The 141,840-nt window shown below is 46.6% G+C and overlaps 5 protein-coding genes and 2 long non-coding RNA genes across 7 annotated transcripts in view; 4 read left to right on the top strand and 3 right to left on the bottom strand.

Moving 5' to 3' along the window:
- Positions 1-10,734, bottom strand: part of SCD (stearoyl-CoA desaturase) — a 19,229-nt gene extending 8,495 nt beyond the window's left edge. The window contains exons 1-2 of the mRNA XM_082486468.1: positions 10,503-10,734; positions 6,412-6,697 (exon numbers count right to left, since the gene is read on the bottom strand). Of these exons, the coding sequence (XP_082342594.1) occupies positions 6,412-6,697; positions 10,503-10,529 (313 nt within the window). The 5' untranslated portion in view covers positions 10,530-10,734. The remainder of the gene's footprint in view (positions 1-6,411; positions 6,698-10,502) is intronic.
- Positions 10,735-28,350: 17,616 nt separating this feature from the next.
- PKD2L1 (polycystin 2 like 1, transient receptor potential cation channel) lies at positions 28,351-45,190 on the top strand (the record flags this gene model as incomplete). Its single annotated transcript, XM_082486780.1, has 15 exons — positions 28,351-28,645; positions 32,552-32,665; positions 33,991-34,118; positions 34,994-35,250; positions 36,106-36,330; positions 36,698-36,926; positions 37,294-37,464; positions 38,159-38,340; positions 40,394-40,514; positions 41,228-41,326; positions 42,104-42,225; positions 42,553-42,670; positions 42,885-43,021; positions 43,811-43,958; positions 44,975-45,190. 15 exons carry the CDS (start codon positions 28,351-28,353, stop codon positions 45,188-45,190), a joined length of 2,562 nt encoding a protein of 853 aa, XP_082342906.1.
- A 12,348-nt stretch (positions 45,191-57,538) lies between these two features.
- On the top strand, positions 57,539-77,634 carry LOC309674247 (broad substrate specificity ATP-binding cassette transporter ABCG2-like). The gene is made up of 16 exons (XM_082486239.1): positions 57,539-57,558; positions 59,926-60,209; positions 60,767-60,826; positions 62,094-62,208; positions 64,490-64,642; positions 65,391-65,548; positions 66,664-66,815; positions 68,022-68,138; positions 69,013-69,278; positions 69,843-69,925; positions 70,299-70,388; positions 71,728-71,852; positions 72,220-72,374; positions 73,812-73,901; positions 75,140-75,252; positions 76,160-77,634. The coding sequence occupies exons 2-16, from the start codon at positions 59,926-59,928 to the stop codon at positions 76,305-76,307; spliced, it is 2,109 nt and encodes a 702-aa protein (XP_082342365.1). The 5' UTR covers positions 57,539-57,558; the 3' UTR covers positions 76,308-77,634.
- A 175-nt stretch (positions 77,635-77,809) lies between these two features.
- BLOC1S2 (biogenesis of lysosomal organelles complex 1 subunit 2) lies at positions 77,810-81,681 on the top strand. The gene is made up of 5 exons (XM_082486150.1): positions 77,810-77,957; positions 78,848-78,964; positions 79,856-79,975; positions 80,474-80,578; positions 81,125-81,681. Exons 1-5 carry the CDS (start codon positions 77,906-77,908, stop codon positions 81,154-81,156), a joined length of 426 nt encoding a protein of 141 aa, XP_082342276.1. The 5' UTR covers positions 77,810-77,905; the 3' UTR covers positions 81,157-81,681.
- Positions 81,682-83,624: 1,943 nt separating this feature from the next.
- LOC309674519 lies at positions 83,625-86,468 on the top strand. Its single transcript, XR_014269402.1, has 3 exons — positions 83,625-83,908; positions 85,025-85,248; positions 85,747-86,468. It is a non-coding gene; the product is annotated as an uncharacterized lncRNA (long non-coding RNA).
- A 5,523-nt stretch (positions 86,469-91,991) lies between these two features.
- Positions 91,992-113,086, bottom strand: LOC309674597 (cytochrome P450 2H1-like; the record flags this gene model as incomplete). Its single annotated transcript, XM_082486678.1, has 10 exons — positions 112,233-113,086; positions 98,989-99,174; positions 97,624-97,786; positions 95,925-96,074; positions 94,908-95,068; positions 94,322-94,498; positions 93,776-93,917; positions 93,297-93,484; positions 92,668-92,809; positions 91,992-92,173 (listed from the first exon to the last, which is right to left on the bottom strand). The coding sequence occupies exons 2-10, from the start codon at positions 99,166-99,168 to the stop codon at positions 91,992-91,994; spliced, it is 1,485 nt and encodes a 494-aa protein (XP_082342804.1). The 5' UTR covers positions 99,169-99,174; positions 112,233-113,086.
- A 4,030-nt stretch (positions 113,087-117,116) lies between these two features.
- LOC309674349 lies at positions 117,117-122,378 on the bottom strand. Its single transcript, XR_014269385.1, has 3 exons — positions 122,337-122,378; positions 121,230-121,361; positions 117,117-117,244 (listed from the first exon to the last, which is right to left on the bottom strand). It is a non-coding gene; the product is annotated as an uncharacterized lncRNA (long non-coding RNA).
- Positions 122,379-141,840: the final 19,462 nt, after the last annotated feature.

The following is a 141,840-nucleotide window of genomic DNA, read 5'->3' as shown; positions in this document are numbered from 1 at the left end:
CTTTTCTTGGTATAAATTTGCAGATTTCAGCCAACTGTTATCAACCATGAAAACAGCTCCTTACTCTTACATGTAAACCCATGGACAGGAATCGCTGGTATGCTTGACAATACCATTCAGTCCAACCAAACGGCTCTAACCAAGCTTATCTTGAACCCAGAAAATAGATACTCTGGCAGAAACTGGTCCAGAATCAGAGACCTGAGACACACGCAAGGCACTGTTGCCCTGTTCTTTCATTCTAAATAATCCAGGACTTATTTCCTATCATCTCCTGCTCCCTCTTCCTTCTGTCACCTCCTTTTTGTTTTTCTACATTCCAAACCTAATCTCTTATCCGCTAAAAGCCGGTCTCGGCTGATTTAACATCCTCTTCTGGCCCCTTAAACTTGCATGAACCCTCCTCACTCCCATCCCGCTGTACAACAGCGACCTTCCCTGTCTGCTGATCTGACCGTGACTTCCCATCTTCATCTTCTCCCTTGGCTTCCCCGCTGGCTGCCAAACACAGTGCAAGCCTCAGACAGCACACCTCTGCCTCCCAGCACCTCTGTGGTCTCCTGGGGGAGCCAAGCAGTCGCTGGTCATAGCTGATTTACAGGCCATGGAGAGGGATGAAAAGGCACGCAAATGCAGCAGGATCCGGCCTTTGCAAGAGGCAATGGAGCTGAGCAAAGCTCCTGAAGCTGGCCAAACCTGGAAGGTGAGAAAGGAGGGATGCTGGAGCAGGGCGTTTGGTTCAGGTCTCCCTTCGGCCTCACCGACAGCAAAGTCCTTATGCTGGACACCTTGAAGGTCTCACCCGAACCCACGATGCTGACTTGAAAGTTATGAACCAGCTCATGACCAGTTCCCCGTTGATTTTAGATTTTAACTCATTTTAAAATCAGTCACTATCCCCACAGATTCATGCAGAAGAGCAAACCTTGGAAAAGCACCTAACGTATGACTGATTTGCAGAACCTCTCTGGCCTCAGACACTGCAATAACAACAAAACCCGCTCCTGGATGTTTCAGACACTTCCTACTAGCGGCAGAAGCATGACTCACCACCATCCTCCCTTGAACATAAGCATCTATACCCTACAAACCGCATTTCATAAAACCTCTGGGCAAGTTTATACCTACGGTGCACACCGCAGTAGCCGAGGTAGATTTCTAAGGGTGACAAGCAGTTTATGGCAGAGCTCCAGCCTATACAGGCTCTATGAAAACCACCAGACAGGGAGTCCATGATAAACTACAGCAACTGCGATGGATATGTGGGGCAACTTGCTAGGGAAAGAGCCCAGCTCTCCGCTGTGGGGCAAGGAGGCATGAGTTAACGGTGCACTGGGGACAGAAGTGAACTAGGCAACCTTTCATGGTCTTCAGCAGCACTAGAAAGTAAATGCCCGGTTAGGTGAGTACAGGCCCCATTTATAAGCCTGAGTTCGGCTTCCCTCTCTGGTAAATCCTCACATGCTGATTGGGACTTTTTTTTAGTAAAAGAGGCCTTCAGGAAGAGGACTGTGGTATTTAAGCTTTGCGAGAAGGAAGATAATCTCTATCTCTTTTATACAGGCAATTCTCAGAATTTGCCTGTGGACATCCCCCTCAGGGAAAAAATGACATACCAGTGAGCACAAGGAATCACAAAAGAGACATGGTGGGGACACCGACAGACGGAGAAGCCAAACGACCCAGTACTTGCTTCCAGGTAGCCTTGCCTGAAAGCTTTTTAAAAAAGTTTGGAAGAGTACCCACTACTTTTGGGTTCCCTGGCATAGAACAGTCACAGCCTTCATCCAAAGCCCAGGAACCTCAGCAGGTAATGTTGACTTCTCTTGGAGCTGCATCCCAGGTCACTACAACGGCCACAACTTTCTAATTATAATCCTGTGCTGCTTTGCCTCTTGCCCATAGAGAGTAGCTGCAGTTTATCTAAGGAGCAGACACCTTCTGTGGAAAAGGAGCTGATTCTCAGTCTACACATACATGGCATCCAACCCTAGAGAAACCCAAACCCTACCTGGGAACTATTAGCTCTGTCAGCCATACCTAGGAGTTGTTGTGACAGTGACAGGATATAGACAATAAGATTGAAAACCCTGATGGAAAACAGAAGAATCCAGCACCCTAATGATTCACAGAGTTCATCCCTGCAAACAGGTACAAAGATGATCATTGCACAGGCAGGGAATCAGTATCTCACAGAGAAGAAGAGAAGCTCCTCTGAGATCATCCACTAGGAATGAAATTGGAAAGAGTGGAGAAGGTGAAATAATGTAGCAGAGGTTTCCACAGCTGCCCTGTGATGCTGCCCCAAACCGAAGGACTTAGGGGCTCCATCAGCTGAGGTTTCAAAGTCATCTTCCACACCATGCTTTGAAGTATCCAAGATCCAAAAGACTGGCAACTCACAGGTGATTTTCCCAATGACCCATTCAACTGGAATACAAAGAATTATGACTACAGGCAGTAATATGCACTCATTGCTCCAGAAATGAAACCCAAAACATTCTGGATTCAGTCATGTCTATGTGACTCACAAGCCTTTACCTCTTCAGGGCCCAGATTCAGACCTCAAGTTATGACGGGAAGCCAGGAATGTGCTAAAGGCATTGTCACCTGCAGTCAACACCAAGGATGTTTACATGAAGAGGTGTCCTTGCTCTAGCAGGTGTCCTTGGGCTTCTGCTCAGTGCGAGGGAAAACTGCAGCCCTGGATTGTTCCCCCCTTGCCTCCTAGTCCTTTGAGTCAGGTGGGTTGTGCTACTCTTGGGAGAAAGATACCAGACACAAGAAAACGTGTAAGCTGCATAAGGGGAACAGTGTTTAGGAGGAGCAATAGGAGCTTCTGTTGCTAAAACCTAGCTTCTGTGTCTGGCAAAATCAGAAATTCCCCTCCACGCTCGGAGGAGAAGCATGCCACCTGCTAGTTAAGCCTGGAGAGGACACTAAGTAGAGAGGTGTTGCCAGCAGTAGTCTTGATGGGAAAGTAACAAAAAACTTCTGTAAATGTTTTGCTGGACACATCCCTTGGGGATAGTACCGGCCAAGGTTTTCAGGCTGTCAGAGTTGCCTAAATTATCCGGCAAGATGTTCCTTGAGCCAAAGATGATGCAGCAGCAACAAAAAACGGTATCAACCCATGTTTCTGCCACCAGTGGCATTGCAGGGAGCTGGGGTGTTGTTAGAGCACCACATCAAGAGGAACCGTCACTGTTTTATAGACATTGTTGTCCAAGTCAACAGGGGTTAACACAAACATCGTCGCTCTGCTGCACCCGAGGGCCAGGAAGACAACCTGCAAATCATGTTTCCAGGGAGGCTCAGAGCAGTTAGAGAAGAAACTGGCAATCAGCTTTGCATCCTGCCCTTCCAGACTCAGTCTTTATGCCGTTTGGCAAACGCCGTGAAATCTGCCCTGTGATCCCTGAAAAGACTGCGCAAGACTGTCAAGTGCAGTGGAGAAGACAGTAAATAAAAGGGGAGCTGGCTAGAAAGCCATAGTGCTGGACGGTCTCGGCGAGCTCTCGTTATGGTAAGCTCTCACCTGATCAACAACCCCAGCTCGTTCTGGGAAGCTCTGTACCAGAAAGAGATCAGGGGATACAATGCACACAGCACCGCAGAACAGCAAACAATGACGAAGGCAGGGCTGGAGAGCTTGAGAGACAAAGAGGAATTAGCACACAGAGAAATGAAAACAAAAGAGGACACAGTCACCAATATAACTGGTTTCAGAGGGGCAGGAACATCAAGGAGACAGTGGCCTGGATGAAGAGGGTATAAGCAGGGGATTGCTCCTTATAATAAAATATAGAAGGTAGACCGGCTACCAGGCACCACAGCTGCCTGTAGCATCGCAGCAGAGAACATCTGGGGCCATGTTAATTTTATATTATATGTACACAGCCTAAGGAGGGAACGATCTGAAAAACAAACAAACAAGCAAGCAAACCCCCCAGCAGCTCCAGAACCACCACTGGCAGAGCTGCTCTGCCATGAGCCCATGGTGTATTGCCGGGAGCAACACAAGTCTGCTGCTCTGTCCTTGCGTGTAAAATGGGAACTATACCCCTCTCTTTGCTACCAGGGGATGCTGGGAAAATAACAGCAAGCCACCGAGATGACAGCCACAGATGTCTTCCATGTGCTAAAGAAAGGTATGAACTGAGAAAAGGGCAGTGCAAGAAGGAGCGAGGAGCCTTGCTGACAAGCCAGACCTGTGGAGGATCAGAGTACGCCAGCTCCAGTCAGCACTGGAGGAGAATGGACCATAGGAGAAAGTTCTGACTTGGCTGCAGGGTGCAAGGAAGGGTGGTCCTTTCCCAGAATGCAGTCCTGTCCCAGGGATGCAGCACAGGGAGCTCTGTGGAACTACTCCAGCTTTAGTAAGGCAGGATGGATCTTCAGCCAGTCCAGAACAGTGCAGTTCCCCCAAACTCCGTGTCCTTCTCCCATTCCCAGAGCATCTGTCACTCCAGAAGCCACCAAGGAATCTTGCAGTGCCTCACAGTGGCAGAAGAGCAACTGGCACTTCAGAGTTGACAGGGAGGGGAGCAGAAGGGACAGGCACCAGGCAAAAAGCAAGGCAGATTCCCACAAAATGCCAAGGGATGCCATACAGATATCCCGAACAGGCACGTGGTTGCAAAGACACTGCCTCAGAGACCATTTTGGGGTAAGGTGGGGCTTAGCAGAATGCAAAGCAGCATTAACCTTCCGGATCAAGATGCTCGAGGCCATGTAAGTATTTCAGGGGAGTTCAAGGGAGAAGGGTTGGATGGATTTGGAAATCACCGTGCATCTCAGCAGCTTGAAATGAAACCAGTAAACCCGACTCACCTTTTCCCTGCTCCTTGCCCCAGTGCCCTGAGGATATTTGGCTGGGGTTGGAGGACGCAGGCTGTCAGCTCAGTGAGCGAGAGCAGCCAGCAGCCCCTGCCTAGCCTCCAGCTCAGAGCCCGGAGATGGGACACACGGAGCGGGACCGAGAGCCCTGAAACGCTCCTCCAAGGTCATGCTGAGGCTGCATGTTCTGCCCAGCCCTGCCAACCCCGGGGAAAAGCGCAGCCTGTCAGCTTTTCACAAGGGAAAGGGCCAGCAAAGTCTTCTTTCATAATGTCCCCCCCAAAAGGCCATGCTGGCTGCACGGGGAACAAGTTGGTGACCCAGGTTTTGCAGATGCTGTAGCCAGCCTCTGACAGAGTCCTGTGGCCTCCAGTGACGCTCACCCCCCAGACGTCTGCCTGTGAGAGGCTGAGATGGTCCAGGAGGAAAAGAGTCAGTCTGGGCGTCCAGGGAGCCATCTTTTTCCCGGTCCAGCTGTGACACTCGTCGCTCACAGCCATCGGGAGGACAGACTTTGAGAACGTGACAGACCAGGTGGATCGCTCTAGGGCTCTCCACAGCTGGGCCGGCCAGGACGCTGCTCCCGGCTGAGCACTTTGCACGAGCAGCGCTGAAACCAAAAGCCATGCCAGCAGGTCTCAAATTAGACTGCCGCTTTTCGTTTCAGGATGCTCTGTTTCACAGGAAGGCAGGGATGCAATCTCTCAGTCTCCCCACTGGGAGCCGTTTGGCTTCTTGACTCCTCCAGTAGTCCGCACAAAGGCTCGTGGAAAGCGATGCTCCCCTGCAGCCTGGGCCCCAGGCCCAGCTGCCTTTCAAGTAGTCAAAGGAGAAGTTTGGTTCCTACCCAGGGCAAGGTCTCCGAGAAAGGGGCGCTTCGCCTAGCTACCTTCTGCTGGGTTGTGCTTTCCACTGGAATTTGCTGCCTGGAGAGCCATTTATTTATTTTTTGAAAGTTGTCAGGCTGAGTTCCGGGATGATGGGGGCTAATCTGTGCTTTTGTAAGGATGATAAAAGACCTGAGCTTCAGACTTAACTCTTGATTTTTACCTTCAGCACAACCGCATTTTGTCTCTGCGTGGGGGCTCTGAGGGATATACCCTCCCTTGGTAAGGACAGGAATGGTTCCTGTCTTTGGGCAGCAGCTTCATGCCAAATAATGTCCTTGCCACCCAGTCACCCCTTAAAGTGCTCCTGCTAGTATCTTGTTTCCTAACTTTCTGGGACCGTCACAGTACTCCATCAAATATTTTCTGTGCTTCACCCCAGAAATGGCTCCGAATTCAGATGTGGGCTACTTCCAAGCCTAACGCCTGCAAACCAAGTTTGTTCTTTAAGCAGCCAAGCAGTGCCCTGCCAAATTCTTCCCCCTCATGCATGACCTTACAAAAGACACTAGCAAGCCCTCCCACAGCTTGCTACAAAGCTGGCCGAGTAGCTTCTTCTAACAGAAGACCTCCGCATCCTTCTTTCTCTTTCCCGAGTCTATGAGCCTGGAGGAAAAAAAAAACATACCACCCAACAGATTCGAGGTTTGCAAATGCCAAGACACAAATGGAGGAACACGCTTACCCCATGCCAACGTCTGGATCTTTGCAGAAGGTATCAGCATCAACCCGAATATGCCCCCTAGATGCAGCAGGCTCATGAGGATGATATTCCTCCAGACGTATCGCATGGGGGGCTTGGGGCCCTCTTTCTCCCGGTAGGTCTCATCAAAGATATCGTCTATCATGCCCCGGTCTCCTGCCAAGTCCTCATGATTGATTAAGTCCTTCTCCATGACGGCATCCCCATTCCTGGTCACCCGGGAGGTGATGGTGCCGACAGCGGTGGTGCTGGAAGCGGAGGAGAACTCCTTGGAGAGGCGGCAATGGACATTTTCAAGGAAAGAAAAAGGGAAAACAAAACAAGAAGTTGGTGGTTACCAATGCGGGGAATAGACACACGAGCAGCGAGGCTGGCACTACCAAGCCTCGCAGCCTGCCGTTTCCTTGGCAGGCTCCATTCTTTCAGCTGAGCCCTTGGCACCAAGAAGAGCCTGCTCTGGCTCCACAGAGTTATGGCCTGAGAGGGAGGGAGCCCGATCTCTCTGGGGAGAGGAGGCGAGTGGTGGACCGGGTGCAGAAAGTAAAGAAAAAGACTTGAAAGCCAATCTTTTTTTCCACCTGTGGCTTTGGTAAGATCACTTGCAGGCCACAAGGATTTTCATTTTCCTACAGTTTTATTAGTGGGCGTTTTTAGGTGGGCCTGTGGTCTGGGCTGGTGCATAAGCAGACAACAATAAAGGAAATCTTGTGAATGAACAAAGAGGTGGGAGAGAAATACGGTCTGAAACACAGCTTTATTATAAATCGTTGGGCTGCTCCTGATATCCTGTGTGTTTCTGTCACCCCACTAGGGACCCCTGGAGGAACATCAGGAAGGTCCATAGCGGGATTCCTCCAGGGTGCCTCCTTATCTCCCCCTGCCTCACCTTCCAGGTTGGGATGTGGCAAGACCAACACACCTGGAGATCAGCGGACGGAAGCAGTCGAGCGATGTGCTTCCAGTTAGACATCCTTTCCCAGGGCTGCTGCTAAGCCTCTTATCCCTCTCCCACTTTCCACCCACAGGCGAACTTGAGGCATGGGAAGACAATCCCTCTGAGCCAAGGCCACCAGCAGGCAGCGAGGAAGTTTTAAGCAGCGAGTTGGCTCAGCCTGGCTCCCGGCTCCCTCCCGCAGCCGTGACACAACATTCCCTCTGCACACGCTTGTTTGCCCTGGCTGGGTGACAGCCCGCCCGATCAGGCATGCACGACGAAAGGAGCAGGCAGGACTGACCCTAATGAGACAGGTCACTGAACCCTGAATCACCCGTTTCCATCTCCATCATGACAGCCGCGTGCTCGCAGCCCTTTGTCAGGCCCGAGCCCAAGCGCCCGAGGGAGCGGGACCCTGGGGGTGCCAAGCACGTGGGATGCGAGGGGTGGGAGTGCACGCCGCCCCCGTCCCCTCGCCTCCTGGGAACCTGCCCGAATGACACGTCCCTCTGCCGCCCCTGCCGCTGCCTCCACGTGCGAAGGGGCAGTAAAGATCAGCCGGCAGGAACCGGAGAGCCGGGACCGTGGGAGGGAGCGTGGCCAAGCCGGGAAAGCTCCTTCCCCAATAGAAACCTCTTCTGAATTAACAACAGATTCCCACCCAGGCACTTGGGATTCGTAAAAGACCACCGTCCTGCCATGGCCTAGTTTCCTGAGGGAGGCATTAAAATCAGGCCAGGCAGCTTACGTGGCCACCCCAACTCCTCCCTTTCCCAAGGGTAGAAACTAGAGGGTTACAGACATACCTTCCTACGGGGAGGAGCTGGCAAAGCTGAGAGCTTCCCCACATTTGGGAAGTAAAATGATCTCTACAGAGGGAGCCCTCCAAGTTTTTCCTTCTGGAATCAAAGGTTAGAAAGGAAAAAAACCTGGACACAAAGTATCCCGCTGCTTTCTCCGACCCCAGGCAGCTGTCGAGCTTGGGACCAGCTCCCTCTGCATCCCAGCTATAATCTGTCTCCGCCTGTTTTCCTATTTAATGTTTTGAGGGTATGATACTCTGAGCTGTTAGGGAATTTAGAGGCAACCCCCCCAAAAAAAAAGAGCTGTGAGAAAAGTCTTCTAGTCTGGCGATTAGGCAAGGAAAAGTCCTGCCCATTTCAAAGTGTCAGATATTCTCATCTGGCATTTTGGCAGGAAGGCACAATTTTCTTCCTTGGCTGGAAGGCAATCTACCAAAAAGACCTAAGACTCGTCTATGCAGGAAAAATTCCCAACAGAGATCTGGTGGTATAATTAGACGGGTAACACTCCCCATATGGACATGCTGCTTCCAGAGTAAGAATGTGGGGTTGCAGTTGCATTTTTCTCCTTGGCAATAGCTTATGTGACTGTCAAAGTAATACAGGGGCAGAGGAGGAGGAGGGAGAGTGCAAAGAAAACACCAGAGAGGAAAAAAAACCTCTTCTTCCAGAGTCATAATAGCCACATGAGGAATTTTACCAGCAGACCTATGCTGCTGGAATTACACTGATATAATCAAATTGGTCACTTCTCACATGTAAACTAACCATAAATCAAAAGGGCTATAAGGCAGCTGCGAAACACAGCTCTACAGTTACAGACTTGGGGGGGGGGGGAGCATGGGGGGAAGAGGGAGGGAGATCGGGCAGCTGGAGATGGGGGAAATGAGGAGGAAAGGAAGAGGACTTTTACCCCCTGATGGCCATAGTGGCTCTTGAAGCTCCCACCGAGGAAAACAGGATGGGGATTGATCCGGGGTCTAGCGCCGAGAGGGAGAGGATGCCAACTAAATCATTTTCAGGAGTTCTCCCACATATCTGAATGACTTTGCAGCTCTCATCTGCAGAACAGATGTGTTTCCCCCATCTCCTACCGCCCCCCCCCCCCATCCTGCCCCCCAGCACTGAACACGCCATAGGTGATGCTGGCACCCTGCCAGCTTACACAACCAACGGCAGCTCAAAGGCTCCTGCGCTGGGTTCAGCCTCGGGGCCCCAGGGCACTCAATCTCGGGTCCGGTATATTTGAATATGCCCGATGTGACCCAGGGACAGGATTCTTTCCAGCCTCTAGGATATGCCCCAAAATACATGCCAAGACCGTGAAACATGGTCTGAGCGGACTGCCCTTGGCATCCGTTTCGGGTGGGGAAGGGGAGTAAAGTTCTTTACATCACAGCATCCCTGGAAGGTCACAGCACCTGCACAAAAGGACCGGGGGAGACCCCGCGTGCTGGTGACAGGCAAGAGAGAGGGGCTCTGATTTACCTCCGCTCCTCAGCATAGGCAGATGTGGGAAGGATGAGAAAGCGCAAGCAGGAATACCAGAATCAGCCCCTGCCTCCCCTTGGGCAAAAGGTGGCTGCCAGGAGGGGCAAAAATAAAGATCTCTAAAAGATCCAACAACACTATGTATCTTCGTGGTGCCGGGTTGTTATTCAGGCCTTCCCATGCCAAAAATGGGCAGCCTCCCCATTGTATGTTTGCTTGGCTCAGGCAATGCAGACACAGTCATTCATTTCATCTGGGCAGCTGCCTGCTTTCACCTTGCGTCTGTCCTAGAGACGCTCCCTGCTGCAACGTTTGCCTTAAAAAATGCTGTAAGTGAAAGCCCCTTCTTATTAAAAAAAAAAAATAAATTAAGAAAATAAAAAAAAAAAAATCACAGCCTGAGCACTACCAAAACCCCCACGACCTCTCGGCACAAAAGACCTTCTGAACAGCCCTAACTAGCGCACGTAGATGGTTGTTTTAAAGATAAACCTGTATTTTATGCTCAGTCTATCCGAGGGCACAGACTGCGGGGAGATAATCCCGGCGGCGGCGATCCCCACTTCATCCACGGTCTCCCCACGAGGCTTGGGTGATGTCTTAAGTTAGCACCCAACGACTTCGCCTCATCCAGCGGCACAGACAGGACACACGCACACACATACGTGTGCATACGTGTGTGTGTACGTGCGTGCACGGACACGCGTGGATGCCCAGATCTTTTATCCTCCCTCCTCCCCCGCCCCCCCCAACAGCAGCGCAGCACCGCCGGAGCCGCGGGGATGAAGGAGGAAGGGGCGAAGGGAAGACAAAGCCCCCGCACCCCCCGGCAGCCCCCCGCTCACCTCCTCCTGTAGCAAGTGCGCAGGCATGGGGCGGCCCTGGCTCTGCTCCTCGGCGGCGGTACGCGGGCGCGCAGCTCCCCGGCGGCGGTGGCGGTGGCGGTGGCGGTGGCGGTGACGGTGGGAGGCTGCTTCTTGTCGGCCCCTCGCCCGGCGAGCTGTGCGGTTCGGGGAGGCGGCGCGGAGGTATTTAAGCGGGGCCGCTTGCTTGGCGGCTGGTGGGGCTGGGCTTTCCGCGCCCCGGCCTCCCGGTGACCCCCTGCCCGCGGTTGGGATGCGCGGGGTCAGCGCGGCAGGCGGCGAGTCGCGGCGGGGGCCCGGCTCTCGGCGTGCCCGGGAGGGGAGGCGGGGCGGGGCGGGCCGGGAGGCGGGAGGAAGGATGCTGAGGAAGAGGAGGATGGCGAGAGCCAGGCTCTCTCATCATGCCTGGCTGCTTTTTTTTTTCTTTTTTTTTTTTCTTTTTTTTTCTTTTTTTTTTCTTTTTTTTTTTTTTTTTCTTCCTCCCCCTCGCCAGCCGATTGGCTGCGGGAAATTTGGTGCCACCTCGGCCTGCCCTCGCCATTGGCTGTCCGCAATCTGCTGTTCGCTCCCCGCGGCGCGCACCCTTGCGCGCACCCTGCGCGCAGGGCTGCGCTCCGCGCACGCCGCCGGGAAGCGCGGCGCGGCCGGGGCCTGCGCTGCGCTGGGAAGTGCGGAGAAGGGGGGGGGGGGGGGGGAGATACTGCCGGCCCTCCGCGGGGTGCGGGGCGCCGGCACCCGGCCCTCCGCGTCCCGTCCCCCACCCCGCTCCGCCGCGGGGGCTGCCCCGAATGAAACGAGAGGTGTCGGGGAGCGGCGATGGAGCCCCGCGCCCCCTCCCCAGGCGGTATAGGCGCTGTATAGGGGGTCTGTATGGAGAGCGTTATGTATGTTTATATAAATCATACATCTCTGCAAAGAAAAGCACACCCATAACCGTATATCCGGCTAAACGTGTATTATCTGGATAGGTGTTTATCTCACCAGGCAAAAACAGTCTGGAAAATGTTGGCTGTAACGTTTTAAAATGAATCCTGGCCATTTTCCACCAGAAAACTCCCTTTTGGCAGAGGGCGGAAGGAAAAAGCAGCAGCTCAGTTTGCTATCAGCAGCTTTCCATAACAACCTTCTCACCAGCCAGTACTGCCAGCAAGAGGAAAATCCAAGCTCTATCCCAAGGAGACCTTCACCATTAAAATTGAATAAGAGGGCCCCTACAAATAGAGCCTCCCGGGTGGCAGAGCCTGGAGGCAGCTCTCCTAACCCCACCACGCGGTCACCGTGCCAGATGCCCGCGGCTGCTTAGCATCAAGGCTTGAGGTGCCCTAGTGCCATCACCCTGCCCAGGACCTATTTCAGCTCCTTCCCCCACTCGTGGTGTGTCCCGTGCTCAATCTCTGCCCCCCCCGCTGACACATGAGTCATTCTGGGAGTGGAACAGGGATGTCAAAAGCCATTTTGAAGTGCGCCCATATCCCCTCACACATATCCTGTGCAGGCAGCTATCCCGCAGTGATGGCGCTGACTGCACGAGGTGCAGACGGACAGCCGAGATCTTGCAGAGTCGGTCCCTGGGATGATCCTGCTCAGACATAGCAGGGCTGATTCAGTGGCAGCTGTCAAAAGTGAGCTTCATTGTAATCACTGGGAGGGAAAAGTGACAATGAAAAACAACAGTAGCCCAGTTGTTCTCTGGATTTAGAGGTGTCCAGCAAAGGCAGAAGAATATGTCTCTCCTTTTTCATTTCACTGTGATGGATGAAGAGATCTGAGAGTAGTCTGTGTTTTAGTTTTACAGGAGGAACTGGAGACTTGACTGCTTTCTGAGAGACAGTATTAAAACAGAGAGCCCACGTCAGAAGATGTTCCTAGATGGTGAAACCTGACATGAGTCAGAGAGGGACTTTAAACCATCCCTTTTAGGACTCTCCTTTAAATGTTTGGTTAACAATAATGAGGGTTACTGAACACTGGGGAGAAACGATGTTTTAATTAAAGATTCTACTTACTTTCTGTGTGAGTGTTGGAAGAACTATAAACTGGGCTAAAAACTACCCTAAGGAAATCCGGCTCCTGCTATTTCCAAAAGAAAAACAGAAAGGAAATTTAAAAAAAAAAAGGTGGTGGTGATACTTGGTTATTTTTTTAAAATAATCTGTAGCTCATGCCACGTGGGGAAAATAATTTCAGTGCCATGAACCAGGGGGAAAACTGGCAATGCTGCCGGTCACCAGTGGGTGACAATGAAACTTTAGGGGATTCAAGGCTTGCAGTTTTGCAGGTACCCAGACCCACCAGAGCCCTTTCCTTTCCCGCCGGTTTCTTTCCTCAGATGTGGAGAATGGCTAAGAGGGAATATACAGGGCAGCTAGACTTTGTCATCCTCTAAAATTAACACTGTGTCTGGCTGCTCCCACACAACAGGAATAAGTTTTCTGAATATTTCTCTGCCATGTTACTCTGGGAGGTGACCATGACAATTTTTTCTTGCACAGAGGAAGAGGTGGATGTTGACCATCGTCGGGGCTGTGCTCGCCTGGCAGGTTTCAAGTCTTACGTGCTAAGGACATCCCCGAGGAGGGCCCTTCACAGCACGGCCAGCTTCTGCAGCTGGCATTTTGATCACTTTTGAAACACGTTAATACTCCTGAATGTAGCCACGAGGTTCAGGCATTGACATCTTGGCGAGGTGAGCGGGATAGTTTGCTTTCCCAACGTTTAGATTGCAGCAGTTCCAGCCTTGCCTGTCAAAAGGCTTTTTGGCTCTTTGCCGGCCGGAGGCTTGGCCGCGCCGTGCCAGCCAGGCTCCCTCCCGTGGAGAGCCGCTGGCCGGGGCGATGGCCAGCACCCTGAGCAGCCCTGGCCCCCGCCACCCGGCCATGCCCATCTGAGCCTCTGCTGCAGACTCCCGTCTCAGCTCTGCTGCTCAAGGCTTGAGGTAAAAGGGAGGATCACTGGTCAGCCCAGGTGGGCCACCAGAAATGTCAGGTATGGACGCAGCAATACGGCTGAAACTGGGCTTTTCCTGCTCTAGTTTGTATCTCTTCAGACAGGTTTTTCCCTCCCTCCAGGGAGAGCTGCCCAGCTGAGCCTTCAGCAGAAGTTCGTCGCTGGTGGAGTCCACCAACACTGCTTAGCAAAGATTCGGCTTCAGCCATCGTCCTCAGGAAACTGATTCAGTTCTTCTGCATCTGGTGACTCCTGCCTGAGGTCGTACTCTTTCATAAATGAGTGATGCAACGCCAGGGCCGTGGCGCAGGGCAGTGATGAGCAGAGCCGTGCCACGGGCAGCACAAGCCATGAACTTCAGCACGGGGTTTCTTTAGAAATCAATGGTCTAACGTAAGGCTGTTCCCACCTTCCTGAGAAGTCCTCCCCACAGATTCATGACCCAGCTGAGGCGCTGTGCTAGTGAGAAGCTCTTGCAGGGTACTTTTTGTCAGAGGGTCTCGCAGTTTTTTATCAAGGTTGGGGAAAAGAGAGGCACAAACCAGCAGTGGGGTTTATCACAAGACACTGTCTGTGAGCAGAGCCCATATGAGAAAGAACGGTTGCATTCCTCTCCTGGGATGCACTAACCAGCCTGGGTTTGCTACCGCAGTGCCAGAATGCAGAAAAAAAAGCATCAAGGCTAAGCTAAGGATGTTTCACCAAAAATTTTCCTTCCTACCCTCCCCTCAAAAAAAAAAAAAAAAACAACAAAAAACCGAGAACAAGTACTGCTTTTCCATTTAGCAGTAAGTTTTGCAAGGCGATTTCATCTGGTGTCGACATCTTGGAAATCTTAGTGAATCTCCTCAGTTACCCCCTCCAAAAATGTTGAAAAAGCCACACACAAAAAAGCTTGCTGCAAGGGCTTTGCAAGGTTTGTTTCATGTTGTTTGTTTATCTTCTTTAACAGCCTTCCCTGTTTCTCCCTTTTAATTTTTCTTCTATTTCACAAGTGGATGTTGAAAAAAAAAAGAAGGGGAGACTCAAATAAAGAGGGAATAAGCTGAAAACTGGGGAAAGAGCTGACCCCTACCCCTTCCCCTCTGCCAAAAATAAAGGTTTGCAAAAATTCTCCTAGGATTATTTTCTGCCTCGCTTGCACTGTTTTCCTGAAGAAGTATGACGCAATTCCGGCTTTAGAGCTTTTTCTAGGGATAGCAGAATCATGCCCTGGGCCTTTCATCCAAGGAGAAGTGCAGGGATGGTTTTCCGTCGTTCCAGTCCTCCTTTCCTTTCTTTCTCCTCCTTTCCCTCATAAAGAATCTGCTCTTCAAAGGCGTCAAACCCTCTCTGCAGAGCAGATGAACACCAGCGCGGTTCACCCCTGCTGCCAGCAGTTCCAGAGGTTAACGGTCCTCCTGGTTTTGACAGGTTGACTTCTGGGCACCGTTATGCGTTGCAGAGAAATGAGGTGGGGGCCCATGGCTACAGAATGAGTTGGGACAAGACCTGGCTCAGACTACAGGAGTCCAGAGTTAAGGCCCGCTTGGAAGGTGATGGCAGCTGCAGGTCTTTTGGGATTGTCAGTCCCAGGAGTTCAGATGCCCGGGGATCAGATGCCAGCTCGTGGGGTTGCCACCCTTGTTTAATGTTGCTTTCTCCCACGTGCTTTCTTTTGGAATCTGGTGACCCTGTGTTATGTTTTCACACGCTCTCCCTCTGCCAGGAGAGGTAGCAAATGGCTTTCCTTTTTGAAACGGAAAGCTAAGACTCTTGTGTAGTCACCCGGCTCCAGAAACTGTGGCTTGAGGAGTCTGATATCATGGCCTTTACCAAAAGTGAGATTTATGTTTACAAGAACTGGCATTGTCTTGCTCGCTTGCTTGCTATCTATCGTGTTTCCTCCCTAAAACGTCATCTGTTGCTCCATAAATTCAGTGGATCCCAGAAACTTCTGAAGATCCCCTGCTCCATCCTCACCCTTAACGCATGGCTAAATTCAGTACAGGTTACCTGGGCTCTTCCGTTAACAGCTGCTGTTGGGAGCTCCCAGGAAGGAAGCAGTGGCCAAACCCCCAGCTGCCTTCCCACAGCTGTGTGGGGCTGAAAGAAGAAGCTGGTGCTCACTTTGCCACCCTACTGCTGCCGAGTGGGAAATGTGGGGTTAGAGGGAAGCGATAAGGTAGCAGAAATCACTGGTGTCTCATTGCCAGGGTGAGAAGAGAAAGCAGATGTAACTGGGGTGACGGGCCATGCCTCCGGGCTGTGACCAGGATGGCTAAATTCCCTGCCATTGGTTCGGTAATCTTATCAGCACCGAGAATTAGGCTGATAATATGCTGGTGACTGGGATAGGGTGCTTATCTCTGCACTTTGCCCCATGCCCTGCTGCCTGACTCCGTGCCAGACCCCCTGCCCATCCTCCTCCCCTCCTGTTACCCCAAACAGGCTTTGCTCCCGGTCCTCGGGCTGCCAGCAGCAGGAACCCAGCCGGTATTGTCCAAACAGGGCCATACAATGGGCAGCATTGTTGACACTGGATTTTTGCCCTCATTAAAGATGACCTCACAGCCCACCCCTTGGCCACTTCAGCCAGCCCCTCGGGACTGTGAGGCTGTCTTTTGAACTCGGGTAAATAAATTGGGAGAGGAGGGGGAGAAAGGGATGGGGAGCAGAGGAACACAGCGGTCTTTGTGTTGCCACCCTCTCTTCAGCACTGGTGCTCTCTGGTGTCTTTCTACCCACATCAGACATGGCAGGCCAGGTGCCAAGGAGCCGGCATGCCGAGCGCCCTTCCCCACCCTCCCCGGATCTGCGTTCGCTGGGTAGCGACATCCTCCGCGGTTCCGCAGCCTCCATTCTTCAGGATGCACTTGGCTCCCATCACCTCAGCTGTCCTTTCTCCTCCTCCAGGCCTTCTGTGCCTTCCTTCCCACACCTGCAGCCCACATCTCCTGCCCCTTCGCTTCAGGCTGAGACCATCCTCTCAAGCACCCCCTGCTGCCAGCACCGTGGGAGTGCCAAGCAGGGACCTGGGGAAATGCCACCTCCTAGTGGCAGGTCTTCCGACCCAGCTTAGGTGGCGTGGGCAGTGCCACACTGTCTCCTGCTCCACGGTGTCACCCAGATTTAGATGCAGCTAACACATCTAAGATGCCAGCCGCATCTAAGGGTGGATCTCCACCTGTGTGGGGAGAGAGGTGATGCTGTGGGGCTCTGCACATGAGCCCTGGGGACAGATTGCCACATAGTCAGCACAGGGGCAAATTGCAGCACCAGGAAAGGATGAGGGCACATCCAAGGTCAGGTTGCAGCTGCTGCTGTCGGGCAGAACGCAGTGTCCCATGCCACCGTGTATCCTCTTTGTGTATGTGCTCTGCATCATTGCTTTCTACCCTGTCTTCTTGCTTCAATCACAGCCTGGGCATTTGGGGGCTGCCCGACGCTTAAGAGAACAAAAACGGTTTCCCAAAGTTAAAATAACCTGGGGTCTAGAGATCAGGGAGACATCTCCATTCTGAGCTAGCTGAATCCCAGGTATTTCTTCTCCTGCTGGAGAGGTTTCCTTTCCGTTAGACTCCTGTTAGGGGAAGCAGGCATACCCCGGCAGGGAGAAACTGGTGGGGCTGCCCTGAGAACGCATATGTGCTGCTGGTGGGAGAAGCAGGAAGGACAAAGGGGAAACTTGCTGGACCCTCATCCCAACCTTCCCTACTCTAGGCTTGGCAGTGGCACACGAAGGAAAACCTCAAAGATGGGGTGTGCCTTTCCCTGCCTGCCACTCCCAACTTTGCCTACGTCCATACCTCAGCCTCCTTTAAGGTGAACGCTTTCTTTCCTCTTGGGCAGCAGCACTAGAGCGGAGCATTCCTCCAGAAGCCAGCCTTGCTTTTCCTCCTTTCCCTCTTTGCTTATCCCAGTGAAAAGCTGTATCTTGTGAGCAGCATTTTTTTAATCTATAAAACGGGGATGGTACTTGTGTCCTTTGTCCAAGTCCATTCACAACTGATTCCCACCTGAGCAGAGTGCCTCCCCACCGTGACGTGTGACGGGCTGTGTCAGTGTGCATGGCCGGCCAAGGAAAGGACATCTGGAGTCCTGAAGGAGAAAGGTGCTACAAGCTTTTACATTTCTGGCCGGAAACATTTTTAGGTCTCCTTGCTGGGAATGAAACCCTTACCTGCCTGCCTGGTTTTGCTGCCTTTCAGGTCTTTAAAGAACCTGTCTACCCTGTCTCTTTTAAAGAATGGAGCTGCAAACACACTCTTCCCTTTCCACATCTGCTTCCTCACATAAAGAAAAGGGCCGCAGACCTCCGGGTTCATGTTAGTTTTGGTGGGTAAAATGTCCCATGTTAACCTGGTGTTTGTGTCGGGAGTGTTACAAAGTCAGGTCCTCAGGGCACTGGAGAGCTGCAGCAGCCAATCGACCACCCCGTGCATTCACACATTCACACAGTGAGCATTTGGTGTCTTCTGGAAGGTATCCATTTTGCTTCATCGGAGCTGTGTTTGAGGGGGCCACGTTTGCAAAGAATTCAGGTATAAACTTCAAGAACAAACCACGTTGGCACAGAAATTATTTCAACTTTTGTTGATAATGCCAGGTGATTTTATCCATGAGTCTTTGAGAAAAGAAAGTAAGGTAAGGGCAAAGTAGCAGAATTGTATGGCTTTGGTATAGAGTTACATGACATTAAAACAACTGTTCTTACACTCCTGGTTTTACCTAGATGAGGATGGTTGTGGAGGTTTTGGGAAACTGGGCTGAGAGCACCCAACTGCAGTCTGAGGGTTGCTGGAACAGCTCTGGGATCCATACCTGCCGCACAGCTACGCTGAATTTCCCTGCTGATATCTGTGGTGGAAGGCAGATCAAGCTTCCGACTTCTGCAGACTGCACTAGGCTAGGAAGAGTGGAAAATGTGTTGGAGGTCACCCTGCTTAAATTTCCAATAAGATCTTGCCATATGGGGCACACGAACTGAAATAAATAGGATGCAATTCACTAGACAAGTACAAAGTTCTAGCTCGAGGGGAAGAGTCCAAACCTACGCTGGGAGAGTAACTTGGTGAGAGAGCAGTTCTGCAGATAAGGGTCTGGGGGCAACAGCGGAGCATGTGCTCCCAACGTCACGCTCCTGCGAGCAGAGCAAACTGTAGATGTAGAAATAGTAGCACAGGAAAGACACGTGGAGCAACCGTCTGGTTCTGCTTGGCACTGGGGACACCTTAGCTCTGAGGTTTTGCCTTGTTTGTCCATTGTGCCATTCTGCTTTTTACATAGTCTGTTGGCTCTGTGTTGTGCCTTGGGAATAACAACTCTGCAAAAGGAATTATGTATAAAGATTAGTAACCCTAAATCTTGAAGAACCTCCCTGAACAGAAAAAATAACACACAGGGAGAATCCAGGCAAACTTCCCCTGTCCTGCACCAGCAAAGCTTCAGTTGCAAGTGTGGCATGGGGCTGTGCAGGTCTGGGGGATGGATACGTGTCAGGATGGCACCTCTTGAACCACTAGCGAGGGACTGCAATGTCACCCCCCCAAGGATGTCCCCACCTGATCACAGCTTCTGTAATATGCTGAGAGCACCCCACAAGGATGCCAGGATCCCAACTAACATGCCTGAACACTGAGGTAGAATGAGCCTGGAAAGTGCTGGAACACAGACAACAGCTAGCTGGTGCGCAAACACACAAGGTTGCCAGTGACTGTTAGGTCCCCGACTCCTCCTTCACCTCCTCTTTCTCAATCAGTCAAGTTTATCCTTAAAGAGCTGGCTCAGCCAGGTGACTGGCTCATCCCTGAATATCAAGCACGTGTAGCATCTAATCCCAAAACCGATGCCGGAGTCTGGCTTTTCAAATGGCCACCTGAGCCTTTCTTATCTTGTTTTCCTATCTATAAAATGAGACCTTCATGGACTATTTGGAATGACACGGTCAGGAGTGAGTAGTGGAAAACAAGTATTGTGCAGCATAGGACTGTGCAGGTTGATTGGTATAGTTGCACTGTGGACGAATGAACTTCATCTAAACAATGGTTTGGTTAGAGAAAATCTGTGGACAAAGGCAGAAAGGTGGTGAATCATTTGCAGCTCCTGAGGAATCTGCCCACTGCTCTCTAGCCAGGACTTGGCCAGCACCATCCCACAAAAAAAATCAGTGAAGTGAGCTTGGGACATGCTGGGGTAGGACTAGGGCAGCTCTTTAGTGCCCAGAGGGTTTCCAAAGATGTCAGGACTCCTCGTTCTGCATTTCCTCCCCGGAGCTCACGGCTGGATCTCAGGAGGTGCCAGGCCCTCGGGTGCAGGGACCCAGCATTTCTGACGGTGCTGCTGGACACTTCTTTCACCCTTGGGGACAGGCTCTCTCCTCTTCAGCATGTGGGTGCTAACGGGAGTCTCAGCCAGGGACTAAGGGAAAAAACAGCACCAAAATGTCAGCAGTTGACACCTGAGGGAGAGGGATACTCCTGCAGCAAGTGTCGGAGATGCTTGAGGTTTTGTTCTGGAGGTCCCTGATCTTGTGTCTCATCTCTAAAGTTTGCCTGAGGCATGGCAGGAACAGGCAGGGTGAGTTCCCCTGGGCAGGTATCAGTTACATGGCAGTTAACCAGTGCTGAGGATGTAAATTTGAACTGCTAATCCAGTTTTATCCCCCCAGCCCCACCCCTTGGACTTTCCCTAAATTATCTGCATGGGATATCTGCATTGTCTGCCCCTGCCGGAAGGCCCCGAGAGGTGGGACTGTTCCCAAGGTCTCTCACCCAGCCCCTCTCAGTGTGCAATGATTTAACTGCAAAGAGCAGCAACTTTCAGCAGGTAGCTGCTGGTGGGGACTGTGGTACTGCCCTCCATGGAGTGTGTCTGCCCCTCCTGCTGCAGCACGTGGATGATGTGCAGGGAGCAGCAACGTGTCAGAAAAAGCTTTCCCAGGTGGAATAAATTGCATTCCCTTCATCCCAAACACCTGCAGTGGTGCTCAGGCAGGATTGGTAGCTGAGCACTCTGCCTAGCTCTTAAGACTGCTTCTCAGCTGGTTAGTGGATGCTTCTATAGCTCTGTCCTGCCAGTGACAGGATGGGTCTTGTTGGGGCTATAATGGCTCTGTCCATCTTGTCTTTGTTAACAAGGGTGACAGAGCAGGCAGTAATTGACTGAGTTTCACAGAGGACAACACCTGATCTGCTGTGGAAGGTGAGTTCTGGTGGGACTGGGATTCCCAGTGCTCATGGCTGCTGGGGGATGTGGTCCCAGGCAGTAGGAGCCAACTGAGGAGGGGGCCACGCAAGCAGGATGAGCTGCACAAAGGGGACAAGGCAGTGAGTGCCCAGGCAGCTGTCCTGCACTGCCTGGCCCAGGGGGCCTTGTGGAGCTGCAGCTGAACCCAAGTCAGCAGTGCCAGAGGGTTGCTAAATAAGCTAACAAAGCTTGGGCTGTGGGCAGCAGGAGCAGCAGAGGTCACTGTGTGAAGTCATCCTGACACCGGCAAGGCACCAGATGGAGAAATGTGGTCAGCAATGGGCACCACGCCCTCAGAGAGGGTGCAAATTTTGGGACAATTCAGAAAGGAGTGAGGAAAATAGGAAGGACTGCAAGGTGTGTGCTGAGCCTGAAGGAGCTGGTTGGTGGTGGCCACGGGAGAAATGAAAGGAAGCAAGGACAGAGCTGGAAGGAGGCAATAATCTGCTTCCTCTCTGCCTTGAACAAGAGGGAACGGTGTTATGTTGCAGTAAATGAGATTTATATCAGGCCTAACTCTGGCGCAGAGGTCATGCCCAGCCTGCTGGGACAGTGGTCCAGCCTGTGCCTCCCCCCTGCTGTCCTCTGGCCTGTCGGTGGATGAGATGGTTTGCTGTCACCCAGAAGTGCCACCTCCCCCTCCACCCATGACCTGCCTGGGACCGGGGGGACCCTTGTGGAAAAGGCAGCATCCCCAAAGCCATGTTACTGGAGGGTCTCTGGGACAGCAGCAGAGGTTTGTCCTCATACGTGGGCTTTGCTGTGTGTGCGTCGGGGGTCTGGGCCACCTCCGCTCCTGTGGAAGGACCACCTGGAGAGATGGTTGCGGTGGGAGAACGGCGTTACCCGGCCGGGGTGAAGATCACACGGCAGCCCACCCTTGACCCCACGGTTCACGAGAGGGTTCTACGTGTCGGCACCGCTCGCTGGCCGGGCCGCCGGGGCGCGGGGATGCTGCGGGGGCTCTGCCGCCCGCGGCGGCGGGAGGACGGAGCGCTGCTGCCACCCGCTGGCCGGGACCCGGGCGACACCTCGGAGGTGCCCGGGCGGAGAGCCCGGGGAAGGTGAGAGCCCACCCGCCTTCGGAGCGGGGCCACCGGCTCCCCCGGCGGTCACAAGGGGAGCGGGGGTGGCAGAGGACACGGTCCCGCTGCGGGCTCTGCTGCTGGTCTGTCCTTGTCCTTCCCATCAAGCTGCCACTCTCCTGTTCCATGCAGTCCTGTGCTGCTGCACGGCCCACAGTTCACGTGTTTGTAGAGAATTTTACATTTTGGCTGTTTACGGGGGGAAGGGGAGAAACTGAGAGACAGATCTGGTCCATTGGCTCCTGCGAGGTTGCTAAAGCCCTGCAAAAACTGGGAATATAGGACTGCAGCCCTCAAGGCATCCCACAGATCTCAGCTCTGAATTCTCTTCTTTCTGAATTGCTCCCCAGTCAGGGCAGCAAGTGTCTCGAGGTAGGCTGGACCTAGATTGCTGAAGGGTTTGAACACCATCCTCACGGGATGCATCCAGAAAGTCAGAAAAGGTCAATGATGCTCCCAGTGAGCTTCCCCAAACAGGGCAGCCCTGTGCTGGTTTGTAGCCAAGAGCCACATGCTATAAAATACCTGGGAGCTGCCCAGCAAAACTAGGTGGTCACAATAGTGAGTTCCACAGCTTTACTAAACTCATATGCATACAATCATTGAGTAGATGAAAAGCAGTGAAGTACAAATAATAGTTAACGAAACCACACAATACTTTGATGCAAGATTTACTGTGAATAAACTGAAAAGAGCATAGGCCTTGCCCACGCTTCAGAGACTAAACGCTTAAAAAAAGTGCTGGTGGGTGTAAAGGTGGGAACACCAGCAGGAACACAAGTTCAGTAAGAGGGGAACAATGTCACAACAGAAATCTTTTACTAGTCTCCCATTACATGAATTATTTTACTCCATCAGGAAGGTGGATCAAGTGATGCTGTTTTCCATTGTGCCTGAGCCTTTGGGCTCCTGAGTGGCTGAGGTGCCTGGGAATTTGTCAAAAGGCACTGACTGACTTGGTTTTGATGCTGCTTTTCGCATTATCTTTTCACTACATAGAGTTTTCTTTTGTGACAGCCCAGCTTAAGTTGTTGTTCCATCCTATCAGTCTCAGCTCTTGGCACTTCTGCTGTCTTGTGGTCTGGGTTTTAATTTGCATTAGGTCCCTCGGCTTCGCGTTTTAATTAATGATCTGTCACTATCTGCCTGGCATACACTATGTTTTCATCTCCTGCCTTCTTTTCTGTGAATATTCTCAGTGGCTCCTATCTAGGTTTCTCTTCTTATTTTTCTTTTCCTTAACAGGCAGACCTTGAGAGCTCTCTAAGTAGGGGTGATACTTTATCGTCTTTATTTTTTTTTTTTTTTCTCTTTTCACATTATGATCAGTGTCCCACTTTATGCTCAGTCTCATGCTTTTCTTCCTTTCTTCCCCAGGTTCAGAATGCCAGGAATTCTGCATCCAAGCTTCAGGTTGCCTGTTCAACACCGCAGGAAGTTCTGGTAAGGTGGAAATGCGTGAGCTGATGAGGAGAAACATTACCCCGTCCTTTCCCTCTTCAAGATGTTAATTTTTACCTTCCTGGTAGTTGTCAAATTATTTGCGATCTTCTTGCACTAGCACCTGCCTGAAAGAGAACACGAACACTTTGGGTGCCTCCTCAAGAAATATTTGCTGTACAATTGTGTTAATGCCCAGGCTTTGGGGGTGGGGGATAGAGTAGCATGAATCTTATCAGGCCTCCCGGGATGTCTGCAGGCAAAAGCTCCTGCGTGCCCACCCTTTAAGTGCTCTGATGTCCACTTTCCTGAGAGCACTTTGAGGGGGGACCCCCGTAATTACAAAGACAGGTAAGCCAAACCGTATGATGCTGCTGGGAGAAAAATTCGATGTTACCCCAGTCAGATTAGCTCACGGACCTGTGACAAGCTGGTGGAAAAGAGCAGGTTTGGATCAGGTGAAGAGACCGGTTACAGGCTGATGGCAACACACACCGAGCGCTCGCAAATTTACAATAGCTAAACCAGCCAGGAGCACTGGACCGGACATATACCTGTCACGTGTGTTCCTTGTCCCACTGTCGCACTCCGTCCTGTTCCTAAAGGTCTTTGCACAGGATTATTGGAGAACTATTTCTGAGGGATGCAGAGCTTCCAGAGTTGCCAGGCCTGCCCAGCCCCTGCTGAACTGCGCGTGAGCGCGGGAGAACTTAACCGTGTTACAGCAGTAGCGTCGTTATAGCTGTCAATGAGCTGAGTTATTGCTATAAACAAGACACGGGGTGTGAGGAAAAGCAATATCTTTTATTAAGCCAGTATCACTGGGGAAAAACATACTTTTAGAAATGCAAGTCTTTTTTTTTTTTTTTTTTTGTGTGTGTGTGAGAGTATTTGCAGGAACCTGAAGGAAGGTTTGTGCACTCAGAAGCAGGTCTGTCGTTTCCCAACTACAGCAGTGTAATAAGGGTTATTCCTTGGTCTTACAGACTGTCTTTTCTGTGACAGCAGTGTAACTTCGTGCACAGCGTCTTTGTATTTTGTCCTATTTAGTGCTGCTCATCAGTAGTGGCTCTCAGGGTTTTGGTTGGTGGGGATCTTGATGGAAAATTGTAGTGGGGGTGTTTGTGTGTGTGTGCATACCTCAAGATAACTTCATTACTTTGCTTTATGTTAAACAGTTTGTTTCAATTAGCCATTTGAATCGGCAATTTAAATGAAGTCAGAGCACTGACAACATTACACAAAAAATATACAGTGATTAAGATTACTTGTTGGCTTTTTTAAATGCAATTCTTCTGCCTGCCTCCTCACATGATTTCCAATAGATGAAATCTTATAATTAATCTTTAAAAGTCATTATTGCCTCCAGCATGGAAGTACTGTTTTGTTCATGGGTGAATGCAAGCGAGCCGACAGGATGCTGTTCCGGCAGTGTGCTGCTGTAGCCTGCTGCGGGGCTGGAGGCGCTCAGGATGAAGACCTCACAGGTTACCTAATGAAGCTGCTGGCCAGTTGACAAGGACTGGAGGCCTAATCCTAGCACCGCATCCATGAGTGAAAGGGCCTTCAGAGATCATCTAGCCTGTCTCCTTTCTCTCCTTCTCATCTCTAGCAGACCTTCACCTAGCCGATTCATGACAACATTCTCCAGCAGCAGGGAACGTATCCTCTCCCTGGGTCAACTCTGCCACGGCTTTCTTCCTCTCACCTGCTCAATGCCTTCCCTCAGTGTCTAAATTAAATCTCCTTCCCTGTGATCACAGGGAACAAACGATCTCTCCTTCACAGTGGCTTTTTATACCGCAGAACACTTACTGTGGTGTTTCCTGGTCCTTGCTTCTGCCCCAGGACAAATTTCCAGGCTGCCCTCGAAGCATCAGAACCGACTTGGAAACAAGCCGGTGAAAAAAGGAGCAGCAACCTGGAGTTCCTCTACTGTGAATGGTTATTTTTTGTTCATCCATGGCTGGATGTGAGCAGTTCTACTGACAGCCCTTCTCCTTGGGGAACCTCTCTGTGCAGTGAATGAGCGATCAGTCCAGGAACCACTCTGATCCGTGTTTATATTTTAAGGAATTTATCGACAGGAAAACTTCTGGGGCTGCACTCCTTTGTCTCATCCCAACATGCTGAATCCCACCGTGATGGTGGTCTCTGGTTTTGGAACAAGTTCTCCCTGGGCATCTCTGAAAGGTTTCTTCTAGGCTTGCTGAAAAATGGATCCCAACAGAGTGGGAGGAAAAAAGACAATGGAGAAGAGAAATGCTGTTGGCTGGCTTTCACAAGAATGAAAGGTTGGTGAATAAGGCCCGAGGCACTGGAAGGAATAAATATGTGAGGTAAGTGCTGAAAGGTGCTATCAGACATGTGTCACTCCTTAGCCAGCAAATACTGATGCTCCACAGGGTTTTACATCAAATACCATAGAGGGCAACACACAGCATGGTGATTTATGAGGTCCTAAGGTTCGGGTCATATTCTCCCTGAGCTGACAACTCCCTAGACTGCCCTCCAGAACTGAAGTGGGCACTAACAGTACAGTTCAAGTTTACTGGCTGAAAAAGACCTTTACAGACCTGCGTAAATGAATGAGTCACCCCAGCCTGCCTGCAAAGCGCTACGTGCATGTCTTTAATTACAGGATGCTCTTTGTTCTGCCTTGTGTTAGGCTGTTCAAAATCAGGTGACACAGACATGCTTGAACAAAAAAGCAAATGCTTCAACAAGGAGCTCCTGGACAAACTCAAGTGTTCAAGGCCAGGTTGCATGGGGCTTTGAGCAATGTGGTCTAGTGGGAGGTGGTGTCCCTGTGCACAGCAGGGGGGGTGGAACTAGATGATCTTTAAGGTCCCTTCCAACCCGAACAATTCTGTGATTCCATGACACGACCCGTGCTCTGGGCTAGGTGGGTCACTCAGTCTTTTGACACAGAAGATCAAGGTTCCCCCATCTCACAACCTGCTCTGTGCCCTAGCCAGTGAGCAAGCAGACCTGCCCTGAAGGATGCGATGTGATGTGAAGTGGTGCTGTGCCACAGGCAGTGAGAGGCGCACTGTGGAAAAACCTGCATGCTCCCCCGAAGCAGCAGCTCCGCACCATAAGCCGTGCGGCTTGTGCACGCGCAGGGGTATCTGCTGTATGGTCCCAGGCGTGTGACTGGGTGCCCAGCCCTGGTGTGTGACCTTTCACTGAGGTCTCGTCCCTCCGGATTTCAGCTGTGGGAGAGCTTTGCAAATGCTTTCCATCCATCCACCCCCTTGACTCCGTTTCACCACTCTCATTTTGCTAGTGAGTAATAAAAAACAACAGGCACTAATAATACCAAATTTACTCCAAGGATCCAGCCCAGACCTCCAACCTACCAAGCAAGTTACCAGCTGCTGCCTTCTTATTGGGCTGTGACAAATTAGGTCTTGCCTCACTGTTGCTGAAGCAGCTACTTGGTGCCATCATCAGGCAGGTGACATCTAGGAGACATCTCTACACATCCCAGCTGGCCTGACAATGTCACCTGTATGAACATTATAGTCCAGAGAAAACACCTTTGCCCTGTGGTCCTACAGGTGTGAGAGTCACGTTGTATCCCTGGATAATGTCAGAAAAAATAGCTGCTATCAGCACCCGTGGAGAAGTACATCTTCCAAATTATGTATTCAGATTTGAGGAGGGATATTCATTTATCATCTCACCCTCAAGACAGAAGCCTGTCATCCCAGGGTTAAGCCATCACCTGAACCTCCCCTCCAGTGGTACAGCCACAGACCTCCAGCACCTCCCACCGCCCAGTCTGGGACTACTTGCTGCTGGCTGGGGAAGTGGGGGAATGCCGGCAACCCCTAGCTATTATTATTTCCAGCTTTGCCTGGTATAATCCTGTTTTTTCTCTGGTTTGCTTGAGGGCCAGCAGGCACTGCAGGACTTACAGACCTTATCATGGCGTACAAGTATTTAAAGCAGGGGCTGAAGGAGGATGGAGCCAGACTCTTTTCAGTGGTTCCCAGTGACAGGACGAGGGGTAATGGGCACAAGTTAGAACACAGGAAGTTCCGTTCAAATACACGGAAACACTTCTTTACGGTGAGGGTGACAGAGCACTGGCACAGGCTGCCCAGGGAGGTTGTGGAGTCCCCTTCCCTGGAGATTTTCAAGACCCGCCTGGATGCAGTCCTGAGTAATGTGCTCTGGGCAATCCTGCTTTGGCAGGGGAGTTGGACTAGATCATCTCTAGAGGTCCCTTCCAACTCTGAAAACTGCGTGATTCCGTGATACAGAAATTCTGCAAAAGCAGAAGAGTGCAGCCCCTGGTTTCCAAAACCAACACTGGAACTTTACTCCTGTTTTTCACTCTTACTTTTAACAATGAGACAGGACTGAGGATGCTGTGGAGGCGCTGATCCGGATCAAGTTTTAGGCCAAAACCCAGCTTATTCCCTAAGCGTCTGCGATGCTGGGCACACGAATCGCAATGCCTCCGAGCCCGAGGGCAGGCAGTCGCCCCCGGCGAGCTGTTGCCACCGCTTGGTGCCCCCCTCCTGCCGGCTCTGCGCTGCCACCGCCGCTTCTGCTCCTGGGCGCTTCACGGAAAATCCAAGACTTCCCCGGCTCCCGGAGCACGGGCTCCCCGTCCGGCTGCGCTCCCCACCGGCCCTTGCACGGAGTCCCACCGTGGCGCCCCACCAGAGCCTCACCCGGAGCTGATGCCGGCTGCAGGCAGCCTGAGGGGTCCCAGTAAATCCCAGCCGCCTCCCCGCCTCAACTCAGGAGCTGTCTCCTAGCAGCCTTCTCTTCCCACCACGGTATCGTATCAGGGTCTGTTGTCTCCCTTGGAAAGCAGAGGTGGTCTCCTGGACTTGTCAGCGTTCACAGGACTGCGGGAATAACAGGGCTGACAATGGCTCCTAACAATGGGTAGTGCCACCCCTCTTGTAGGTGTCACCAGCTGAGCTGGTATAAAAGAGAGAGAGGATGTGTGCTATCTGTGGGAAGCTGCTGGTGCGCCCTCTCCCGAGCTGCTGATGCAGACGAGCTGTTTGACATTGACTGATTCTCTCTCTGCTAGCTCACAACTCCAGCCTGGACAGGCAATCTTCACAATTCCAATTCAAAAGTGCTTCTGCTGGCAGTGACTAGCCATGAGCTCGTCTCACATAAACAACAGAGCCAAGAGCCACTTTCAAGCCTCAGAGGAGCATGAACTGAAAGCGGTGGGGAAGAAGGCTTGGGATAATCCTGTCTACAATGGTTCTCCCTCTACCTCCTTGAAGATTCGAGCCATATACAACCCCAAGTCCATCCTGGAGAATCCCTATGAGAACTTTGAAGAGGTGAGGGATCCACTGCATTACCAGGAAGAGCAGAGCGAAGCTGTGGATGAGAAGACAAGTCCTTTCCTCAAGTGCTGTTTCTACATCTTCAGAGGCATCCGAGGTAAAGCTCTGATACCTCACTAGAAAGAATTTACTAGCTCTTGGGAAGAACAATGGCATTGGGGGTGTGTGAGCATGGGGATGCAGAAGGTAGAAACCCCATAGTGTCTGTGTAGCCCAGGAACCTGCTCAAGATAGACTAGCATTACTCCAGAGATCATCTTTGGCTGACCTGGAGGGAGCATCCTCATTCCATGTCCTTGCTGCAGCTCCAGGGTCTGTCCCGTTCCTTTGCTACAATGCAGGATATACAGGCAGACTTAGTGGTGTTCTCAGAGTCATGCAGTGAATCTGTTGGCAGAGCTTATGTGTCCTGGATCCACAGAAGCCGTCACTCTGGTGATGAGACTATTCTGTCTTTGTGTGCGTTTTCTAGACGGAGTGCTACTGGCCCCCGTGTTACAGTAACTTAAGAACTGATATAAATTTTCCACCGGAAAAAGTCTAGCACTGTCAGGGCTGAAATGCAGAGGATAACAGGAATGTATAAAACAAGGCTTTGCTTGAAGACAGCTGAAAGAAAGAGGTGCTAGTTTCCAGTTTAAAAGGCGAAGGGGAATGGAATATTATGTAGGCTTATTCAGAGGCAATCAAAAACCTGGGAGCAAGTTAGGTCTCCTCTAAGGGTACAGCCCTGGGCAAGAGCATTTGTTGAACAGTTTCTTATAGAAGGCATAAAGTCCTAATACTGTACAAACAGGGAAGACAAAGCAAGAAACTGTATTTCTTGCGGAAATTATTATTTTCTTGACAATGTGTCTTTTTTTCCTGACTTAGAAGACAAGAACCTTTTTCAGAGCCGTACCCTCTAACAGTACATGTGAGTGAATGACAGTATAGCCTGGTGCTGAATTGCCCAGCCCTTCTACGATCAATTCTTTCTTACTTGTCGTTGCAGTTACAACTTAACACTATTAATTCACATGAAAGTCAGAGCTGAGGCTTTAGCGGTTTCTCCTGGCCAAAGAGCAGGGCTGGGTGGGCTTGGTGGGTAATTGCAGAGTGCTCAGGCAGAGTGTATCATTTACTTGTTTTATTCCGATATCCTTTCTTCTAGGCATTGTTTCAGATTTAAAAAGGAAAAACAAATCCATACTTTAACATCAAAATTCCATTTGTGAGATGCCAGGGTTGAAATTGGAGCATGCAAATGAAAATGCGTCTCTGGACACTACAGCATTTCCTTCATGACTGTTCCAGGAGTGCGTCCTGCCAGCAAGGGTGGTAAATAGGGCTGTAGGACAGACTGGAGCTGGGAAGATGAGATCCAAAGGCCAGTGCAGCCGCAAGAAAGGCTTCTGTCATCCTCACAGAAGTGGGAACTTTTTCCTTGAAGAATTTGCATCCTTCCTTTGCATCTTTACTAGCTGCTCATAATTTTTCATTGCCTCTCCAAATATTGCTGGTTTTCCCCCTCCCCTTCCATTTAATCACCTTCATGTCTCACAAGGAAAATGGAGGTAGTAAAGATAAGTTGTTTAGCTAAGGACAGTTCGCGGGTTTTATTTGCTTAAAAAACATTCTTTGGGATTACATGTCCATAGCTGTTTGGGGATACTGGTCGTAGTTGGCTTTTTGAGTTCTTTTCTTGTCCTTACCAGCTACTGGGCTGGACTACCAGTGAGTAACTGCTGCTCTTAGTGCCACTGCTCAGGACTGTTCCTCTCTAAACTGTGTCCAAGCAACTCTGTGTCCCGTGGTTCCTGCCTGCCTCCTGCCACCTCAGCTATTTCATGGCCAGCCTGCAGGCAGACTTTGCTGGGTGTCTGGGTGGCACGGTGGCCAGTGAGGGACACCCAGCTTCCCACTGCCTTTGGAAGACGATCTCCAGTTGTACCCGAGACTGTGAGCTAGTCACTCACCTGGGTCACAAGTCTGGTTTAAATGCAGCCTCAGAAGGTAACGTAGATGTTGCCACTCTTACCAGTAACGTGTTAGTAGCAGGAAGGCAAGAATTACAAATGAATTGCACTGGTTGCCTGTTTTCTAGATTCTGAGGTTTTTTTCTTTGCTCTGCCTTGTGAGTGCTGGACGGTCATGCAAGATGCCATAAGGAAGCCAGGATGTCTTCTAGTCTTGAGTATCCTTCTACTCCAAATGTCATGCCCAAACCAGCTGCATCCCCAAAGGGGTAGGGGGTGCCAAAGAAGACACAGGTGGGGACATGCTTCATGTATGAGGTGGTGTATTTCCATGGCATGTTTCCTAAAGAAACAGCTGAAACCAAACCTCAGCTGATACAGTTTTACGATTACTGGATGCAGTCTGAAAGGGTACTGGGCCAGTCTCGTGGTCCTCCAGGTATAATTTTGGGCAAGTCTCTGAACCAAGTTTTCAAGGATATTTGAGTGTCCCTGAATTTAGGCGTTCCCGAGTACACTTCTGTTCCCAAAGCAAAGAAAGTCTGTGCTTCTGTTCCCAGAATATTCCCAGGGATATTAGGGGCTCCCTGCCTCACGGAAAAACGAATAAACCTGTTAAAACATTGTAATGTAATTATATCTAGAGATGAAGGGAGTAATTTAAAAGTGACCAGAACAGATGGTTGGGTTGTTTCCCCTTGTTTGTCTCCCTTGTGGAGATTCCTGTTGACCACGTGCGACTGTCTCCTGCACATGAGTTAATCCAGATCTTCTCCAGGTTCTTATTTCTGTTGCTGGTCTGGCAAGTCCAGAACAGGCTACTGGTTTGTCTGTCTGGGAGTGAGGGTGGATGCTGCAGCAGTCACTATGGTGCAAAAAGCTCTCTAATCTGTTGAGATGCCAAAGAGCTATCGAAAGGACAGGTGTAAATATGCACACTTTTGCTTGCTCCAAAGAAAAAAAGCGCTTTGTCCTCTGCCAGAGATGACTTCAAATGTGTGGCCTTTGATCAGCTTTGATCCTGGCTTGCAGGAAGATGACTGTTATGTACTACTGGGGATGGGCATCAGAGCCGAGCTCTCTAGGAGCTGCAGAAAGCAGCAAGACTATGGGTATTATTGACATGGCTTCCATCACTAGGCTTTCAAGTAGAAGTTCTTATGCCTTTCAACTTCAGGAGCATTTCAGAAATCACAACAGAAAGCCATTACAAAAAAGAACAAACAAATACACTAATGGTATCAGGCGGTTCATCAAACCCAAAATAACAAGGCTCCTTTTAAAGGAAGTGTTTCTCTCTTTTTGATCAACGCTGGTGACATTTAATGAGTTGCTTTGACTGTGTGAAGAAATTGGATCACTAGCTGGTGCAATTGGCATAACTGTATTGAAGTCAGCGGAGCTCCATTGATAGACATCCTGAAGGTAATTTGGATCTAAATTTTATGCTGAAAATATTGAGTTGGGTTATTTGATTGAGTCTTATGACCTACAAGAAATCTGAAAGAGTTTTTAGGTAAGCAAGGGACAAATATGTGGGGCCATATGCCAAATATGTGGTTTAACATACGCTAAAAAACCCTAATAGTTGTAAAGCTAACAACAGATGCAGTTCTGCTGTGGAAGTCCTATCAGAAGGTCAGCTGTTAGCACACGGAGGACTGAGATGAGATTTTGTGGTTTCAAGAGTACTTGTGACAAAGCCTGAATTTCTGCCAAGAGTAAGTTGAAAAACAGTCAGGAAAAGATCAGTCCATATTGAACTCAAATAGAAAACGAGAGTGATTTAGCAAAATAAGGAAGCCAGCATATTTCAGTTTTGGTCAGCCTCAAATCTTTTGTTCATGCTGGAGTGGTTCTTTTTAGGGGTTATTTAATACATTTTTACAGCTCTTAGTCAAGTTTTGAAATGAAAAGTGGGTTTGCTTTGAAGAATGACAAAAAACCAACTCCCAACAGTGTTCTCTGGGAACGGGGTTCAACTCCTCACATGGCCTTTGAGAAGGGCCATCAAAACTCTCCAGTTTCTTCTTTACACCCAACAGGTCTGTGGGGCACTACGCTGACTGAGAACACAGCCGAAAACAGAGAGCTTTATGTGAAGACCACACTGCGAGAGCTGCTAGTCTATATTGTGTTCTTGGTGGACATATGTCTACGTAAGTGGCTGTCATATCTCATAAGTGTCTTTCTATGTGCAGCATGAGGAGAATAATGTGAAATTTTCTTATTAGACTTCCTCACTGTTGTAGGTGTTAAATTTATTGTACGTGCACTTACTGCAACAAGCAGGTGTGTCATTAAACTACAGAATAGCTGCTGCACACAGAAGTAAAATAACTGAGTACTGCTCTGGACCTGATTGATATTGGTTAGGTTTAAGCAGTATTTTCTTATCCATGTTATCAGTTCTAGCCATTGACTCCACAACCTACCCAGGGTCTTGTCTTCGTTTCACAGCAAATGTTCAAGACCCAGAGAGCAGCTCTAGAAAATTCCTGGGAAGAAAGACATGGGGTTCAAAGAGATTTTCCCTCTGAGACCGGAGGGGTGGCTGAGGTGATAAAGCAGATGGCAGCTCACGCTGTTGTTCTTGGGTGGATTTAATGCGTCCCTGTACTGAATGCTAATGGACTTGTGTGGGTAGAACAATGGCTGTTTGTTTTTTGGGAAGGTTCATTCATTATCACAAATGAGCACCTGTAGCATGGGACAGTGAGGAGAATTATATTTCATGGACTCTATTGCAGGCGAGATAGACAGACAATAGCAACCTCAGTTACTATCACACTGGCCCAGGGAGACAGCGCTTCACTTATTCTTCCTAAAGAACCAAGACACGCACACAGACGTACGTGTGGTTGCACACTGACTCATCCAGAAGTGGTGGGGGGGGATGTCTTGAATATCAGCTGCTTTTTTTTCATGGTACCCTTTCAGCAGTAGGACATGTTCTTATGATCACCATGATGGATGCTTTCCTGCAGGAAGGAGCATTGGAAAGTTGAAATAACATGTTCAGGGAAGTTAAAGCCTGTTCCTATTTGAGGTTTCTTGGTAGGTGAGAACTTAACTGGAGCTTTCCACTTGGGAAAATGGGGTGATCTCTCTACCTTAATGGATTTAGATCAGAATTTCAAAATACAAATCATGGACTTTGTTCTGAGAAAGAAAATTTCTTTCAGAAATCTTGTCTGAGGAAAAAAAATGTTACCCAGGATGTTCAGTTGCATCATCCAATGGTCTTCTCTGGCTTTCAAACTCTTACAGTCTGTTAGTCCGACAGTTTAAATTCTGGAACGTGCAACAGATAAGTTTGTAAATTCCTAAGAAAGCAGAAAGTAATATGATTAGAGTTCCCAAGGTTTCTTCTCTTGTGCCTTGTTCAGCTTACCTGTGGTAGTATAAGCTACACAGAAAGTGAATATATACATATATTTATGTCAGGTGTAAGGGAGGACCTTCCTCTTGTCTCTTCTCTTAGTGACATATGGAATGACAAGTTCCAATGCCTATTACTATACCAAAGTGATGTCTGAGCTCTTCCTGCAGACCTCTTCAGATGGCCGTGTCTCCTTCCAGTCTATCGGCAGCATGGCTGACTTCTGGGTGGTGAGTACAAGTCTGGCCCGGCGTGGGAAGCCCGGGAAATCTTAGCTAGATGGGATATTCAGTTCCCTCTGAACGTGACACTTAATGCTTTCAGCAAGGCATTTTGCTGCCACAAGCTCTTGCCAGCTACTAGAAATAGTTATAATGTCATTTGCATGCAAAATGTCCACTGATTGTGGGAACAGCGTACTTAACCTGCCTGTAATTCATGCCTGGGTGGTCTGATCTATACATTCTTTATGAAGAAGCTGGATTAAAATTTGCACGGACTTTTATCAAAAAGAATAAAGAGGGGGGAAAGATGTCTAGGATCTAACACATTTCTGTCAAAGAACTGGTGAAAGAATAATATGAGCCACAGTGAAAGTTGTTGAGATATTGCAACCACTTGTCTCTGACAGTCAGCCAGAAATTGTCAGTTAGCTTTGTCTTTTTCTGCTGTATTAAAAAAGTAAAATGAACTACAGCACTATTGTTTTTCCCCCACTGTTTCCAGGGCACTGGCACACCCCCTTTTCATAATTCACACCTCATGCCAGGACAATTCCTTGAAACTTGTGCTCACTGAAGTGGAAGGGACAATGAGGTCTGCAGGGCCCTTGTCTCTTCATTAACACAACAAGGTGCAGCAGCCAAATTACAGACCTGTGAGAAGCCAATAATGCCCCTGCTGCCCAGCATCCCTCTTCCACCCTGGGGCTCCACCAGCCCTGGTCTTTCCCCTTGTTAGCATATATCCAACACAAACTTCTACTAACCACCATCTTGGGGAGTAGAGAGGGGTGGGTCAGGTCTTACTATCTCAAGACCAAGCTAAGAAAATTCCTCTGAGGCGTGAGCTGTAAAGAAGTTGTTCTCCTCTCCCTCTCTTGCAGTATGCACAAGGTCCCCTGCTGGATAATCTTTACTGGACGAAGTGGTACAACAACGATTCCCTAGCAGCGCACGGCACCCAGTCATACATCTATTATGAGAACCTGCTGCTGGGTGTCCCACGCATGCGACAACTGAAGGTGAAGAACAATTCCTGTGTGGTCCATGATGACTTCAAGGAGGAAATCTCAGGTTGCTATGATGTATACTCAGAAGACAAGGAGGAAAGGGTCTCCTTTGGACTCATCAATGGAACGGCGTAAGTATATCTTCTGCTATTCAGGATTAGAAAATCCGTGATATTTTTTTTTAATTAGTCTCTCCTAGTTAAAATAAAATGTGCTGAGCCACGGGATACCAGGGTTGAGTTTTTCACATAAGGCCGGAATTCCCCTTGCAGTCAGCGGCAGCAAGTCCTTTTTGTCTATCAATAAGGCCAAGTGTCTCTTGGAGGAAAAGCACAACAGAATGAGCGGCAGAGTGGGACCTCCTGGGAAAGCCATGGGAAATCCAGTGGAAAATTAGGTAGACATTGTTGTCTCTTTTTAAGAAGGTGAGGATAAATAGAGACCTTTAGGATCACATCTATCGAATGGATGATGCTATCTGCTTCCCTCCTGGATTTGAGGAGCCAGAGAGATGGGAGTGCATCTCTTTCAACTTGAAAACCTATTTCTCTTTAATAATGTGATGTAGCTGCAGTTCAATAACTCTTTACTTGCTGCATGAGTCTTGGTCTGTCAATGAGAGGCTATTGTTCATAAGGAAATATGAGCACAAGTGTGTTCTGAGCAGAGGGTTGTGTGCAACCTGGTAGAAGGCAATACAGCAGATCCTGGGAGTTACCTCCACGCAAACAAGACTGTGGCATAGCCAATGAACCTGCAGAATTTTCCTCTCCACAGTCTTGCAAGTCATGTTGTGTCACTGCTGGGAAGCACTAGATCGGTAATGAAGAACTGACGTAGGATCAGATCTGGAATAGGAATTACGTGCCAACTCTTTTATTAAAAACTGCTCTGTCCCTTGAAGATCTAGTCTAATTTCTGCTGGCTACAAAGTCATATACAAGTCTGGGACGGTGATGCCTTTGCTTATGGGCTGTCTGTTGCAGCTGGAGGTACCATTCTGAGGAGGAGCTGGGTGGCTCATCTCACTGGGGAAGACTAACCAGTTACAGCGGGGGAGGATACTACATTGACCTCAAGTTGACCAGAGAGGAGACTGCTGAAGCCCTGCAAGTCTTGAAGGAGAAGTTGTGGCTGGATCGGGGGACACGAGTTGTCTTCATTGATTTCTCTGTGTATAATGCAAATATCAATCTGTTCTGTGTCCTGAGGTAAGCCGAGTCCCGCTGAAAATTCCTCTGCCTCTCGCTGCTTCTTCAATGCCACAGTTTCTTAAAATGTAAATATTTTAACATGGTCCACAAGGATGGTAGGACTGAGTGGTGTCAGTAGATGTTGCACAGATTAGTAAGAAGGCTTGGTCTTCCTGACATAACCAGTCACACCTCTCTTTGCCTTTCACCCCTTCCTATCATGGGCAACAAAGCAGCAGAGATACAGCTGTGTAAACACATGCACACAACCCTTCCACTCGTGTTTTAGTGGATAGCTCATGCTCAGGTTTGATGCCTCTCAAAATTATCTAAGAGTGTCCACCCTCCTGTTTGGAATTATCAGAGTTTTCTTGTCCCCTTCAAGGTTAGTGGTTGAGTTTCCAGCCACTGGTGGTGCCATTCCCTCCTGGCAAATCCGGACAGTCAAGCTTATACGCTATGTCAGCGCATGGGACTTTTTCATTGTTGCCTGTGAAATTGTCTTCTGTGTCTTCATCTTCTACTATGTGGTGGAGGAGATTTTGGAGCTGCGTATCCACAAGCTTCAGTACTTCACCAGCATCTGGAACATCCTGGATGTGGTCGTCATTCTGGTGAGGATCCTTGCACTCTTTTTTGGGGGGAGCAATGGTAGAGAGGTATAAGAACCAAAATAAATGAAGGGATGGGGAAATGGGTCTAGATTAGACAAGAGCTGGCGCATGTTTTGCTCCAATAGAAAAATCAACTAGGAGAGTAAATGGACACATGCTCTTCTATCAGCTGTTTGGAGAAAATTCTTTACTTAGAGATGCCTGAGAGGCTGTGAAGTCGGGTCGTCATTCAGCGCACTAAGACCTTATTTCCATCCCCCACCAGCAGACTGCAGTAGTGAAGTGTGATACCAAGGAATTCTGTGACACTTTAATTTCTGTGGAAAGCATAGGCACAGCAGTCACTGCAGACTCTTCTTCTTCGCAGCTCTCCATCGTTGCTATTGGGTTTCACATCTTTCGCACCATTGAGGTGAACAGACTCTTGGGAGAGTTGCTGAAACACCCCGACACCTACGCGGACTTTGAGTTCCTGGCATTCTGGCAGACACAGTACAACAATATGAATGCAGTCAACTTATTCTTTGCCTGGATCAAGGTACTGTAGGGGGTCCGGGAGGTGCCAGGCCTCCAGTCTCAGACCTCTTCCACCCCTCTGAGTGAATGAGGGTCACAGCTGTATAAAAGAGAGGGGTTTTCCTCAAAGTCATATGTTCTGTTTTGAAGAAAATCCAGACAACTTTTCACCCTGCATTCTGAGGCCAGTTATTTGGAGATAACGGATGGGGAGATGAGCTCAGACATTGTGGTGTAAAAGTGGTTTTAGAAAAAGCTGAGTACAATACAACTTCATCCATCCTGTTCTATTTTAGTATTTTAGAGGATAATCTGGCAAACCATGTTTTCTTTTTGCGATGGCCACCAAACAACTGGAAATGACTCACTTGTTGGCACGGACTTTGCATTTCAACCAAAGCATCTTGGCACGGTGGAAAGCCACACTGTACTTGGGGCTCCTCATTAGCCTCAAGAAATTTGTCCTTATAGCAGTCCCTCTTTGTTTCCTATGGACATAGGGAACAAAGTAATACGTTTATGATTCCACGGGAAGTTGGTGGCACACCTGGGACAAATATCCTGAACACTTAGCCACTGTTCCCCTAGCCAGGCTGTCTTCTCGGTGCTTTGGTACTTTAGTGAACCTCTTGTCTTAGTAAGCATGCACATATGTACGAGAGAGTGACCTAGCTGACGGTTTGACCTAACTTTGTCCCTGCTATTCCTTCTTGCAGATATTCAAGTATATTAGCTTTAACAAAACAATGACCCAGCTCTCCTCCACACTGGCACGTTGTGCCAAGGACATCCTGGGCTTCGCTATTATGTTCTTCATTGTCTTCTTTGCCTACGCCCAGCTGGGTTACCTTCTTTTTGGGACACAAGTGGAAAACTTCAGTACCTTTGTCAAATGCATGTAAGTGTATAAGTCAGAACCATGTTTCCATCATTTCATCAAAAGAATTTTAACTACTTTCCAACCTCTCCCCAGTTGCAAACCTGAATGTCAATCAGACACCTGTTGTATCTCATTGTAATAAAGCCGCAATGGTTAATAAGTAGTTCCAGCAGTGACATCATCATGGACAAAAGAACACAGTGAGAAAATTGAGGATTATAGACATTTCTGATTGTCTGGTGTTTATCAGCAGGGACACGAGTAGCTGATCCTACCAGACTTTGAGACTCCTTGCAGCCCTAAAATTCAATGGAAATCCCAGCCTTTTCATGGGAGCATTTAGTGAGGAGTTTCCATTTGCTGAAGCCTAGACAGCTTTCCCTTGACGTGGCGCTGTTTGGCACAGCAAAGGGTACTCAACATGCAGAGTGGCTCAACGTCTTTCTGCAGAAAAGCATCATAGCTCAGCTGATAATTTAGCTTCTGTTCTGCAGGACCTTCTGTCACCTTCTCACCTGCTGTGGGTCCATAAAGGCGGTAGAATGGTGCTGCCTGATGGTCACTTGAGACCTTGGCGAATTTGAGTTTTTATGTACCAGCAGATGGCTTTAGGCCTAGTTGGGTTAAACTTCTCTGTAATTCTGGTGGTAAGAACTAAATAGCTCAAAACACTTGTTTTGAGGCAGGCTTAGAGCATTGTTTTTTTTTTTTTCTAAATAAGTAGGAGGCCCAGATAAAAACTCTGGAGTTTTGAAATTCTCTGGCTTTCAAACACACTCACTGATCACATCGTTTCAGTGTCCGCACAACAGCTGCACGAAAACTTTTCTGTTTTTCATCAGATAGTGGACTTTAATTCAAACAAAGATTTGGAAGGAATACTGTTTGCTGCTACAGGGTTTTCACAGGGAAAAGCAGAAGTAATGCATTTATCTTATCAAGATGATGGCTTTAAACACAAATGAAAAAGTCAGAAATTTTGTATTAGTTATAAATATATTTGATTTTGATAAGATGGCAGCTCTACTTCATTTCTGAAGGTTGGTAGTCATATAATATGTTAATTTTAATAGAAATTCAGCATGAAGCAATGCCATATTCCTCTTCCTTAGACCTAGAAAACATTCCCAGCTCCCTGAGCAGTCCAAATGCAAGGAATCTGAAACGGAGCTTTGCAATTCTCAGTCAGGATTTTCAGTCTCCGGGCTCTCAATGTCGTTTTCCCTGCACATGGCTTCACAGTCTCTGTCTGTCTCTCTGTCTGTCTTTTTTTTTTTTCCCTTTCATTTTTTTCAATTGGAGGATATTTTTTACAAGGATCATTTCATTGATCAGTTTCCAAAGAAGTCCCACAGATAACGTATCGAGGTACCTGAGATGGGGTATGACCAGTGGGTGGCTAAGCACCCACAGAAGGGGGTGTTGGGGAAGTGAGTTAAGATACGCAACCTCAGACAATCCTTCAGTCCATGGGCTCACTCAGGCAATGCGCCGTGTTAAGGGAGGGACCTGCTCCAGAAGCGGTTTTCAGCCTGTGTTCCACAGACCTCAGGCATCCAAGTCCCGCCTCCAAGGGGTCTACAAGAGATAACTGAGATAAGCAAACTTCTCGTAAATAGACTTAAACTTGCTTCATTATCAGGGCTATGAATTGCAAAAGGTCACAGAGCACCAGCCCATAATAATATCCGCTCCACAGTTTCATGAACTTTTTGGCAAGAGAAGGCTTCAGTGAGTCAAATGCCTTTATAAGGGAGAATTCCTGTTGGTTTTGTTTGGTTTTTGTTTTTAACTCCCGTTTAGACCAAAAAACACTTTGGACAACCAGAAATTTGTGTGGAAACCGTGTTTTGCTTTCCAGCCAGCTCTTGCTCTAACTACATCAGCTCCATTCACCCCTGAAATACTACATTTAACTCACCAGTCGGACTGAATGACTTAGACTTTGCTCTGGCTTGTGCCTGTGACCGTCTAGGCTGCAGGCAGGTTCAGGGTTCACCTCAGGACTGTCTGAGGAGGCAGGAGAAATGTATGTGCCTTTGTGTGACCTTGTGTTCTTCCTCTCCTCCAGCTTCACCCAGTTTCGGATCATTCTTGGTGATTTTGACTACAATTCCATTGACAATGCCAACAGGGTCCTTGGGCCTATTTACTTCGTCACCTATGTGTTCTTTGTGTTTTTTGTGCTCCTGGTAAGCAAGAAAGCCTTCCTTGCCTCTATACTGACAGCAAGGTTTGAGAGACCCCTCCCGATAATCCCCATGTTAGGTGCGATGTTAGGTGCGATGTTAATCCCCATGTTAGAACGCTTGGAGAGATGGGAAGTTGCTGTTACAATAACTTTGCAGTGCGAATAGACCAAAGTAGACAAAGAGCACATCATTGCAATGGGGATCATCAGGGCAATTAAGGGCCATATTCACATCATTTAAGGTGAAGACTAAACCCTGCTGGGAATACCACTGGTGGTGTAGCTGAATTCAAGGGGATCAGTTGAGCTGCTCTGTGGTAGACAGGCAACAAAGCATGGGGGACAGTCTCTGCCTTGCTACGCAATGGATGCCGGGGGATGCATAATGACCAGGTTAAACACCTAGTGCCAGGAATCCAAACGTAACCAAAGATCTTGCAGGAGAAGCTACCAGAGATGGTGTTTGAGCTGGGAACAACTGTACCTTTATCCGCTGCTTTAGCTGCAAGGACCTCTTCCTCAGTGAGAAAGCACGCTGTGGCTGAAGTGGGCCTTCCCTTCACCCATTTTAATTTGCCCAAGGGATACCCCATGGGGAAACAGCTCCTTGTTTAACTGCGCCCTGCACATCTATGCCGGTCTCTTGCTGCCTCAGCTGCTGGAGCAGGCAAGATGCTTCATGCTAATTCATCTCTTTTTTTCCCCTTTTTCTAGAACATGTTTCTGGCCATCATCAATGATACCTACTCAGAAGTCAAGGAAGAGCTTTCAAGCCAGAAGGATGAGCTGCAGCTCTCGGACATCTTGAAGCAGGTGATGACTAATGAAAGCTGTGCTACTTTCTAGCTAAAGCCTGAGACATCTTCTGGAAGTCCCTGACCTACATGGAATTCACTAGAGAAAAAAAAAGTGGTTGCCAATTCAAGATCCACCACCTTGGTGCACACAGTAGCAACAGGAGTCCCAGTTCCCTTCTGGGATAGACCAAGCTCCCAGATCCTTTGGCAATGGGAAGATGAGAAAGCAGCGGTGGGGAGAATCCTGTTGCTTGAGCATGCTGGTAGTGTTTCTCAGACTTTCCTTTCCAGGACTGTTTCTAGACAAAGCTGTTTCAGTCCTTGATATAGTGTACTTTGATCAATAGAGTGGCGGGTTCGACTCTGCTGAGCTGAGCATGTTACAGTAATGCAAATCTGGTGGGTTACTTGTGGATTTCCCATGAGAAAATTCCAGTAAAGATCCTGGAATTTCACAGCTCCCTGTGCTGTGGGACCAATGTTCTGCAAAGAATGGTATTTGAGATATTATCTTGAACAGCTGATGACTGGGAGCTAAGATAAACAGAGAGAGAAAAGCAGAGGGCAAACGTTGACAGGGAGTCCCTGGTTACCATGTTGGTGTCACTTTGAAGGTGTGATCCCAGTTTAGAGATAGGGCCTATTCAGCCAGCGTTGTATTTTTGCTTCTGGAAAGCTCAAAATCTTCCTGTATTAGTCAGCATCTGCTCACCCATATTGCCTTGTCCGCTCTGCCCTATTTTTCACTGTTCTGCCTGCATGATTCCCTGTCCATTTGCACCTTTGGTAACAGAGCTACAACCGGACGCTTATGAGGCTGAAGCTGAAGAAGGAGCGGATTTCGGATGTGCAGAAGGCACTACAGAATGGAACAAAAGAACTGGACTTTGAAGACTTCAAGAACAGCTTGAAGGAGTAAGTGAGTCAGCTTGAGGGATGCCCACTTATCCCTTTCTCTTGGTCATACAGGTAATTTAAATTCTCTGGTTTTCAAGACCGGGAGAGCAGCTAGCTCAGATCTGGGCAACGTAAGACTCAAAAAAATAGTTATCACCTTTCCCCACTTGTTTAATATCCTGTTCTAAATGGGTTTGTGTTAGCATCTCTTTCCCATTTGGGATGTTTAGGTTTGTCACTGGCAGGAGGAAACAATACACTGATTTCAAAAGGGATGCTCCCGCACTGTTCGAGCCTGACAGTGTAATTCAGTGCCTTGAGCTTTCCCTGCCTGCTGTTTTGCAGACTGGGCCATGCAGACCATGAGATCACAGCAGCCTTCTCCAGGTTCGACAAAGATGGCAACCACATCCTTGATGAAGAGGAGCAACAGCAGATGAAGCACGACCTAGAGGAGAAAAGGGTAAAAAAAGGGCAAGGAAAGAAACCCTCTGTTTGGTAGAGACCACTCCACAGAGGCCTCAGAAATCTTTGCGTTTGTGGTATAAACGAAATGGGCAACTTAAATACAGCTCCAACTCTGCCTGGAGAGCAGCCTGTGAAGCTGTGTGTGATTTGCAGCGAAGCGGACACAGCTAGTAGCCAGCTTTGCAGGAGTTTCTTTATCTATCTTCCAGGTTGCTCTGAACACAGAGATTGAAAATTTGGGGAAATCCTACAGTGACAACAACCTGGATGAGAATCTGACCTATGTGGAAGAAAGGAATAGCCACGCCAATAACGCCAGCTGGGTCTCCAAAGAAGAGTTCCAAGTGTATGTTTGTGCCGGCAGTAGTTTAATTCCTCTGCAAACGAGGGGTCTGATTCCCTGCTGCTTCCTTCCCTGATATAACTGTTTACACTGGTGCTGAGCAGTTTCAGTAAGATCTTGTCCCTTTTTAACTTGCACACGTGTAAATGAGCAGGTGAGGAGAGAACTGGGACAGTTCTTGTAGTTTGCTTGTTTCTGTAAAAGATTGGGTTAAGGAATTTTGCTTTCTGCCTCTTGAATAACCTCTGCAGCTGTCAGCTGGCCACAGGCAACATGCTGTCGGGTTTCAGGGCAGAAGGTAGCCCAGATAACTGGGCCAAGGGAAGTTGATACCTTTGCAGAAGGTCCTGTGGGAATAAATATCCTTGGTTTATAGCCTAGTTGGCTTTCACCCTCCAGGTCTGAGAATAACACTTGGCTGTTTCTTTCACAGGAGGAGCATGGGATAAATACAGCACAGAGAATCAGGAGATCCTGATTCTGCTACTGAGAAACACTGAGCAATCCACATAGGGCCATATGAAAGGAGAGGCAGGTGCAATATTTAATAATGGGATTATATTGTGGCTGCACTGTGATCCAAACTGGTGGGGATCCTTTCTAAGCAGAATCACTGATTACAGATTAAAACGGAGCACAGCAGGGTATGCCTTCAGTGGGTATGAATCAGTTCTCTGATGTGAAAGCTTCACTCCTTTTTGAGGTCTGGCCCATTGTCCATGAGATGTTTGCTGCAAATCCTGCTGTTCATCACAAGAAAAAGCTTGCAAATGCTCTCCATGTCTCCCCCAGCCTCCTGCAACGTGTGCTGCAGCTGGAACAGTCCATAAACAGCATTGGCTCCAAGATCGATGCAGTGGTGAACAAGCTAGACGTGCTGGAAAGAAACAATCTGAAGAGGAAGGACCTGTTGGGCCAGCCACTGGATAATGTTAGCAAGGTTGGTAGGCTTCCACCATGGATTTGGACCAGCTTCAGTGTAGGTGCTATGTGAATGGACCGGGCATCATCTTTGCGTTCCCAATCCCCATTGACAAAGGACCAAAAGGGTTGGGCAGGGTCAGCATTTTGTGTGATCAAGCCTCTTCTGTTCAAGCACAGTGACAAAAAGCTTCTTGCTTTCACATCCCCCCAGTTAACCATGGTACCCTTAAACACACCCTCCAGCTCCTTTGAGGCCAAACTCATTCCTGTGGCAGTGGATGCAATTCACTTGTCTTCAGTTTCTTTGCACCTACTTATCCGCAGACGTCAAAAAAAATACTGTCCTTCCCAGCGAGAGCAACTCATGACAGCGTTGTGGACTGTGATCTTAACATCTCGCCTGGGGATTACTTATCACACATGAGGTGGAAGATTGTGAGCGGTTGCCCACAGTGTCTCATTGCAGACTCGTGACTTTTGCCAAAGACTGCCTGTATTCAGTCAACCAGCATATTTTAGATCTTCAGCTTTAAAGTCAAAGGCAGCAAGGCACATGGGACCCATGTCATTACTTCATGATTTTATGGCTCTCGTAACGAGAGCAGTCTACCGGCACACAGTGACCCAGCTGAGTCAGAGAGAAGCCTCTCTCTTTTGCAGGGTAGTTTTGTGATCCCTTCCCATCTGAAAGAGTAGTTTAGAAGGTTCTGCTTCTTATGTGAACACGCCTGAAAGATTATCCAAGTGTTTGCTTGCAGATTTGCTTCGCCCCAGGATTTCTGTGAATGTTCTTGTAGGGATGATGACTCCTCATCTGCCTAATGCTTGAATGTACATTCATTGGTGTACTGCAGCAAACAGTATATTGGATCTTTGATAGACAGGCAGGTTGTACTCGTTTCTGGAAGAATGTGGGAACATATTTAAGTATCGTGCACACCTTGCCTCTCTCCTGGAGTGTTGCTAGACTTCTTGGTAGCTTGCTAACAATGCAGGTCACTCTTTTTTTTTTTTTTTTTTTCTGGTTAACAGGAGGAAGAACCCAGTCAGGGAGAGCTGCTGTTCCGCCAGAGCCTAGACCAGCCAGGGAAAGAAGAAGCAGAAATCCAGGGGATGGAACACATACGGGGAAACAACCTGAGTGGCAACTCTTCCCAAAATGGGATCTGCCCCATCTTGCTCAGGTTAAGTGTGCCGGGGTCTCAGGTGCCCAAGAACATCCAGGCGCAGTCTGATGTGCGCTTCTAGCGAACAGCCCAGTGCTCCCAGTTTGGTTCCCATGGTAGTAAGTCACTGTTAGTTGTTTCCCCGCTGTTAGAGTAATCCGGACAGGTGGACGCAGACACCACTGTTGCCAGAAACTGGTGATGTGAAAAATCAGGGACGCTCTTTTCCAGCATAACGATGCGTAATGTCAGAGCTAGAACTTCTGGCCCCCGTACCTCTGGACTAGGTGGTGTATTAGGCTTCTGCCTCTGAACAGGCCGGCGCAAAGTCTTTTATCTATCCTTTCCCGACATGCAAAGACCCAAGAACTCTTTGAACACTTGGGTCCAGAGTGGCACATTGCAACGTGTTCCCTACACACACAATTAGCTGCAGGACAAAGATGTGGTAATCATGTAAACAAAACAGAATATAATCATTAGCGTGAGATGGAAAGGAGAAATTTAGTTATTTGTGTCTACCTAGTTACCAGCAGTTTTGTTCTGTATTAGTTTGTTTCCAGAGCACTTTGGTAACCCTCTCTGTACCTTAGATTCAGACGTTTAGAAAAGAGGATACTAGCACCTAATTCAGGATGGATAAAATGAGAGTTGACTCCCAGTGTAGTTGGGAGGAGACCTGAAATACCATAAATGGAGAAGTAGTTGTTACTGGTAGAGTCCTAGATCTGAATGTTAGTGTATAGACTACTAGTTATATGGTTTCCAACACAGCTGTTGACACTAAGAACTCTCTTTATGTTGCCTATTTTCACACTCCTTAAATTGCATTTCAAGGTACTTCACAAAATTAGCACCATATTTACAAAGTTGTGACACTTCTCTTTTTTGTCAAGGAAACACTTTTGTTTGCAGTTGTGGGTGCTGACACCATTTCAGTTGAAGAATATTGTGAAAATGAGATGAATGTCAGTTTTTCAACCACAGGCATAATACCTGTTTTGCAGGCATTTTCCACTTTGTTGAGACTTCTTTTTTCCTTGTAGTTGGTGCAGACTATTGCAGCTATTACAGGACCACCACGAAGGTATTTGAAGTATCTTAATCATTAGTATTCTGCAGCAGTTAACTTCAAATAGGCTCTGTAGGCTTGAAGCCAATGGAAGTACGAGTTGTACCAGACCACTGCTAACACCTCATATTAATGCTACACTGTTTAGCGTGCTACGCGATACAGCGATAGGTTTAGTGAGGACATTGTGCGGTGGAGTTTTGTACAGCCGCCTTCTTAAGATGGATGTGCCACTGCTTTGTGGGAAAGCCTCCCTGGGCATGTCTGAAGGACCTCAGGATCAGCTCTGTCCCCAGATGGCCCAGGCTCCAGGGCTGTCACCGCTACAAGATATCAATGATAAACTGAAGCAGAAGGTCCTTCAGCTGCGAGAGCCTAGCAGGAGCTGTGAGACCTTGTCACCCAGCCCACAGGGAGCTTAGATTCCAGCCAGGAGCTGTGGATGCAGGAACTGCAGGGTCTCACAGCTCACTTCCCAGCAGCTGGTCCTGCCGCTAGGGACAAGACTTTCCTGTGAGACATTGCCACCGTTCTTGACTCCTGGTTCCACTGAGTTCAGAATTGAGCAAGAACTTCTTGCCTTCAGCTTTTCCAGCTGGAGTCAGAACAATGATGTTGCTGATTTCCTCCTACTCTCAGCATCAAAGCTATTGCCTTATTCAGAAGAAAACAGCCTATGTCAGGAGAACTTCCTGAAATAAGCCCTGTTATTTGCAAATTCTAATTAAACAGAAAATCCATATGCTAAATTGCAATTGAACAGAGGAACTACGTGCCCTCTAATGGGTTTGAGGAGTGCACACAGCCCCTTGTGGTTAATGAATTGGGTGCTCTGTGTGTTGAAAAGCACAGACGAAGGCTTTTCCTTAAATTAATTTGCAAGACCTCGTTTTAGACCCTGGCTCAATAGCAGGCTGTGGCTACTGAGGCAAAACCAAACCCCTGCTCTTTTGAAATCTCTGAAGGGGTGCCTGCCTTTTCCAGAGGCTCGGGATACTGGGTGAGGTCCTGAGTCTGCGTGACTGCATAGATATCATGCTTGGGATACTGATCTGTGAAGAACTAAGCTTAGCACCATGGAATAGACCCAAGCAGCAACTGTCTGCTTCGGGGGGGTGATCCTGTGCTGGTAGAGTCAGTGGAAGATAGATTGCTGGCTGAGGCTCAGCTCCTTAACATAGCAACAACTGCTGTGAGGTCAACAGGATCCTGAAATAATGTCCTGCCAGGAAAATGAAGGCGAAAGCAATTCACTATGAAGCCTGGCTTTCTAAAGTCGTTCTGCTCAACAGAAAAGGTGGCACAAGACCTCCCTCTTTTCACTGTCCTGTGTTCCCATTCCCCTCCCAAGTTCTGCCAAACACCTGCAGGACCAGTCCCACGGAGATCTCGCCCACCGAGGCAGGGATGCTGCCGGCACTGCAGTGCAGCACAAGAGCCCCATGGACATTACGCACCTCCACAGCTCCCTTCTGCACAGAGACCACCCCAAATAGCAGGGAAGGTAGGTGAGGCCAACGGACGACGGTGTGGCAGCTGGACTCAGATCTACGGGACAGTGACCATCAGCTTCAGGCAACCAGGCTGGAGGCACCGTGGGCTGCTCTTTAGGGTGGCAGGAGGAACAAAACGGTTGTTTGTGCTGCAGAATTGGTTCATGCCCGAACCCTGGGATGTCAGCTTTCCCCTGCAACAGGAGAGCACGGAGTGCCCGCCAGGCCATTGCAGCTGGGAGGGATGTCTGCCCCTCGTTCTGCTTGTCCGTGGTAACCCCAGGAGCAGCAAGCCCAGCTTGCCAGGGCTCCCTGTTCCCGCTGACCGGAACAGCCGGGATGCCTCCTCCCCTTTGGGGCGAGGGGCAGCAGTCAGCCTGCCCTGCTGAGGAGCCCTGAGCCAGCTCCGGCTGGGATCAGACGAGAACTGCAGGCTGCAGTGGTCTCCTGGGTCCATCAACAGCCTGGTCAGGGAGCTCCTTTCCCCTTTCCTGGCAGAAAGATCACTCCCTTCGCCCCGTGCTGTGATATTGGTGGTGCCAGTGCTGCTCGGTGTAAAACAAGTTCTATCACTGGTATATGCCCGTTCCTGCATTAATGTCTTCTCTCTTACTTGTACATCTCAATGCAACTGTGTCTTGTCTGTTCCTTGTCAACTTGCTGTCACGTATACGATGCGTCCTAGAGTAGGGCAAGGCAATTACTTGTCCCTGGCAACTGCTTGTGTGTAATTGTCAATTGTGTGTTCAAGCTGCTTGAGAAATACCAGAAATACACTGAATGGTAAGTTCATACAGCTTCTCTTTTCACATGTGTGTTGTCAGGCCTCCCATCAAGAACTGGTATTATTTAGATGACGTATGACTCACGGGGAAAGTAAAGTATTTTTTCCTCGATAACAGGTGCACGGCTGTGTTTTGTTCCCGTTTGCAGAGGGTACCCTTCCGAACTGCAGCATCACAGCTGTGCCTTGAGGTGGTTAAGATCTTCAGGAGGAGGTTTGGAAAAGTATAAGGTGCTCTGAAAAAATACCACCACCGTGGTTATTTGTGTCAGCAGCCGCAGTGGCTGGGGTCTGAGCCCCGCTGTGGCACTGAGCCCCGCTGTGGCACTGAGCCCCGCTGTGGCAGGTGCTGGGTGTGCTCTGAAGGAGACACTGCCTTAAGGCACTCTTGGATCCAGCCAAGGGGGAAGGGAGCAGTGTCCGAACCACGGTGTCAAGGCACAAGTGAGGCATGGAGAGATTCGCTGATGTGCGCAGGGAGGAGCACAACGGAGATGTCTGAAAGCACAGGCATCTGCCAAGGGGCAGCACCAACCGGCCGTGGGAACGAGCGTGGGAAGCTCCCAGCAGCATCTCTTCCCTGTGTCTCTCCAAGAGGACGATGCATTTGTCTCGACAACGAGCAAGCCTAACTTTTCATGTTTAAGAGGAACATATAAATCCCCAGACTCCCCTCAAATACAGCCCAGCTTCTGGAGTTACCGAATCAACCGCGTTTAGTTTACCAGTAGATGTCAGTCAGCACCACTCACAGCCCTGTGCGCCTACAGCCCCTTCTCTGCTCGCTTCCAAAGGAGGACGGTAGTAAATCTCCCATTTGCTTTACTGAGAGAAACTGAGACACAAAAAAAAACCCTCACTTTCTCAGTGGCAAAAAGACAGAAGCAGAATCCAGAGTTTCCAAAAGACACTTTGTGATACTAGATCCTCCCACCTGAGCATTTGTGGCAAACTTTAACCATCTCTGGCAGGTTACCGTTGTTCTCTCTCCAACTTTTAAACAGGGTTAGTACAGGTTTTGCTCATTTTTTTGCAGGCTTTTGAAAAGTCCTTAATAAGTGCTAGTGTTAGTCTAGAGCTGCTGCCGACGGGTCAGCCTCTAGCACAGGACATTGTTGGCTGGAGACCGCCCTGCCCCTGCCTGGTTTACAAACACATCACAGCAGGAGTCACTTGGAAAGAAGAGAATAATATCAGGGAACAACTATCAGTCTTTATAGAGTTTATCAGTAACTAGGGAAAAGGGAGGGCATCGTCTGATGAGCCAGATGATTACAAACCCAGAGTAAAAGTGCCACGCCATCCTTTTGCTGGTCACAAAAGCCCTAATTCAGGGCCTCCGAGCCTGAAAGCAAAGAGCCCAGCACTGGGAGAGCAGTACAAGTAGGAGGAATTTCAGTGGGTGCCAGGTCCAGCCCCTCTCCTGAGCTCAGAGGCCAAGGGATACGTGAAGAAGAATACGCCGGGTTTTGGAGAGAGGTGGCAGAATTCAGCGCTTGAGGAACTGACTCGGAAGCCTTCCTTGCCCATGGCCCGATCTCCGAGGTGGCAGATGCCAGGCGTAGCTCATGGCCAGCCAGCCATGCTGCGCACATGCCGGGCACCCAAGCGGGTGGCAGAAGGGTGCCAGCCCCCAGGGTGCGGCGAGCTGTGGCCCGGCCCTGACCCAGGAGTGCTGAAGAAGGAATGTGACTGCTCAGCTGACAAAACAATGTGGGTGTTCTGGTGACGGGTCTCCAGCCTGAGGTCACCAACCCGAGGTCACACCAGGCTCCGCCGAGGCATGCCACAGCAAGTTACCAAGAGCACCGCTGCGCCTGGCAGTGACAGGGGTCTACAGCACAGCACGTCCCAAACCAGCTCTGGATGGTGCTGCATCCTGACTACAGCCATCCCCAGAAGATACCAGTCAGTTCTCTGCTGGCATGCTCACCTCCAGGTGCCAGCAGGCACAGCAGCAGCCTAAGAAACAGCTCTTCAGAGCTTCGTGCAAGGCAGGAGCGTGTAGGAGGCTGTGCTTGTGTTGCCTGAGAAAGGACTGAAAAGCCATCCTGTCGTTTCTGGTGGCTGTGACTATCTACGAGGTCCCCTTCTGCAAAAAGCATCAAAAATAACAGCAAATGGTTAGCTCAGACAAAGAAAAACTCCCATATATGCACACACACATTGCTGTAATGGGTCAAACCACCCAGGTTGCTCAGACGTGTTTGGAGTTCACAAAGCAAAGCAAGCTTTGAAATCTCATACAAAGATTTCTGGGACAAAAAAAGGGGCGGAGCTTTTCCTCTGTTTTCTATGGAATAGGCAACTGTTACGGCAATGAGAGATGTCAGTCTTTCTGAATCCTTTCAGGAATATAGCCTCTCCTGCTTCAAGGGGTTTTAACCTGTACAGACCCAGAAAAGGCTGTGCCACCAGCCGGCATTATCCACCATGTATGTATGGATACAAGGACAGTGGACCAGCTGAAATCCCATAGCACCGGGGTCTGGTCCTTGAGCTGCTTACTGGATCACTTTGAGATGCTGACTGGGAGTTTGCCTTCCAAAGTGGCGAACAGTGGTGGAAGGAGACTTGTGACATCCCACCCATGTCTAGACTTTCCAAGAGCAAGGTGGAGGGAAATACACAGCACAGCACTGAAAAAGCCTCCTTGATCACCTCCTTTGTATGTTGGACATGCTTTGTTACAGGCTTTTCCACCTCTGATTTTGCCAACCTTATTAGGTTTGGCTGGATTTGTGAGAGAGGGCTGGGAGACCTCTCAGGAAGGAAAACCTCAGGGACTAAGTTGCATGGCTGCCTGTTTCTTGCACTAGGGAGAAGGAAGGCCTTCTATGGGAATGGCCCAACCTGGTGAACAGACACGCAGGGCTCTGGTGCTTTGATGGAAGGGAGTGCTCTGTGGGCCACACTCTGGCTGCAGAACTGGGCTATGGAAGGTCTTTAGCTCTGGTGTGAGTCGTGAGTGGCCTTGGTAAGGCTGTGTTGCTGAGGAGCTGCTGAAAGTAGAGCAGAAGAGAAGGCTGAATTGGATGGAGATCAGTGCAGAGGTGGGCAATGCAGGCACCAGGAGCAGGAAAAAAAACATGCAGCAAAGCTCAATGGGTACTTCATTTTAAACCAGAACCAATAGCACTCACTTCTGTTCTCTTAGCTGCGTACTCATTAGCACCAAGAGATGTGTCCAAATGGATGGTTCAGAATTTGGGCACCAAGGTCTGTGTGCAGGTGCTGTGGTCAGGGGTCCTTGTGATGACACAGAACAAGGAACACCAGTTATGGAGTTCTCATATCCTCTGCATTAGCCTGGTGACCATGGCGTGGTTTTGCATGTGCGTTTTCATACCCTTTAGGAGATGACAGTGTTCAGTTTCTTATCGTGTCTCTCCTCTGTTTGTCATTAAGATTTACTTATTGTCCTTTCTTTTCCAGTCTGAGAGCCTGAAGGAGCTACTCCTAAATGTGGTGTTGATGTCCTGGTGAGCTGCTAAGCTCAATGCCATCAACACCTGCCACTCCTGGTGTTCCACATCCAGGCTTTCCTTTACTCTCCATTCAGACCTATCTTAGCTTTTCTATAGTGGTTCTCTACTCTCCCTGCCTGTCTCCTGCCCTAGAACACTGCGCTGCCCTTAAGTGGTTCCTGAGTAGCTCTGGACAACCTCTGCCCCTTTTGCATGCACTGGTCATCTCCACTTACACAGCGGTTTCCAGACTAGGAGAGAAAAATTAGGTCTGGAGAGGAGCAGAGCAGAACTGTCAAAAAACTTGAGACACCCTGGCCAAGACAAACACCAGGCAGTGGCTCTACTGAAAGAAATAGCTAAGTATTGAGGTGCACCTGGGACCTGTGGAACATAACCAGTTGCGCCAGCTGGAAGGTGAGTACAAAGAACTCTGGCATAAGCAGCTGAGGAGCGTGGAGCTTCTTCCTGTGGTATTACTGGGTGAGCTGCGCACCCAAGTTCTTCCTTCTTTTTGTTCTCCCCTTCCTCTATGTTACTGCCTTCATCCCTCAGTCAAACACCTAGTCTGGCCTACTGCTTTGGGTTCTCTTTGGTAACACTTGCTACCTGGTGATTACCCGCTTTTCTGCCTCAGTTTCCCTATTGGTGAATGTGATTTTCCTGCAGTCTGCATCAGAGTAGGGGACAGCTGACATTTCTGAGCCTTTGCACTTTGCCTTTTTCTTCCACCTAACGCGATGTTTTGCCCTGTGTTGGAAGGACGTGGCAAAGTAGTTCTCTGTCAAGGCCATATAGCACTGCTGGGCTTCTAGGAAGGCACAAAGGAAGGTGGAAGTTATGGATGAGACACAGCCAGTTTCTTATCTCTCCTTCTCCAGAATACAAATTGTTTACTGTCACGCTATCTCACGTTCTGCTGTTGTGCAGTGTGCCTTTGGGGAAGGACACTCTGCGACTCCAGGTGCACAGCGCCAACTGCAAACAAGTCTGAATCTGTGCGGGGCTGCTACAACAAATACTAATGTCAGCGGCTCAGGCCTTGGGAGTGCATGAAAGTTAAACCGCTTTTAGGAATGGCTGGTGGGGCAGCCAGGACTTTGCTCCTGAGGAAGGAGGTGAAATATCTACATAACGTTGTGTATGTCAACATTCGTGTCTATGGAGGGACCTGACCTCTGGAGAGCTGAGTTGGGACAGATAAAACACGCTTTAATCCTGTTGACCTCCTGCAGGCACTGAGGCCCTCAAAAGGGAAGCAGAATGACGGTGTGCCTATTCCTGACTTGCAAATAGCCATGCAAACTGTGCTCGAGGGAGCCCTGCCCCAGGAGCTTGGGCTGAGAGGGAGAATCTTGCACCGGAGAACTTGTGTTGCTGCCCCAGCTTAGCTTGGCGCCACTTCTTACTCTGCAGTCCCAGGCTTTGTCCTAAAGGTGCAAGAACATGGGGGCAGTCATGACTGTTGTCTCTCCAGAGCTGCTTTGTTAGAGAGGACATGGGAGCTTGCTTTCTTCTTAGCAGCCTCCCAAAGCTTATCTCCCGAGTAGCTGCTGTACAGCTACAGGGGCCAAGACGTCGCCCCGGTCTAGGTCTCTTATTCCCAGCTTTCTCATCAGACCTCACCATTTCTGCTCCCTCTACCTGCGTTATCTCTCTTCATCTGTCTAGACTGTGAGGGAAGGAATGTCTCTCTGTGTTTTTATTGTACGTGGTGGTCCTAGGTTCTCTGTAACATTACTGAGAACAGCAAGCTGGAGCTTTTAGGATTAAGCACATTTAGGATGTTAGTTTTTTGACTACTGAAGAACTGCAATGGTGGTTTAGATGCACTAGATAGAGTATGGATGTTATTATATCCTTGGCTGACTACTTGCTTTACCCAGATAACACCTATATGTAGTTCTATAGATCCTATAGTTGAGGTATTTGTGATTTCTGTCAGTCAAGCCCATGATATCTGTGTAGCACACTGGTTAAATATTGATTTTCTTTACTCTTAGATTTGCTTGAATCCTTTCTTATCTTCAACCAATTAAGGATTTAGTACTACTATGAATTCAGATAATGGACTAAATTATTAACAAAACTCGACAAAGTCAGATTTCTTCTACATAATCTGCAAGTATTGCAAAAGCCAGCTTCCCTAAGGCAAGCAGCACTTTAACCAAGTAAGTGAGGCCAGTCAGCACTAGCTTTGACATGATGAGCGATCAGGGTGGAAAAGGCAAGATGAGATATTTTTTGTGCCTAGGGTGGTGAATTTGTAGATGCAGCAGATTCAGCACATGTATACACATCTGTACAGGGTGTGTCTTTTAGAATGGTTTGCTGGAGCTTTTGGAAAAGAAGAGCTGGGAAATCTCTCACTCATGCACTATATCTGATATTGCTGTCTTCTGCATTGATCTCAAAGCTGCATTGACCTCAGAGAGCATTGGGATCTGCTTCTTGCTGTATTCAGTAGAGGAGGCAATGGTACTCATCAGCATGCAGTTCCTCCTGCACATACTTCTCACGGACTCTCTTGCTGGCTCAAGTCCCTGAAATATTTTACGAGCTTTATGAAATTCAGCATTAGGCAGGATTAAAAAACAACCTGGATCCTCAGGGCAATGAAAGCAGCATCCCAAAGAAAGCAGTGGAGAAACAGATCTCAACATTTTGTAGCTGGTGATTCTGCTAGACAAAGCCATGTCTGACTTGATCAAGTGATGGCAAGTCTTGGCCCATGTGGAAAGCTGGACTAGAGGGAACCCTCAGCACCGCCTTCAAACAGATGTTTTTGTGATCCTGTGGCACAGGCTGCAGGAAGACGGGAGAAGAAACCAGGACCTTCAGCAGAGAGTGGAATTCACAGTTCTCAGCAACTTTTCGTCCCTCGGTAACTTCTTATCCACTCTGTGTGCTGGGGCACACGTGGGACACGTCTAGTGTGACCAGAACTGCAGGACTCCTCCAAGCCTGAGTTTCTGCTAGGTCCCTTCCGCCATGCCCAGGACATTATCGTGGTCTCTCTGCTGCTCTGTGAGCCTGCAGGGGCAGACAGATCAGAGGCTCAAGGCAGCAGGGGCTAAGGACCAAGAGCAAAGACCCCAAACCTGTGCTAAAACCTGCATGAGATCGGAGACACGAGCCGGGTTGCTCTTGCCCTGCTACCACAGTGTATCAAGGCAAGGTCTGCAGCATTATTTGTTTAAGGTCACTCAGTAAAGGCAACAGGGATGTGTAGCTTGATGCTTGCTAGAGCTTTACGCTGGGCTAATGCCTTTGTTGTCTTTCTGTAAAAACCACATCCTTTAATCAGAAGCAAAGGCTGACAGTTTACCAGGCAAACAAATGCCCCGTCTGTGAATGAGCAGCAGAAAGCAGTGCTGGCACCCACTGACCTACAGAGTGGTGCAGTGAGGGAAAAATACCATGCGTAACGTCAGGCTCTCCTCAGGCTTGTTACGAGTCCTAAAAAAACACAACCTGGGCCACTGTTTTTTGCCTTGGTACCGGCAGAAACCTTCCGCAGCAACACTATGAGCTAGGTCAACCTCATCAGTACAATGATACAGTTGAAAAATGCTCCTAGCTGGGGTAGGAGATGGAACAGACTGAGGATCAAAAGGCCCTTGAAGAAGCCCAGAAGACTGTTGCTTGAAGAATGGGCTAGAGGAAAGCCGGAGCCTCCAGCCAGATGCTGTAGTTGGCAGATCTGGTTCCTCCCCACATCTTGGGTCTCTCTCTCTTTCTCTGCCGTGGGAATGTGGTTAGGCACAGGGGGCAGAAAAGTGTTTTTTCCGTTCCATGAAGTGTGGGAGAAGTGCTGTTCCCCAAAATTGCCAGCATGAATGCATCCATCACCTCTGCCTGAAGAGCAGCTGAGCAACTGAAACTTAACTGCCAAGAATAATCTGAACCTTTAATTGTGCTCCTTCAGCGAGCGGTTCTCCCGCACCACTGTGCAGGCACTATGCGGAGCAGCAAGCTCATGACTCAGAAAATGCTCACCTCTGCTCCCAAGCACACAGGATTTTTTTTTTTCCTCGCTGTCCCAGGCATGTGACGAGAGGCTTGTCAGCACGTTGAGGGCTAGTGAGTATTTAGGGTTGATCTATGCCTGGAGAAAGGGATGTGTGCATGCCTGGCGAAACACTAGGGCAAAAGTCTTCAATGTAGGCAGATTTTCCTCGAAAGAGGAAGTTAAATCACAAAAGAAAAATGAACTCAAGTCCTCTTCTGACCCATAGGGTGACTGAAGATAACATTCTTATTCAGCACGCCTGTTCCTTGGGTGGACTTATGGCAAACTTTGCTCTCCTGACAGATCTCTAAGGCTATTTCAGTACCCCCATAAAGCCACCTGCTCTGGACTCCTGTCAGCCCAGTAGAGCAATGTGGTCGCATGAGATGTGTCTTCTGCCTAGTGCATCAATGGCATCGAGCGCATCAGCGTGCCTGGAAGGAGGCAGGTGTTGGAAAGGGGATAGGTGAACTTTTGCAGTTTTTATTATTGGTATTGATTGGGTAGCTGGAGGTTATGCTTTGGCTTAGCTGAGCCTTAAATTGATATTGCAAGAAGTGGTGTTAGAAAAAAGCAATGCTGTACGGAACTGCAGAGGGTAGTCAAGCTGGAGGCAATTAACATGGTGACTTGGCAACTCTGCTATAAATCATATTTATAAACCATAAAAGCGGGCTTTTCCTGCATTTACAACACCAAGGAGTGTGGGGAGGGTGAGTTTATTTATAAAGACAATAGAGCTTGGAAACAGGAGGCCAAGGAGAAGCCTCGACAACAAATGGAAGGAAATCCGATCTTCCTGCTTTCACACATTCTCCTAGCTGGGAGCACATGGCCGCACAGGCAGGCAGCCCGACGGACAACAACCCCAGCCGGCTGCCGTGAGCCCCTCGGGCCGGTGGGAAAACACCTGAGGAGCACGCTGCCTCTGAAGACACCTTCAGAGGTGTGGCAGAGATCAGTGTGGCAGTGTCACCCTTGGAAGGGCTCCCAGGGCTGCCTCTGGCCTCGGCTGACCCAGCTGGACTGGAACCATCCCCTGGGGGCGATGACCTTTCCGGAAGGTGGCAAGGCAGGAGATAGAGAGAGAGAGAGGGTGCTGCCTCCCACCCCTCATCTGTACCCCTCCGTGCCAGGGGTGCGCGGAGGCTGCGGGCGAGCTACCGGCCACCTCCGACGCCCGTTCCCCCCTCTTCGGTGGCTTCCAACGAGAGACCAACGTCGCTGTCCCCCCTACTCCTCCTCCTCTCCCCGCCCCGGGAGGGCGGGCTAACAGCGCGGGGCTGCCCTCGCCATCCCGGCACACGGGGGCTCCGCCGCGCCGCCGGTCGGGGCCGGGGGCAGGGCAGGGAACCGGGGCCCGCGCAGCCGGGGGCGGCCCGGCTCAGCGGCGGAGGGTCGCGCCGCCGCGGGGGGTCGCGCCACCACGGGCCGTGCCACGCTGCTTTGGCGGTACGGGGGCTCTCGTCCCCGTCCCGGCGGGGTTTGCGTGACAGCGCCGGGCACTCCCCGCCGCCGGTTTATGTAACCCGCCGCCCGGACCCGGTTATAAAACGCGGCCAAGGCAGCGCCGCCGCCAGAGCTTTGCCGCCCGCCGCCCGGAGCGCCGCGGCAGCCGGGAGGTAACGGCGCGGGGCGGGGAGCGGCGCGGCGCGGCGCGGCGGGGAGCGGCGGAGCCCTGCGGCGGGCAGCGCGGATCGGGGCTGCCCCGCGGGCGGGGGCGCGGGGAGGAAAGCGGAGCCCGGGTCGGTGCGCGGCTCCGGGGGGTTTGGTGGGGGAACGGGGGGGTGGGGTGGGGGGCTCCGGGGGTGGTGGTGGGTACTGCCTGTGGGGTGCTGCTGCCGCCTGGTCCTGCCTGTAGCCTCTGCTAAGCTTTTCTCATCCTCCTGCCATCCTCGCCCGTTTAGCTCGCCGGTGCTAATTAGTAACTTTGCAAAAACCCGTATAACAGGGTTTATGATGGGATGAAGTACAGAACAGGTGTGAGGTATGCAAGACGGTCCAATGTTCAAAAGTCTAACCAGGTCTTTGCCCCCGGTGTCATTGTCATCCTGACTTTTTTTTTTTTTCCTTCTGATCTGTTGTGCAACCTTTCAAGCATATAAGCCTTGTCTCACTGATGTAACCAGCACATCCTTTCTTGTTTCCCATAAGCAAGGCTTTCCCAGGGGTGACCAGCCTTACAGTTCAGGATGTGTCCAAGCTAAACAACCCTTCCTTCTCCCCATCACGCTTATTTTACTTATACAGGAAAAAAACTTCTGCAACTTCTTGAGCTTTAAGTGAAGAGGCAGAGAGGAAAGGGCTATTCCCGTTTCTTTAAATCTGGCTCTTGTAGTTCCAGTTTCTTAAAAGGACGATCATCGCTTTCCCTGAGAAATCCAATTCTGCAGTGGTGGGTGTTGTTGGTCCTACTGGTTATCACTCTCAGTCGTGGGAGGAAAGAAGTGCAGATGATGGGAAAAAGGTGATTGGTGGGATACATCTACCTTCCCACAAAACTCACGTACCAGCTGTGGATGTCTCTGTGGACAGTTCTCTGTCCTTGCTCGCTTACTTAGCCTGGTGACCGCCTCGGCTTTCCACAACATCACAGTAAATTTTTAGCTTTCCAACAAACACATTCATCCTAGCAGCTAGAAGGGAAGTATATGATTAGAGTAACTTGTGTTGGTCTAACCTGTCGTGTTCAATTTCTGGAAGGGGCATGTAGTAATTCCTCTCTTCCTTGCTGTAGTTCCCTGGAAAGGAGATAGGAAGGTTTATGGCTGTGAGGGCATCTGGCTAAAAGGCAGGGTACGGGTTATGCCCAGGCCTTGCGTAGGCTGCAGAACTAGGGGACTGCAGGGTTTCCAAGTTCTTCACATGCAACGCCAAGGCAAGAACTTTAAACTTCTTTTTTTTTTGAATGAGTGAAGGGATCCAAACTTGGCCCTTATCAGTTACAGCGACAGAAAGGGAAAAGCAGCCCCTTGACAAATGAGCTCTGCTGCTGTGACTAATAAGTGAATCAATATTAATGGTTGTACTGATATTGTTATATTTCCTACTATGTAGGCTCTGATGCATGGACAGGGAGAACAGTTCCTTCCCTTTGCTGTTCACATGTCCTCCCTTTCAGGTGCTCCCACCCTGAGATACAGAGGCAGCTTATCTGCTTGAACCAGAATGCTTTATAACTTTGTGATTACAAATAGATACCGTATTTAATTTTCCTTAATGTACCAGTTTGTAGCATGTTTTTTCCTTGCTGTCGCATGTCCCAGGTCCTTCTCTGTGGGAGGGGGAACTCCTGCTGTTCTTCAGGGTAAATGGTGTCTGCAGACAAATCCAAATTTCTCTTCCTATTTGTAGTTGTGATCTGTAGGTGTGATTTGTAGTTGAAGTATCTTGATACTGGTGTGACTGAAACATGATATGCAACGTGTGTAATTCTTATTTTAATCACATCCATATCTCTGAAGCAAACTTGTGCCAGCAAACAAGGTGCATGTGACTGGCCTTCATTTTCATAAGCACAACCGTTTTTCTTCCTGTGGTTCTTCGCACAGGTTCATTAATAGGTTTTTCTCTACTGGCTTTGTGGGGGTGGGAGGAGGGGTAAGCACGTTACGCCTGAAGGAGGGGAGCTTGAGTCTCTTTAGCTTAAGTGGTAGCAGCTTGCATTTGTAGTCCCCACTGTGTTGAGCAAGACGGTGACCATCACAGATGGGCTTGGTTTTTACTTCATTAGATGCCCTTCGAGCTAGCATCACTTCAAGAACATGTCTCGTTCTTACAGACTATGTGTATTGTTCTAAATCTGTGGGGTTTTGTGCCTTTGGGGACTATTGGATGTCTTCCAGTGCGGATGTCCATCCTTTTGGAAACTTGGCACGTGTAAGGATTGGTGTGGTGTGCGTGAACTTGCTTTTCCAAGACACTTTCTGCAGAAATCCTTGCTCACGTGTCTCCTTCCCTGCGTGATTTTGTGTTCTTTGTCTCAACAGATGGGAACTGCTCAAAACAACAGTGACCTCAAAAAACTCCACGCAGTGGAGCTTGACCTGTGTAACAAGGACATGATGGCAGACACATTTGATCACAGCATTATTTCTGTTGGAGAAGAGGAAGGAGTGGGCAATTTCCAACGTTCTCTTCCAACACGAGAGTCCCTCCGATCCCCCCGGGGCTCTGTTGTGAGTTTCCATAACATCCAGTACTCCGTTAAGCAGTCCAGTGGATTCCTATGTAAGCGGAAAACTGTGGAAAAGAAGATCCTTCATAACGTTTAGTAAGTTCTTGCTTAAGTAAAATATCAGAGGGTAGGAATTAATCTCCTGCTGTGACTTCAGTGTCACCTTCCAGATCCAGCTGTGCTGGTAAGGAAATGACTTCCCTCCTGCCAGTCCGCAGTTCACATGAGCACTTTCTAATTTGCTTTTAGGCAAAATAACTGGGATATAGCTGGAGCGGTTTCAGTTATTGATCTGAGGAAATTAGGACCAAAGTTGTGTGAACTCTTCTGCCAGAAGATCTGAGGGTTCCCTTAATTACGGTTCAAGCTGCAGTCGGAGGAAATAAGCAGCAGAGAGCAGTTGTGTCTTCTTTTCAAGACTCAGCTCAGCAGGGAAGACAATTTCTGTCTTTTGTCGATTGCTTTTTATGTCTGGCTCTGGTTCTGGCAGTCTGAGACAAGAAAGGAAAAATGCTTATTGATTTCAGATTGAAGGAGAAGTTTTTAATAATCTCTAAGTTTTCCTTTCAACAGCATTTTGTTCACACCTTACCTCTACTATGAGCTGCCTGTGAACAGTCCTCCATTTGGACATAACTCTTTCCTTCTTCCAGTGGCATTATGAAGCCAGGCTTGAATGCTATCCTGGGGCCAACAGGGAGCGGTAAATCTTCGTGAGTACTTTCTTCTGCTCCTCCAAATGGACAGTCAGCTGTTCAAAGAGGATTTGGGGTTCTGAGGGTTGGGGCAGATGTGAGGGATATGCAGGCTCAGACCTTGGCATGCCCGTGAGAAATCTGGTGATGCAGTCTGACCTCGTGGCCCGCTGCTGTCGGCTTTGCTGGAGTTCTCATCTGCTCCAACTGATGGTCCATATGACTGCAGTCACCTTTGGTGGTGGCCTGAGTTAAGATACCAGGCTGAACTGGGGTGACTGGAGCTTGGGTTTAGGCTCTGTCCTAGACCTGTAATGGGGTGGGGAGGGGGTGCAAGCTCCCTCGGGGCAGGAGAGATGTCATCCCCTGTGAAGTCACTGCAGCGAGACTTTCTTGAAGATGCCTGTCGTGGTTTAGGCCAAGCCCCTCTCTGACAACTGGCAGGAATATGGTGTAATGTCAGTCTGTAGGATGCTCTGGATCCTCACGCCAGCTTGGCTGGGAGGGGTGGTGGGGGTGCATGTGCGCTTGAGTTCTTTGTATGAAAACACAGAGACATGCAGACTATCTCCAGCCAGTGCTGATGCTGTTTTCACTCCCGTATAACAGTGGTAAGAGAGCTGTTTGTCACTCTCTGCCTTTGAGAATGTCAGAGACGGGCAAGTATGGGCAGAGTTCACACAGGTGACCCTCAATATTCTTCTCTAAGGAGACTGCTGGCTAATCAGGATGTTTTCAAGAGCAGCCCTTCGTCAGGGCGGTGTTTACTTAGCTAGCGGACAGGCTGGCCTCTGCGTTGGCAGCGAGGAGAATCCAGTGTTATGTTAAAACAAAATTACGTTATAAAATTAATCTTAACTCTAGTCTTGTTTATACCCATTTGGATTAATTTCCTTGAGATCAAAGTCATTACTTCTGCGCTCCCCTGGCTGGAGAGCAGACTGCAGCTACTCGGCAGGGTGCTTTTGTCTCTGTGCATATGAGCGTAGCCGTTAATACGGAGGCTGAGTTTAGATCTGCGGGGGGGTTGACTGCGGTGAATTTCGAGGGTCTGTATGCTGCCATACTGCCGCGGCACGCCTCGTGCTGGAAAATCCCGTATCTACACCAGGCTTTCCGTACAGAGAGCTAAAGCTCCCAGAGCAGAGCCCGCCCCTTTCTGTGCCCTTTGCTTTGCGGCATGCCGTGAGCCGGCTGTAACTGCAGCCCGCACTGGTGGTACTTACCCAGGCAAAGGTAAAAGCAGCTGTTATGGCAAAACCTAACGCCCGGTGTTTGTCTGAAGTCTCCTAGATGTGCTGGCTGCCAGAAAGGACCCAGCAGGCCTGTCTGGAGAAGTGCTTATAGACGGCATCCCGCAACCTCCAAATTTCAAGTGCATCTCAGGATATGTTGTGCAGGTGAGAAGCTGCCTGGGAGCGCCTGGGAGGGAAGACTGCATGAGATGAGCAAGGCACGAACTACTAGGTTGGGTAATTTTCAATGATGCCTACAGAGTCTAATTTGGTAACTCAGATGTTACAGTATTTAGTATTTTTCTGGGATATGGAAGACAAGAGGATCAAACCGTTACTCCAACTAAGTCAAGCACAGAGGTTTTTGTCTTCCCAAAGCCACGTGGATGCCCAAACCACTGGGCTACTGTGGCTTGCTCTTTGGGCTCTGCCCTGAAGTACTAGCAAGAGTTTAAAAAAAAGAAAAAAAAAAAGATGAGGAAAAAACCCGCAACACCCAAAATCTCTTGTTGTAAAAGTCAGAAGCAGTTCTAGCTGGCAGAAGTACCTTCAAGCTATCAGACAATAATTCTAGGAAGTAAATAGATCCCTGCTGTTCTTCCTCTGATTCTGGCTGGCTGGGACAGAGCTTCGTTCCACTCAGAGACAGGAAAAGCCGGCTGAATCTGCGGAAGTGGGTGGAGGCCGGGACCAATAATAGACCCCCAAAGCCCTGGGGGAGCTGAGGAGAAGGGGATTCTTGGCAGCCGCGTGAGCAGCCAAATCTGGAAACCATCCAGGCTTCTGACTGCCGGCAGATGTGAAATAGGCAGCTTTTCCGAAAGCTGCCAGCTGGGGGGCTCTGGGAGGATGCATGTGACGAGACTGGCGCTGAGTCTTGATCCTGCAGGTCAAAGATGCCCAAATCCTCAGTGTTTCATGAATGGCCAGGAAGTTTCTTGCAAGTGGTCCAGGTTTGAGACATTTGTCTCTCAAATGCCCAAAGCAACCGAATTTAACCTTAAAATGACAGGCAAAGGTGAGACATTAAATGGTCTCTCTTCCCTCCCATGCCTGTGCAGTACTCCCTAGATCAATAAAGGTGGCCCAAAGACTACAAACAACACTCAAGGCCTAAATACATAAATACATAGATTCTTATAGGGTCAGTTTTACGCAGATGAGCATATAAACATGCTAAGTCGTGTGTTATTCCTGTAAAACTGTGGGTGGTCTCTCCACTCACGCCTTGCGTGTGAGGGTGTCATGCCACAGTTTGTTACATTTGATCTTAAAGCAGCTTAAATTCGGGGTTTAGTTCCCGATGCGGTGACCCAACCGTTGTATTGGTGGGTCTGAGGATGGGCAGCGGGAGGCTAGGGTGAGAGACCGAGGGGGTGTGGGGAGGGAAACGATGGTAGGAAATTCCTAAGCCAGCTTTGGCAGCAAAGCCGGTTTATCATAACACTACACCCTGAGTAATCTGTCACATAGTTCTGGCACAGCAGCACGTTCCGTCTTCCTCTGTTAACTCCAGTGCCAAACGCGGTTGGCTGGCACATCCTCTGTGCTGCTGATCAACTACATCTGATGTGGAAGGAGTCCCAAAGCAGGCAGGAATCTGCTGACCTGCAGCTTAAGGGCTGCATCTTCTTCCAAAAGGGCACTAGATTTGAAAGGTGCCGGATTAAGAGGCACGTTCCTCAGTAGCTGCCCAGCGTTGCAGCCCTTCTGCCATCATACAGTGGGGTGCAGAATTGGCTCGAATATCATAGCAGGGATGCTGGAGAGGCATGGCCCTCTGCACGGACCTGAACTCAACTCTGTTTGGCTCATGGTTGTTACAGGTTGGTGTGGGCTGCCCAGATGTTTGTCAGCTGGGTAGATTTGATTCTTACTCAAAATGCGCATGACTTGAAGCTTTTTCAAAGGGGTAGCCCTTAGAATAAGGTCTTGTGCCCAAGGGTTATAGGTAGTCGAGACATGGAAAAAATCAGGAGCATCTTGGTGCAATACTCTTGTTTCTGTGAGGAGCTGCTGCCAGCCGCTGACTCCGCGAGCGTCTCTGCCTTGAAGACTGAGCACTAGTGTGCGTTGGCTTCAGCTGGACCGGCAGAAGTTTAACTCTTTACAAAACCAACTACCTGCTTTGCTGCTCTTTGGCTGATAAGGAAAGTGCACGTGCAGCACAAAATGGTACCGTCTGTACTTGACCTCCTGAGCCTGAAAGCAGGCTGAGGCGGTGCTTGGCATAAGCTGGGAGCCTGCAGAGCTGCGTTCTCCCCTCGGCTGCTACCGAGTGACCTTGAACTTTGTCTCATGTATGTTTTGAAGCAGGGGTTGCCCCTCAGTCCAGTTTCCACTGTGGTCCACAAACAGCTTATCCAGCAATGGCCACTACAGGGACTCTGGTGCCCAGTCCGGTAGCTGAGAAGGCCTTCCAACAGTGGGTTTGTACTGCTTTCAGGATGATGTTGTCATGGGCACAATGACGGTGAGGGAGAACCTGCACTTCTCTGCTGCCCTGCGACTCCCCAGCTCCATCAGCGTTAAAGAGAAGGAAGATCGAGTCACGCAGATAATCAGCGAGCTGGGATTAAACAAAGTGGCTGATGCTAAGGTAAGCAGTGAGAACACCTTTCTCAGAAATCGTACCACCTCTGGAAGCTGAACTGCTTGGCTCAGGGCAGTACGGTGTTCGCAGTGCAGCAGGAACCTGGCTAAGCTATACTGCACGCGAGAAGTCAGTCTCCAGCTCAGGAGGTAACGTGGAAAGAAGTATGTGTATTTGCTACTAAAAGGGGAAGATTTTGGACCATGTCCAGCACGTTGTATAAGTTCAGAGGGGAAAAAGTCGCCTAGTCATTGCACCTTGGAAAGCTGCTCAGTCACTTCCTGGCTTTGTGGGACAAGACAGGGAAATTGTTTTTACAGTGCTGAGAGCTGAGAGGGATGGAAAGCTGGGCTGTGATGGAGAAGTTCTGTGCAGCTCTTGTTCCTCCCAGCAGCGTTTTCACTTTACTTTTACTTTACTTAGCCCACTCTTACTTGAGCAGCAGGTGAGCTACCAACAAAAGGCATCCCTGAGCACCAATGCCACCTCTGACTGCTGTGGCCTCATCCTGGCTCTTCCTTGTCAGTGTCGTCCTTGTTCCCTGAAGTCATAAGGTGCCTGGTACTTCTGAAAATCAGGCTCTGCTTACTGCTACACAGTTCCTCACACTGAGTCAGACCCATCTGCTGCTGGCCCTAGAGTTCATTTGTGGGACTCTGAAAATGAAACGGGTTGCTGAGTGTGGAGAGCCCTGAGCTCCAGAGCATGCACTGACTAGGTCTTGTTGCAAATACCTGATTTCTTCTGCTTGTAGGTAGGAACCGAATTGATCCGGGGAGTGTCTGGAGGGGAACGGAAGAGAACCAACATTGGGATGGAGCTCATCACAGAGCCACCAGTCCTTTTTCTGGATGAGCCAACAACTGGCCTTGACGCCAGCACAGCCAATGCAGTCCTCATCCTCTTGAAGAAGTAAGAGTCAGTTCTTCAGGGCTCTGCTGCAATTTTGTTGTCAGCTCATTAGTAAAAAAAAAGGAATGCTGTTATGACTGAGTAGCTACAGTGCTCTTTTTTTTTGTAAAAAAAAAAAAAAAAAGGCTAGACAAATAGACTCAGAAGTGGTAGTAAATTATTTATCTGGGTCTTGTCCAAAGCCTTTTGAAGTTGATGGGAGTCTTTCCACAGCAAGCATTGGATTGGAGCCCAAAAAGCAGATGTAGCTTGGACAGCTTCCCTTTGCCACAGAGAGGGGTGGACTGGGAGGTCAGGTCTTGTAATCGTAATTTCTTGGCCTTCCAGCTGAGTCTATTACAAAGTCTATTCCTTCACTCTGGCAACAGCCTTGAACTCAGGTCAGGCTTCACCTGCAGATTTACCCTCAGTGTTTACCTTTACCTCCTATGTTTTGGAGATGAGCTGTCTTCTGGTACAAAAAGGACCAAACAAGGCTAATTTAGTGGGAATGAGTTCCTAACCCTCTTCCTAGGTTTGTAGCATGTTGTCTGATTCTGTTTGGAGGGATATTTTGCTCTGTTGTTTGTGGATAGAGGTCTTTGATCAGCAAGGATTCTTGTTGGGCATCAGAGCTAAAGCACTTGAAAGGGCGTCTGAAAAACCTGAAGGAAAACTAGTTTTGACTTTTCTAGAGTGTAAATCTTCAGCAGAAGAGCTAAGCGAAATCTCAGCTGGCCAGGCTTCCACAGCCTGCTGTGTAAGGCCTGGCACTGCCATTGAGTGCAGTAAGACCGTTCCAGTTAGGTTGAAACCTGGTATAGAAAACATGCGAGGAAGGTTTATACACAGCTGTGGCCTCAACCTTTGCTAGCTACAGACAACGTCATACTTTGTCTACCTGGACTGCAATGATGGTTTCTTGCAATAATGGGTACTGTCTTGAAGGTCTTGCAAGCAGCATCTGACACAGCATCGGACAAGGAATGGGGAACTACAGCTTTTCTGGGTTGAGACCCTGAGAAGTTGACAAGTAATTGTCCTGGATTTGGATACTTATTTTTCGCTCGGGTGAACGGGACCTTTCTGAAATGCAAAGTGCGGTGTATCTGAGAGATGTTTTGTTTCTATTTCAGGCTCTCAAGAAGAGGGCGAACCATCATATTTTCCATCCATCAGCCCCGCTATTCCATATTCAAGCTGTTTGACAGTCTGACATTACTAGCTTTGGGAAAGGTGCTGTACCATGGTCCTGCGAAGCAGGCTCTGGAGTACTTTAGTTCTATTGGTAAGTCTTCTGTGCCAAGGGCAAAGGCAACTGGCTAACGAGTTTAATCTGTGGGTAGGTTCTTACCCTTGCACTGGATAACAGTCCTGTGCTGTTTTATCACTAGACTACTACAGGCTGTACACATACAGTCTGAATAGTGTCATGCTAGAACAGGAAAAAAACCCAAAATGATAAAAATGAAATTTTTCAGACAACACAGAGCAGGATGGTCTCCTGCCTTTGTTTTGCCTCGCATCAGGCCAAAACCTCAAAGTCGCTTGGGCGTTTAGGGTCGTGATGCACAACAGGCAAGATGATGCTTGTAGTTCTGCCAGGCCTAGGTGGCAGACCCAGTGGGTTTTGAACCACAACCTGCAGGTTGGCAGCAATCTGTAGGGGCTGATCCACAAATCAGCTCTATTCTGAATGCAGGTGGGCGACTGAGAGGACAAAATCATGGTGTGTCTTAAGATGGGTTAATAATTGCACTGTTGTGTGGCTGCCCCCTCTCCAAGTAAGCAGGGTGAGGGTTTCTGACTGTAATGGTCAGACAATGTGGAGTGAATTTCCAATCTAGTCTAGATGCAGCCATGGACACATTGGATTGTAAGCTTTCCCTGGCTTTAAGGGAGATGCTTTAACCAATCTCACTACTTCTACTCCTCCTTTTAGTATCCCACCTCCCTTCCTTTCTCACAGGAATGCTATAGAATAAGCATCCTGGCTTTTTTTTTTTCCCTTTCCTCCTCATCCCATAGCTAGAACCATATTATAAAAATATAGCCCTTCCTCTTCCTTGTGACCAAGGAAACACAAGCAAGAACTGAGCTTCTAAAGCAAGCATCTGAGGCTGTAGAGCAGATGTCCAGCAACTTTTACTGAGGAACTGTGTGTCTTTCAGAGTGGGATACGGTTGAACAGTACTGAGAAGGACACAAGAGTTGTCCATGCTGAGCTGTGTAGAAGCAAGTTACAGATTTCTCCTCACCTGAAATCAGTGGAGAATAAGCAACGTTGAAGCTCTGTATAGATACCTCAGATCCACCATCTCCTAAATCCTGTCCATTCTACTGCTGTAAACTAATGCTCATGGAAAGCAGTGAAGTTTTCTTATAACAGGGTTGTGGAAGAGTGATATAGTATTAGACCTGACATTCCAAGCTGTGCTCTGTGCAATACAAACACGTTGCATGTGTGGGTTTTGGTTTTGTTTTATTTTTTAAGGATACGAATGTGAACCCTTCAACAATCCAGCTGACTTCTTCCTTGATATCATAAATGGTGATTCAACAGCTGTGGCAGCAAGCAAGGAAGATCACAGACCTGTGGGCACAGAAAGAGGTAATTTGTGAAGGAGAAATCCACTGTTGGCCGGTGTAGAAGGGAAGTTGTATGTGGTGATGACAAGCTTTTATTCTCTGGGTTTCCTCCAGTCTAAGGGCACTTCATTACCTTTTTATTTTTCCTACTAATAGATATACTTTGCTTTGGGCTTCTTTAAGTAGCTCAGAAATCTTGTAAAAGGGATTTTTTTTTCTTCCTTCAGTAATATAGAAGAGCAGTGATACATGCCAGTAATGTACAAAACCTATGTGGGAAAGACTGAAAAGCTGGAATTGCTTGGTCTCAAGAGACAGCTGACAGAAGACGGAAGTTTTCAGTCACATAGGAGGCTGCTGCAGAGAAGATGGGGTAGATGATAGGCTAAGGAGTAATGGATTTACAGGGCAGTGAGGAAGACTGGAACTAGATTAGAGAACAAACCCTCTAACAATATAGGGAGTGAAATGTTTGGAAATATTTATTTGGGGATGCTGTAGCATATCTGTGACTTATTATAAGGGAACAGTTTTCATAATGGTGCTTTTGGGGGATGGGGAAATGGATCAGAGCAAACACTGATTTCCCAAAAATTCAGTGAAATGAAGGTTTTCTGGTGCCTCATTCTAAGAATATGGCCATTTTTGTGCCACAAAGAACCGGCAGATTAGCTAGGAAACTGTAGGGAAACCCTCTTGCTCAAGCTAGCCCCTTACTCTCAGACGTAAGGCTTGAACAATTCAAATTCTCTGGGCATTCCTGCTTTTTTTTATTCAGCCTCCGAAGCAGCTGAGCATGTTGCTGGGCCATGTCTACATGAACTTCTACAGAACCCTACGTGGGCCATGTAGGGTTCATGGGGAATCACAAGCCATGTCTTGTCTTTCTCACTCAGAGGTGAGCAGTGAAAATGGAGTGGCAGAAGATAATGTGGACAGCAGCGTGGTAGATGTGCTGCACCAGAAATATCTCAACTCCAGCCTGTACCAGAGCACAAAGGAAGCACTGGCAAAAGTGGAGCTTGGACGGGGAAGCAAGCAGAGAATATCAAAGCAGGGGCATGAGATTACCTATGCAAATGGATTCCTCACCCAGCTCTATTGGGTGTCCAAGCGTTCCCTGAAAAACCTCATCAGGAGCCCGCAGGCCTCCATTGCGCAAGTAGGTAACAATCGCTAAAAGTCTCCGACTCCCTTCTGCTCTCAGTCCCACAATCTGCAGTTTGTAGGGCAGACTTTTGTCTTCAAAGGCCGCTAGGGAAACAGGAAAGTCCCGTCCCACTGCCACTGAAGTGGAGTGAGACGCTCAACTCCCTTTGCTGCCTTTGAAAAAAAAATCTCCATTTTAGTTTCGCACGAGGACTACTGCACTGAAGACTGGGGAGTGGGGAGGAAATGCTTCATTCTCTGGTTCACGTGGGGAGCTTCTAGGGTGATGTTAATTTTGTGCCTTACTTGAAATTTTAAGCTGGCTTATTCTTTGAGTGTGCTTCTACTAACCTTCCCCAGCCCAAGAAGATCAGAGGAAGGAGAAAAGTGAAGAGGATAAGCCCAGAAGATTTTCCATAAGGCTTTTAGTTGTGTGTGTCATACGTATACTTTTACCCATAACAGCAAAGTTTTAGGCAGGTGTAAATCTTAAACCCTGCATATGCCTTAATAATAAGTTTGTCCCTATTTACTTGTGTGAAGGACTCCTTTTTCCCTTTCTTCTTTCCACTTCTAGATTGCAGTGACCATAATTCTAGCCTTGGTTGTGGGTGCTATCTTTTTCGGCGTAAAACTGGATCGAAGTGGCATTCAGAATCGGTGAGTTAGAAAGCCACAGCTTTGCTCATTTTTCTATCTGAAGCACACAAGTTTCAGCCACAAGGAAGGCCTTGGGATCCCCTTGGGCCACAAAGGAGGGTTGGGTTCACAAGCCTCAGTGCACTCCAGCATGGTATTGCTGCAGGTCTTAAGGTTCTGTTGGGCTTGCACATATGTACAAAGGAGATGTGAAAGGGAAGATAAAGGAATAAACCTGGTTTTACAGCTAAGATCTACAAAAGCATAATTAAATATCACCAGTCTGCAGACAGAGACAGAAAAGCATTGACGTGATGGCATGATGATGTCTGAGGCTGCCAGCGTTATTCCAGGCTATTTCCTCGCTTTTTGACTCTTGTGTTTTGTCTTCTAGGGTTGGATCCTTGTTTTTTGTCACCACAAACCAGTGTTTTTCCAGTGTCTCTGCAATTGAGCTGTTCATCAGAGACAAGAAACTATTTGTGTAAGTAGCGGAGCGCTTAGACTGTCTCACACCCTGGAGTGAGGTGAGGGGAATATCTTACAGGCTAAACAAAATGATTTCCACCAAAGACTTGATTGCTCCCTTGCAACGTCGGATTGTAATAGTAATGCTAAATTGGTCTGTAGAGCAGAGAGCTGAAATGCTAAGAGGTGGGGGAAGAAGGGGAGAAATAAAATGCTTTTACTTGCTTGCCGTGACACAGTTTATTGAGAAGTGCTTTTCTTGCCCACTTCTGGTAATGGCTGTTTTTGAAGTCTGCCTGCGAACCCTGCAGACTGTGAACTCTGCCTGCCTTCTGGCTGACAGGGCTGAAACGCTGCCTTGCAATGGTCCTAAAGTGGTAAGACTGTGCAAAGATGAAGGGAGAGTTCTGGGAAAAGCTTCACAAGGGGTGCTCAGATGAAGAGGGCTGCTGGCTGCCTTACAAGAGCTCCCGAATAATCAAGTGCATCTCTCTGTCTCTCTCTCTCTATATATATATATTTGTGTTGGTATGTGCGTATATGTATTTAAATGTGTGTATTTATTATATACACACATGTATATATACATATATGTTGAAAATGTGGTTTGGAATAGCCTCCAGCTCATGGGATTAAAGGGCAAGAGACAGATCCTATGCAGTAAAGAAGAAATTGGAGATTTGTGCTGGGAATGCATGTCCACCCATAGAGTGATCAGAGCAGTTTAATATTGCCCCTAACAGCTGCTCAGGAGTGAATCTCACCTACACTGACGTTTCTTGCCAGTCTGCCCTGCTCACCAGCTGTGTCAGTGGGCCTTTTGGCACCTCACCAATTAAAGCCTCTTTTCATGAGCTCCGTTAAGCAGCAGAACAATCATAATGACAGTTAATTGCTCTGTGAACTGGAGGCGAGTTGATGTCCTAAAGGTGTTTTCCCATTGGTGGGTGTCATTCCTTTTCCCCTGGAAGCAGCTCCATGAGTCAGCTGTGGATGAAGTGTCCCTCCAGTTAATAGTAGTCTAATACTTTCCCATGCTCTTGCGTTAAGGATCATTCTCTTTGAAAACAGATTTAGGACCTTATTTCCTGTATGTTACTTAGCAGTCATGTAGCCTTTCGTTCACTTTCCTTAGAGGGCTCTCAGTATGACTGCAGGGCCTGTGAGATAGATCAGCCCTTACTTTTCAGAGTGGGAAGTGGTAACGCAGAGAAAAATCAGCAACTTGCATATAAAGGAGGAGTCAGCGGTACAGAGAACAGAAACCAAATCTGGATAAAGCAGACACAGATGCTGAGCCTGCTTCCTAGACAACCTCTAAACCTGTACAACTCCCCTCCTTCCTGTCCTCGCAGCCATCAGTACACCAGTGGATATTACCGTGTGTCTGCCTACTTCCTGGCCTTGATGATAGGAGATCTGCTGCCCATGAGAACTGCTCCAGCCATCATATTCTCATGCATCAGTTACTGGATGATTGGTAAAGAATTGATGCTTTCGTTGAACCTGTCATCTTCCAACACATTTGATTTCTGACTTAGCCACAGTTTAATTCCTATATCTATAACATGAAACTAGTTGAACCTTCAACTGATTGTAAGTGCTTGGAATCGTAACTTCGGAGGACTCTGGGGCAGGGGCAGAGACACCAGCATTCTAAGACAGGGACCTGCTTGACCACATCTTTCAGTGGGCTCTTTGGGCCTTTGGAGCATGCGTAATTCCTGCCAACTCCAAACTTGGTCTTTCTTCCTGCTTTCCCTGTCTTATATAGGAGTCCAAGGGTACCTCTCTGGGATTCGCAATGTGGTTGTTTACCGGACTCTGTCCTTTCTGGTTTTTGACAGGATACCAAGCTGTTGCAGGCCGGTTCTTCTTCTTCATGCTGACCCTAGTACTGGTGTCCTACACTGCCACGGCCATGTCTCTGGCTATCAGCGCTGGGATGGATGTGGTGGCTGTGGCAAATCTGCTCATCACAATTTGTTTTGTCCTGATGCTTGTAAGTATACAAGGGTGCGTGTGCTCCTTTGGTGGAGGTGAGGAAGCAGCTGGGACAGGCTGAGAGGACTGGCTTGAGACAGCCCTAAGCAGGCTGAGAATGCACAGTCCAGTAGCATGTCAGCCCCATGCCTGTGATTTTATTGTCACGATACTCAAAGATGTACTTCTGCCAACTTTTAATCTAAGGGTCAAATAATTGCTCAGGTGAAATTCAGTAGGTCTGTTGCCACCAGAGCTTTGCAGTGTGCCCTGAAAAAGTGTGCGTTTTTTTTTTAAAATTGTCCTTAAAAAAATGGATTTAAAAAAAAAAATCTTGCATTTCCAATATTAGAAATCTAAGTGATCAACTAGATCATTTAAGAGGAAAAAAAATCTTGAAATAAATTTTAGATCAATTGATTTTATTGCATTATTTTTTGTTGCCCAGTGGGATTAGCAGCAGCATACCCTCTCTTTATTTTAATTCAGTATTGCCCTTGGGTTCCAGAAATTACTTCAATACTCTTCTCCAAGGACTTCTAAGGAAGACAGCAAGTGAGAGAGAAAGGAATTTTGACTACTCATAGATGAGGGATGTGAATTCTTTTTTAAAGAGCTAATGTTAGTGTTGAAACTTCTTGATTGTAAGACCAATCAAGTTACCTTAGAGTAAAAAGTACCTTCTTCCAGGTGATTCTTGGTAGCTGTCTGCATAAATATTCTGAGCCCACAGCGCATCCCTTATTCTTCAATTTGCAACATAACCTGCTTTTGCAATAAGCTAAGAGATAGTGTATTGCTTCGAATGCTTGCTGTAGGTGAGAAGTGTGCGTGCACAGTGAAAGGCAGCTGATGTACATTAAGTCACAGTATGTAAGGAATGGCACATGCTCATCCTGAAAGACAGCAGGGTAAGCACAAAAAAACTTATGATGAAGCTCAGCCTGAAGTGTCATGTTTAGCTATGAAGTCCAGTTGTGCTAAGGAGTAAAAGAGCAAACTTTGTTCCAGGGAGGAGAGAGCACAGATAAAAGTTGTACGTCAGAGGAGAAAGCTGAAACGGTAAGAGCCCTTGAGGCTCCCAGTGGTTTCCTTCTTGTTTCTCCACTTCCCCGGCTCCCAGCCATCCTTCTTTAGCCTCTGGCTAGCTCTACCATAGGACACAGTCCTCCAGAGTAAGAGGTTGTTAGCATGCATGCTTCTTAGCTCACATGTGGACGGAGGAAATCTTTCTGACCTCTTTGCAAGCAGTTCAACTGGAGTACTCGGGTGTGCTGTTGGGCCAGCTGCCTGGGACTGCTGCAAGGTTTGAACCTCATGCCTGGAGGCACAGGCAGTAGGAGGTCCATCCATCCCAGTGCACCTCTGCTGGGCAACTGCAAGATCTTGTGCAGGAATGGCATTGTTTGCAGTAAACAGACTTTGTGGCTCATTAGTCTCTTCTGTTCTATTTCAGATCTTTTCAGGCCTCTTGGTAAACCTCCCTTCTGTAATGGGCTGGCTGAACTGGCTCAAGTACTTCAGCATCCCCCGATATGGCCTCACTGTGAGTAGAAAGTAGCATCGGTCTCCTGTGAGTAATATAGCCCACTGCTGCATTCTGGAGAGGTTTTGAGTTTAAATGAAGTTCCCTTAAAAGTCAGATTTGGTTTCTTGCCTTGCGTGAACATGATAAAAGAAGAACAAGCCAGCAAACCCCCCAAAGGAAGCAAAAGTTAATCTCTGTGAGAGGTGGAAGTCTCAGAGACTGAACACATCCTTTGTGCCCCAAAATTAGCACTGCCTGGACAGCAGCAGAGCAAGCTGTCCAGTGAGGCACTAATTCCTACCCTGAATAGGTGATCCCTATGGTTTAGAATAAAGTCAAATACTGTATGGCCTCTCCAGAGGCTGCTGTTTGGGTGGCCAGTCTGAGGTTAATGACAGTCCAACTGGTTAAAGGATTTACTGTAATCCCTGACTGTCTCAGGCTTCAGTGTGTCTTCCTCTGAAGTATGACTTAACTGCCGTTTCTGAATAATGAGCTGGGGTACCAGAAAGCTAAGGGTGCAGCTTCTTAAAACACAGTAACTACACATAACAGGTCACCCAGTGGTCACAGGGGGAAGTTGTGCTTCCACTGCCTGTCTTCCTCCTGATAAGGAGGCCAAGCCTATTTGGGAGGAATAGTTTCCTACCTTTGAGTAAAAATGAGTGAAATGGATGCTGGAGCTGATGCAGGGTGGTGTGGGCAGGACCATGTTGACCAGCAGTGGAAGAGAAGGGTAGGGTCAGGGAGGGGGAGATGTTTGAGACCTCCCCTGGTTGGGTATCACTGAGATATTTTATCAGTGTTGCTGAACATGGAAGCGTCCCCTGAAACTGCAGTTAGCCCAGGATGCCAGTGCAAGGGAACCCTTCCCCTCCTGCCTTGGTTGACTGTGCTATCTGCTTTAGTGTGCTGGTGCTGGAGTGTCTGCATGCAACCACATGGTTTTCTGGGTCAGTAAATTAACCCAGATGAAAGTGGATGAACAGAAACTTGTAGCTGGCAAGACAGAAACCCATAGCTAAATCACCGAAATGAACTTTGAAGCCAAAGACTCAAGACACCATCCTGCATGTAGAACCTGGACCACCTCCTCAGAAAGGCAGTGATTAAGAGCTTCAAAATAAAAAGGAACATAAATGTATGATTCCAAGAGTGGAGATATGTATCTTCTAATAATCAAGCTCCTTTGAGGTGTTTCAGTGTTAGCACCCCAAGTCGCTGTGTAAAAACCTGATGTCTGCCTCTTTCCCTAGGCTCTTCAAGTGAATGAGTACAGAGATCTCTACTTCTGTGGTGACATGAAACCAAATGTTACGGCATCTGTGGGAGATGCAGGCAGTTGTCCCCCCGATACTTCAGGAGAGATGTAAGTCTCTAGCTCATGGTGGTTCTTGGGCCTAAATTGTGATGGCTTGCTTAAAGAGTAGTCTGACTGTTTCAAATTTTTGTATAATTCACAGAATAACCACTCACAGGCCAGTCTCAATGATATGTCCCCCAAACATGTATTTCAGGATTATATGGTAAAATTTCACAATTATCCAAAAGTGAAGTAGGGGTGAAACTTTTCTCCTAAAAATAGGCAGATGAGCTAAATCAAATGTTGTTTCTGACAACCTAGCCCTGGCTTATCAGTTTTTTTAAACAAACCCAGTGTCACTTAGCAATGGAAATGCAATGTGTGGACAGCTACAGAGTTGTTGGGAAGCAGCAGACCTGTGGTCAGAAACATGCCTGCTCCTCAGACCTTGTTTGTAAATATTAACCTCCCTGCAGATACAACAGAGAGCCAAGGTATCTATCTCCCAGTGCTACTGCCCCATTTGAAGAACTCTTGACTATCGATACCTTAAGTTGTAGCAATGCAAGTGTTTCATGACACATGGTAGAGAGCGGGCAAGCTGAGGTCATTGCAGGGAACAGTGCTAGAGCATCGTTTGCACAGCTTTTGGACCCCAGACCCCTGCTATGGTTCTCCAGTGACTGCTGTGTGAAACTAATGGTTTTGTACTTATCACGGTTTAATGTGGTTCTGAGGTTTATTGTCAGCTATCTATAAACAACAGTTAGGATATTACTGAAAAATGATGAGAACTAGAGATCTAGATTTGTCCCCTAAGCTTTTTTTAATGATAGGTTATGAAGTCACTGTTTCTGTCACCTGTTTTGCAGAGTTGAGGGTAGAAGAATCTTTGTGGAACAATAATAAAAGTAACTACCTGCAGACTTGCACCACATAGTAATACAAACTTCTGCCCCATGCTTTTCTGCAGGTGTTCTGGTGAAGCATACCTGTGCAGCCAAGGAATTGCACCTACTGACTGGGCAATGTGGGAAAACATAGTGGCTCTCTTCTGCATGACTGTTATCTTCCTTATCATTGCCTATGCAAAACTCCGCTTTATGAAGAAGTTCACATAGACTCCTGCGTTGCCTTGCTTTGCAGCTTCTCCGGTCTTAAAACTGCAAAGCTTGCTAGGGCCTACTGGAGATTGCCAAATATTTCAACTGACTTTACTGGACTTCAGATGGGAGCCCTGTTACCTTGTTTCTGAAGCATGATCTCCACATGATTGTATGATTTTGGTTTTTAAGAAGAAATGCAGTATTGTACATTGCATAAGTGATTTTTTGTAAGATAACATAATTCTTATAATTCCTTAGGTACATATCAAACTATATATTGTAAAGCATTATTCTTCTCTGGCCAACTTGTACAGGAAACGTCCATAGGGAAACATTTTCCTTTGAACGTGTGAGCTTCTCCATCACAAATGGTATAAGGTGATGATGGCATTTATGCATTGATATGTTGCCCCTTGTTAGTGCCCATCACATCTGAGCAGAGCCAGAGACCATTCACAGTGTGTTGGAGATGCATTTGAGTTTGAAGTCAGTAGACAGAATAAGCACTCCTTGCCAAGCAAGAACAGCTATACATGTGGTAGCTTCTCAAAGCAGAAACAACTTTTGCTTGATCAAAAACGAAACAGCAGTGGTGTAAGACATCTCATGTAAGAAGAGTGAGAAATGTATAGTGTACTGTAAAAAGAAAAAAACAAACAACCCTCCCCAAAAACCGCCAACAGCAAAAAATACACTTACTGCTTAAGATGAGGGGAGGAAATCCCTTTTTTTTTTTTTTGGTAAAAGTTTGTATACTTAGTAATAACAGATCTTTTTAACAGACTTAATGCTTAGCTGCACTGTATATATATAGTGCTACTTCCACAATGAGCAGAAAACAAACACGGAGACACTGCTGTGGCAACTACAGCAACGCAGCCACCACAGGGCAGACTGTAGCGTGCTAGCAGTTATCTCCTCACCACATCATTAGCAAAAGCAGAGCTGCTTTCAAGCTGCATTAAGGCGCTCAGATGCAAGCGGGCCAGCCAAGCTAAAGGAAAACCTCCTCAAACACAAGGCTGGAGAGTTTGCGTGAGAGGGCTGGGCTATCAGCAGCGGCCTGCGATGTAAAAGTGTTTCTGGTGCTCTTGCAATAAGCGGTGCGGTCGCGGTGTTTAGAAAGAGGGAAATAACCCGCTCCTTCTGTGCCGCTTCACTGCCTTTTACAGCCGCTAACAAGTAAACTCGTGCCATGTTTTACACCTCGGTATTTGTCTTTCTCCTCCGGCCGTGACGAAGGCTGTTCGTTGCTGTTTGTTCTTGCTTGTTCTCGCAACGAAGCTGTCGCCCATCAATCACCTGAGGCCTCCTCACCGCGCGGCCAGAGGCGGGGCGGGGGGACGCGGACGTACACAAGCCCCGACCTACGCGGGGGGCGGCTGTCAGGCACCGGCTGCTGCATGACCCAGCGGGGAGAGGGCCGGGGCCGGCGGGGATGCCACCGCCGTGCCGGTCCCGACCCACCGCTGAGGGCTGCGGCCTACCCCATGCCCCCCGCCACCGCCCGGCCCACCCGTAGTCGCGCATGCGCCGCGGCGGTGAGGGGCGGAGCCACGGCCTTGCGCGGGGGCGACTGCGGAAGCAGGCGCGGCGGGAGGGGGCCTGTCGCCATGGCGACCGCGGCGGAGGGGCTGCCTGAGGCCGGCGCGCAGCCCGCCAAGCGTAAGGGGCCGGGGCGGGGGCTGGGAGGGCTGTCTCCGGGTTCGCTCCCCTCCGGGTTCGCCCCCTTGGCCGCCTGGTGGTGGCCGGGCTCCGCCAGGCCGCGGCCTGCTCCCGGTGCGGCGCAGGGAGCAGCCGCCCCGCGGCGGGAAGAGCTCCGGCGGTGGGGTGGGGGTCGGCCGCGGGGCGGGCCCGGGGCTCCGCAGATGCCGGTCGGGCCGACCGGCGGCTCCCTTGGAGCCCGGCGGCCGCATCCTACCAGGGCCTTACCCGCGTGTGCCTGTCACCTTCCCCGCGCCGCTTTTTCGCCGGCGGGAGCCGCGGGCCTCGGCCCAGCCTTGGAGTTCAAGCCGGCAAATGCTGCCGACAAAGCACAGAGCGGCCTGTCGGGCTGAGGAGGAGGTGCTGGACTGCTCCTGCGGAGAGCAGAACAAGGGCAGGTTGTGGTAGAAAGGGGTTTGGAGAAGAAAAGCGGTGACTATCGCTTTCCACAGGTGGGGATCTGTTGTAGCCCCATGTGAAATGACTGGGGGGACTGTTCTCGTATTCTAAATCAGCGACTAGAAGTAAACATCAGTAGCATTGAGCATAACGTCACTCAAAAGTTCTTCCCGAATTCCTGTCTTGTCTTCTACGCACGGGAGGGGGCTGATATTTGCAAGTGTGGTCAGGGCAGGTGCCTGTCCCTTAAACGTTCCCTAAAGCATTACTTTGAAATAATCTTGATGCCGCTTCAAGGAAACTGCCCATTAGCCCCTAGTGTGAAGCAGATAAGTTATATGGAAAGTAGGTGTAAGTCATTTTGAAAAAAGAAAGGGAACATTCAATTTCTATGGTGTGTTTCTGTAGCTACTAACTTTCTCCTAATCCTGTAATGTCTGTACCCCGATTAGAGGATCCTGTTGTTGAAACAGCGGAGGAAGCTAAGGAGCCAGCAGAGGCAGACATTAATGAACTCTGTAAAGACATGTTCAACAAAATGGCCATTTATTTAACAGGTGAACTGACAGGTAAGGAACTGCAATACTGACCTGCAAGTAAATTTTTGTTTCTTTTAAAGAAATCTGTTGTGTAGTTTGTTTAAGGAATACCTGCTTAGAGCATATCTAACAAGACTGGCAGTTCAAGTCTGGCATGTTGCTCGACTACTAACAACACTGAGATTGGTCATACTAATGAAGTCCCAGATTAGCACAAATACTTTCCAAAAGAATTCAGTCTGATATAAGCAACTTAAAAAAAAATATCTTTGTAGTACTGCAGAAGCTTGTACATGGAAAAACAAACAAACAAACAAAAGGAATCTAGGTTAAGAAGGACTGGAAGAGAAGCACAACTGAGAGTGGAACATGTGCAGCTATTTTGTTTCTGAGTGTGAGCAAGGATTATACTCATGTTTTCCAACACTCATGCTTTAGCATAAACTGCTGTGCAACATTAACTGGAGCAAACAAGTTGGTGGGTTCCATAGGCTCTAATTTTGAAAACGCTCTGCAGCACTACTGATATGCATGGACTTGAAAGGTATATGGTACAGATTGCCATCTGGATTTGTGCTATCAGTTTTGTTTACAAAAAGTAAACATAAGTAAACATTTTGTTTACATAAGTGTTTGACAGAATAAAAGTAGAAATGTGAGGAATTAGTCAATTTTTCTCTTAAAAAAAAATTGCAAGTGAATAAGTATTCATCTGTCCGGTTGATTTTTACAATTCACAAAATATCATCTCTCTTTTTGTAGAGCATTATACTAATACCTGTAGCCTAAACCACGACAACCATCTAAACTATTATTTGTTATGTTTGGCTATTGGTTTGAAATAGCTTGTCCTGTTGAAGAGTCTGCACCCAATTCAAACCACATCAGCTTTTAATTAAAATAAACTCTCATCTTTTTAAGCCACCAGTGAGGACTACAAACTCTTGGAAAACATGAATAAGCTGACTAGCTTGAAGTACCTAGAAATGAAAGATATTGCTATAAACATCAGTAGAAATCTGAAGGATTTAAATCAAAAATGTAAGTAAGTCAAATAAGGTGGGGCTTTAATGAACGGTATGCTTGTTTGGGAAATAAAGCATCTAAGAGTTGGATGGTTCACGCTCCTTTAGGTGCTGAAGGAAAGAAAACTCACTGAAATGTAGGTGCTGCTATACGATGCCAATCTTGTGTATTTCTTTAAGCTATGGACTGCATAGACTAGCATAAAAGAAAACACATCTGAGTTTATGTGCTGTTCTACTCCAAATTTTGGATCTCATAGGAATGAAATAAGTCTTCTTTTGATTCACGTTGTATTGTTACTTGTGTTGAGTTTAGCCAGTACTCTTAAACATTTCATGCTTTGCTGGAACATGGCTATCAGTATCACCACTTGGTTTTGGGGCAGGGGAAGGAATGAGCTTTTAAAGTGTTTTATCTGAAGAATGTAATGAGAAATTCTTGTTTTGAATGTGAACTGTTTCTTGGAAGTGAATTACTAAGAACTGACAGATATGATTTTTCTGCTTTTTTAAGATGCTGCTCTTCAGCCATATCTGGAACAAATCAACCTAATTGAGGAGCAAGTTGCAGCTCTCGAACAGGCAGCTTATAAACTGGATGCATATTCCAAAAAACTTGGTAACTATTGTCCTCTACTACCTAGCAGCATTGTACCTTGCAAGGGAATTTAAAGTAAACTCGTCCCTTATTTAACAAGGCTGAGCTGCGGAGTTGCCTATGCAGCAAAGCGTTGCCCTGCTTTTGAACAACAAACGTTGTATCTGTAGTGGCCAGTGTTGGGAAAAGATTAATATATCAAATTCTATAGAGGTGGACTAGTACAGGTATTATTGAACTACAGCTTATTAGCGAGGCTTGATTTCTCTTTTACAATGTGCACTGGTCCAAATTTTAAAGACAGATGTTTAATCCTGCAAATAGAGGGATTCATAAAGTTCCACCAGACACCCAACTCCCCTTGGCTTAAATTAATATTAGTTGTCTGACTTAAGCACCTGGTTATTAAAATTTTTATTGTACAATTATATTTGCCTAAATGCTTTAGGAAAAAGTGACCGTGAGTGATACCCTAAATTAACTTGAGTTGTAAGATGTATAGCAGCTTACAGGATTCAAAGCTTTTACCTATCTAGTCCTAAAATATTGTTATTTTTCCTTCTGCAGAAGCCAAGTACAAAAAACTGGAGAAACGATGAAATTACAACAGTCTTTAAGTTGGAGTTGGGCTATGAGTCAGACTGATCTCTGTTTAAGTTGCACAACAGCAATGCTATATGTTGACAAGGATTTGGTTACAGCTAACATCAAGACTGGTGACTTCTATCTATTGAATACAGTAGGCTGTATTCAGGCTTAAGACTGAGTGATATTTTCCCCTTCTCCAAATGGTTCTGTTGCCTCAGTTGTTCCACAGTGAAAAGTTGGAACCTGTCCCTAACCCACATGTTGACACTGTCTATCTGTGTGTTAGTCCTATGTTCCACATTAAATACCCTATCTAGGAAAAGCCCTCCATAACCTATGAGGATGTTTTACCTTAGTAGCAGCAGGACCTAAACATAATTTTTTCCTTCATTGAGCTCTGCAGTGAGAAGATACCTGGACCTTTGGGGTTATGAGCATGATATTGAAAACACTTCAGTTTGGTATCCGTCTTTATCTGTTTAAAATAGAGAGACTAGTTATTATAAATTCACAATAAAACAACTTGCTGCATTTACCTCTCTGGAATCTCAAATTCCTGTTGGAAAGATTATGTAGGTCGTCTTTTTATTTTTTCAAAGGGTCTGTTAATAAAGACAAACTCCTTCCAGCTACTGGAGATCATAGAAGAGAACATGCTTTAAACTCAGTGTGAAGTGTTCCTTATATTCTTTGACTGTCTGGACCTCAGGTGAAATTGCAAGAAGTATTGCTTTATCACATGCTCAGTTAACTTAGCAGATCCTTCCTCTACTTTACCAATACATTTTGATCCTAGTAGTTTTTGAAGAGGCATGCCCAGTGCAAAATGCTGCTTCTCTACCAGATTAACAGTGTTCCAAATTGCTAATTTAGCAGGCCCCTTCTTACTGAACAGGTGCTCCTGTTTCAAGTTTTTTTTTTTTTTTTCTGTACTTGTTGACCCTGACTAGTTCAAGCTGGCTTTTGAGTGACTTGCAGTCAAGGATAGTACAAGTGCTAATGTAGGAAAGAAGTAGTTCAAAGTTCCTACAGGCTGTTTAGAAGAATACCTAGTCAGGTGTCAATGTGGTAAATATCATAATGTGTCAGTCAGTGTACAGCCACTGTAAATAGTCACGATTGACACGCTTGCCTAGTGCTATTTAAAAGCAGTGAAACGGATGACCTTTGAGAGTCTTCAACGTTGCTTTAAAAATCCTGGGTTTAAAATGGAAAATACTATTTTATATGGCCCTGGTGTAGGATTTAAGAGAGAGAGCTGAGTTCACTATGAAGAAAGGCCTTTTTGGAATGAGCATCTTTAAAGAACAGAGTTAAGTCTCCCAGAAGTACCCAGCCATTTGTATCTGTACTGCTTTTATCCATAGTTAGTCACTGATGACTTTTACATGTGTAGAAGCAAATCAGACATTTTAGTGTCGTTACCAAAGCGACACCCTCCAACACAATTGGAAGAGTTACCAACAGATGAGTTATCATTTCTGTGTTGCAGGGAATTATACCATGTAGAACAGCGTGTTTTAAAGTCTGACAGCTCATCTTCTCAGAATTCATGGTGTGTTCACAGTTCTGCTGGATAAGAGGATCTAGCCAGCCAGATCCAAAAGCTTCGTGCCTTGAGACTGGCATTTGAATGACAGCCTGGACAGTGGCCTGCTTGGTGATCTCTCATGCTGGGAAGTGTAATACATCAAGAGCAAAAAGACAAGGTGGTAAACAATCTAAAAGTCCTGCTTCTTCAGTGTTTCATGGATCTGTAGATTATACAAGAACTAGATGTGATTCAGCCAGACTTACCAGTGGTTTTGATAGTACCACCCTTTCTCTTTGCCATTATGGACGGGAATCACAGGTGTTTGGCTGCAAATGTAAAAGCTTGAGGATGCTGCTCAGAGCTCCTCTGTTCCCTGGAAAAATGTGGATTTTCCTTACAGCATATAGCACTTGCATGTCCCTGATCCTGCGCAAGCCCTCTGCCTGGCCCCTACCCTTGTCTAAGAACAGAACAGTTGCTGATTCATATCAGGTTGGAAATGGTTCTGGATATCTGGACATCATCTAGAGCTGACTAGCCACTGAAATACATAACAAAGTTGGTTGTTTCAGGATTGAAACAAGACTGCTGTTCTTCCAGTACTAGTGATCTCCAATTCCCAGCTCTTTATGGGAAGATGGTGCTAGAGGCACAGAGTGGGTGCTAGTACACAAAGGGGTTGTTCTCCACTGCAGGGATGCGGCTGACCTGCACTTTGGCTAGCTGCAGATGCCAAGATGGAGGCATGACAGAGTTGCATCCTAAGGAGATGCTGGCCATCTACTGTCTAGAGAATTGTGATCGTTTCCATGTGATAAGGATAAGATCAAGCCCTAAATATCAGTGACTTTTCCTATTGCGTGGCAGCAAGCCAAAGAAGTTCTGCTCATGCAGATAGGCTGCAAATCCAGTATTGAACATAGACTGGAACATGGGCCAGACAGACTCCATACTCTAATGGCAGCACACTGCCAATGTAGTTGCAAGTCCACTCCCTTATTGGATGTGGACCATATGCTCAGACCCTCAGTGGGAGACAGACTCCACAGATTCAAGTTGTGTGCAGAACTGTATGCATGACAGTCCTGCTCCATCTTTAAGATGTGCCCCAGTCACCATCCTATTTTCCTTAACACATACTGTCCACGTTCCAGTTGGGTTGCCAAAACTCATAGTTCCATAGTAAGAAGGATTCACCGTCATAGGCATCATAACGGAAGCCTTGCTAGGTAAGTTCCTGAAGTGGCCAAGAAGAACAGCATGGCCCGTTTTGTGTTTATATCTTCTAAGCACTTCTAGCTGGGGCTGCCTTGGACCCAGTACGGCACCTTTTCATCTTGAGGCCATGGGGAGGCACATAATAGTGAAGATGTTTGAGGGCTGCTAGTCTTTCTTAATAGAAAAGAGGGGACGGTTATATGCCTCATCCTTCTTAAGCATGGTTTAATGTATCAAGCTCATCCTGTAGCAGCAGGACTTTCCTTCCGTGATGTGTGCCTGCAGCGTGCTATGTTCCTAAAGGCAGCTATGGGCATGACGGCACCCCAGAAGGAATTCTACTAACACGGGAGTTAGAGTGTTTGGGCAGAAAGGGTTGCATTCAAGGAGAGGCTAGCACTAGCTAAGCAAGCACACATTCTCAGGAGCATGAGGGCTAGAGTTTGTCTTCTGCTCAGCAGAGAATTGGAAATTTGTGATTAAGCAGTTTGTGACTGTACAAAACACCACTCTGCAGTACACACGTACTAGCTGTAAGCCCTAAACAGCACTTCTCAGATCTCCAGACATGTCTGAAAGCAGAGGATGCTGTCAGTGTCATGACGAAAACTAGAATGGTGCCCTCTAAGACAGCATCCATGCAGCTGGTGTTAACAGGGATTGCTCCTTACCCCTCAAGGTGAAGTGGATCAAGGGGGCTGAGTGACAGTGGATAGGTAAATATGATCATATGCAGGTAAAACCATTGTATCTTGTTCCCTCTACTTACCTCATCTGGGGAAGGCTCAGTCTTCATGGAGCTTCCTGGCCTGCCCCATCCCACCTCTTCATAGTCCAAGGGCTGGTTTCTTCTCGTTTGTATCTTTATAGCAAGGCAAAGAACAGGGTCAAGAATAGATTTAAATATACTGACGTGCCTATTTGGATCCAGTTTTGTAGAACAGTTGATTTAGCCATGCTTTGTTTTACTCGCAGATGCGTTTGATAGTTGCTTTGATGAAGAGATCTACTCACCACATACAACCCAGCATGCTGTTGGAAGGTTTAATAATCTGTGTGATCAGGGCATAGAAAATTTCAAAGAAAAGTAATATGGCATTTCTCTGCTCATTGTCTTTCCTTGACAGGATCGCAGGAGGGCCACAAGAGGGCGATGTGTCAGCAGAGAAAACTTCCACAAGATAAAGCAGTAAAGGCAAAGGACCAAATCTTGTTCTTGTTGAAAAAGATGCTTTCCTACATATAGAAATCACAACGCTATTTTAAAACTACAAAGATGAAAACCTCCAGGAACTCTGAAGATGGAAATCCATCGAGCCATGCATTGCCAGCAAGCGCTTGGTGTTTTCTGGTAAGAAAGCTAAGGAATAGCAAATTCCTTCACAAACTCTTGAATATCCCACCTCCAGGAAGGAGAAATGGGCAGAGGAGCTTGTCCCACAAGTGACTCTTTATTGGAAGGAAATTTTAGAGACTGACTACCTGGCTGGCTAGATGATTGAGTGACAGTGGCATCCCAATTAGGCCAAGAGCTGTCAGCTTTTTTCTCAGTTCTGTTTCTGAGTAACCATTCCCCTCTCCACCTGAGGGCCCTCTGTGTGACTGGTAGAATCCAAATCATGGTAAGGATGGCAGGTCCTTGGAGAGTAACACCACAGAAAAGACATAACTAGGTGTGTATGAACAGCATCGTCCTGGAGAAATGCGTAGTCCAAAAGCAGAGGCACAACTTGGTTGCTGCTCAAACATTTCTCCTGGAGAGTCCATGAGAAGTTCTAGAGGAGGTACAGGCAGATACTGTATCTCTTCTATCTCTCTCTGACTCTATCTCTTCTCTTCTCTTCTGCAGTGTTTCCTGGTGGAAAAGATAGTAAGAAAGTAGTGGGTACTTGAAGCGAAGAACATGGAAGAGAACAGAGGAAAGAGTGGGCTGACACAAGAGTCAGGGGGCAACGTATCTCATCAAAGCGGTCTATGCAAACTGCTTCAGAGTTGAAGCAGTTCTTGAGGACTTGGACTGAAACTTGGACTGAAACAAACCAGAGGGTGAATCAGCCAAGCAAATACAGCTCTTTAAGCAGAAACAGAAGAGTTCAGTTCCAGAGAAGGATTTTTTCCCTGGCACAGCCCAGCTGCTCTAACAGGTTATGCTGAAGTGATCCAACTTTCAGAGCAGTACTTCGTGGGGATGTCCTAAGTCTTCAGAATGGGCTCTTAAATCATTAGAGGAAACTGCAACATGTCCAACAGCTGAAAAACAACTCTTCTAGAATGGAGTATACTTTTTAACCCGGAACTCTGTGTTCAATAGAAATATTAAAAGGGATCCAGTGGGATGTTAATCACAAGTGTATATAAGGGCCTGAAGATAAATACATTGTTGTATTTGCAGCATCCCATCAAAGGACAAACATACAAGCAACAGTAATAGGCAGAAGACAAGCGTCCTATGAAAGTATGACAGGTTTTGTTAATGAAAGGTTCATTAATGATTAATGTTTGTCCCTGCTTTCTGATATTACAGTAGTACAAGGTTGACCTTTAAAAAGGTCACAAAGACTTAAAAATTAAAGTAGTTCATTCAAGTTTGTTGGCAGTGAGTAATTTTTTCTAACCAGTATGTTTAACCCAGAAGAAATGAGAGCAGCTGTTGGTTACCTTTGCACTGTTGTTGTTGCTGTAGGCTTCATAAAGTGAGGCTTCCAGGATGCAGCTTCAGCCCTTCCTGTTCCACGTCGGAATGGAACCCCTGGGAGCCACAATCATTTTCTTGCTGGTTTGCATTGTCTGCCTTCTTGTCTGTTCACCGTGGAGGAAGATGTCTGAAACTGGGAAAGTCCCTCCTGGGTCATTTCCTTTGCCCCTCATGGGAAACATACTGCAGCTGAAGAATAACTTGCCTGAGGCAAGTGGATGTAACTTGAAAGCTGTGTTCCTTATTGATAAATTGTTTCAGCTCAGTAAGAAGTATGGTTCTATGTTCACGATGTGTTTGGGCTCAGTGCAATGGTGTTGTATGGACCTTATGTTGTGAAATGAGTTCTGATTGACAAAGGTGTAGAGTTCAGTGGAAAAAGGACTTATGTCACTCTCCCAAAAGTTCTTCAAAGGAACAGGTACTTTCCTGCAAGATTTTCCCTAGGTAGAGGTGTTCTTTGGGGAGAAAGTAACTGAAAGGTCAGAAGTGGGAAGAGCTGATGTTTCATTTAGTATAGGAGCAAAGCCTGGCAGAATCTGGAGAGACCTTTGGCTCACTGGCATTGAATTGTCCTACTATCTTGCTGTTGTAAATGATAGCTGTTGTACCTTGTGAGGTCTGGGTTATCACCTGGAGAGCAGATGGCTGTGGTGGCACCCTCACACAGCTTTCCACCCTAGTAACTGGGTATGTCATCCCAGTGGGACGAGTATATCCCAAGATAGCCAGGGCTACTTTTCACTGGTGGCCATTGTTCTCCCTCTCTCTCTCCTTCATTTCCAAAGTGTTGAACTGTGAACAAAGGAAGTTCAGGCAAGCTGCCATAAAGAAACCAGGCACCTGTCTGACATCATAGCAAGTTAAAGAATTTTACCTAAAGGCACTGCTCAGGGAGTAGTTAGAGAGCAATGCAATACAGGCACGGTATAGGAAATTGATGCAATAAAATACTACAAAGTGTTTGCAATTTAAAATATATTATAAAATGAAGATGAGAATCAATGTGAGAAGAGTGAATAGGTGTTCAAATCCAAAGGTAAATATTGCTTTGAAAGATGCTAAAATGCATTTAAGCTGGGAATTATGGCAGGAAATCTTTGATACCTTACCTAAGTACAGAGGCCAAATTTCACCTGAAGGATAAAAGCCAATGGAACGACCAGTTCATTTTTGCCTTCTGAAGTTTCTTACAACTAACATTACCTGGACTGTGCAACCTAAAACCTTGCTAAAGTTTAACTGCCCATAGTGGTTACTCATGCTTCTAACCTACAGCAGGTACAATCATTTTATTCTGTCTCTAATGGTTATCATATGCTGTTTCCTATAAAAGAGGCCACATTTCACCCCATGAAGAGAGTTCAGATTAGCCTGCATGGCTCTCAGAGCTTGTTATTTCTTGCAGTGTGTGAGCACAGGACAGGAGGGTCTCAAGGTCACAATTTTAGGGAATTAATCCTCTTGTGCAGGGTTTTGGGGTTTTTCCTTTACTTTTCAAGTAGTATTTCAGACAGATGAAACACATCAGGAAGCTGGAGCAGTGAATCAGCTGGAACAGAAATTAGGTGCCACAAGCTAGGCAGTAAAATGTGTCATCTATCCTTTGACACCAGTTCTGTGATCTCCTTGATCTGAAAAATGAGTAACCAAAGCGTAGTTGCGTGTGGGAGACTTAAGAGAGCGACACACTGCAGGGAGTGGAAAAGCTGTGCTCCTTGGACTGAGAGTCTTCAGTGAAAGAAAGACGCCGCGTAAGGCATACTCCATATTAGAGCTTGAAAAGGCAAAAGCACAAGCATGAAAACTCTCCTTGGGTCCCTCAGCTGCAAGAAAGTTGGAACCTTTGCTCTGTGTGTATCCCACAACACACAAATAGGGCAACTAAGATGATTAAGGGAGTGGAGCATCTCCCTTATGAGGAAAGACTGAGGGAGCTGGGTCTCTTTAGTTTGGAGAAGAGGAGACTGAGGGGTGATCTTATTAGCGTTTATAAATATATAAAGGGGGAATGTCATGAGGATGGAGCCAGGCTCTTCTCAGTGGCGACCAGTGATAGGACAAGGGGTAATGGATTCAAGCTGGAACACAAGAGGTTCCACTTAAATTTGAGAAGAAACTTCTTCTCAGTGAGGGTGACAGAGCACTGGAACAGGCTGCCCAGGGAGGTTGTGGAGTCTCCTTCTCTGGAGACATTCAAAACTCGCCTGGACACCTTCCTGTGCAACCTCGTCTAGGTGTTCCTGCTCCGACAGGGGGATTGGACTAGATGATCTTTTGAGGTCCCTTCCAATCCCTACCATACTGTGATACTGTGATACTGTGAAATATTCTGAGTTACGGTTAGGACCCATGTGACACCATCTCTGGTGCATTTGCGTGCCAAACAGAAGATCCGTTCAGAAGGGCAAGTCCTAGAACCAAAGTTCTTCAGCATTAACCAGTAATCCAATAGCAAGCTTCCTCCTCAGGATAACGCAGTGCTGATGAACCTCAATATATACTGTGTGATGCAAAGCCGCTTTTAACTCTTAGGCCTTTTGTGAGTCATATATAGCTTAACATGCAGGTTAAGCATGCAGGTATGGGGTTATCAAGGGAGCACAGACATCCCAAGAGGTCAAAATGTATCTTTGAAACTGTAAGTGGGAGAATCACTCAGAACCTTGATAGCTGTGTTTAAAACCGCCGTTTTAATAACTTTTCCTTTTAAATGCAGCTTCTACATGGGAATTCACAAATGTCTCAGCACCCTTTCCTGCAGCCTTCAAGGGGTATGTAACGTATATGCGCACATAGGCTCTGTTATGCACTCTGCCCATGATTTTTTCCTCTTCAACAAAAAAATGGAAAGATATTTGAGTTGTGTGTACTCCTAACTACTCCAAACTGCTTGTATTCACCTTTGATCACTCTATCTCCTTTGACCCACATCTATCCTTAATGTCCACGTTAATTTATAATAGTAGTTCAGGCAAGTGCTATTGCTGTCTTATGGGGAAAGTGCTCGAGTACATTTGTTTGCTTCATGGATTGTTTCACAGAGCCCCTTGCTTGGGACACCTTTAGTGGGTTTGAGAACTTGCCAGTTCTGTTCTACATTAGTGCTTGCCCAGCTGGCTGCTGCTTCTGTCGCTGCTTCCCAGCATCTTAGAAACATCTTAGAAACTTGAGCACACAGAGGTGTTTATGTTCTGTGAGAGGTATTTGGGAACTAATGGCAACAGTGCACAGAATGGATTAATTGAGTTTGAAAGCCACTTCTTCATGTGGCTAAGTGACAGGACATTGTGTCAGGTTTGCCATAGAAAATTGTTATACCCCTACCTAGTCCTGCACATGAGCAAGCAATGCACTGTCTGTACAGTCCCAGCAGAAGAAAAAGTTTAGGCGACACCTAGTGCTAGCAGGCAGGGAGAGCGTGAGCAGTATGGCTTCCTGGGAAATGTAGAGATTTTCAATGATCGTTAATTTTTTAAACTGATGTTTTTTCAGTTTAGTGGTCAACAAAAGTCGCGGAGAGAAATCCTATTCATTAAGCATTCTAATTTTTAAAAATCTGATGCTTAGTCTTCCAGAAGGTGATAACATTACTTATTGCTAAATCAAGTTAACCCAGAGGAAGTGTGAGCAGCTACTGATTACCCATTGCACTGCTTTTTGTACCACAGGCGACACAAAGTGAAGCGTCCAGGACTCCGCTTTAGGCCTCTTCTAATCTCAAAGCCCCACTGCATATCATCGTGGAGTCTCTGGCAGCTAAAGCTCTTTTCTTGCTGCTTTGCATTGACTGCCTCCTTGTCTTTTCAGCACGGAGGAAGATCTCTGGAACGGGGAAGCTGCCCCCAGGCCATTCGCTTTGCCTGTTTTAATTGTGGCTCTGCTGAAGAGGAAGTATGGAGTGCTCTCTTCTTTTTATCTGGTGAGAAGACTGGTAATAGTTGATCCTTTTCGGTTTATGGTGATCATCTAGATGATATTTTCATACATCTTTGTTTCACTCATATTTCTGTGATTCTGTGACATTTGTGACTTTTGCCTCTGTAATGCCATGATACCAATTCATGGTACATCAAGCTCAGTAATATTTTGAAAGGAAAGAAGTTTTGCCTGTTTCACATAAACAGTTAATGTTGTTGTGGTAATATTACAGTTGCTGGCTTTTTTCCACATAGCACAAATTCAGCTCTCTGTTTTCACTGTAACCACTATGAATTATACATCACAGGGAATGTGATCAAGTTAGGAAATGCCAGTCCTGCATCTGTGCAGGTATGCTTGGCGACTCATGTAAACTCTTTTTATCTATTTTTTGCCCAATTGTAACATTGTTTTAGTGATCTTTTTGTGCTTCATAAAATAATGGGAAGATGCAAGCTGCCATTCATCTAGTAAATGGCACTGGAGGGATCTCAGTATTATTTCGCTTGTCTTCTTTTGCCCCAATAGACAGCTCTGTAACCACAGTTGGGGTTCTGGTAGGTCTCATGGGGTCAGTCCAGCCTTCTCCCACATTGTTACTGAGAATGGAAGTTTTGTAGGTCATGGATCAGCTCAGTCTTCAATCCATAATACATTTTATATAAGTAAGTGAAATGAAACAGATATGTACACGTCTGTACAGATATGTACAAGGAAAATATTTGGGAGTACAAGTTTTGTGGTGGAAGGTTTTTCACTAAAAGGTGTTCTTCTGGGATCTCAGACAAACAACAGTTCAGTGTATTACTTCTTTATTTTGCAATTCAAATTTCAATTTCACAAACCTTCATTAAAATGACACAAGAGACTACCCATCTGCCCAGTCATCAATAAACTCCATCCTCACTGCCCGGGACAATATGTATTGGGGCAAGAATACAGTAGATTATAATCTTCTGCCAGACACCCCTCCCACCCCCCCCAACCCCCCCACCCCCCCGTTTTATGCTTACCTTTAAAGATAGGTCACAAACAAACTGAAAATACAGAGGAGAGAGGTACCTCAAGCAGTCTGTGGAAACCCTGCAGTACAAGCGTCCGTTCCTGCTGTGCTGGGAGGATCAGGTGCCAGGGACAGCAGCAGCAGGGCTCTCAGAGCACTAGTCCACACACCCTGACACAGCAGGACGTCAGGAGCCAGACAGGAACCTGAGCTTGGTGAGGGAGGTGCAGAGGAGAGCCTGTATAATTTTGTACAGGGGGCTGTCTCCTTCCCTACGCAATTGCCTACTCTGTTTCTGTTTAGAGCTGTCTGGGGGGATTGTAAAAGCCCCGTAAAATTTTCTCTTCTAAGCGCGTTTCCCTCCATAAAGCATCCAGCAAATGACCCAAGTGTTTCAGTCTCAACAGATTGGGAAATGACTGTCATTCAACCAGAGCATTCACGAGCGTGGGAGCTGGCAACTGTCTTCACTTGGCTAACGTGGAATAAAAGAGACCTCATAAGGTCGGGGCAGATTTGCCAGAGAGCTGACTAACGGGGAAATGTCAATGTCCTTGTGATCCACAACAGGTTTCAAATTAAAGTTCTGCAGGATGGCTGTTAAAAATATGAATATCTCCATCCGGGCCAGACTTTCTCCTGCACAGGTGCGTTTTCCTGCAAGCAGAAAATAGTAAAAAGTGAGGTGATTTATAGTGGAGTATTTTGCTGGTAACTTATTTTAACCCCGGTTCCATGAAGGTTCAGATGTCTCGGAATGGACAGGCAGCGCTGTAGCATTTTGAGGAAGCAAATGAGTTGAACTAGAAGCTAAGTATCTAGAACAATGAGAGTGCTCAGTGGGCGCAAAGGCAGTGTGAAGGCTTCGGTTTCTCATGTTCTGCTGTGGTTTGATGGTAAGATCGGGGAGAGCGAAGTTGCATGGCTGAGTCCCGCTTCATACATGTCTTCTTGTGGAATGCATTGGAGAAGCTTTTTTGATTGCTAAAAAAGGAAATAACCTGAAACTTTTGTACAGGGGTTAGAGCTGCCCAGAAGTGACTCTAGCAGATCACCAGACATCACTGCACAGATGGTGACAGAGCCACTAAAATCTTCAAAGAGGTTCTAGGAGAGGATAGTCTAGGATCTGAAATAGAAAGAGGTCTTACCTGCAGAAAATGGCATGAAGTAGTCACTCTTTTTAAAGGTACCGTTTGCATTCAGGAAATGTCCTGGGTCAAATTTTTCAGGATTTGGAAATTCCTTGCTATCATGTAGGACGGGAAACAGCATAGGGAATATCATAGTGTCCTGAATTAACAGAAAGAGGAGAAGAAAGTTAAAGCGGAGGCACGCTAAAGCAAAGCGGCACTGAGAAGTTCCTAGAGCTGAATAGAAGGATAGTCAAGGTTCAACCAGTTTAAAAGGAGCATTTAATCAATAAAAATGTGTGCCATTGGTATGGCAAAGATGTTTTTTAAATTAATTTTGATGGTGAGTCTGATTAGAGTATTTAATATTGCTTCCAAATAAGCTAGAACTTTGATTGCTTACGTTTATGTGGAAAAATAGAAAGCTCTATCTCACTCTTCACTTAAAGGATGAAAAGTCTTTTTTTTTTTTTTTATTTCAAATATAAGGGTTTGGACTCAATAACTTCCAGAATCCCCTTCCAAACAAAATTATTCCAATTCTATATCATGTTTCAGTGTTTTTGAAAATAAAATAAAACACAATGAATAGAACACATAATTGTTTTCAAGAGATTATGACATTTCTCAGACACAGTAGAACAGACCTTGGGGATAAAATAGTCTCTGAACTTGGTGTCTTTGATCACAGTATGTGGGACATTAAGTGGAAGGAAATCAATGAATCTCTGGATTTCATGGACCACAGCATCTGTGTAGGGCATCTGGCTCCGATCTGCCATGGAGGGGCTTCGGTCTCGGCCAATCACACTGTCAATCTCCTTTTGAATTTTCTCTGTTAGGAAATAAGTAAGTGTTGAATGGACAAGACCCCCATCTGTTTCCCTGAACCTCTCCCCATATTTACAGCAAAACTTGCTTTTAAAGCACCAGGGATACATGTATGTACATAGTACTAATACATCTTTCCTGTGAATAGAACTAAGACTAATATATATTTCCACACTGTGCGTACAGGTTTCGTTTGTTGGGGGACCATTGCTGCATATGGTAGTGACAGGAATTATCCAAATTGATCCCATGATCTATTAAAAAGTTTTCAATTATTGGTTTCCTTTTATATTACCTACGATCTCTGGGTATTTCTGGAGTATCAGAAGTCCATGTGTCAACGTGATGCTGGTGGTCCCCGTTCCTGCAAGGAACAAGTCAAGCGTGGTTCTGCTCAAGGTCTCAACGGTGAATTCTGAGTGATCATACCCTTTCTCCTGGGGGAAGATTTGGCAGAATGTTTTCAACGACAAAGCTAAGCATTATGGACCCATAATGTATGTTTTTAAACACATCTAATGTCCTTTCAAGGGTACGACACTAACTCTCCAGCATTTATGGTACTTTGACTAAATAATATTATGAATCTTTTTTAATATGGGAGGAGCACTGAATTACATCAACTAGATGGGTGGTCTTCAGCTTTCCTATCTTTGGCTGGTGCTGTTAATTCTGTGTTTAAAAATCCTTGATAAGAAAACGGAGAGGATAGAATTAAGTTTACATGCCAAGAAAAGAAGGTTCCTCTCTGTATTTGCAAAAGCCCGGTGCCCTGCCACAACTGCTGGGATTCAAGCAGTGGTTTTCTTATAATCCAATAAATCTCTTGCTCTTACATTACCTGTTCCATTTTCTGAAGAAAAGCATCAATAAAATCTCGAGGACAAGTGGGATCCAGGGTTTCCTCGTGTTCCGCTATGATTTCTAAAGTAAATTGATCAACTTTTTGAATATTTTTTATCATTTGTTGATGAGGCCCAGGTAAATGGTCCATGAGAGTTGGGAGGAAATTGTATAGCTGTAAAAATAAAATGATGGAAAAGCACATTCTGATTAATATGGATACAATAAAATGTTCCCCTAAATGTAACTATGAAAATGGGCCAATTAAACTGTTTTAGAACAGTGGGTCTTTATTATTGAACAGGATTTTAATGCCGTTTACTTTATGGTTTCACTATATTCAAGGATAGACTTCACCTGAGCAACTTTCGCGGTGATATCCTTTTTTAGACATACAATGGCAATTCCATAAGGTAAGAAAAAACAACAGGAACGGGTTATTTAACTGTCTTTTTGGCTTTCAGAAAATTTCGACAAATATAGGAAAATCCACTCCAATTAAAAAATTAATAACATGAATTAATAATCATTAATAAATATTATAATTATTAACAATTTTATTAATTAAATAAACCTGTAAACACCTGTGTGAGTATGGAGTTCTGGAGTTTGTTGTTTTCATCTAGCAACTCAATTAAAGTTATAAATTTCTTGTCCTCGTAGTCAAACCGATCCCCAAAGACGACAGAGCAGATGATGTTGGAAACAGCATGGACTAGGAAGTTGCTAGGGTTGAAGGGCCGTGCTGCAACAAAAAAAACAACCGGTATGTTGCTTTCAGTATTTCAGGCTTCATCCACTCCTCTGACACTACAGGGAAGTTTTGCACGCTTTTGAGACCCGGAGTTTTGCAGTCCTTCAAAAGGATGGTGAAGGGCTTATCCAATTTACTCTTCTCTACTTGAAGTGAACTAATTTCCCCGTTTGAATGGTTTAAGTATCTCTTTTATCCTCTTCTCTGCACAACACTGGTCTGAGTGGCTTGATTCCTCTTCAGCTGACACATGCCTGTCTGTCCTATAGACTGTTTATTAGAAATGGCCCACCAAAACCCAATGAACTCATAAGGACTTTGCCTGACCTGTGCCTTTGGGTTGTTGCACCCTGTTTATGAACTCTATTAGCGTAACCTCAGTTGTATAACCCTCCCCTAGGGGTTCAAATGCCTGTGATCAAAGTCTAGTTTTGATGGCACAGCTCCATAAGCTGTGGTCCAGGCTGGTACCGTGCCACTCAGGGGATGTACTTAGAAGTAACATTGTCTTCATACTACCATAAAATGCATTTTAGGTTGAATTCCACCAAACTGTCAGCTTCGGGGCTGAGCCGTTTCCTTTGCCACTTTCTGTCTTGTTTCTCAAGCAGAGTAGGTTAAAGGACACTTTTCAACCCATCTCCTACATTTATCCCTCCATACCATCACAGTGCCTTTGACTGACCCACTCCCAGCAGTGATAACTTTGCCTGTTAGAGCAGGGAGCAGAAACAGCAGCTACATGCCCACTTCTTTGGTCATAGATTTGGTGAAGCAGCCCTACACCCCTCATAGGCTCATTGCAGATACGCAGGGCATCTCAGCAGGCACAATGTCCGTGTCCTACCATGTGTGTTCCTGATCCTCTCCACCAGAAAATTAGCTTCCTCCTGGATTCGTTCCTCAATGCTCTTCTTCCCCATCCCAAAATCCTTCAGGGTGGTGAGTATAAATCGTCGGAGCTGCTTCCAGGTCTCCCCATTGCTGGTCACAATGCCTGACAGAGGAAGGAAAAATATTCCTCCATGAGGAAACAGATTTTTTTCTCCCCTGAATGGGAGCTACACCGTAAGCACTCAACAAGCAAAGACACCTCTCTATGGAGTTATACTGCAATTGCTATATGCCCAAAAACGTAACCTCTGTGCAATTCTGGAGATGACAAATCTGATCCATCTGTCACTACACTTTGAATAAAACTGAGTTTGTTCCCAGAATGAGAAGAACTATGTCAGGATGTAAATAAGAAGGCAACACTGGTACTGATTTGATCTTGGCCTTTGCACTGACATAAACGCTCAAGTGTTCTGCTATGCACCTTCACACAGCGTATCGCTATTGACAATGCCATTGATACTATACTGCTGTGCCATGGAATAGGTACTATTTACCCAGATAAATGCCATACTGGGAACTGCCCTGGTGAATAAGCTCAGGACCTAATCTTGTCCCTTACTGGGACAGCCTGTGTTATCTTGTCTTTGTTGTGCTTTGGACTTTCCTTTTGCTGGTTCCTTAGCTTTCCGATACTTTCAGAAATGGGAGAATGAACGTGTCCTGGTTTGAAGTAAAAGAGGACCAATTTTGTTCAGTAACTTTACTTTTTAGCTGGGCCTCTTCTAACTGCAGAAATTAACAGCATATTGTGCAGACACTGTTCACTCTCAGAGTGATAAGACCTATGTTTATAGTTGATGCCAAGGGATGGTATGCAGCAAGGATCTTGCTTAGACTTATTGCTATAACAGCCAAGGGCAGCTAACTTGGTTATTTGCCCCATTGGAGGGTCGGAAGTGGAAAAGTGTAGAGTGTCCACACCTGCAGGGAGGAGCAGTCAGGACAGGTGACCCAAAACTGACCAACAGGGTATTCCGTCCCATCTGCATCATGCTCAGTATAAAAGCTGAGGGATCAACGGGTCAGCTCTCTTTCTTCAATGACTGGCATCAAAGGAGGACTCCGTCTGTTTCTCTGCCTTTGATCCCGATCTGGAATCCAGTACCCATCCATCACTGAGTCCAGTCTGGGACTTGCCCGGTGCCAGCCCATGACGTGATTGTCATCCTGGCAGCTTGGTATGGCTTTATATATATTTCGTTATTTTCTTTTTATTATTAAGATTTCATTTAAGTAGTTTAGTTCCTTCTAAACTCATAAGTCTCTCTCTCTCTCATCCCTCTCTGCCTCTCTCTTTGAAGAGACGTAGGGAGGAGCATCTGCTGGTCACCCGGTGGCTGCTTCTGCCCAAACCACGACAACGTAAGATCTTAAGCACATTTAATGAACAAGATTTTAGCCGGAATTTGAAGCACGCTGAAAATAGAAAGGCAGTCAGTGAAGCCAGCCTGGGACCTTAAGCAGTTTTCCAGGGGTCCAATTTACTCAAAGGTCTAAGTAATGAGTTGGGCTTTTAGTCTTTTATTGCTGATTTGTATGCATGAAAGTAGTAAATGAAATCCACTATTGCCTCCTCCACTGCCGTCTCAGCTGTGTTCCTGAAGCACTGAAAGCATCAGCTCTGTATGCTGACACTACCAGGGACATACCTGTGCCTTGGAAGAGTCTTTTAAGCAGTGGTAGATTGCCTCTTCCGCTGAATTCATCTGCCTGATCAATCAGAGCTTCTTTCACAACACTATAGCCATACAGCACCACAACCTTTTGTGAGCCTAAATGTATTGTGAAGACAGGACCGTACTTCTTGCTGAGCTGTAGGAAAGAGGAACACAAAGAACAACACGTCTGAGTGTTAATCACATGAAAAGAAGTTTGTAGCAAAGGGGTCTGAGGGGTGATGTGCATCGCTGAGACATGGCATTGATCAGCAGCAGTGCAGAGATCTTTCAACTATGAATTACAGCCAGGGAAGAGGGAATTGTACAAGAAATAGGAGATGTGAATAGAAATGGTGAGGTGTCAAGTCCAAATCCCAGAAAAGAAAATAGTTCTTCATAGGGCTGGCAAAACAGTCTGGAATGCCCCTCTATGGGGCACAGTGGTTAACAGTTTACATGGGCTCAATAAGCAATTACATACACTTATGTAAGCCAGTGCCTAAAGGGTTTTTGAGCACAAACATATCTCAGTTGTCTCTAAAATCTCCTGGGCCACAGATTTCTGGAAATTGGATGAGTATATCAGCAGAGAATCACTGCCTGCTTGCACTAATCATGTGCTCTTTCCCAGGCATCTGCTTTTGGCTACAAGTGCAGAAAGATTCCTACCTGGAACATTTCTTCTCATGTTCACTTTTTAAAAGCAAGTTAGATATAGACCCAGGGCTTTCCTGGTGGGAAACTGAATCATCTAGTGCTCAGAAACAAAGCATGATGCCTGAGGATACTCATGATTCTCGATATTCCCAAGCACCAAGGCAAAAAGGAGTTCAAGTCATCCAGGGGAGGGAACGGACAACACAGTTCACCTCCAAACTATTTTGCTTCAACCCCTTCACTCACTAATTCCACTCCCAGGAGACCCTACCTATCTGCTAGGAAGCAGAGATGGCAAAATGGAGCAGGGTCCTTCTCAAAAAAGGGCCAGGCTGTGTTGCCAGCATGGTGAGGAGGTGCACACAGGAGGGGTGTAGTGAATATTGCAATAGCATCAGTGCCTTGGTTGCAAATCTGCTGCAAATTGCAGTACTGCCGTGAGGTCAGCATAGGACTCATCATTAGTATGATTATTACAAATATGTAGACTTAGACTTGCAATATATAGATTTAGATATATAGATTATTGCAATATATAGACCTCAGAAGCATGTCTTTCTGGGAAACCTTTTGTTTCTGTTTGAGTCCGACATTTGGTCAGTGCAAATGAAGCTCATGAACTAAGTTGAGACAGTCTGGACTGTACTTTGTTTTATATGCAATGGAAAAAACATAGGAAAGAAGGAGACAGTCTCTTACCTCCTTCAGACTTTCAGGCAAGTTCCACGGGTTCAGCTGGAGGATGTTTCCAACAATGGGGAGTGCGATGGGACCAGGAGGCTGCTTCTCTTTTTGCGATACACTTCTCTGTGTGGCAAAGAGAAGAAGGCATGAGATGCAGACCAGCAGAAAAATAGTGGTTGTTCCCAGGAGCTCCATGGTGGGCTGAGGAAGAGAAGTCAAATGTCAGACAAGCCTGATGTCAGACCTGTAAAATCATGCTTATTTATATGCTGTGATACCAAAGCACATGGATGAAATGAGCCAATAGTGTCTCCCTAATCCTACTGAGATATGAGATTACTTATTAATCTGCTCAAGATAAGAATGAACAAACTCAGGATGAACTCTTTGTTTGCACACCAATTTTTTCCCTCTCCAGCTGGTGTTCCTTTGGGTAATCATTCACGTAGGACTAAAGAAACCATGTTATAATGCTGTCAAACAAACTCAAAATGCAGAAATATTTACAGCCTAGCTGCTATGTATATGCTTAAACTCTTGCTGATTTCCCTCATGCATAGATTGACATCTGCCAGCCCCTCCAGTATCTGAGCACAGCGGTGGGAGGTGTTGCGGTTGAAAAGGGGCATCACTCCAAGTTCTTCCTAGGCATTTCACCTCCGTTTCTAGAATGAAATTATGTAATTGTACCCAAGTCACATGTGCAGATTTTGAGGAATACACTCATTTTGTCCTGTTCTGACATTTTAACCAGACAAACCATACTACCTACAGCATTTGTATGGTCACAGGTTCTCCCCAAATCACAAATGCCTGCAGCAACCTGCAGGGTCCTTTCTGATGTTTCTAGAAACTAGTTGAAGATCCGCAGGAAGTGTGAAGATCCGTGAAAGGTAAAGGCACCCCGAATAGAGCTTAACAGAATGTTTGGTTTCATTGAGTATTTAATACAACGTAAAATCTTTAATGAAATATTATGCTTCCCACTCCTCCCCACAGGAATCCAAAACCCTCACATAGGGTGAGAACTGTATGTGTTTTCTGGCAAAGAATTAGAGCAGAACAGTGATTCAGTCACCTGAGACCAAAGAGTGGACCCCAGGACTCTGTTGACAAATCTTGTCTGTATATCATACGTAGTGTCTGTAAAGTGCTAGCAATCTACTGTAAACACTGTACTCGGACTCCTACAGCCCCTTGGGTCTAATGCGCCCCCCTCCCATTCCCCCACTTTCTGCTCAGCCCCGCCTGCAAGGCATGGCATTAGGCTGTATATTTCCTTTTTGTATGACTTTATGTAAGAAGATGCTGAGCCCTCTTGAAGCACATTTGAACGTGGCAGCTGTAACAAGGTGACTAAAGCAAGTCGGGGAAGCTTGGAGGAAACCCCACCGTACAAGGGGATGTGAAAGGGGCTGCACGTTCAGCAGGCACTCGGGATTGGTGGATGATGTTGGGGCTGGGTGGAAGATGCCGTCTTAAAACAAAGTAGGTATGGGAAGGAGTCTGAATAACAGCTACACTTTTCCTAAACTACACACATAATTACTAAATAGCATAGCTCAGATTTCAGGAAACCTGTAGTGTGTAAACCAGTGAAGTAGGTACAAGGCGAGAAAAAGGAATTTAGTAGGTGCAAAATTATACTTATTTTCTGACAGTGCTTAAGTGTCAGGAGCGTGAATTACTCTTTGGTTATTAAGGTTAAGGAATGTTACTAAACTTGACTTCTGTGAATCATATAATAGTCCTAAAGCAATGTTAATTCAGACCTAGTGAAGCCCCGATAGGGAAACAAATAAACAAGGGAAGAGAACATGGGATGTAGAGAATGGAAGCTGATAACAACTGCAGCTTAAAGAAGGGAATGGGAACATTACTGGCATAAAAACCCAATTAGTTTCATCACTGAAAGAAATCTCTGTGTAATAAGAGATGAAATTCGTCTTAAATTCACTCTGAATGAGAATCAATGCCAAAGGATATTATTTTTATATCTATCTCTGATTAACAAAGGTCAGATATTTCCTATCTATGAAACTGGTGCTCAAAGACAATGCAGCGGATAACGCTGACAAGAAGAATGGAGTGGGTCAAACAGAGTTGCTCAGTAGCAAAATGTCCCTGGACAGGTCTGTTCCAAAGAGCTTGCTAATATTTTGCCTTTTTCTTTTTCTCCTTTTTTTTCCCCTCTGTTGTTGAGAAGCTTTGTGTTTTACAGTCCCAGACCCCCAGCAGGGGTGAGAAATCCCTATTTCTGTGCTCCATGGGTAGGTCTTGCCCCACAGAAGAGCCCTTCCTCATCACCCCGTATGCTCTGGTCACACTCTGACCACTCTCTTGCTCTTTGCTCAGACACCCAGTGCTCTGTCCACCACCTGTTGATACTGGGTGAGCATTAAACCGGTGTCAGTGTCCTCTGGCAGTGCCTATTTCTCTCCACACACTAGAGAGGGAACTCAGCCAGACTTTCGGGCAACTAATGTCGGATGCGATAGATCCCGCTCAAACAACCACATCAGGGACCATTTCAGTTCCTCTGAGCCAGCAAACCAGGCTCTGCCACCTGCCAACTCTCAGCCCATCCCATTACATCTTTTGAGATACACAGCCAAAATGATACTGACCTATTAGGTTGTGTGACACTGGAAGGAAGTGTTAAAACTGTTGTATTCTTATATATCCTCTTTGTATTCTTATATATCCTCTATCCTCTCTCTCTCTCTCTATTCTTATATATACTTTTATATATATATATGTCTTTTATTTTTCTTTTGAGTAATGGTAATGGGCTATGAAAGGCATTTTCTTTCCTGCACCAACTCATTGCCTTAGAACTTGGGTCCACATTGGTTGAATCAGTTCTTGCGTGCTTACATCTGCACTTTCATGTGTACAAAAATAGCCAGCTATACTGTGAACAGCAGACTTTGTTTTCTACTGAGCTGACAAAATGGGATTTAAAAGATGGGAAGATTTTGTCTTCAGCCCAATTAGCTGAGGACTAGCAGATTCTACAGCAGCGAGGAAAGAAACATTTCCCAACTAAATTCAGATATTAAAAAGGTAGGTGCATAAATCAGCTAGTCTCCCCTGTTAGTGCAGAAATACGTCCAGATAATTCCAGAGAACAGGTCATCTGACTTTTCTTATGTGCCTATTTTAGTGTGAAATGAGTCAGTCACAGAAGGAATTTATTTGTGTCCCTTTACTACAGAGGGAGCCTTAGGAGACATACAGATTTACATGTCTGACTGCTAGGGATCTGTTTTGAGGCAGATGAATCTGATTCCCTGCACATCTCTCCTGGTCCTAATAATGTTCTCTATCAGCAACAAATCCTGCACATTCTGTTGCAGTGGGCACTGCTCTGAATACTGCACACCAAGGGTATTTAAAAAGAGAAGTGGGCAGGTGAATGAAATTGAGAGGAGCCTTCTAGGCCATGTCTGGAGGGATAATTATATCACTGACAACAGTCAGTTTTATTGCCATCAAGGAAAAACTGAAGTTGTTTGCATTTTTGTTTCCTTTGCTTTTGCAGATAAGGTGCCTTGCCTTCCTCTACTGGCAGCCCTGAGGGTGAACAACTGCTGTGAAGCCTAACGCGCTGGAAAAGCAGGGCTTTGCTCGCAGTGTCACTCCCACATCTGGACATGGCTTTTTTATTATTTATCTAATTACTCGCACAACCCCTGAAGGATTTAAAAATGATGTTGGGATAAAGCCAGAACTGCTTGGAGGCATCCATGGAGAGAGATTTAACAGGAATTATTTGAGTATGAAAGGCTATTTGAGTATGAAAGGGTTATTTGGGTATGAAAGGGTTATTTGGGTATGAAAGACCCATCCTGAGACAGTTCACGTTCACAAGATGCACCTGAAAGACTCTGTTTTCTTCCCAGCGGGATATGAAAGTAGATGCCGGGGCCTCTGGTCTTGTTATGAAATGGCACTGTTCTCTGGCTCCACCTGTGAATTTGGGCTCAGATTGACGGGGGGGAATGCCACTGTATGAACAGATCTTTCAAAATCCAGGCCTTCCTCTGAATGTCTTCTGGAGGCTGTTGCTTTGCTGGGCCTGCCTGCTGTCACATTTGGGCTACCTCCTGGGATCCCATCCTGGGTTAATACGTAGCCTTTAATCTGCGACCTGCACTTACTGTTTAATTTACTTGCTTCTGTTCTCCTCCAGATTGGGTCTGTGAATAAAAAGACAACTCCTCACCCCCAAAACAACCCCTTCAAGTGTATTCACAGCCTACAAGGCTGTACTGGATCTGGCTTCTTCACAGCAGCCTGTAAGGCACTGTGTTTTAGATTTGTGATTAAAGCAGTGTTGATAACACGCCAGTGTTTTAGCTATTGCTGAAGAGCGGTTGCACAGTGTGGAGGCCTTCTTGGTTGCTCACTCTGCCCCCAAACCCAGGTAGCAGGCTGGGGGGGCGGGCCAGAGGTTGGGAGGGGACACAGCCAGGACAACTGAGCCAAGATGACCAAAGAGATAATCCAGGTCATCTAACATCATGCTCAGCAATAAAAAATAGGGAGTTGTCTTTCCAGTGTAGCCATTGCTCAGAGACTGCCTGGTCATCAGTCTTCTGGCGGGAGGTGGTGAGTCTTTGCATCACTTGTTCTTTTTTCTTTTCTTTTTTTTCCTTTTCTTTCCTTAACTGTCTTTATCTTGACCCAGGAGTTTTTCTCACTTTTGCTCTTCCAAGTCCCTCCCCCATCCTGCTGGAGAGGGATCCGGAGTTTCCACAGTGGAAAGCTGGGTGCAGGCTATATGCCAGTGTCTATTCCCTGGCTTCCAGATACAAATAAAAGTAACAATTTTCAATATTTGTTCAATGTTCAGAAATATTGCCTGGCAAAGGCAGCTATTTAGCTATAAACATTTACAACATCAGAACATATACTGCCTGGCTAATCCTGCACTGGGAAGTGTGATGGGTATCAAAGGTTCTAAGAACAGCTTTACATGGGGTAACCCTTACAGAATTACATATATACCACAAACAAATGGAAACCAGATCCAGTTTCTGAAAAGGACAGCTTTACCCTTGAGCCCCAGTGTTATGGTTTGAGAGACCCATAACAATTTGTTGTCATTTAGACAATCATTCTATCACCCGATGACCCCTCCCCACCTAGGAAAGGGAAATCGGGAAAAACAAGGAAACCCGGGAGCTCAAGTATAAACACATTTAACAGAATAAGATTAGATAATTAACAGCACTAAAGAACTGATATTGATCGCGACACCAATACAGATTATGCAAAGATTATACTCAGCCAATTGTATCAGTAGGAAGCTGTGCACTCCCAGCAGTGGACAGCAAATGTAGGACAGTGCGAGCGCTACGGCGTCAGGAGGAAGGGAAGGCCTCAGGGCTCCGGCACCGGGGCATGAAGTTCTCAGGATGGCAGTCATCAAAGGAGAGAGAGAGCTTTGCAGCAAACTTTCTGATTTATAATGAATGTGTCGTTGATGGTATGAAATAATGCTGTTGGCCAGCTTGGGTCAAGTGCCCGGGGTCTCACTTCTCCTCATCCCTGCACCTGGCTAGCTTGAAAACACTGAGACCTTGAGACCCACACACCATAGCTGGCTGTAAAGTAAATATTTTCACAAATTCAGACACTGGAGTCTTCTAAAAGTGCAGTTTTCCCAAGTATTAGAAGAGAAATTAGTCCTGTGTCTCTCAAACCAGCACACCCCGACACTGGGATGTTGAGAGGCAAGGATATACAATCAAATTTTGAGCATCAGTGCCCTTAATAGCATGCTTTAACCTTTGGTCAACCCTAACTGGTTAGACTACATGATCATAGTAGGTCCCTTCCAACTGAAAATACTCTATTCTATTCCATTCCGTTCCATTCCATTCCATTCCATTCCATTCCATTCCATTCCATTCCACCAACTGTGCAAGCTCCAACCTCTTTCCAAAGTCTCCTGCGCTACCTGCTCCTTCAAGCACTTTGGAAGGCTGGCTAATACTTGTACATACATCTTAAGAAATCCAGAATTCAAATCTTTTCTCACCCCTGAGACACAACTATATGTTTGACATGCTTTAGTGACGGAAGTTATAGGCGGGGAAGGTTGGCTGGCTACATCTGGTTTTGGTGGGGCTGAGCTCATGAAGACTGTAGATCAAACTGCAAAATTATCAGCAAGACTAGCATCTCTTCAGATAGACCAAATTTCCCATCTTTCCCTGGTCCTTTTCAAGGACAAAGCCTTTCTACCCTTCCTCTTTGCTAGGAGGGGGCTGGGAGGTGCTCGGGAGAAACAAGATGTGCAAAAGGAGCGTGTTGCAGCAGCCCCCCCCCTTCCCACTGCCGTGGAGGGCAGCCCCTGGGCATGCAAATGCGAGAGGGTCCACAACTGATGAAGCTGAAAACAAGCCAGCACTCCCAGAGAACATCCCAAACCCTTGGCTTTTTGGCAGATTGAGGTCATGGAAGAGGAGGCCATGTCAGAGTTTTTACTCGTTACCTTTTTTCCCCATTGTAGGCTGGGTATTAAGGGGACTCTATGCCCAGTAAGATGCCCCCAAAAGCAAACCAAACATTAGGGCATTATTAAAAAAGGAATAGAGAACAATAAAGGCACCTCTTTACACCACCATACAAGCCTATGGTGGACCTTTGTCTGGAATTCTGTGTGAAGCCGTGATTCCAAAAGGATGGAGTAGACCTTGAAAAGCCTTAGAATAAGGCATTTAAGATGGCTTAAAATCTAGAAGGTTAAATGGACTAGGTGCCCCTGGGCTGGAAATGATATAAATGAAGTGGATATAGCAGACATCTGTGAAACTGTGAAGGGTTTGGGGAAGGTAAGAAAGGAATGACTGGTCATATTTTCTTCCTGTATAGAGCTATAAAGCACTAAAATAGCAATTGGCAGGTTTTAAACAGGCAAAAGAAAGTGATTCTTCACACACCATGCCCTTGAGCTATGGAACACCATTTTGAAGGAGGTATGTGTCCAAAAAGTAACCGGACAAAGGGGAGAAAAATCCATTGAGGGCACTCAAGCACAAAGATACCACTGATGGCTCAGGGATCACTGGAGACTGGAGCAGTCTGAAAGCATTTTCCTGTTGCCATGCTTTTATTCTGTTCCTTGGGAACTCGTTTTTAAGCCACTGTTGGACAGGATTCTGGGCTGGCTTGACTATTGTCATGATGCAGTACATCCATACTCAGACTCTTACGTCCTTACATTATAATGTGACATTTCACTGAACATTTGCATTGAGAAGATTAGCAGAGTAGCCTGTGGAAATCATTTCACCCGTTCTGCTGTGAATAGCAACATCTCAGCTACTGAACTCTGACTACTTTCAGATAGAACTTTCCTTAGTGCCTTGTAAAAAATCACTTTATCAACCTCTGCCTTATTTCTGGCAGCAATTTGACAGAGGATCTGCTGTTATCAGTATGTTTTATGGTTCAGCGATAACTTCAGCATTCAGCAATTTGTGCAACACCCATATTTGTAACATGCTACACTAGTACTAGAGGTAGGATACAAATCACATTAGTTTTCAGATCACAGAAATGACATTTGACCAGCTAGCTCAAAAAGACTTGGTTAAATATTTATGTATGAACTCACTGGACCCAAAACATAACTCAGCAGAAAAGGATGAAGTTAATGAAGTTCATCAGTCAGTTGCAATACATAGCAAATTGCTTGTTTAGTCTCCAAAAGGGCAAGGAAATTAAGCTGATAACAGCTTTCCTGTGACCTGTACTGTGACTCCACCAACAGTAAATCACTATATTGCTGCTCCAACCCATCATCTTTGAATAAAGTCAAGGTGCTTAGCTCTAGGTTATGGTCAGCATTAAGAAAGAACGGACCCTTCCTTATGCCAGGCAGAAAAAAGTCAGGGAATGGGAAAAGTCTGTCCCAGAGCTATACATGGCAACGAGACGCACAGAAGTGAAGGCTGCCAAATTGCAAAGAAAATGGCTGAGCTTAGTAAGGCTCCGGAGATTCCTGGTCATTGCTGGCTGCATGGGCAGCAGAACTCCTCCTGAACCAGATGCAGAACCACCATGCTGTACAGCAGGTCATGTGAAAGGTCCATGCCCTGGGAGAAAAAGAAGTGAAGGGCCGGCTTTATCAGATGTCCTCCACTGTGACATCATCACCACAGGGCAGAGTGCCCACCCTGCCTTTCCAATGGCTGAGCCAGCAATCTGCTGTACAAAGAGGACCTGAACGTAGACCTAGAATCATAGAATTGCTGAGGTTGGAAGGGACCTCATCAAGTCCATCATCATCAAGTCCAACCGTTAACCTAACCTGACAAAAAACACTTCTAAACCATGTCCCCAGGTACCACATCTACCCTATTTTTAAACACCTCCAGGGATGGTGAATCCACCACCTCCCTGGGCAGCCTATTCCAATGTTTAATAACCTTTTCAGTGAAAAAGTGTTTCCTAATATTCAATCTAAACCTCCCCTGACATATTTTAAACCCATTTCCTCTCGTCCTATCACTTGTCACCAGGGAGAAGAGGTCAGCCCCCACCTCTCTACAACCTCCTTACAACCTCCTGCTGAAACTCAGGCTACGGCCTTAACTAGAGGCATTCAGCAACTTTTAAAAGTTACTTATTACCATCTCAAAAGATAATGGAAACACGTAATGTGCTGATAGTTTATATGTACTGAAATCAGTGCATATCACAAAGAAAAATGATGATGGAAAAATACCCCAACCTCCTATTTCAAATTCAAGAACAATCCATCAAGCATCAAGTAACAAAACCTTTGGCTACACTTGGTGATATCAAGTAACTACAGTGATAAGAAAAACAGATGAGAAAATGGGCATTTAAAACATGAAGAAAAAAGTAACCGATGCTAATGCCAAGTGATATAATGTATGTCTTCGCTACGCTTTTCAGCCCCGCCAGAGACAGAAACACAAAAGTAGCAGAGTGGTTTGGGAAGTTAGAGGAGAAAAACAGAGAAATAGAACAGCCCTAAGAAGTGGTGACACCGCAGTGGCACAGCCAGCACGGGACTGTTCTAGCAGGAGGATGGTGGTGGAGGAGGATTCTTCACTGTGGTGACACCATGTCCCTGTTGATCGTGTAGGAAGTCAGGCTATAGCAACTTCCTCAATATCATACAAGAAACCCCTAGCGTGATACCACACTGATGTCTGTGGGAGAACACAACTGTTGGCCAGTCTTCTCATCAGCCTAGTCTTCCAGACGAGTTCCCACAGATGGATTTACATGTTTTCTTACCATTTGAGAGGCTTCAATTTTTCAAAGGAGAAAATTCCAGAAACCAGCAGCATTTTAACTTCAAGTTTACAGGCATTAGCATCTGTCAGTCAAGCTTTTCTCCTACAGATGCCAAAAGACAGAAAGCGCAGTAAAAGTGTAAATCATGTCTTCCAACTCTAAATGGTAACAGAAGAAATGCAGAATAACTTTAGAAAGAAGGATTGTGTCAGAAAATGGAAGAAAGTGAGGGAAATGTGTTTAATATACTACAAGTCAGAGAGAAGTGCAGAGAACCCAGGACAGGGTGGGTGGCACTGCCTGGGAGGGACCTTTCTCTGTAGAGGTCGGTCCCCAGTTGCTGAGTATGTGGTGGAACTGCGGGGTAAAAGGACAGAGACAGGTGAGACAGGGAGGACCAATGACTGCCTTGGCCAAAGACCTCAAGTCATTCCCTGTGTGAAGGACTACACCAGCTGCATGGTGACACAGGGAAAAGGAAGATTTGGAGGGCTGAGGGGGGTTTCTGGGACGTCTTTTCCACTCCTCGCAGTGGAAACCAGCCACAAAATGCTCTGGCAGGGAATGGTGAACTGGCACAGCTTGACCTTTCATGATCTGCATCCCACAAGGAGCACAAATTTGCATGACCTCACAAGCAGCACCGGGGTGGCAGATGAACAGACAGTGCTTTCCTCGCAGGGTACAAGCAGCAATGGCTTGGAAGATGAACTTGTCGGTGAACAAAAGACAGAGTTCACTTGATTAATGCAAAATATGTGTTTACTTCATGCTGAAGTGAGATTTTCTAAGCTAATCATTGTGTTTGAGTTTCATTTAATGTTTGATAATGATTGGTTCGGAGCCCACAGGGGCCATTCTCTTATGTGGCAGCTGTCCAGATTCGGGTCTTGATTCTCTTGCCTCATCCCACAGCCAAAGCATGCAACAAGCTCTTCCAGTCCTCCCCCACTACGGGTTTCACGCATGGGAACACTAGGGGAACACGACCTATGCAAAGACTCTTCTGCTGCAGCTCTCATCCCTGCCTCCCTTAAGTATGGGAGGTGGCTCATCCCCTCCTCTCAGCCACCTTCTTCTCTTGCACATATCACCCCCTCTGGAAACGACAGTGTCTAATGCATTCTCTCTCATAAACATGAAAGATGTCCCCTATCCTTTGGCTTAAACTCATTTGGAATTGTGGAAGAGGAGAACATCAACTATGATTTATTTTCCCCACTTGAGAAGTGTGAAATATATGACGTTTCAAAGCAAAATTTTCAATGAAAAAATAATTGGGTGGGTACCCCTGCCTTCTTCCTACGTGACTTTCAAATAGAGTTAACTGAAGTAAGTCTCCCAGTAGTGCTAAGGCAAAAGATACGCAGTGATCAGCATGTACTACAGTACAAGACATTCTGCCAGTATTCAATAACTCAGATGATACAGCCACTAGAAGCAAAACCAAGTATAAATAAGAACTAAGCAGACAGGTTGCGAAGCCTATCTGATATTTCACAAGGACTTGGCAAGAAGGATATTTGATTTATCAGTGCAAATGTGTTGGTTAAATGTTTCTTAATGAACTCAGTTAATCCAGGCACCAGCTGAAAGGGTCCGACATCAGACTTTTAAAATAGCTTTCATTGAAAATGAAGAGTGAACTTCCATGACCTCTTTCAATGTACCTTTCAATGTACCATGACCTCTTTCATTGTGCCTTTCAAAGTAAGGTACATTGACTCTTTAGACTAAAAGTTATTAAAGAATGACCATTATTTATTATTTGATCCAGGTGTACTTGAGAGGACCTATAGATCAAGTGAGGGTGAAGGCCTGCCTAAAAGTACTTCAGCCTTAATAAAGGAAAAATTAAAAAGAAAAAAAAAAAAAAAGGGAACATCACCACCCTCTTTTTAAATAATAAAGTGTTTTTCCTAAGTCTGAATCGAGTTTCCCCAAGCCCTAGCCTCAATATGGGGTTCATCCTTATGACATTGTGATTTGTGCCACTATTGGAGGCAGAGTAATTTGTTTTGCTTTCCATGGGTCCATCTGAATATATTTTGCAGACTGCTGCCTTTGGGAGAATGAAATCATCAGCCCAACCACTAAGTGCCGGTCCTGAATTGTGAATGGCTCACAGCCTACATACTTGCAGGCCAAGAGGAGAGTGGGCTCTAGGTAAAATATGACCCCAGAAAAGCAGCTCCAAGCAGCATGGGTCCACCATCATTCCCTGAAGGAGACGTGTCAGAGGCAGAGGTCTCGGGCTGCGGCTGTCAAGAAACCTCAGCACAAAACCCTGATCAGTAAGGAAGAATGATCTGGGCGTAGTGGGTAGACAGGGTTAAAAGACAATATGTGGCAAAATAAAGTCAGGATGAGGGTACAGCCTGTGAGCAGCAGGTCTCTTGGGAGGAGGCCAGTAGCTCCACCTCTGAGAGCCTGCAGGGGACTATGGGCTGCAGAGGAGGAAGAAGGAAGGAGAGATACTGGTAGGTGTCCAGTCAAGGGGTCCCATTTAATTCCTTAGACCCAGTCACGCTCTGCTGCTGGCAAGTGAGGGATTTACAAAGGTCAAGGAGGAACTTCTGACACGTTTCCCCTTCTGCCATGAAGGGAAATAAATCTTGGCTTGATATAAAGACCAATTGAAAGTAACAAGCAAACTTAGATGAGATAAAGCAAGTATTTACAAAAACAAATACAGCTATCTGGATAATTTATAACCATGCTATACAAATTTTAAAAGGATTTTAAACTACTTGCCTCAGCCATTGTTTGTTCGTTTAATTGTATTGATATATACAGAAGTTTGTCACCTACTGGTGTCATGGATATGTAGTCTCGCTCTATCAGTGTGATAATCTGATACGTAATAATCTGATAAATTGCTTATGGCTGTGCTGGGTTAAGTAAATTTTCGGCAAAAAATAAAAATACTCAAAAAATCAATACGAATTCCTTCCTTTACATGCTTCTCCGCTCACCTCTCTCCATTTTTTTCCTCAGTTCTTCACTGGCAAAAAGATATGGGCCTTTTCTTATTTCTCAAAAATTAAAATAACAGGCTTCCCAGCCGATGCGTCTACATCCTACGTGATTGTCTACATGCCCACTAGAGTTAATGGAATCAGACAGGCATGTCTCGGGGGATTGAATAATAGTTGAGATTATCTACACCCTTGAAACGCTCATTTTTGATCACTCCACTGATGACTATAAGGCCAAAACTGTCGGTATTTGTACTGAGACATTTTTGGTTCCAAAGGTGGAGTTCAAAGCCTAACAGGAAGCAAGTGACCACAGCACTCTGAGGGTAACCTCTGCAGTTAACCGTTTATTCTCATTTTATTTTAGTCTGGCAGTAAGCTCTAAGGAAAGGTAGACCAAGTCATACACCCACAGCCAATGATCTACAGCAAAACAAAACCCCCCAAACCACCTTTAAGGAACCCTGCCTAGGAATTTTCTTCCAATATTGTCTTGCATTGATCTGGGAGAGGTTGGAGTGATGTTGGAGCAGTAGGCTGCTCTTCTACCTGTAGTTACATAGAAGAAAGCCTTCCTTGCAGTGCATCAACAGCAGACCAATCAGTCATGCTACAAATATTTGCTTTCCTTGTCCTTCTTTTTGCTCCCTAAAGACTCCAAAAATATTTTTACTTCCCAAATCAAAATCATAAACAAGAAGGTGACACTGCACATGGACAATGCAACGTATACATCACATTTTTCCCCTCTTAAAAGAGAAGAAATATCCCCAAGGGCCTGCAGTCCTTTCAGTACAGTCGTGGAGGTATTTTCTGGGAGGTGGCTGGGTTCCTGCCCGCCACTGATGCATTCTCCTTGCCAGAGGAGAAATGGTGTGGAACAGTGTTTGGAAATAGTGTCATTATTAAACCGCCCATTGAAAGGCTGGTAGGTGCCCTGTGGCAAAAAAAACCCACCCAACCACCACTGGTGGAATCCTCTGTGTTAACTCATACCGTGTTATTTTGAGAAATGAGCAACTTCTGCTGCTTGGCTAGTTTGTTAGTTATTTCTGATTAGAATGGGAGGATGCAGGAGAGAGGATGTCCTTTTGCTGTTCAGTCCCACCAGTGATGGTGTAAAGTGTTCAGGCTCCTCCGAGCGTTATGAGTTCTTAGTGCCCTCTCCTGGCTGGCACTGGCCATGCTGGGATTTTCATCTGCCGTGAATCAGAGATTTGCAGACGTCCAATATCTTGCTTTTTCCATCTCTGTTTTTTTTTTTTTTTTTTTTTTAATGCCAGTTAATGCCAGTATCACCATACCATCCAGTATCCTTCAAAATGGCTGGCCTCCTCTCTATTCCTCTTTTTGCCGCAAACTCATAAACCATCTCTCCCCATTTGTCTTGCTTGGAGAAATAAAGATCATTCCCTTCTATCAGCTGGACTTGGGGAGGATCACCAGGGTCCAACACGCTGCCAGCAGCCTGTGGGGGATCAGGGCCTGACTCTAGAACCATGTCGTAAATATGGCTGAAGGAGTCCTCCTCTGAGGCGTTGCTCCCAAAGTAAACCGAGTCATAGTCCTGCACGTCAACACGAGAAGGCACCGCTGCAAGCCTGGCAGCCTCCGATTCCCTTTGGAGAGAGGAAAGGAAAAGTGATGCTTACCCATACCCTGCTGCTGGGGCGCGATTACGCCCAGGGCTGACCCCTTCTGCTGGACTCCTGGCTGGCCCCCGTCATTACTGGGGAGCATTCAGCATCAGAAACTATCCTCTACCCGCTCTTAGCGTGAAGCCCCACGCGGTTTCCCCTCGGTTTGGAAAGCCGTGGGATGCTGTGGACCTAGCGTGTGCCCTGTGCTGCCTCAGCGTGGCTCCAGCAGCACCAAGGTGCCGGGCTGACAGCGGGTGGCACACACAGCACGCGGTAGGTAATGCCGAGCTGTGCTAACCTCACTGCAGCAGCCTTACACGCTGCCTTTTCGTCCAGGGCTTCCTTTTTAAGATCACAGGCGTCCTGCTGCAGGCGAGCCTCTGCGTCTGCTTTCCATACCCCGCACTCAGATTTTAGGAGGCATTTTCCGTGAAAAGCACAGAGAGGGACGAGCAAAAATCTTTATTGCTGTCCATTAGGTTAAAGACTTCCTCAAGCAGGTAACTCTGGAGGACTGTGTTTCGTGACCACGCCTTAGAAAATACATGCTGAAATTTACCTTATTTTAGCATTTAAAAACTTCTAATGAAGACACTCGTGGAATATCTACAATGGACAGCAGATCTCTATCCCGTTGAAGTGAACGGCCAAATTCCCCATGACGCTGCGGAGGCTGGGGGTTGTCCCGCGGAGGGAAGCGAGTTCCCCTTCGGAGCTCTGTGTTCTGCAGTGACTCTCTGAGCTACCGAGCGGAGGAGGCTGGGACCCGTTTTCCTGCTACTTTACGTTATTTTTACATAGGCTAACAGGAAACAATATAAACTTCCTAGGAAGCAGGCAGCAAGTTTCGTGCCTTGGGGAATTTAGTGAAGGCAAATGCAGCAAACAGAGCCATTCCAGGACAACGTATTTGACAGTGGAGTATTAACTCCATTGTTATATTGTTGGTACCTGAACAACTCTCACTCCGCTCTTCCTCCTCCCACTGAGAATTTGGAAAGAACTTTGGGCAGATGATATGAGAAGCCTCTGTCAGAATGTTCTTCCAAAATTTATGAAGAGGCAGCTTGCACTGGGGACGCGCACGCAGGAAGGCACAGACCTCCCACTGCACTGGGCCCACTCCACCGAGACCTACGTGGAGTTCTGGAGAAGGCAGGCTCCCTGCCTGCTGTCCTCCTGTCCCACAGAGACTCAGCATTACGGCAGCATAGCGATGCCCGAGGGACCGTGAGTCTGCCATCCTACTGCCAGCAATCACCGCAGCAATATATGGCTCCGTGCTGACTCATTTATCCTCCTCACACATAGTGTGTGGTGCAGAAGACACTTGGGTCTTGATCAGACACCAGAGAATTTGTCTAACTGTTCTAATACAGCCCTACCCAAGACAGTTCTACCTCCCCCAAAAATGCCAGCCGAAGCACGAAAGGGCACTTACATAAAATTGTCTCCTCTTTTGTCCTCACCTGCTCCTCCCACTAAATTTCTTGCTAAAGAAATTAGTTCTTTAGCAAGACAAGTACTCCAGCAAAAGCATCAGTGTTGGCCTTGATTGAGGCTGTAAGCTAAAGGCTGGGAGACTTCCCTGGGTTAAGAGCAACCCCTATGGATATTCTTAATCACTCACCAGTGGGACTGAATGTCCGGTTACAAAGCTGTGCAAAAAATGGAGCGCGAGTGAATGTTATTACCTGACTGCTTGTATTTCCTGTTTGAGCATCTCTAATATGGCAGAAAAGGCAGGTCTCCTGGTGGGGTTGTGATTCCAGCAGGCTTTCATGCACCAAATCAGTCTGGCGAGGTTTGGAAAGCCAAAATCACCGGGCACACTTCCGAACTCTGTGAATTTTAGAACCTGTATTTATTTATCCAGACAACAAAACCAATGTCACATTAGCTTTCTGGATGTGCAGCTGTGCCCCGCAACAAACCTGCTAGGAATAAAAGTGGTCAAACTTGCACTGAATTGAACGATAATTGCATGACAAACAGCAATTTTTATGTGTTAATTGAAGCTAGCAGGAGCGCATATTTCCTTGAAAAAAGGTTTTGTATGGCTATTGTGTAAATTCTTTAGCAATGTGTTTAAGTTTACACTGCAGCCTTCTGTTACTGAAGGCGATAAACTGTGTTTCTTCCCTCTGCAAGCGAGAATCTATCATCTCCAAAAAAGTTGCAGGAGCCTAACAGCACTGAGATAGGTACTCAGCCATCACACCCAGTTCACAGGCTCAGAAGTCACTATGGTGGAAGAAAGGACCAGGATGCTGACAAACTGATGGGCAGACAGACAGCACAGCACAATCGAATAGGTCTCCTGCCCTGTAAAGGGATGAGGGTAAATGCGTAAGCAGGGAAGGAGAGAGGTTTCCATGGAGTCCGAACACAGCCTTCATATGGGAAAATGTAGATGAAGAGAAGGACAGATTATGGGCAAAATGCACTTTCCTGTCTGAGAAGGGAGTCCCATGACAAGCGTTGCAGGTGTTACACTCAGAACGTGTTGGAATATTTTTCAGTCCAAATATTGACTGAATTAAGGAGAAAATAACGACCCCCTGATAAACGGCAACATCCACACTTGGGGTGGAGATTTCTTTTCATACATGAAAAACTGGAAAATAGATCTTCCCATCCCTAGCAATGTCAGAGTTATAGAGAGGCTGATACCGAGTTTTCCCCCCAAAACACCCTTACCATCCTTACCTCCCTGCTGTTCAGCGAGTGGAAGGGTTTCAGTGGCTTGTACATGTGCAGGTTGGTCAATCGTGCCGTTAAAGCTTCCCATATCATAATCCCAAAACTGAAGACATCTGATGCTCGGGAATAGAGCCCATCATTCCTCACTTCTGGGGCAGCCCTATTGAAGAAATGAACAGGTTATTGGTCTAACGTGTTTCTGTATAGTATAGAGCTGGGGGCAAGGCAAAGCAGAGTGGTCCATGTTTTTCACTGTGGATCCAGAGACTTGAGTTCACACTTTGCGTTAGTGGCTATGGCTAAGTGTCTAAGGAAGAGAAGAGGAAAAAGTGGGGTGACAACGGTGCATCACTGGACAAATAACTAAGCTATTGAAGAGAAAGGGGGCACAAGGCACAGCAGCATTTTCTTCCATTTTCAGAGTTATGGGAGAATTCATCTTTTGCCAGAATGTCCGAGTTTTCTGCTGGACAAAAAGCCATGAGACAATTTCTCTGAAGCAAAGAAACAACTGTGTTCTGCTGTTTGGACAGTTATTAGTTAGAATATGGAAAACACAACTTTAAAGAATACGCTCAGGATTTCCTCAATTTTCACAGGAGTAAGAAACTCATGGATACTGTGAAACAAGATGGTGGCTAAGGCTGTGGATGGATAAGGCAGAGTTTGTGGTAGGAGAATGGACAGAAAAGAGAAGGGAAGTAAAACACAACAATGCACTTACCACTTGGCCGTATCAGCTGGCATAACCTTGCGCACATAAGGATCAAAGAGGTTGTCATCTGTCCCTGCATGTGGCAGACAGACTGCTCTTCCCCAGCGACCAACTTTTGCCATCACCTTTCAGAAGACAAGGGAAAGAGAGGGGGGATCTAAATCCGCAACGTTTATGCACTCTTCAGCAAAAGCAGCAAGAATTCAGTAGTTATGACAGTGCCGGGCTTGCTGGAGAGTTTATCTGTGTTCTGCCAACAGTGACCAGCATCACTGCTTCCCAGTTCAGGGATGAGTAATGATGGATTGGCCTGTCTTGACACTCATCAGAGCTAACCTTTCAGAAGTTAAGATAGTCAATATAAGCTTTTTATACACCCTACCTCACAGGACAGAGCTGAGCCCCTCCAGAAAACCATTAGCCACCCCTTCCCCAGAAACCTACCCTGGCACACAACGCATCTCTCTCTGCGGTGACTGCATTACCACCTGACTAAGAAAAAACAACTGAAAGTTTTGCAAACCTCCCTGTTCTAATGGAACTAAAAATGTATCCTTCAACCTGTGACAAACCATCTATCACTGCAGTGTGCTCCTTAATGTCCATCTACGTGCACTTTCCTGCTCATTTTCCAAGGCTCTCTTTGTACAGGGCTCTACCTGGGTGGAAGTGGATTGTGGTTACAGGCAACAGTACTCCAAGTAGAGTTAGGGAGTCATCTGAAACAAGACGGAATGAGTAGAAAGAACAAATACCTCTGGGCAACTGTGATCAGAGTTAACGTAAATGTAACTGCACTGTAGGTCACAGTGTATGATCCCCCTGGAATGAAGATATGCCATGGCAGAAGCAACCTGCTCAAGGCAAGTGAGAAGTTTGACATCATCCATGCTGGGGCTTGCAGCAACTTCTATTAGGGACTTGGAGTTGTCATCAAGAGTCTTGGAGATCTGCAAAAGAGACACACGAGAAAATTAGGGAGACAACTCAAAAGGCAAATGTTTGCCAGCAAGTTATCACAAACAAAGCAGAGCTCTGCCTCCGTATGTGCCCCTCACAGCAGTTTCCCCTCTGCCAGGAGTGAATAGCAAGATGCCTTATTTTACCCCGGATCTACGTGGTTTGCACACTTTGGGCACAGGGGTTCCTGTGCTAACCCTGAGTGAGCAACGGGCAGAGCCCGAAACTCTGCGAGCTGCAGGAACGCCCCAAGTCAGCCCGGAATTAGCTTGTCCGCATTCAGGAGAACGTGTTTAGTGTGGCATAGCGGGGATGGTATTTCATCCCTATCTGATTGGATTTCAAAACACTCTCCCTAGACACTCCAAACAGTAGTCCAGCAATGACAACCATGTATGGTAGCAGGGCTCGACGAGGGCACCGCCTTGCAAAAGACTGGGAAGACACAACGTGGGACAAGGTCTCCGACACAGAGCTTACAGTCCATTGCCTGCCAAAAAGCCCCTTTCTTTAATTCTCTGCTCACTACTGTGCAGCTCTTTCAATCCCTGCTGTGACTAAATGCTTTGTAGAACACCTTACAGTCTCTCAGTAGAAGTTGGCAGCTCTCTCCGCTGCTGTTCAGCTCCTTGAAATGCACGAACGGCAGAGCAACCAACAGCCACTACCACGAAACACTTCATGCGAACAGTCACAGCTACACGGTGGGTCCCCTACGCAAGGAAGGACTCAGCATCAGGAAGAATGCAAAGTTTACAATCTCATTCCTCTGTCTACCTAGAAGGATCCTGTTGCACGTTGTCTGGGATCCCAACTCAAGACATGACAAGCCCAGACACCAGGTAGTATGTCAAAGAAAATCTTTGTACAAAAAGGGACTCTTTCCTCCGTGACACTGATATAAATACGCAGAACTGCAGTTCAGAAGAATCACTCCTAATTAAGCTGGGAACGAATAAGAGCAGAATTATCCAGTAATGCCTTCATCATCTGCAAAAAGACCTCTCTGTGGTATGACAACTGATTTTCAACCTTGGCCTGGCAGGCCCCTGGGAAAGGAAAATCTATGATACAGTTCTGATGTGATTATGAAAGTCAATTAATTATAGACAAATAAGCCTGCTGATAACAAGGTGAAAATCATTCTGCTGTGGAGTTACACCTCCACCTCCCTTGCTTACAGGAAAAGTACAGTAAAAAAAAAAAAAAAAGTAAAAAGCCCCCAGAGAACTAATAGCTCTTTATTACCACAGTGAATATTCCTTTTCTGAGGTCTCCGTCTCAGCTTTCAGAGAGAAGATAAAGGACCTGTCTCTGGCTGCTTTGCTCTGATCAGGTGTTTTCACGAGGCATCTGCACAAACACAGCCTTTTTTAATAGGAGCAAATTTACACTTCGTGTTTCCTAGAGCCTCCTGCCTCTGCCACCGCACGCACTAATGCCTGCACACTTGCCACTGTCAAAAGCCACACAAAGAGAGCAGCAGAAGTTTGCACCTGCACAATGTTAGAGACAAAGCTTCAGGACCAACTGGTTGGTGACACAATGTGCCTGAGAGCACTCCTGTAGTCACAGGACTTGGGATAGACCTGAAGGCCCTGTACTGATTCCTACATGTCATGGCCACATCACTGCTGCAGTGGGACCGCTTTTCCCATCTCCCATGGGGGTCTCCTTGCACTAACTCACTCCAGAAATAATTGCTGTGGTGTTTGTGCTGTGAGTGAGAAAGGAAGAGAGTCTTCTGTGTGTTTGTACCTGAAGGAAGTGTTGGGGACAACCTCAGCAAGCGTCACCAACATATTTTATGATCTCAGATAATGAAGAGTCAATGGGTTTCATCGAGAAAAAAAAAAGTTATACCCATCCAAGGCATGGGAATGCTGTCTGCACAAAATTATTCAGTGTTTTGATACTAACCACCACTGAATGAGAAATAAGGTCAGTAGCAGTCAGTCATGGAAAGCCATGTCTGTGTGATTATAACTGGAAAAATCACTGTACCAGGGGAATGTCAGACACATGTAGGTGAAAACATAAGCTGGAAACTCTGAATCTGAGCTCAGAGCTGATTCCAAGGGAAATCAGACCAGCGGGGATCACTAGGGGCCACTTCATGACTTGCTGAGATGTAATGAAGGGAGATCTCAGTGTTGTCTGCAGTGAAAATCTATGAAAGAAGAAAATCCTATCCACGTGCTTCTCTCTTAGAAATACTGTAGTGGGATGCCAGAGCATTCCCTTTGCCAGGCAATAAAGATTTACAAAGTTGGGAAAGAACGAGAAATATTTCTAAAAAATGCTCAAGATGATTAACATGATCTATCAACAGCAGAGGGCACCAGTTACAACAACATCTGACTCCTTCAGAGCCCAGAGTAATCCTGGCCGGGGCAGTTCCCTCCATCATGCAAAGGATGCTCCGGCAGTTGTCCAGGACTCCCCTTTGCATCTCTGCCCGGCTGCTACCCTTCTCCGGCCGCTCAGCTTTGGGTCCTGCTTCACTTCCACTCTTCTCTCAGGATACTCACCCCAACTCTTCCCTGGGTGATCCTTGCCCACACAGTGGCCATTCCCACCCTCATAGCTTGTGCTCTGAGCCCCCTCAGCACCCTTCCCTCCTTGCTTCAGGTGCCCCTGCCCCATGTGGAAGGAGCCCCATCACGGTACATCTGCCTTCCTGCCCCACGCCCTGTGGGACCTCTCCAGAGATGTGTCTGCCCCATGACCACCACTCCAGGGCTTCCACCACCCCTTCCCATCCTCCACAATGACACACACCTAGAATTTGAGGGGTCACAGCCACTATGACTCATTTGGTAAATCTATCATAAGAGACTCTAGAAAACTCTGATCCCATCATTTTGCTATGAAGATCTTCTTTATCTTAGCCCTCCTGATGATCTGCCAGAGCACAGTGGACTATCTAAATATAGTCACAAAGCTAGTTCCAAACCAAACCATCTTCACAGAATCAAAAAATGGTAAGGGTTGGAAGGGGCCTCTAGACATCATCTAGTCCAATCCCCCTTCTAAAGCAGGTTCACCTAGAGCAGGTTGCACCAGGTTGCGTCCTGGCAGGTTTTGAATATCTCCAGAGAAGGAGACTCCACAGCCTCTCTGGGCAGCCTGTTCCAGTGCTCTGTCACCCTCAAAGTAAAGAAGTTTTTCCTTATGTCCAGATGGAACTTCCTGTGTTCCAGTTTGTGCCCATTGCCCCTTGTCCTGTCACTGGGCACCACTGAAAAGAGTCTTGACGCTCACTTTTTAGATATTTAAAAGTATTGTTAAGATCCCCTCTCTGTCGGCTCTTCCCCAGGCTAAACAGACCCAGGTATCTCAGCCCTTCTTCATAAGAGAGATGCTCCAGCACCCCGATCATCTTTGTAGCCCTCCACTGGTAACCCTTTCCAGTAGTTCTTTTTCTGGAACTGGGGAGCCCAGAACTGGACACAGTACTCCAGATGTGGCCTCACCAAGGCAGAGAAGAGATATAAGATAACCTTTCTTGACCTGCTGGCCACACTCTTTTTAATGCACCCCAGAATACTATTGGCCTTCTTGGCCGCAAGGGCACATTGCTGGCTCGTGGTCAACTTGTTGTCCACCAGGACTCTCAGGTCCTTCTCCGCAGAAAGTAATTCCACCTGAAACAAGCTGGGTTTCAGGAATGGAAGAGAACAGAGGTGACAACCCATGGAAGACCCACAGTATTAAAGGCATAAGATTCGTATCCAAATTCATATCATACTCACGTCAGATATTTCTCTCTGGTTGTCTTCACTGACTCGCATCCAGACCCTCAAAAACCAAAACCCTCCTACAGCTGCATCACATCTTCCCTCTCTCCAGGTCTAAATGCACAGCTGTCCGCCACCAGCACTCTATGTGCGGGAAGTCAGGCCAGAGACATTGCTTGTTGGTGACACACAGAGCCCTGGCAAAGCTCTCACAAATCACTCCTGCTGCACTCACCAGTGTGGTGGTCATGGGGAAGTAGTGCACGATTTTTTTCACCGGCAGTATGTTCTCATGCTGTAGCGTGTGAAGGGCTGTCTTGGTCATATGGTTCATTCTGAGTGACACCAACTCACACAAGCCATTATCCTGCAAGAGAGCCTGAAAGTCAAGGACCAGTAGCAGCAAGATGCCACCATCTTTATGGAAAAAAGAGCAGAATTTGAATCTTACCTGTTTGGCGATGAAGAGCCAAGCTCTTCCTTCAATAACTTTAACGAAAACCAACTGACTTTAAAGGAGTGACTGGAGAATTACAGTCTTTGTAATAGAAAAAAGTTGCACTTACTGGTCCTATCAATTTAATTAGCTTTATGAATGACTGAAGGGTAAAAGAACAGTTTGATGATTTAACTTTGATTTAGGAAGAAACAAGTGAAATTTTCCAGCTTTAAGTGCCCCACAATTTGGAAAACCAAAAATATACTTCCAAAATATTTTCCGAAATTTTATTGGCCTAACATGATTTGGTCTGAAAATACCATTTGTTACGTATACAAAACACACTACTTATAGGAAACCCAGTTTTACATGCACTTTTTTGTCAGTGAATTTGCTCATAGTGAAAAAGTTCATCTTGACAGTCCTAGAGACAGATGAACTTTGGCAGGTCAAACCATACCAAAAGGAATAAACAAAACCATAGTTATCACAGAAAAGCCGCAGATATGTAACTTTTTCCATCATGTTTCTTTTCCAGCTGTTCAAGGATTTTACCTTATTCCCCTGACTCCTTTTAAACTAGCTTCTCCTGTTAAAATGTGCGTGTACAAACGGTAAAGCCATAAACAACTAATGCAGATTGACTCGACCATCTCTACAGCGCAGGCAAAGAATTTTTGCTTGTTCGACTGCCAGCATAATCTTTAAAGATTCTGCCAGGCTGAGTTCAAAAATTGCCAGTGATGATAAATCTACCACCGGTCCTACTTCTCGTCTGAATTTTTCTATCTCTAGCTGCTGGCTCTTGACACAATTTTGACTGCAAGGTTAAAGTATTTCTATTGATAAAGCACATAACGTTTTAGAAGAGATAAAGTGATAACAATGAAACCAAAGGGCTACCTTTAGCTGAACAGCGTCTTCGCACTTCTCTGGAAATATGTTGAGTGGATCGCTCTTCTTGAAGTTGCCTGAAGAAACAGCAAGACAAAAATACAAGGAAGTCTATTTCTCCTCATGTGTTTACCAGCTGTATGTTGACATACTGGCACAGATGTCTGAAAAGTTGCTCCTAATTTCTCTCTACCAAAGGAAGATCTGTATCAGTCCTCAGATTTTCAAATAAAGTGTGCCTGATTCCCTGCCCTGGCTGAGTCATGCAATCACTTCACCAGAATATGGTCTGGGAAAAAAAGGGCTCCCCAGGAAAGTAGCTTTTTCAGAGCAATCTCCCACCAAAAGGAGGAGCTCCCTCCTCCCCTCTCCCCTCCCATTTCCAGCACAGCATGTTCTGCCAGCTGAAGGTGAAGGAAATGGGAACGAGGAGACGCAGCCCATGCAGTGAGGTTGCACTCGGTGTTTCTGAAAGCGGCTGAAGCCTTCAGACAACGACCTGCTTGCGACACTCTTTATTCTCATCATTTCTGAGGTCTTTCAGGAACTGATCTCACAAGATTTCAGTGTTTATAAAGCCTCAAGTTCTTAGTGTTGTCCCATCGCCCGTGCTCAGTCCCACTGAGCCCCCTTTGGCAGTTTCCCCACTAGCTGGGTTAACTGATGAAGCACAGATTCCCTTTTCATGACTGATAGCACCCGTTCTGGGAGATTTTTCACATAAACTGTTAAAGCCGAGCAGAGCCTTCATCCAGAACTCATCCAGACTGTGGGTGAGCTGTAACTTTTCCCCAAACTTGCATTTCTGGATCCCCAGCTGTATAACTCTGAAAAACCCTATGGAAAGACCTTTTGTCATTAGGTGCTTGGATCAATTCATGCATGCGAATATGATCCCAAGCTGACACGTTATTTCAGCAAAGCCCCTGACCTCTCTGTGGGTTACGCAAACGCAGCCCAACCCGCTCTGCCGCTGTTCTCTTCAGACCCTCCTGCTTCCAGTACGTGCATTTTGCAAAGCTTCCCGCATCCTCCTATTATTACATTTGTTGATTTCCTCTTGAGACACAACTACTATTAAGAAAACTTTCTTGCCAGAAAGATCTGTCATGAATGCTTTGAGAAAACCGGTTCATACCTTTGCTGTCAATGTAGCCCTGTAAAACAAAAGGAAGTAGAAATGTAACTAAATCTTGACCATTCTTAGTTATTATTTCTGCTTAGGTCCCTCTACGCAGACCGAAATACCAGTACTCCCACTTTTAATCACATAGCACTCATTAGTCTTTGAGATCCAATGATGCCAGAAAAATCAGGTCTCAGCAGGGCAGATACTAGGAAGAAGGCTTCCAGATGGTCTTTCATTCCCCAAACAAGAAAAGCCTGCTGCGAAATTCCGCCGCTAGAACAGCTTGAACATTCTGAAACAACCCAGGTTTAAGCGGGATCCCAGCGGTGTACATCCATTGCTTTTAGGTTAAAATTTAAAAAAAAAAACATTTTTCTGCAGGTCTGAAACCAACCTGATTTTCTGGAGTCTGTTTACTCTGGGACAAATGCAGTGGCCGAGTGAAAATCAGACACCACTTACATACTTCCCATAAACACATGGGACCAGCAAGTCCGCTTCTGACCTTAAGTTTCCACGGGGCCGGAGAAACCAGATCTGCTCGTTTTAGGCCTGAGCAAACACAGCTTTCCTACCGTTGGAAGTTCAGCAGTGACCAGGCAAGCGCCAGACAGAGCCTGACTGTTCAAAGCTTTACGCAGACACTTTGCGTGACCTGATCATCAGAGCACCAGGCTGGCTTTCTCTGCATGCACATCTGGTTTTCAACAAACATGCCCTCCAGACAGATTACCCTGCAATTATTAGGATAGTGATTAATGCTGATTATTGATTACTGATTAACACTGATTGCTACTAACCATTAGTAGATTTACTGTGAGTGGCAGCAGCCAGTGCCACAGACACCATGCTCTGGAACATGCAAAAAAGATATTTATGAAGTTGGCACATCTGGAAAAGTTACTTAGCAGCTTTGATAATTACCCTTATAATATCTTCCTCGCAGATGGGAGAGAACTGGTTCATTATCTCGTGTAGCTTGTCCAGATCTGACCCTAGAAAAAGAAAATAAAACAAAGGCTAGAGTTTCATACTGCCCAAATCCTGAGGGCAGGGACAGAGCTCCCTTTGCTGTCATGGCTGCAGTATCTTTGAGGCAAATGGTATGGCTCAGCTTTTGCCGAACTGAAGAAAAAAAATAAATCTGGCTAAGAGCTGCAGGCTGCAACCAAAGAACATTGCGTTATAAGTAAAGTATCCAACGGTCATTTAAGTGAGATGAGAATCACCGGTATGCTTCAGCCGCCGCAGAGACAGTGACTTTTATATTGCTGTGCTTCCAGCACAGAAAAAGGGACGCAGACTCTGCTGCCCAGTCTTCAGGAAGACCAACGTACCACTCGCCTACGGGAGTTTCTCCTGAAGCGGATCCTGAAGAGTGTGGGAGGGAGCAACTACCTGTGGCAGCTGTCAGTCTGCGCACGGTGTTAGTCACTTCACGGGTGGGAGGAAGGTGCTCAAACGAGGTACTGAAAAGTGCTACAGGCTAGCACCATGTTTGGAAAGAAATGACTTTTCAGTGACCCATACGAAAGGATGATCTCCATCCATTTCCCACCGCTGACATGAACTGCAGTAATCCCACTGAGCGTGAGGCGTTCCTCTGCTGCATCTGCCCGGTTCTTCCCAGAAACCTCTGCCGCATACTGGTATATGCAGGCAGCCAAAAGCCTGAATTAACTTTAGAGTGAGCCCTGATTAAGTTAAATACAGGTTAAATATTTCTAGCATCGGAGGCTAACCTCTACTGATTAAAATGTCTTACCACTTCTTAATCAAGGGCCTGCAGCAGTGACCACCAGGCAGCAGGAACCACCACGGCCATGTTCCCATGCTCTGAGTGAGCACTGTGAATAATTACAGGAAATGTCTAGGCCCCTCCAAAGACCGACAAGTTCCTCCGTGATGAGGAGACTCAAAAACACTCCCAGATGTGGGAACAGATGGATCCGTCAGTGTGCTCTGTAACCAGGGAATTGGACCAGAGGCTGGGAAAGGACCTCCTGCCTTTATCTCTGTAGGGCTGTTCCAGGCTATTGTAAGTGTCAGCTTAGTGTCATCATACTATCAAAATTCATTGTCATCAACTGAGGAGTATCTTATTTAATGACTTCTGTAATGAAAGAGAATTCAACCAGGGAGCCAAAACTGTTGTTAATTCAACTGGAAAACATTAGTACCTGGGTGATTAATGTTGCTGAGACGGACTTCTATCCCTCTGACTATGCAATGCACTAGGTAAATGGGATGAATGAGATCAGATTCTGTGACCTAAAAGCCAAGGTCCCACCGTGGAAGACATTATAAACACAGAGGGTAGACCTGAGCCTTCACTTGAAGGAGCAATACCCAGAACAAAATGGGGCACAGAACTGGTGGAGAAGTTTACCCAGGCCCTGACAGCATCAATGAATAGAGAATTTATCAGTCAGGTATATTATACCATATAGAGTTTTTAATGCATTAAACAGTGTGCTTGGTCACTATTACTGCCACTCTAGAAGCTGTAACTGAGCTGGGAAGGTGCCGGGTATGGGCGTACTGCTGTCTGAATTTCTCGGACCTAGCTTTTCACAGCACAAGGAATTTTACACCGCTGGCCTGGTGTTTTGCTGGAGAAAGGAAGGATCACAAGCAGGATCCTGGGAACAAAGGAAAGGGTGTCCCTAAGATTAGCTGTCTAGTTGGTGGAGAGCCTCCAACTGCAGGGCTCTGCTCCTCTGCAGGAGGGAACGGACACATACTTGTCATGGCTACATTTAGCTTAGATCTCCAACTCTGCATCTCCAACTCTGATCTCCAACTCTGCATCTGTACAGCCCTAGCACAGCCCCTTGACTGGCTACTACAACGCTACAAATGGCCAGTACTGTGCTAAGAAGTCATTGCCACAGTGATGCTGACCAAGAAACTAGCCAGTTATAGTGATTTCCATACCCAGGGTCCTCTTGTAGTTTTCCAGGTGCTCTGTCAGTGCCTCCATGGATGTACGCTTCATCTCGTCATGTTCCAAGTTGGGGGCTATTAAGTCCCACAGTTTCAGAGAAACTGAGTCTGGTCTTTGTGCCCTGTGTCCACTACAGATCTAAGAGGAGAAGACAAAGAAAAGGACCAACCATGGTGACTGCAGCTGAGCCTGACTGCAGAAGAAAACAGGCCTGGGCATTGCTTATCCTACTATTTCAAGGTGACATCATAGGTTACACAAGTGTAAATGAGTCAACTATTGATTTCCAGGATTACACCAACATAATGGAGCCGAATTTGACTTATCTAAATACCCCTTTCACTCCTCCAGTTCCCCAACACCACTGTGCAGCACCATTTAGATTTTTGAACTGCTATTACTGTGGGTGCCATGTAACATTTCCCTTGATGACCTCACCCCTGAAAGACTCAATGATGTCCTACTGCTTGTCATTAAATCCCTTTATACCAGAGCTGGTCCCACTCTGTTTTTCTTTTTACCAGTTTCCAATGCAGCAGTCATAGGTCTTTCAAGTATAAGTGTATCAGACCCTACTCCCACCCCAAGGTAGAAACAATATTCAGATGCAAGGGGTTTTCTTTGAGCTCTGTCAGAGCAGAAACTTCAGCTTCAGTCTACCCTACACAAGCTGCTATAGCAAGTCCTTATGCTTATTTAACCAGATTTCTTTTAACAATATGCAGATTTTCCCTCTGGTTACCGTAGATGTCTGCAATTTCCTCACCCTTTCTGGATGACTTGATCACGTCTCTGGAGTCTTCAGGTCCCCGTTTATCTTGGGGAAAATGGAGCTTACCCAGACTACACACATGGATGCCTAACCAGTCAGAAAAGGAGAGCTTATTTGTGTGGCCAAGGATTGTTCTTTGTGCACTCTCCCAGATTCAGATGTTTTACCAAGGTCCACAGGTTCAAAAGACCAATGTGAACTTCAGCGTCTCAGGCTGAAATAGTTTGTATTTTTCATGGCTCTTGTTCATTTCTCAATATTAGTGTCCCTTCACACCCTCTGACATTAAGAACATATCCTCCAATTGGTAGAAGAGATGTTTTTCTGATCCTCTATGAAAACCACTTACCTCTCCTATGAATCTAGACACGGGCAAGTACCTGAGTTCAAAGTATGTTTGCCCACCATACAGGAGGATGGAGTAAAACGTCGCAGCAACCGCCCATGCATCGGAGAAAGCAGAGAAGATGTGATACTGCAGGGACTCGGGAGCACTGAAGTATATGGACAGGGGCTCCTCACTGTCTCCTGTGTTAAGACAGAGATGAATCAAGACAAAGGCCATGACCAGAATTCTCTTACCATTGCCATGGACACAGATTTATCTTTGTAACCATCAGTAACCATCCTCACAGCACCTGGACTTGGCCAATAAGAAAATAACAGATGGAAAACACTTCTTAGCTACAACTACTAGACAGTCTACAAGTTACTTATGAGGAGGGTAAAGAGAGAAGAATATTGAAAATAATTAGTACTGTCTGTGTGAGACTGTTTCTATCACCCCTTAATAATTTCGAAAAAATGTTGACCACTTGTAACTGCATTTGACTGAGGGATGGAGGTCTCAGAGGAGTTCTGACAGGTGTGAAAAAAAGAGGATTTTTATAACGTCTTCACCAAAGGAAAGTTTACTACGTATGCAAGAACTCACATAGACACTCACCTTTATAGTATATTCCTGGGCCACCAGCCTTGTGTGGCTCCAGTAACAGGATGGGAAAATGAATGAATGAGTAAAGGTTTTGCCTAGAATTTCAAAGTATGAGCTACAAGGCTTCAAAGTTTACATACTCCCGGGCATTTCTGGGAGAGTTTCACTCTTGAACTTTTGACTGTCATTGATACAGCATGAGTTTTCCATCATTTCTGATGACTCAGTGATCTAATCTTAGCCTGTTATGACAGCTTCTCAGGCCAAGTTGCAATAGGTGTCGTAGGCAGAGACTGGCTGAATTTTTATGTACTTCCTGAACTGATTGTTTTTGTTAAGGCCATTTCCTTATAGGAACCGCATGATTAACCCTATCTACAGCAGGATGCATAGCATCATAGAATAGTTTGAGTTGGAAGAGATCTTTAAAGGTCACCTAGTCCATACCCCCCCCCCCGCAATGAGCAGGGACATCTTCAACTAGATGAGGCTGCTCAGAGCCCCGTTTGAGGGCTTGCTGCTGCTGTGCGCATATAAATCATTCGTAAGAGCCAGCCAGCCCTAGCCAGGTACTCAGAATGACTGCCAGGCTGCCGCAAAAAACTGGGCAGGAGGAGACCAAGCTGGGCTCCTAGCAATCGAATTCAGTTGTCTCGATAGCAGTCAGGGTAAGGACAGGTGCTCTCTGAGGCTTCTTACATTTCGCTCTCGGTCTTTTTGGATATTCATATCATTAATAGTGTTAGCTTGCATTTATCAGGGCTCTCCAAGGTCTCCACAGATATGGGAAAGGACATATAAACCTTGTTTTCCCTGAGGATACTAAACCTCAGAGCAGAGAAATGACTCACAAAAGAGCCAGTCAGCAAATTGCAGCCCAGTGAAAAGGACCGACTTTTCCCAATGCTGTCTTCACCCCACCAGCTCTGCATGTCTGTACCTCTGAGCCGCACAGATTTGATGGTTTCATAGGGACAATCAGTAGCTGAATAGTATCTCTCATCCTCTGGGGGAGCCAGCCTGGCCTGGAAGAAATCAGACAGCTTGACCTGCACTCGAAGTGCTCCGGTTCCTTGTCGTCCACCTGCGACCACGATGAAGCTGGCTGGAGTGACATTGCAAAGTAAGACCCTTTTCTGGTGACACGACCCGACAGCTGTGGCAATGTCTTTTAAAATGCCTATTACAATGGATTGGGTGAGCTTATTTCTTTTTTCCTGCAGGAAAGCCAAGAGTGGGTTCCCATCTTCCATCATGTACAGCGGAGGCACTCCACAGGCACTGGACATTTGCAGCTTGGCAATGGACTCCCTGTCTTGACACAGGGCCACTATTTTGATCACGTCTTGAAACCTTTCACAGTCACTGTCAGTGGCATTTGTCTGCAAGATGTCGTTCAGGGTCTGCTGTTTGGCTATGTAGATCTTTGCATTGCCTACGGGTGTGATACCTTGCACGACAATGCCGCTGGCGTTTGTCTTCATCTCTCCCTTGAGGGTAAGATCAGGGAAGGTGACCTTCAGATGCTCTCGGAGAGCTGCCTCCACGTGGCTGGGATCAGCTGGGATCACTTTGTTTCCCAGCTCAGCAGCATGAGCGTATGTGCCGTCCTTGCTAAAGAGTAATGGTGCGATGCAGTGCCTCACCTCACTCAGCGGGTGGTAAAGCAATTTTTGGAAGAAGTGATTGAGGATGATCATTGCCAAAGTCTTCTCTTTAGCGGCAGTTCTCATGCACCATTCCCACAGGCTTTGGAGAAGATGCAGGCACTCTTTTACTGCCCCTGTGACAGAGAAGTGCTCTGTTAACGCCACTGCAGAGGAGCCACCATATCATACCTTGCAGACTTTTAAAAAAGAACACGGTACCATAGTACAATGATTTGAGACAGGAAAAGAGGAAAAATACAGTTTACCTGCTGTAGCATTGACTAAGCAGAGCCAAGTCAACGCAATCTCATTGAAAAGGCCATGCCAGGTTGGGCATGTCTAGGCAACAACTGAAGTGCTGGTTTACATCTTTAGTGAGACTTTTGTTTCAGCAGCACAGATCTCACTTCAATGGATAAAAAAGCAATTAGCTCAGAAAAATTGGATGAAGATCTCAACTGCTTTACGTGAGAAACTGAAAGCCCAGTCCTGCCTCTTTCTGAAAGGTTATAATTTGTTATCATCATCACCACGTTCCTCAATCAAGTCAGCCGGTGAGGAACGCTAGACAAAAAGGGATAAAAACTGGACATACAGTCTAATCAATAAAGCAGCTGAGACCTTTTGGAACAGCGACCAGCAGAGCGGTGGCTGTTTTGCCATTACCTGAAATCTGATGTCCAAAGCAAGTACTGGCTTTGCCTATGCCTCAGGCCAGTCCTGCGTTTCCTTACCTTGTGTGTGGCTGGCTTGGATGTGTTCAGTGATACGCTCAGTGATTTCCAGTAGAATCTCCCAGTGCTTTTTCCCCAACCCTATGCACACATAGAAGAAGAAGGGCTGGCTGACTGCAAGCAGCTTGTCTTCAAACACCTGGAAAATACGGACAGTAACTGACTTCTTCACATTCATTGTCAGCTTCACTGGTGGCGTGTGCTTACTTTCATATTAAGTAGCCGACTGCACATCCCACTAAAAGGATGCAGTCTCTTGCCCTGGGCTCATGTATTTGCTGCTCACGGAGTAATGTCACACCAGTGAGAGATGGGCAAGTCAGGAGTTACAAAAGCAATATTAGGCTAGCACGATCAGTTTATAACTCACCTTTTCAGTAAGAACAAGAATAAAGATATGTCTTATCATCCAGGGTACTCTCTGAAGCTGCTTCTGGATGAATTGGAACTGCACGACCCTCTGGTTTGCACAAGTCACTTTTTTCTCCAGTGTCTTAAGGAAACTTTCCAAGTGCTTCAGGTACGTTTCTGTGAAATTTGGCCAGGGTACTTGTTTTTTTACAGCAGTGGAGATGGCCGTTCTGATTTTCTGGTAGGCACTAAAGCACAGATACTCGTAATTTCTTTCCTCTGAAGGGACAGTGCATTTTACAAAGACCATTCCCCTCAACAGAGCCTTCAGCTTTCCATTGTTTGTTGTGGAGACATGAATAAACATTGCTGCCAGAATCCAACAGTGTAGTTTCTCCTCCTGAATGCGAAGCTCCTGGTTGGAAGCAGAGCTGTTGCATTGGATGAGACTTCTTACTTTCAGCTCTAAGTTCTCCAGGTTTGCCAACCTACAGAAAGTCAGAAAGTCTCTCCTGATGCTTTTGACCAACACCTGACAAATCTGTTGTCTGGTCCACTCATTGCTAGTTTCCCAGTATCTCATAAAACAATCATCCAGCTCTTGAAAAGATATGTTGGACATTTCTTTCAGGATGTCTTCAGTTTCTGGGCAGAAAACAAAATAAACATATATCAGCTGGAACCCTCCCAGAGCTTCTGGCTGGTTCCTGCACTGGATGGCAGTCTACAGGGAGCATTAGTCAGTTTGTGTGTCCTCAGAAAAGAGGACATGGTTTGAGATGGTGCTAGGAATGTACCAATGAACATACTTGCAACCTACCAGAAATCTGAAAGCAAAAGAGTCACTCCTTACTATTCTGTTGGGCATCCTGACCAAACCTTGCATATAATGCTCCTTGAAGATGTCCCAGAATACAATGCCATATACATATTCTGAAAGTGGTGCAGTCATCAAAGCCTGACTACAGCTTGTGTTTTTAATGAAAGAGCTCTTCTATTGCCCCCTTCAAGAGACAAATTGGAAGAAGTGAAGTCTTACTATTGACTATGATAAGAAGTGAAGTTGGTTCACAGCATTGCAGAAGCAATGCTGCCCAGACATGAAGACAATCCATATTTACTTGATTCTTGCCCATTAAGACTATACAGCCTTATGAAACTCATCTGAATCATAACACCTCTCTTATCTTGCTTGTGTTTCATAGTTCAGCCAGCTTCACCAGGCAGTACATTTAATGCCATAAACAAAGGCCATGGAGTTCATGCTTGCTTTCCCCACCAGCTCTTTTCTTTCCAGTAGCTCCAGTGCGCTGTTTATTATTCACCAGCTGAGAACATTATGCCTATATGAATCATCTTCCAGTAATTACTCTGATGCAGATAAATACGGTCTTTATTTTGCAGCTCAAGAGCCCAGCTGCAAAGGCAGGAGTCTGTTGCGCGGGACGTGAAAGTTCCTAAAGGCTATTGCAACAAAGCCCTCCCAGCTGCTGCTGGGTGGGACTATTACACCAGTGGGAACGCCCTGGCTGGGAGAGCACCACCAGTGCGTGGGAGCAGTCCGTGTATGGATTGGATGTGCAGGAGCAGTACCTCTGAGGGGAAGCACTCTGTGCTGCAGGAATGAGTTGCTGAAGGAAGAGGTGCAGCGATGCCTCCAGTACGGCCTGAATGACTCCCTTGATCTATCTGACCTCCTGAAAGGGGCTGTAATACAAAGATGGAGCACAGAGACATTAGTTGGTGAAATCCACCTCTGTTATCCTGCAGACACTCTGCAGTAATACATACTCAAAAATGCTGGTATCACTTACATTCTCTGGATCTGGAGGATGAGGAAGGCAAAGTAGACTCTGGAAAGAGAAGGCAGGGTGGTTAAGGAGAGCAAGCTTTTCTCCAAGATAAGACGAAATACAAACAGTGAAAAGGCACAACCACATCTAGTCTAATCTAACGTTTAGTACCTGGCCCTATGTGTATATTTACTGCTGTGTGCGTAGACCCAAATCAGTGCACATCTGCTTCTCTATCAATATGCAGACACACAGGTGTCACGAAAGGTTTCGGACTTTAAAGGCAGCAACTGCACCTGTCCATCTGTTTTGTGAAGTGTTCAGCACAGTGAAGGGCGCTGAAAAAAATACTCCCGAGTCCCACTACTGAGTTTGTTCCCCAAACCGGGTCAGATAGATACTGAAAATCTATCACAAGAAACATGTCCTTTATCTGAATACCTAATTGGTGGCCAGGAAGTCATGGTTGGTTCTACACAGCAGTGGCTTGAATGTTCTACACCCCCCTGGCACAGTTTCATACTATAAGAAAGAAACTATTTCAGCTTCTCCTGAAGGCATGCAAATGTCACTGGAGCACAAAGATTTCTTGGAATTCTTTAGGCAAGATATTTTAGTCCAAGTGAAGATGTTATTTCAGGTAGCATTAGAAGGCTTTTACCCTTGAGCAGAATATGTTTTTTCCTCTCCCTCAGGGACCAAAGATCTAGATTTCACAGATAGAAGAGTTTTGAAAGAACTGCCGCAGTTTTGGTAAAGTTTTGGTAAAACTCTCAGGATATATTAGCATCCCCAACTGCAGACAGTGTGACTTTGCTCTGCCTGTGTTTCTAGTTGCTTCAACATGAGCTATGTCTGTCTTAGAAATCATTTATGAGCATGGAACTGTGCCCAAATTAGTCAGCTCTGTCTCATCATGGGCTCTGACTGTGTACACACAGCCTTAGACATTTTAAAATAAGGTGGATCTGTCAAAATCCGCACTGAAGTGAGGAACCTATACAACAAACTGTTGGCCTAACTTGCATCCTGGGTAGAGTGCTGGAGGAAGCCTGGACTGCTGGAGATAACCTGGCAGAAACTTGCCCCAGTATTGCTGAGCAATCCTTAACGTCCCATACTAGAATCTGCCTCTTTCCAAAACTGTCACTTTCTTTTCCATCTCCAGGGGAAGATAAACTTCAAGTTAAATTAATCCAACAGTCAAAGATGACAAGGCCTATGATCTTACCTGCGTCTATTTCCCTCAATACCATCTGTTTCCTTCTGCTCAATGGAATCAGTTTTCTATGGCGATCTATCGTTTTCTTTATTTTGTGCAAAAGTTGTGGGTCATTGACTTCTACTGAAAAGCAACATTGCCATAGATTGGGCAAAGTATAAGTAGCATCAAACAAAAGCAGTACAATTCTCTTCAGCTTGTCTGCAGTTACAAGCATGTCTAAAAGAGTTCGGAAGTACTGGTCTTTGTAGACCGGTATAAGTGTAACAGGGATAATTTTCATGGGTTTCTGCATGGCATGTATGATGGTATCTCCACCAACAAAATTTCTGTAACCGTGGTAACAGCAGTAATCTTCGTTCTCTAGGACTTCCACGATCTTCTCATTAATAAAGCTGTCAACAGCTATTTGCTGCTTGTTCCGTGGTGCGGGTGCAGACGGGATGTAGAGGTCATAACAATACAGTTTATGAAAAATGAGGTCACCTGAAACGATACAAGACGAGCAGTAGTACAGATCACTCCACTCAGTCAGGAATATTGGTTCCACATGGGAACATTCCTGCAGGAAAAGCAGTTAACTTCACAGTGCAGTGACTGCTCCTTCACTAGGAAGAATGCATTAGTTCTGCCTACTGCAGATGCATTTGGGCAATGTATAAACAGGTATTAGGGTCTGAGTGAAATTCTGTACTTTGAATGAAAGAAAAAGATCATAGAATTATAGAACAGCCCAGATTGGAAGGAACTCGAAAGATCATCTGGTCCAACCTTTTGTGGGAAAGGGAGCCTAGGTGAGATCATCTAGCACCTTGTTCAATTGCATCTTGAAAACCTCCGGTGATGGGGACTGTACCATGTCCCAGGGGAGGTTGTTCCGGTGTTTGATTTTTCTCATTGTAAAAAATTTCTTTCTTATATCAAGATGAAACCTCTCCTGGCACAACTGGTACCCATTGCTTGCCCCTCGTCTTCTCCATGTGGCTCCTTGTGTTAGAGAGCTTCCATTCTCTTTGTAGCTGCCCTTTAAATATTGGATTACTGTGATGAGGTTGCCCCTGAGACATCGCTTCTCCAGGGAGAAAAGACCTAACTCCTTCAGTCATTCCTTACAGGGCAGGCTCTCCAGCCCTTTGATCATTTTTGTGGCCCTCCTTTGGACCATGTCCAGCCTGTCCGTATCTTTTTTGAACTGTGCAGAACTGGACCCACAGTTTGGGTTCTGCGCAAAATCCGTTGTTGGAAGAAAACAGGTATGTATCTCAGGGTACTGTTTTACTCACTGAAGTCACTCTTGCATTTGGTTCTTGTTGAAAATTAGACTTGGTACATTTGTAAACATTGCCATCAAGGCTTTGAGACTTGAATAATCAACATTTCCTCTAATGTTCCCTGCTAATGATTTGTTTAGATATAATGATTGCTTCCAAGAGTTTCCCTTTGCCCATCTCCTCTCATCTACCTCCACAGACCTGGGGCAATATTGACCTTTTAAATGAGGGATGAGGGATGTTCCCAGTTCAGAGAATCAATGAATGACAGCCTGCAGACCAGCTGCAGGCTGCGGCCTTGACCGGTTTTGGAGATCCTTACCACATTTCATTTCTGCACACTGCTGACAGGTTTCTATCTCACTGTTGGTATTCATCCTTCCAGGCGTTTGTAGAGTCACGAGGCGAATGGATGAGGCATTCACAAGTGTGGGCTTGATCTCTCCCCTGTACTGTTCCTTGTGCTGTTTTCAATCAGGCACAATTGTTAAGCTGAAGTAGATCACTGTGGACTCACTTCTCATATTCCATGGCCAGACCAGAACCAGGGATCAGGATCAAGCCTGGAGATCAGACAGGTTAAAGGAGAAGGTCAGATCGTAAATGTTAGGAGCTGAAGAATTCTTACAAGAACAGTTTGCAGGATTTCAGACCTTAACAGATAGTGGTGATCAAGGAAGACTCCTTTCAGGTACAGGCTCTCATCTTTTCTATACGTTCAAGCTCCTGCACTGTGGTATCACTGGGGTCTTTGTGGAGGGGACATAAGATGAAGTTCTACAAACATTTATGGCAGCTTCCACTGCTATAGAAGGCTCAGTTTGCCTTCCCCTAGAAGCATTGGTCAGGTGGTCTCAGTTGTTCTCCTGTCTTGCTTTGCAAGTATTCCTTTACAGATATCTGGGTGGTAACTTTCATGTCCGAGCGGATATCAGCCTGCATCTGTGCAAAACACCCAGGAAACGATGGTGTGTTGTTTTCATTCACATCTAAGAATCCACATTTCTTCCAGCAACTGAAAAGCTACAGAACAGGACATAGCAAGGTGGGTCTTTTCCTTTTCATCATCATAGTAGGATGCAACACTGCTACATTTGCAGGTATGCGTGCTACTTTGCCTCTTTCCTTTTCCCACTGTTAGCCATGCTGCAGCCTGAGAGGGTTTTTTTCCAGTAGCTCTCCTTTTACTAGGATCGCAGTTTATTAATATGGAGCTCAAAATTAAATAGTGAAACTATCCAACTGCTTCCTTTCTGTCCCACTTGCTGGTGCACAGGACTTTCTCACCGCCGCCTTCTACCCCCTCCCCACCAGGCAGTTCTCTGTAACCTCTCCGGACAGCTGCCTCAAACTGTGGCCAAGGCCACCACAAACTCTTTGCCTAGAAAAGCTCATTTGCCTGGCTTTGTCGTACCACATCTCACCTCTTCGGTCTCTACATTTCTCTCTGCACCACACAGCTTCTGGATAGAGAGGAGGACTACTTACGGGAGTAACCAAACTGAAGGCTCATTTAAAAGGCTGATATTTGTCTAGCATGTTCAGCAACTCAGAAAAACAGACCAACCACTGTAGAGCCTAATTCCTGCTTCGTAGGCGGTTGGATGCTGTTAAGAGTTTCAGAAGAATTGTGTTAGTATGGGCCCTCTTTGTGTCTACAGGAATTTCCCCCAAGCCTTTATATGCAGAATTTACCAAATTTCAGCTCCCATTACTTCTCAGCGGGTACTGAATGCTTAATACCCTTTGGCAGATGAAACAATCCTGTTCTGCCAGAGGATGAATAAAAAGTTCTGCTCAGGAGTCAACACTACATGAATCATTTCTATTAGCATTTCTGAGCCCCCACCACAGAACTTGTGAAAAGCCAAGAGACATAAAAGATGGGGAGCTTCCAAGGACACATTTTGTAGTGCGTTTTTGAACGTGAGTAATGTGTTGTATTCTTGTACTCCACACAAATACCCTGTCACTGAGCAAAAATATGCACCCAGATATCACTGAGCTTTGGAGAATATCCCGTCAGACACAGGTTCTGGTCACAACCACCACGTATACCCCTGGCCTAAGCAGTCAATCTTTAGTACTGGTCCTCATGCAACTGCTCTGACTTGGCAACATAACAAGGTAAGACAGAGATCTTATTCTGCCACGGGCAAATCAAGAACATTATAGATGACACGTTAGTTTCTAGAAGCGTGTTTGCTTCTTTAGGTATGTGTGAAAGACAACCATGAAATGGGAGAGCAGACATACACATCACTTCTGAGAATAAAGACTTAAAACCCAAACCATGATGGTTTCCTGTGTGTTGTCTTACTAAGCCCAGTCTGGGATGAGAAAATATCAGTAAGGGTGAAGACCCTGAAAGCATCAAGACGATCCCCAGGAGTTCCAGAGCATTTTTAACACATCAAATCCCACTTTTCGCTTTCTCCTAGGCAACTTAACTTCATTATTGGCCTGGAAACACAGAAAACATGAAGGAGCACTAACTGCTTTTTCTCATGGTTTTCTGTTTCTAAATGTTATTTCTAGACAAGTAAACAAAAGGAAAGAAGAAATCTGCAGACAGAGGGTCTACTATTTAAGGAAAGGAAAAGAAACTGCAGGAGCAACACCTGCAAAATTGATCTAGTAGTAGATAAGCCCGGGTATGTGAATACACTATTAGCAGTAACTAATAACCCATCTGCAGCTAGAAGGTTTAAAAAGAAAGAAAAGCATAGCCTGTACCATCAAATGCCTATGTAATCAAAATGGGATCACTGGCTGAGCCTGCCAAGGAGACTTGCCTGGTGACATTCTTCCCAAGCACTTTTGTCTTGCAGTCACCAAACGAACAGGACAGTAAAAGCAGGCTGGGCTTGGGGAGCCGAGTGAAACAGTGCAGTTCATCCCACAGGGAGCAAGTCAGGAAGGAAAGGAGGAAGAAAGGCAGCAAAGCCAGAGACAAATTCACATTTTCTATAAAATCACTGGGTGGGAGGTTAGGGTAGAGATACATGTTTTACTGTCTCCACAAGAAATAGAAGCGACATGACTTACCACATGGTGCTTGCAAGTCCCACCAGAATGTCTGCTCCTTCCCTTTCTTATGTCTCAAATGTGGATTTTATAGACAGAATGAAATATCCTTCCTGGTTTCTCCCATTGCCAGTTCCTTTTCTTTCCCTCTTCCCTGGACAAAGGTGAATCCCCCTTATGTCAGCAGCTGCCCGGGGAAGCAGTGGAAAATGCTGGTGCCTGCTATCAAATCCACTGAAGGCTTAGACCCCGGGTTGTGTGGTAAAGTATTCAGGGCATTCCTCTCTTTGGAGGCATGGCTTTGCTCTTATTTCAAGCTTTTTCACCCAGTCTTGGCATCAGTCCAGCTAATTATTGGAATAGGTGGAGATATGAACTTTGCACTCACACATCAAGAAGTTCAGTGACTTGTTTCTTCCCACAATAGATAAGCAAATCGTGGCAGGACCCTTGCCATCTCGTGGCACTCCCTTGGTTTTGGTAGAGGTCTTCCAAGAAGGAAGCCTATGAACAATTGTTTACTGGCTTCTCACATAACTTTTTCTTGGTTGTTTGGGTTTTTTTTTAACGAGGTGTAATTCAGCTATGTAATTACAGATTGGGCCTAATCACCAAGTATTGGATTTTAAACACCGTGAAACTAAGGTTAAAAGGCTGCTGGATGTACAGTTTTAGTTGTGCTCAACAGCGAAGCTGCAGCTGGAAACAGACCTACCACAGGCCAGATGTTAAAACCAGGATACTAGGTTCCAACTCAGCTCTTACAAAGAAACATTTGAAAAGCAGCTCATTTACTCTTTCTCTTATTGCACTGAAGGTATTCAAGCGTTGTCCACCACTTGGATACGCTGAAACAGGAAATTTTGTTCAGTGACACAGATAATTGCTGTGAGGATTCTGAAGCAAAACCGTTTCTCGCACAGGATGCAATCCCTGAGGTGAACAGCAGAGGACGGCTCTACAGGAGGCACTAAAGACTCTGAGCCCATACATTGCTCTCCTACTAATCTGACGATTTCCTCTTACCCAGGTAATGGCTATCTTGTGCCCTGAAGCTTGGACATAAGTAGACAGGAGAAGATGGACCTGAGCTAGAAAATCAGACTTTCTCTGGATTTGGAGGCAGAATTACCAAACCTCATGACAGTTCTGATCTAAGGTCTTCATCTACGTTTCTGCTTTGTTTATTATTCATTTAAATTCAGTAATCTCATCCAGCCTTTTGCCCTGACGTTACCTAGCTGCACTAGTCTCTGCAAGCCAAGAAAACATACCTCCCTTAAATGAAAGAAGTGAGGGTTTGGCCCCTGACCTGTTGAACCAAAGACTGTTGCTAGTTGCGATGGTAGAGACGTTGAGTCATCTGTTGAAGCCGTAAGCGCAGGCTTTATGAAACCTACTGCAATTATCTGCAGACACATGCAGTGTTTAGGAACTCTAATCACACACACTTTTCTCTGTCATCTAAAATGCCGAACTCTTACTGCTTTTGCCTTGTCTGCCTCAGAGAGATAAGTCTTTGTTTCATATGAAATAGAAAAAGCTGAAGGTCTCAAAGGTCCGCTTTCCAGAGAGCAATACCAAATAACCTGAAAAGCATCTAGTCTCCTCCTGGAAGATCGCAAGAGCAGCAAAAGTGTTGGATAAGAGGATATTCCCTCCAGACTGAGAGCTGGCACATGAACACCCTGTTCAGAATCACCCGTAGATTTGCCACCATCCTGCCTCAAGTGAATCCGGCACACAAAACCACAAGTACCGAATACGTCGAGGCAACAGCCGCATCTGATGTTGCCAAATAGATGGCAACAGCCCAGTTATGACATTCTTGCTCAGTATTAGTAAGGGCTGTCCTTTAACAGTGCTGCTAGGACAGCCCATGGGTCAGGAGATGGCCAGCAGGAACAGTGAGAAAGCCTCAGACAAGCAGACCTCACGTATAGCAACTTGTGCACAGAGGGAGCTTCTTCATGACCTTCCACCTAAGTGTGTATTTAAACCAACAAGCGGTCTAATGCAAAGGCAGAGGAACGGAGCACAAGGCAAGTGGCAGGCTTCGCATGCTTGAAGTCTGCTTCACTACAGCAAAGGACGAATAAGGACTCATTGAAAAAAATAATTAAAAAAATCAATGATATGGTGTTTGCCCTAGCAATCAGAATTGTGACTGAACAAGAGTACCAGCTCTGTTAGAGAAGAGGACTAGAAAGAGAAACCAAGGCTCGTCCTGGCGGCTCTGGTACCGTCCAGAGATGGAAAGAGATTTATTTGTAATATACTACTGCCACCCTCTAGTGCTTTGGAAAAGAACCTGCCCACAATTCCCAGCCATAACAGACATCAGGTGAGTGAAACATGCCATTTCCAGGAATGAACAGCAAAGGATCAAAATAGTCAGCAATATCTATAAAGGAAAAGATTAGAGGCAGCTCTGAGTGGGTATAAATCCATGTAGCCATCAATAATTTCAAATGAGCTACATCAATTTAGAGCATCCCTGGAATCTCGCCCATTTTTTGTTTCCAGGAGCAACAGACTATCAACAAGTAGATCTTCTGCCTTCCCTTTGCTATATCCTGAGGCAAACACTTTCTTCAAGAGACTGGCAGTTGCTGAAGATAAGGTGGCAATGGCCAATAATCTACAACACCTAAAACTGCTCTTGACACTAAAACTGACAGATGGTACACTCTAATATCTTATAGCTATTAAATTATCTTCTGACCTCAATGATAACTTCAGGTCAGCAGTCAGAACATCGCTCGTGGTCTCCAAAACACACTTCACATACCTCTGCCTTTGCTGCACCTGTTCTGTGGCTAAAGAAAGCTCATTAAAATAAACGATGTGCAAAATAATCTCTACTCACATCTGCTTAAAAATAACCACCAAGTGAGCAAACACTTAAACCACTCTTTTGCTTCTGATTTTAAAAGTGATAGCAGAGGTCTGCGGGAAGCGGCTCAGAATGACTACTTCAGCCACCTTTCCCCCCACCCTTCCAAAGAAATTTATTGCGTATCCATTCAATTAAAAAAATTTTGTTGTGTTAGAACTCGCCTCACAAAACCGAAAACTGTACCTCTCCAGTCTCTGGGGAGATCTGTCAGAAGCAGCAACACCTTCTTCAGCATCCCCATCTCTCTATATGGGGCAATTAACCTTCCCAGTGTTTGCCAGATAAAGGCATATTCAGGCCGGAATCTAATTCTTCAACCGGTAAAGCTCTTCTCTCCCGCCACTGCTGAAGACAATCAGCATCTTATCCATTATTTTGTCCCTTTATCTGGACAACTGCAACATCAACTTTTGCTTTGCAAGGGAACTCTAGCAGTAAGGGAAGGAAATTCGGGCCTTGTGGTCAGGTCACAGAGCTGACACCCTTGTTTTTCTGAGTTTCGCCTCTAATTTTCTGTGCGATTATGGACAAATCTCTATAGATCATATTTTCCCTCTGTCTGTATACTTGACACATCCTGCGATGTCTACTGGCACAGTAGACACCTCCTTTCAAGATGCCAATAATTTCTCACAGTTGTGAAAAGGCCTGGCTAACCTTTTATTGAGCCTTTTAGACCCTGTTCTCCAGCCAGTATCCAAATGCAGGTGACAACTTTCTGCCCACCTGAAGTTCCTCCTGCGTCCGTGATGGTTTATCACATTACTCTGCAGTTCCACTCGCAT

This window comes from Vanellus vanellus (genome assembly GCF_965231255.1).
Source record: "Vanellus vanellus genome assembly, chromosome: 7".
NCBI classification, from domain to species: domain Eukaryota; kingdom Metazoa; phylum Chordata; class Aves; order Charadriiformes; family Charadriidae; genus Vanellus; species Vanellus vanellus.
This window is presented reverse-complemented; position numbering and strand designations above follow the sequence as displayed.

What these genes read in the sequence shown, in the direction of transcription:
- BLOC1S2 (XM_082486150.1), top strand. Translation starts at nt 77,906, where the DNA reads ATGGCGACCGCGGCGGAGGGGCTGCCTGAGGCCGGCGCGCAGCCCGCC. An exon ending in TTTAACAGGTGAACTGACAG is followed by an intron (nt 78,965 to 79,855) that starts GTAAGGAACTGC and finishes CATCTTTTTAAG; the next exon opens with CCACCAGTGAGGACTACAAA. An exon ending in TGCATATTCCAAAAAACTTG is followed by an intron (nt 80,579 to 81,124) that starts GTAACTATTGTC and finishes TTCCTTCTGCAG; the next exon opens with AAGCCAAGTACAAAAAACTG.
- LOC309674247 (XM_082486239.1), top strand. Translation starts at nt 59,926, where the DNA reads ATGGGAACTGCTCAAAACAACAGTGACCTCAAAAAACTCCACGCAGTG. An exon ending in GGAGTACTTTAGTTCTATTG is followed by an intron (nt 66,816 to 68,021) that starts GTAAGTCTTCTG and finishes TTATTTTTTAAG; the next exon opens with GATACGAATGTGAACCCTTC. An exon ending in CATCAGTTACTGGATGATTG is followed by an intron (nt 71,853 to 72,219) that starts GTAAAGAATTGA and finishes GGTTTTTGACAG; the next exon opens with GATACCAAGCTGTTGCAGGC.